Below are 144,179 nucleotides of genomic sequence, written 5' to 3' on the forward strand. Positions count from 1 at the left end.
TGTAGACTTCTCTTAAAGCTTAGCTTCTTTCTCTCTTGGTCATGGCTGTTTTGTCTTCCTCTGTTTCATTTTCTTATCCTTGTACTTTGAATGTTACAAATTTTGTAACAATTAGGTTAAACTCAGAGAATTATCTCCTTCGGGAGACTCAGATCTGTACCCTAATTGAGAGCCAAGATCTTGATGGGTTCATCGATGGAGCGATTCCAGCCCCTGCTCGTCTATTGCTGAACTATGCTGGTGAAGAATACTTCAATCCCTCTTATCAAGCATGGATTTGCACTAATAGGCTTGTCAAAGCCTAGATCACAGGGACCTTAGCTGAAAGTGTTCTTGGATTGGCTGTAGGTGCGTCTTCTTCTTTCAATCTTTGGAAAACCCTAGCAGATGCTTTCTCTCAAGTTTCTGAGGCTAGGGAATCTGAGATCCTTTCTTGTCTTCATTTCTTGCTCAAGAACGACTGGCAATCTCTTGCCGATTTCTTGATTAATTTCAAGAGACTTTGCGATTGGCAAACCAGTGGCTGATCAACGAAAAGTTTTATTCTTACTGACTAATTTGGGGCCTTCTTATGAGACCTTTGCAACAACCATGCTAAAACCTCATGTGCCCTCTTATTCTGAGATTGTTCCTCTTCTTCAAAGCCATGATTTCGAAGTAAGGGTGTTCTTGGTGAAGCTCCTAGTTTGGCTCTTGCTTTCATTGCCTAGACTGTGCGAAAAGATGATGGTCGTTTCGGTTTGATCACTCATATCAAGCTAGTTTTGTACCAAAGGCCTTAGTAGCCGTTCAGTTAATGGATCATCAAGATAATCATTGGATTCCTAATTCAGAAGCAATTGATCACGTTACCTCGGATCCAGGTAAGCTCTCTCATCTAATTTCTTCCAAAGGCTCTTCTAGATTAATGGTAGGTAATGGGTTTTCTCTTCCAATCACTCATAAGGTTTTTGGTAATCTGGTTGTTAATGATTCGGTTTTGCCTCTACAAGATGTTTTGGTTGTCCCAGATATAAAGAAGAATTTGGTCTTTGTTTCCAAATTAACCTCTGATCTTTGTTGTGAAGTAGAATTTACTAATTATGGGTTCTCTGTCAATGATGCTCAAACTCAAGAGATATTGGCATTGGAGAGTAAGAGTGATGATCTATATATGTTTTGATGATGTTGATGCTACATCAGGTCTTCTCCACTTGTTTTTGTTATGTTTGTGAAGACATCTAGCATCAAAGGTTGGGGCATTCTTATCCCCGTATCACTGCCTTTTTGAAGTCCAAGGAACTTATTATTGTAACCTGTAAATCGAAACATATCTGTGATAGTTGCCAAATGAGTAAAAGTGCACAATTACCTTTTTTTAGTTCTTTTACTAGATCTGTAAAACCCCTTGATAGGATTCATTGTGACTTGTGGGGGGAAAGCACAAGTGTCTAGTGTTCAAAAGTTTCAATACTATGATTGTTTGTAGATGATTTCTCTCACTACACTTGGTTGTATCCTCTTTGAAGGAATCCAGAATTTTACACTTGTTTTCTTTGTTTTAAAGTCATGGTTGAGAACCAGTTTGATGCTCATATTAAGGTTTTTCAATCTGATGGGGGTGGTGAGTTCAGCTTGGGTGTTTTTCAACAATGTTTGGCTGATAATGGTATAGTTCATCACATTTATTGTAGAGGGACTCCTGCCCAGAATAGTATTGTGGAAAGAAAACATCAGCATTTAGTTGAACTAGGTCTTGCAATGTTGTATCATGCTTCCATTGTGTTTCTGGGTTAAGGCATTTCTTACATTAGTCTTCTTGATTAATCAGTTGTCCTCTAGTGTACTTAATATGCAAACACCTTTAAAGCTACTGTTTGGTCAAGATCCTGCATATTCTTCATTGAGAGTTTTTGGTACAACATGCTTTCCTTATTTGAGGCCTTATACTGCTAATAAGTTTGATCCTAGGTCTTTGCAATGTGTGTTTATGGGTTATAGTGATAAGCACAAAGGTTATAGGTGCTATCATGAGCTTCTGGTAAAATATATATTTCAAGAAGTGTAATTTTTGATGAATTTCTCTTTCCATTCAAGTCTACTGCAACTGGTATTGTTGTCTCTTCTTATTCACCAGTGCAAGTTATAAGTAACTTTGATGGATGGGTTGCTTACAAAGATGATTATGTTGAGCTAATTAATGGGCAACGAAATTCTCCTCTTTTGGATTCTGGTTCTAGACTTATTAAACCATGGTGGTGACCAAATTGTTCAAGTTGATCCTAGTGACATGAGTGTGGGTTATAGTTTAGCAAGTCAAGTTGTGGGCAACACGTTAGACTCTGCTGGGCATAATTTTTCTACTGGATTGCATGATGTTTTGAATTCTGAAATCATTTTGCATGGGTCTTCTGCTGCTTGTTCTGCTAGTCAACCCACTCAACTTGTTCAGCCCATTTCTAGTAACACTCATCAAATGGTTACACATTCCAGAGTTGGAGTTGTTAAGCCCAATCCATAATATATACTTAATGTTTCTACTGTTCCATGTGAGCCTCGGTCTGTAAAAGAGGCTTTGGAAATCCAGGTTGGTTCTCTTCTATGCAAGAAGAAATGACTGTTTTGGACCAAAATAAAACCTGGACTTTAGTGCCTAGAACTGTTGATATGAATGTGGTTATTGCAAGTGAATTTTTAAGACTAAACTCAAAAGTGGATGGCTCGCTTGAGAGACTTAAGGCTCGCCTTGTTGCACGAGGTTTTACCCACCAAGAAGGGATAGATTTCTATGAGACGTTTAGTCCCGTTATTAAAGCTGGTTCAATTCGGCTTGTGCTTAGTATTGCTACTAAGTTGCGATGGACTATTCAACAATTAGACGTTGAAAACGCATTTTTACATGGATTGTTCAAGATGCCAGTCCACATGATTCAACCCCTGGTTTCCATGACCCACATAGGCCCACGTGCAAATTGCACTGGTCACTTTATGGACTTCGACAAGCTCCGCAAGCTTGGTCTGACCGTTTTAGCACTTTCTTGCTAGAGTTTGGTTTTGTGTGTTGTGCTTTTGAAAGCTCTTTGTTTATTTATCGGGACAATGGTCGAAGTCTACTTCTTCTCTTATATGTCAAAGATATAGTTTTGACTGGGAATGACCATTCCTTTTCTCATGGAATTAATTGGCAAGCTTGGTGCCCCTTTTTCCATCAAAGATATGGGTTCTCTGCACTATTTCTTGGGCATAGAAGTCTCTTCTACCATTTCTGGGCTTTTTCAGTCTCAGAAGAAATATGCTTATGATCTACTTATAATGGCCCATTTGGAAGATGCCAACACCAATGGTAACTCGGTTTGCCCAAAATTCTGTTGGAGACTTGTATTCTGATGTGCATCAATTTAGAAGCTTAGTAGGTGAGTTACAATACCTCACCATGACTAATCCAGGTCTCTCATATTCGGTTAATACCGTCTGTCAAGCCATGCACAAGCCCACAAAGGATGACTTTATGCTTCTAAAATGTATCATTCGCTATGTTAAGGGAAGTTTAGATCAAGGGCTTCATATTCATCAGCATAGTTCTTTTCAATTGTATGGTTTTTCGGATGCGGATTGAGCTGGATGTCCAACTACTAGACGGTCTACCACAGGCTTTTGTTCATTTTTGGGGACCAATTGTATCTCTTGGAATGCCAAGAAACAACCGACTATTGCTAGATCTAGCATGGAGGTGGAATATCGGGCTATGGCATCTACCACCGCGGAATTAACTTGGTTAAGTTTCTTGTTACGAGATATTGGTATCCCACAACCAACTCCAGCTGTTCTATATTGTGACAATCTTAGTGCACTTCATATGACCATTAATCTGGTGTTTCATGCCTATACAAAACACATTGAGATAGATTATCATTTTGTTCGGGAGAAGGTGGCGCTCGGTAATTTGGTCACTCGTTTTGTATCTTCTAATCATCAGTTGGCTGATGTTTTTACCAAACTCTACCCCATCGTGAATTTCTTTCTATATGTTGCAAACTAGGTCTCCTACCTCGGCCTGGTTTGAGGGGGGATATAGAGACACGTGTATAAGCGGTGGATAGCCATATAGTTAGAAAGTACTCAAAGCTTCTATAAATACTAGTACTAAAAATTTAGAATATATAACATTCAATACATTCTATTTTCCTGTCTTCTATAAAATCAAAGTGCAGAAACAAAGTAATAAATGGATGGATAAAAAAAAAATAGCAGAAAGACATGGAAGGGAATCACACCGTGAAGGTGGAAGTATTGGCTTTTTCTATTTACGGCACTTGGTTTCTGTGCATTTGAGTTTTATGATAATTTGCCTTCTATAGTGGAGAAGAGGAAAAGGTTTCCAAAGCTTCTTTGGGTCTTAATTTCTGAAGCTGAAGTGACATTCGATTCTGTAGTAGTTTCAAGTACTTGTTGGAATTTCTTCAAATGGATTAGAATCAAATTCACACCAGTCCGAAGTCTAGGACATCCATACTTCCGAAAATGACTTATTTTTTCAAGATACAAGAGAAAAATATGGGAATATAAAAAGGGAATTCCAAGATAAAAGTCTTTGTTTACAGGAATTGCTTCTGTGCTGCAGCATTATGCAGTCTACGATCTAGATCAAAACTTGTAGTCGAGACGAAATCTTGGCCGCTCATTTTGCGTAAGTGATTTTTTTTAGGTAATGTTTAATTGGGAACGAGTGGTCGAGATTTAGTTTCAACCAAAAGTTTCTATCTAGACCGTAGGTTGCACAGTACTGCACATTTATCGCCCAGCATCCAAGTATAACTCCTTTGTTTACCATACTGTTTTACTATTTTATTTAAATGGAATACAAAAAGTTTTGTGGGAAAGAAAAAAGCCAATATAAAGAGCTATTTATTGATAATTAATTGAAGAGACATGTCTTGCAAAAATACAATATGATATCAAATAATAAGTTTTTTGAGAAATGGGAAAGAGAGAAATGGCTGTGACAATTAATTAGAATTAATAGATAGATTATAATTACAATTTTAGACCTAATTTATCACATCTTTTTATTGAAGATTTTTATTGATAATTAATTGAAGAGATATGTCTTGCAAAATACAATATGATATCAAATAATAAGTTTTTTGAAAAATGGGAAAGAGAGAAATGGATTGCGATAATTAATTAGAATTAATTGATAGATTATAATTACAATTTTAGACCAATTTATCACTTCTTTTTATTGAAGATTCTAGGAAAGTAAAATGTTGTTACATTATGAGTATTAAATGTTATCTATTAATAATTATTATTATACTGATAAATGGAAAATTATAGTTTTAGATATCATTTATTAATGGCTTATACATTGAATAAAAAATTACAATTTTGGGTATCATTTATAAATGACTTAAAGATCTAATTAATTGAATGGATAAGGATATTTAAGGAAACAAAAAGGTAGCCATGTCCCTTGAGTTCATGCATTTAAAATAATACTATGATATGATATTTTTCAGATGCGTAAGAAAATGTCTTACAAGCTTGACTCAATTGCGAATAAGTTCTAAAATGATAATTCCAGTAAGTCTTTTAATTATACTTTAATTAGTTAGGATAAAGCTTGTTTATCTAAATCACTATGGGGGACAGGATTTAGAAAATCTACTACTCATAACACTACTTTTCTAGCAAAATAGGCTTCGAGGCTTCTCGCTAAGCCTAATAGCATTTGGGCCAATATTACTCTAATTCCTCCTTTGACCCGAAATTCTGGAAGAAAAGGGGTTCCCAGAACTAGAATGGTATCCCATCGGAAAAAAGTCCTCTGTTGTGCACAGCAATGCGGCACCACAATTTGACACATGGCATATTCTTAATAAACGATTCAGATTAGAAGGCAGGGTTTTAAGTGAAACTGACCCATCTTATGATCCATTTTAACAAAAAAAATAACCCGTTTTGTGACCCGGTTCTAAATATGGATGCCTTTTCCCGCGATGTTCCCTTTCCTCCGTCTCTCTCGCCCCAGGAGCAGTTGCAGACCACATAAACTTCTTTTGCCTCTTCACTCCACTGAACATTTGTGAAGTTGCAGACACTGGTTTGTGGGTTTAACATTTGTTTGTAAACCATATGGAAGAATATCACTTCTGCTCTGTCCTCTTCAATTCTTTTGTTCAACCACTTTCTTCCATGAATCCATACTTGAGATCTCCTCCCACCATCTTCCTACATTTTTCCTATCCGTAAGTAACTGACCTTTTTTAGTATTCATCAAGTACTGCACATTTGGTAGGTGAGAAAGATCGGCAAGGGAGAACTCATCACCAACCAAGAAATGACTTTCCCCTAGCCTCTGCTCGTATACATCAAGCACCTTCGAGAGCTTGGCGTCGTTCTGCGTGTTGATGTTCTCGTCTTGTTTGATGTTCATTCGTGGCGCAAAGGCAAGTTGGAACACCAGAATATCGCATGGTGGGTGAAAGCTTTGCCCTTTAGCCTCCAACCACTGATCAATTGAATCCTTCTCTAGCAGATTGTTTCCAAACAAACCCTTGTTCCCCTGCTTCGAATACTTTTCAGATACGTAACTACATATCACTCTTGATTTTGTGACCCAAGTAGAAATATCCTAAGCTTAATTTTGTTTGCATTTCCAGATTCATACGAAATTGACAGAAGGAATTAGAAAAAATGGAGGAAAAAGAAGCCAAACCAAATAGAGAGATGTCTTCATCTTGGAAAGCAGGAACTTGACTGAACGGCTGCAACTGCTCCTGGGGCGAGAGAGACGGAGGAAAGGGAACATCATGGGAAAATGATGGGAGTAAAATGGAAAGAAATCTTGGGTATCCATATTTAGAACCGGGTCACAAAACGGGTTATTTTTGTTAAAATGGGTCATAAGATGGGTCAATTTCACTTAAAACCCTGCCTTCTAATCTGAACCGTTTATTAGGAATACGCCACGTGTCAAATTGTGGTGCCGTATTGCTATGCACAACAGGGAGATGTGCACAACAGAGGATTTTTTCCCTATCCCATCTATATCCAATATTTTGAAAGATTAGATGGTAATAAATATAGGCATAACTGGTGATACTTTCTTTGGGATTGACCCATAGGTCCAGGTCCTTCATCATCTTTTCTTGTGGATTGTTTCCCTAATTAACTATTCTACTAGGGTCTCTAATTATTAGGTCAATAATTCTTAGAATGGGCTGGCTCTCCTCCGAGTGATCCCTACTCATTTTTCTAGGTAATATCCTGAACTCCTGTTCAGAATGTTGAGGACTCTTGGAGTTCTTGCTTCAAGGAACGGTAGGCTTCAGACAAAGTATAGGGTAAGATGTATGACTAACTCTCAACAAAGCCCCCTCCCCCCTCCCCCCTTCTTCCATTTTAAATAGACGGTGGTCCTTTTGGAAGTTAAAAGGAATTCCAAAACACAAGATATTTTATTGGAGGTTGCTTACTGGTGGTCCCCAGTTTGGTCTGCAATAAAAAGGAGGTTATCATTGATGATAAATGTGTTTTATGTGGCTTAAATGAGGAGACAACAATGCATATGTTCCTTTAGTGTGAATGGGTAAAACACATATAGGTTGGGGGGGGGGGTCTTGTATTGTTTTTTTTTTTCATAGGCTTCCATTGATCTGTGTATTTAATTGTGTAGCTTGTTTAAATGGAACATGGCTCATCTATCCAAGATTTTGTGTTGTTTAACCCTTGTTATATTTTATGGTAAGTTCGTAACAAAATTAGGTCCACAATTTGAAAGTTAAACCAGTTTAGTTAGCTAGGACAATTAATTAATGGTCTTATGTGGTGGATGAGCTTCTAGGAGCTCAAGAAGGGAGCCTGGAGAAATACATGGCGTTATGCCAAAACATTTGATAGACTTTTGAACAGGTATGAACCGTTTGAACCAGAGACAACCAGTTCTAACTTAGTCAATTGACCGGCTTGGCACTTCCGGAATTCACTTTTCGGATCACCCTAACACCCTCTATCAATTCTCGAAACCACGCTCACTATTTACCAAGTGACATAATTCACACATGGGACTGAGCGCTTGGTGGACTTTTTGACAAGAGCGCAATTGGATATGAGAAGGTCCTTATAGAGTTGCACGCGCATCTAAGCATTAAATTCAACATTTAATGTATTGTACTTATACATTTAATGAGTTGCTCTTAGTAGGAGATACACCAATATATCTAAAATTTCAGGGCAATGCTTACAGCTGTTTTGTTGAGAGGATAGAAGGAGATATATCACGTCTAAAGTAAACATTTGGCAAAGTACTCTGCAGACCTCGTGAAGAGTGCACCAAACCAAAGGCTTCCCATGCAAGCTTGCTTCTGATTTGGATCTCCTTTCTAAAATCGGATCTGGTGATTGAACAACTAAGGGTTATCTCCTTCATGGTATTTCACTCATCTATAAGAATGATCATACGAGTCCTCATCTGGTAAGCCAAGTTAACCTAGCATTAATTTATGCAATCACCTAAGAGAGCTATATCTCTTCGGGCATTTACTCATTGGGAGGAACTGTGTTATTCATAATGTAACTTCATCATCGGATGTGGCATTTTGTCCACAAAGACAGCCCACTCTCACCGGTTTTCTTTATCAACAGATCCCTGGTTCGAAGCATTCTTTGGTTGAACCAAAAAAGAAAGAATCTTGAGCAACACATGGTTATTGCTGTTGACTCCTATTCAATTCCTAACAAGAGTAAGATTGACCAAGCAACATTTTTCTCGTGGGGCAATTAGCAAGTGCAATGCCTTTTTGGTCTTGTATATAATGCTAGGCACATCACAATGCAAGTGAACACTTCCAACTATTGGCATAAGCTTCATTGTCTTTTAGTGGCCTTGTCTCATGGATTACAACATGCACAATTATTACCCCTTCCTGTATGATTGGTGGTGTCAGTTTTGCTTGCCATTTGCTTGTAGCTACATGCCAGAGGCCCAGAGTGCCAGTGCCTTTGCAACCATGGCCGTAAAAGCCCTACCTTTACTACACTTTCTCTCATTGTAAATGTTAAGGTGTGTGGGAACTTGATGTTTTAAAAATTAAAAAAGAAAAAAGAAAAAGAGGAAGAAAGAAGAAAACTGCATCCAATTTTTAATTTATATATATGAGAATATAATTTTTCTTAAACTAATCAAATATAGAAATGAAAATCCACCTTTCCGACCTTTATTATTTGATTTGTTTAGGCTCTTTTTGGTATCAATTTTTATTATCTATTATGCCTATTTAAAATAAATAAATAAAATAAATCATTATTGGTCTAAGAATGAAAAATGATTTGGTGAATTTTGTTGAAAATAAATTATAAAATAAAATATAAATGTAATGTCATAATAAAAAATTGTTAGGAAATGATAGCGAACAAGTGAGAAAAGAAGGAAAAAATATGGTTTCTATAAAAAGAATGTGTATTAATTATTTTACCGTCATCTTAATTATAAAATTTTAAGTAAACTTGCACATAAATGAAGAGAATAAAATTTTCACCATAATCCATTATGGATTTTGGAGGTTTTTCTATTATTTTGAATAAAAATAAAACTGATAATAGATGCAAAATAATTTAAAATAATAAAAATATCTCATAATTGAGAATGATAATTCATACAAAAAAGAGCCTTAGTATCTTCATCCATTTATATGCAATAAGTTTTATATCTAGTTGAAACTACAAAAATCAAACAATAATTAAAATAAAAGAAAAGGGATTTTTTTTTCCGGACCTGAGGTTCATTCAAGTCAATTTAACGTATTTGACTAATTTTTAGAAATCTATGGCGATTTGAACTCATGACTTTGAGGACTGGCCTTTGTGTTGAATCAACTAGCAGGAGTTGAACTAGAGAAGTAAATTGATAATTAATTGAATTCATTTTTTGTTAGGTTTTTTATTAAAATATATATTATCTATATATTAAGTTTCAAAATTAGCTTTTGCATTTCTTTTATTTAATTATTTTGTTAATGTGTGGGACCCATGAGGTAAGGGTGGTAATGAGGCACCATGAGTAAAGGAGGCTCTTCATGACCTTGGTTATGAGGCTCTTCATGACATTGGTCATGGGTCTTAATGGTTTTGATCATGGTGGTGTGGTGGGGTTACTTGAAGGGTGGAATTTACTTCAATTCTAACTCTTGTCCATCAATTCTCATTTCAACTTCATGATCATTCATGGCCATTACCATGAGTGGGGTTGAGGTTATTGAATGGATTAAATCCAATTCATTGCCTCAAAAATCCTAAGGGGTGTAAGGTGAGGTTTGGGCCTATATAAACCCAACATTTCCTTGCATGTGGTGTGCTAATGAGACACTCATCACACTTGCATAATTTGTTTTACAAAGTTCATTTCTTTCTTGAGTTGTCTAAGTGTTGTGTTTTAACTTTTGGCTCCTTGAAGGGATTAGAAGAACTATCTCATCTTCTAGTTGGAGGTTGCTTTATCTTGGAGGTGGTGGTGCGAAGAACCCTTGGTAGTAGGGTGCATCAATTACCTTAAAGACAACACTTAAGGTGTGACTCAATCTTATCGATCGGTGTTTCGTTCGGTTGTAACTATAAGCTCTTTGGATTTGCTAAAGATTTTCATCTCTCAATTGTATTGCAATTTCATTTTTGTATGTTTGAAGAATTTGTTATACAATTACCCCAACATTTTTTGAGGGATTTGCATATGAGAATATGAATTTATTTGAAACTATTTGAATGTAGAAATGATAATCCTCCCTTGCAACCAATCATTATCTAATTTGTTTTTTTTTTTTATTCTTTTTATTTTGTCTAAATGAACATTCATTCCAAGAGAAGGAATACCTCATTATTATCCAATTTGTTTTTTTTTTTCTTCTGTTTGGTAGGTAAACCGTAAACATTCACAGAAAGAACATGGAAAACTGAAATACTAGAATCACAGAGATCTAGGAGTCATAGAGTGGAATTTAGTCAAACTATTCTATTTAAAACAGCAGAGACCTTTGGAGCTGAGTGATCAGTTATACTGTTACCATTTCTTATAAAAAAAGAAAATTTACATTCTTGAAAGTAGGATAGTAAGCTCTTAACATCCTCAATCACAGAAATTAAATTATCCCATATATTTAGTATTGATTAATTTGTTATTGTATTGCCAAAAAAAATAAAAAAAATAAAAAAAAACTTCTTATTATCATTTTTTTCCAAATAAAAACTGGAAAAGTTTTGGAGCTAAATCAATTAATAAAAGAGTTGAAGAAAAATACTTGCTTTACTCTCAAATCTCAAGATCAGCAGTAAATCGAAACACTGTAGTAAGGCAAGGAAAGCTGCAAGAAGTGAAAGTCTCTTTCTACAGAGTCATGGACGAGTTCCTTCTCATTTATATTTATTTATAAAGTTTGTAGAACTTTTATTTCCATGGAAAATTGATTAATGGTAGAATTTTTAAACAAATCCACTTTTTTTTCTTTCCTTTTTCTGGTTTTGTTAATCCACCCTTCTGCCTTCAAATACATCTCTTCTCTACCAGTATCTCGCTCTCCCTTACTTCTTCCCTGTTCTACAATAAAACCCTCGAATGGGCTGATGTACAAGTGCAACATCTGGAATTAGCAGGCCATTTCCTGATCTCTGCTCTAAAATCAACTTCAGGGCCTGAGATCTATCCCAATATCAAAATCCCAAAAATTGAATTCTTTCAGCTTTGAAATCTGATCTGGGTTCTCTGCATTTTGCAGGATACATAAAACATAAGCTTCCAATTCCTTAGTTTTGACCTGATCTTGAAGCGATGGGTATCTGTTTTGGCAAACATGAGGAAGCAATCAAACCAAATGCTAATCGTTACAGGCCAATTGAAAGTGAAGGCGTAGGTGGCGGTGGAGGAGTTGCGGCAAGGCATCAACAGAGTTCACAGCAACCTAAGGTCCAGCAATCCAAAGTTCCTGCCCAGCAAACCCACCCATTACCTGTACAGCGGCCGGCACAGCCGCCTGCCCCTGCTCCGGTAAAGCAGCTTTCTACTTATGCTGTTTCTCAGAAGCAAGAAACCATTCTAGGGAAGCCATTAGAGGATGTAAAGTTGTATTACACCCTTGGGAAGGAACTGGGTAGGGGTCAATTTGGAGTGACCTACCTCTGCACGGAGAATTCGACTGGCCACGCTTATGCCTGTAAATCCATACTAAAGAGGAAACTTGTTTCTAAGAGCGACAAGGACGACATCAAAAGGGAGGTTCTGATCTTGCAACATTTGAGTAAGCAGCCTAACATTGTTGAATTTCGCGGTGCATTTGAGGATTTGCAATCAGTTCACCTTGTCATGGAGCTCTGCGCTGGTGGTGAGCTCTTTGATCGGATAATTGCCAAGGGGCAGTACTCTGAGAAGGCAGCTGCTTCCGTATTCAAGTCCATTGTCAGTGTTGTTCACGTCTGTCATTTCATGGGTGTGATGCATCGCGATCTGAAGCCTGAGAATTTCTTGCTTTCCAGCAAAGAAGAAGGAGCCATGCTGAAGGCCACAGATTTTGGGTTATCTGTCTTTCTTGAGGAAGGTGAGTTCCCCATCGTCTTCTTCTCCTGTTTTTCTGCTGTTTAGTAAGCTGCGTATGCCCTAATTATCACTAATTGACTACTAATTTATGTTGAGGTTACACCACTTACAAGCCCTAAATTCATTCTAGATTTTTCTTTATTGGGTCCTTTTCCTTTTCCCAACTTAAGGAGTTCATTTTATGCAAACTTGATGCTTTTCTAAGTAATGTCTCAAGTTTCTTGTCATTGTGTCAAAACAAGACTCGTTAATTTAGACACATATTAAAGAGAAAACTCTGAACTTTTCTGGCTGTTTTAACTTAATTTCATTAGAGTTTCTTTGGGGGATTGTAGTTTCCTATCAAATTATTCAAGAATCTACTTAGCAACTATATATGGCTGCCCATATTATTTGACAAAGAACAAGTTGATGGATGAGTGGCACAAGGATCACATCACATATTGCATCCTGGTGATAGATGAGGAGTAGTTGATTTAGATGGTTCAGTAATGTTCATTCAAGAGCAATTACTATTTGGCTGAGGGGAGATCTAGCAATTTGAAGCCACTAACAGGACAAGGTGGAACAAGAATAATCTATGGAAATCTGGAGTGCTCACTTGATGTTATACTGGATGAACTACAGCCTTTGAATGGAGTTCTCTCAAAGAATGAGAATCCCATTAGTTGGGATAAATGATAAGTTGAATTGAATTTTTATACTGTTTCCAAAATTTTCATTATCACTCCTTTGAGTTGAAGATGCACCAGCGTGCTAAGGTCACAAGGATTCAAAAGATGACCCAATGGGATATCTGACTTCTTACTAGGAGAGAGTCAGATCTTTCCAGTGCCTTTATTCAAACACACGTAAACCTTTAACCTTAGTGTTACACCCAATTTTATTTTTTTTGGTAAACAGTGTTACACCCAATTTCAAACACACCGAAATTGGAGCAATCAAGGCATCTGCTACTGCTCGTCTGCCAGAGCCTGTTCTCAGACCTGCAACTGAATTTTTGATACTCTCTAAGCACATCTTTGAATACTATGGGTGAGCACTTTGTACAAACATGTGAACTAATTCCTAGAGGACTAGGTAAAAGATAATTTAATCAGAGACTTTTGTCATCAAGATCCTTGTAAGAAGTTTCCTTATTCTTCCATAGTAAAATTAGCACTCGAAATAAAACTTGATAAGATGAGGAGAACTCCTTTCATAAATCCATAAGAAAACCAGAAACCAGAAATGGTTCGCAGGGTTTGCCTAGTCTTTAAAGCATTCTTCATCTTTCTGCCATTCATATAGTTGGTGATAAGGTAGAGCAGTCTTATGAATTATTGTTATTTGATCTTTTTATTTATTTAATTTTTAATTCTTGACCTGTTATTGCTAGCAATGGTTCTATATATGGAAAAGTTTTCATTTTAACATCTCCAGATTACATCAATCTTACTGTTACCACAAATCTGAGAATAATAAATAAAGGAAAATTTTCAAAGACACCCCAAAATATATAGCAAAAATCAAAAACACCCCAAAAATCTTTCAAGTTGGCAGAGACACCCCAAAATGTCTCTTAAAATGGCAACTACCACATTTTCCGTTAGAATGGTAAATTGAATTAGAAGAAAAGACAAATATATCCTTGTATTTTTGTACTAAAAAAAATTAAAATTAAAAATTTTAACCTACTCTATGTATTGTAACTTAGAAAGATCAATTATACTCTTATCTTTTTTTTTCTTTCCCATCAAAATCTGTGATTTTTTTATTACCAGAAAAGAATCTATTATTTCTTTATCTGTTAAATATATTTCATGATTGCCTACCAAAAAAATTTTTTTTCATAATTGATCCTCCTCTTTTTTCCTTCCAATTTCAATGGTTCTTTATTTTTCTTCTTTGTTAATCTTCGCTTTTCTCCGCGATGGGAGCTGGGGAAAAGGAGAAACTACCATATGAGGGGAAAAGGAATTTCTGTACTCAGGTGGAACATTATTAAATCTTTCTTCTTTTCCCATTCGAAGCTCGGTCCTTAGGTCTTTGATGGTCTCTGGAAGACAAGGGTTCGACAGTTCATGGGTCAATTTCTTTAATACTTATAAGGAGACCTGAGTGCCATGTTCTGTTTCTTCAGATGTGAGTATTGATCTTCATTATCAATTAAAAAATAAATAAAAAATAAAAAAAAAAAAAAAAAAAGAAGAAAGAAAGAAAGAAAGAAGAAAAGAAGATGGAGGGGAATAATGGATTGATTTTGAATACAATTGATTGTGATCAACCTCAATTTGGATCTTTCAGCTGTTTTAGAGTAGTTGATTGCAAGGTTTTCTGAATTAAATTGTCAGGTTTTTTGCACTTATTGGTTGCTTCATATAGACCCAAATGCTACACAAGTTGGAAGTAGTTTCCTTCCCTCCCATTTTATTTGCAAAACTCAAGTTTCTTTTCCTCCCGTTTTCGATAGATGATTTTCGATTTATTGAATTAGGATTAAAATTCTAGTAAGGGGCACTATTGTAAATTATTTAAAAAATTATAGACTACTGTAAAGTCACAAGACGTTAAGGGCAATTTAGGAATTATGAATTATCTAACCATGACTTAAGGAATCTATTAACAAAGTGTACCATTGTGCCATTTTAGGAGGCATTTTGGGGTGTCTCTGCCAACTTGAAATATTTTTGGGGTGTTTGTGATTTTTGTTATATATTTTGAGGTGTCCTTAATTATATGTAGATATAGTTAAGAATATGTATGATGGTTCGGTGACTAGTGTTAGAATAGGCGGGGGACAATGTAATGAATTCCCGATAACAGTTGGGTTACATCAATTGTCAACTTTAAGCCCATATCTATTTGCACTGGTAATGGATGAATTAACCAAAGACATTCAAGATGAGGTCCCCTGGTGTATGCTTTTTGTGGATGATATTGTGTTGATTGATGAGACCCAAGTGGGGATTAATACCAAATTAGAATCATGGAGAGTAGCTTTGGAGTCAAAAGGCTTTAATCTTAGTAGATCGAAGACAGAATATCTAGTTTGTAACTTTTGTCATGATCGGGTAGATGGTGAGGTGGTGATACTTGAAGATAAAGAGATTCCTCAGAGTGATTGTTTTAGGTACCTAGGTTCAATCATAAGTAAAAGAAGTGATTTAGAGGATGAGGTTTCCCAAAGAATTAAAATAGGGTGGATGAAGTGGAGAGGTGCGTCGGGGGTCTTATGTGATCGGCATATTCCACTTAAGCTTAAAGGGAAAATTTTATAGGACCGTTGTTTGACTAGCTATTATATACAGTGCAGAGTGTTGGGCTGTTAAAAAGAATCATATAGATAAACTCAGTGTAGCAGAAATGAGGATGCTAAGATGGATGAGTGGCAAAACTAGGATGGATAAGATAAGAAATGATCATATTAGAGCTGGTCTGGGAGTTGCTCCCATAAGTGATAAGATTCGAGAAAGTCGTTTGAGGTGGCACGTCCACGCTCAACGGAGACCTATAAATGCCCCTGTATGGAGAAGTGATATAATCCATATTGAAGAAATTAGATGAGCTAGGGGTAGACATAAGATAACCTTAGGAGAAGTGGTGAGAAATGATATGTATAGCTTAGGCCTTGTATCTAGCATGGCCTCGAATAGAACTGATTGAAGGGCAAGAATCCATGTAGCTAACCCCATTTAGTTGGGACAAGGCTTATTGTTGTTGTTGTTGTTGTTTGAGGTGTCCTTGAAAAATTTCATAAATAAATAATCTATGTATGTGTATATATATAGATACATATACATATAGACACACACTCACCCACACATAAAGTTACGTGCGCAAATGCATGTGTGGCGAATACAAATGCAGGTCTGACTATTCTTTAACAGAATGTGTATCAAGAATTAATTAAAATAAACATTAATAAGTTATATTTATTTGGAGAGAGAAAGAGTCTTTTTTTTTCCTGGGAAAAAGGAGAAGGCACTGATTGTCAGATTGCAAGTAATTAGTACTCCTTATGAATACAAAGAGATGGGCTTATTAAGAATTGATCGGAGAGAAAGAGGAGGGCTTTTTTTTTCTTTTCCGCTAGAAGGAAAGAGAGGCGGGGACATAAGATGATAATTGTTCTTTGACAACAAGAAGAGCTAGGTTCTGTTTAAAAATAAGAAAACGGCGGCCTACAGGAAGGCTGAACCACATGGGGTACACTTTGGTCATTTTACCACCCCTTTCTTGAGTCTCTTTTGGTCTTATCGGGTTCAGCTTAATCTATTTTTACTTTGTTATTTGAGTCCTTGTCTACCTAGTTATGACAAATTCCTAGTCCAAGTAGGAGAGTCAAGTTGGTATCTTATTTCAAATTGTATTCCTTCTTAAGTTAGGAAATTCTTTTAATTCTGAAATTATGAATTAGGTAGGAGTCCATACACAGTCTTTCTTTAATTGAGTGTCCTAATTGAGTTTAAGACTAAATAGAACTTGTTAGTTGAGTGCTATTGGGATATCCTTCATGTAAAGGCTATAAATAAGCCATTCATAATCTAAGCAAGTTAAGTTGATGATTAATAAAATTAATGATTGAAGGCTATTTGAGTGTTATAGAGTTTCCAGAGAGGAGTCTGCAGCACTTTTGAGTTCAAGAATTTCTGCAAGTTTTATTAATCGACCCTCCACAACAGCAAGGATTGAACTTCACCCCAGTCCTACCTTCTTTTCCTTCCCTACCCACACGCAACCCCTCCCTATCCTCCAAATGCTAGGTTCTTCTAATCCCAGCCCCCCAACTTTATCGTAAACCTTCCCCCTCCCCTCTAAACCCTATGTTAGTAAGTCCTCCCCTCCCTAACTCCTTCCCCCCATACCTTTCATTCCCCATTCCCTCTTTGTCATCCTTTTCTTCTTCCTCCTCCTCTTCTTCTTTTACTACTTGCGGCAGCCTAGAAACCCATAATTTTCCTAAAACCCTTACTTCTTAGATCTGCTCAACCCCTTATTCAAACCATACCCCCCCCCCCTAAAGAGTCAAATTCCCCCTCCCATTCCTTACCTTCAACCCTCTACTTCAGCCCTACCCCTTCACCCTAATTTTAGTTTTCAATTATGTTTTACAAACCACTCATCTCAACCAGTACTCTAGGATCGACATCTCCTTCCCCTATCCTGCCTTTGACCCCAACCCTAACCCTAGCCTTCCTCTTAGAAACCCTAAATCTAAGAAAGCCTAGTTGTTTAAACCCTAGAATCCTGGGATTAAATCTGAACCTTAAATTTACAAAATTCAGATTGAAATTCCTCCCCCAAAAAAAAAACCCAACCTGAACCCTATACCCTGTCACTCTCAACCCTAAACTCCCTTTTGCCGCCAGAAACCCTAACTGCAAGGTATTTTAGCCCTGAAACATCTGCTTTCCATCCTCAATTTCCCTAGAAGACTTAAGCAGGGTGTTTAAAACCCTAGTTTACTGCTGAATTCACCACCCGAAGGATCCTGAAGACTGGCCCTCAATTTGGGGACTACGTCACGGCTATAATAAATAAAACATATATATGAAAAGGGTACCAAAATAAAAAGAAATACAAGAAATATATTAAGAAGTATTTGGTGGTTATACAGATTGATTAACTATATTGAAAACTCAACTTATAAAATGGAACCAGGCATTTAGGAACTCACTCAAACCAAGGGGCATCAAATCTAAAATTAACTATGAATTCTTTAAGAATGGGGTTGTAATTAACATTAATAATTATTATATTTATATAAGGTGCAAAGTTATAATTTTAGTCATTGCTTTTAATATATACAAGTTGAATGAAGAAGGATAATTTTAGGAAGTAAATTAAGCAAATTGCAATGGACTAAGCGAAGTGAAGAGAGATTCATATTTTTAAGATTTAAAAAAATAAACCTATTTACAAAATTAATTAATTAACTAACTAAAGTTAAAAGAATTATCTGGAAGAATCTATGTTAATTAATTTTATGTTAATTAATTTTAATTTTCTAGTAAAAAAATACTAGTTTATTATTTTAGACATTTTAGTTGTAATACTAAAATAAACAAATGAAAGGACTAAGGGAGGTGAAGAGATATTCATGCCTAGAGCCTATTTTCTAGGCTTTGGAAAAGAAACCTATTATTAAGAAACTATTAATTATTAATTAATTATGAATTAAAAATAGTGATAACATTCGTAGAAACAATTGTATTTATGGGGTGCAAATTTACTGATTTTCAATATATTACTTGTCAGTGGCTAAATATTGAATAAACTGAATAACAAGGGTTTTTAAGGAAATGAAAATGTAGCCATCTTTCTTGAGTTTTGCTTTTATAAATAAATATAGGGCAAATTACATATAGACCCCTTGTGTTTGCAATCAATTACATCTACTACCCCTGAAAAAATCAATTACAAATGCCCCCCTATTGTTAAGAATTGAAAGCTAAAAATGGACAGTTCTGTTAAAGCAGTAAGGGGGCATTTGTAATTGATTTTTTTTCCAGGATTAGTAGATGTAATTGATTGCTAACACAAGGGGTCTATATGTAATTTGCCCATAAATATATATACGTATATGTGTGTATGTGGACCAAACTCCACTAGATTGTCAATCAATACTTTCACAACTGTTCAATTGTATAAACTTTGCAAATCTCAGAGAAGAATTGAGTTTGTTTGGACTTGAGAGATCATAAACCGATTGTTTCACAGCAAACAACAATGGATCAGATTAACCAAACCACTTCTATAATTGAATGGACTCAACAAGAGAGAGCAAAAACCAAACTCCACTAGATTGTTAGTCAATATATATACAATTACAAGGGGTCTATATGTAATTTGCCCATAAATATATATACATATATGTGTGTGTGTGAACCAAACTCCACTAGATTGTCAATCAATACTTTCACAACAGTTCAATTGTATAAACTCTGCAAATCTCAGAGATGAGTTGAGTTTATTTGGACTTGAGAGATCATGAACCGATTGTTTCACAGCAAACAACAATGCATCAAATTAACCAAACCAGTTCTCTAATTGAACGGACTCAACAAGAGAAAGCAAAAACCAAACTCCAGTAGATAGTCAGTCAATACTTTCACTTTCAATTGAACAAACTGCACAAATCTCGGTGAAGAGTTGAATTTTTATTTTGGGTACTTGAGAGATCATAAACTGAGTGTTTCATAACAGAAAAGAATACGTCAGATTAACCAGATCACATCCATGATTCTACAAGTCTTCGTGGATTAAATAAACAGAGCAAAAGAGTAAAATTCAAGGAGTATTTGTAACATAGAGAATTTTATCCAAAGCATGGGAGATGGGATTGAAATTACTGTTTCTAGTTAGAATTTCATGAACTGAGGAAGCAAAATAAAATGTCATGTTTCTCTTATCAGGAGTTCATTTTTTTTTTCCTTTACTTCTAGATCTGCGGATGAGAGAAGGCCAAAGATACTTGAATTTCTTACCTTTTAGCAAACCTTCTATATATTTTAGTCAACTTAGTCACACCTGTTTGTTGCAGATGCTAATTCAAGTTGGTTATATATATATATTTTCAATTTTAAATTCAAACAAATTTGATTGATTGATATGAACTGATTTTTCTATTTAAAAAAATTGGCAAGCAATAGTTAATCCATTGGCTGCTTCAGTGGCTGCAATAGCTATAATAAAAATTGAGAAAATGTCTCCTTATAGTTATTGAACATCAAAAAAGGAGTAAAAATTATCCAAAAAATAGTGAAGTGTAGATGAGTTAAACACTTGTAGACTGAAAACTTATTGAAGCTTGCTGATCTTAGTCATGGAGGGGAACTACTGTCTGTAAAATATATTACAGCCTGCAGCTGTTTGTTATCATTCACGGGATCTACTTCAAGTACTCAAGTCGCACTCAAATTGTAGTTAGGATTGCTTTTGATATAGTTCACACGTTGATCTAAGAAGAAAGACATGACAGTAACTATAAATTCCTCTCTGACTTTAGGTTTTTGTGCTTTGTAAAGGGATGAAGACTCCCTTGTTTCAGACTCATGAGCATCTGAAAATGACAGATTGACTGCTGAGTAACCGGTGACATTAGGTAGAAATGGTACAAGTCTATGATTACCTTCGTCCACATCATCCTTTGGTAACCATTGGTCCAATGTTTCTCTATGTCCTTTTGAGTCAGTTATAACAGTTATCTTGAAGAATGCTATCCCTTTAGATGGAAATCCCTTAACCCCTAGGCTTAGGTCTGAATTTGTACTTTGAAGGTCTATTGTTAACCGCATAACAGCTGTGTATGAAGTTCAGTTATGTTGATTGATATTCCTCTGCATGATAATTTATTTCAATTCAATGAAGGACTTCAATTGTTCAATGTTTTCCTATCTTTTGTAAATGATGATGTCTACTCGTGCGAGTTGCATTCTACATCCATTGGAAGGTATTGTCCTTTGTGGAATGTTGTTTGGCAGATTCTCACTGGCCTTTATTTTTATTTTCTTCTACCCTCCCTATCTTATTGAATGGCTTTCATAAAATTTCTTTTAAGCAATCTCTATTTCTTTCCAATTGCATAAGATTAACATTGACAGACCTCCTATGCGTGTGGTAGGCAAGGTGTATCGAGACATGGTTGGGAGTGCTTACTATGTTGCTCCTGAAGTTCTGCGGCGTAATTATGGGAAAGAAATCGATATTTGGAGTGCAGGAGTTATTTTGTATATTTTACTCAGTGGTGTTCCTCCTTTCTGGGCTGGTAATGTAATGAGGCTATCTCTTTCTTGTGCTAAGATATTAGCACTCTCTCTCTCTCTCTCTCTCTCTCTCTCTCTCTCTCTCTCTCTCTCTAGGGAGGATTCTTGTCATTTGTTATCGGTTGGAAGATAAATGTTTTGGATTTATTTATCTTTAATGATTGGATATTGCAGAGACTGAGAAGGGAATATTTGATGAGATATTAAAAGGAGATATAGACTTTGTAAGCGACCCTTGGCCATCAATATCAAGCAGTGCCAAAGATCTGATTAGAAAGATGCTAACACAAGATCCAAAAAAGCGGATTACTTCAGCACAAATTCTTGGTATTCCCTTTCTTGAATTACTCTGTTGTTTTATCTTATTATAGGGAGGACTACTAATTTATTTTATTTTAGTTGAGATTCTGGGCTTGGATTTTTGTCAAGAAATTAATTAGGTTTTTATCAAGATTTATACATCTTAGCAGTTGTTATTTAAGCACCTTAAAAGGCGTTCTAATTTGTCAACTGCTAAGCTGGACTATTAAATCTACTTGATATGAGTTATTCACAATTTATGTGTAGGCATCAGATTTTTAGTGGTAGTACTTATTGTAATTAATTCTGTAAGGCTTATATTTCTTCCCTAAAACTTCATATATAGTCCACAATAAAAACAAAGCGGTAAAAAAGAAGGGGGGAAAAAAAAAGGACGTAATAGGAGGATAAAACCTACTAGTTTTCAGACAGTTCAGGGATGTCTGATTGTTGCAAGTTGCAACAACTTAATGTGTCAGTAGTTCCTTAGATTCATTAGCCAGCTTAGGATCGGACATTCACATGTGGGTATCATTGCAGTTTGTTTACTTAGATCTACAACATCCATGAAATCCATTTCACTAAAGTAATGAGCCGGGATGCTCAAACATTATGTGGGTAATACTGTAATAGTGCTGTTAATCTTACATAGAACTACGATACAATCCATATTCCCTAATCAATTCCAAAATAATGATCCAGAGCACCCATGGCTGAGAGAAGATGGTGAAGCATCGGACAAACCAATTGACAGTGCAGTTCTCTCCAGGATGAAGCAACTCAGGGCGATGAACAAGCTCAAGAAGCTTGCACTGATGGTAAGTGTTAAGATATTTTTAGGGCAAGACTATCTTCTTGTGACACATGGTTGGATTTGCATTAGAGCTATCCTGAATCAATAGTTTCTTGTGTAGCAGACATCCTCTTTGGCCGCCAAACATGTGGAATGCATCTTTGTGGATCCTGTAAATGAGGTCTCTTGGGTGGAAATTAACATGATTGCATCATTGCATGATCATATTATAAATCTATTGCTGACTTTTGAGGCTTATAAAACCACCAAGGGATAAACTCCAAAAGTATGCATCAGTGAATGAGGATGATATGTTCCATTCTCCTGTCTTGCTGTTCCATACTCCTGTACCAGTGTCCCATAAACTGATTTGTATATTACAATTTATCTTTTTTGCTACTAGATATTTGGATTGTCATATTTCCAGGTTTTTCTGAGCTAGCAAGTTGGCATAGAGACAGATGATGTTTAAGAATAGTGTTATTGGTTTTTAATTGAGAGAAGTATGCAATATTCATTAACAGAATAGTCTAAAGTTTGAAGATTGTTCCAGTAATCATGACGACTTTGAACCTTCTCTAGGTGATTGCAGAAAATCTTTCAGAAGAAGAAATTAAAGGGCTGAAGGCAATGTTTACGAACATGGACACAGACAACAGTGGGACAATCACTTATGAAGAATTGAAGACAGGGTTGGCTCGACTTGGATCAAAGCTCTCTGAGTCTGAAGTTCGGCAACTAATGGAAGATGTAAACTAAAATAAATCTTAAGCTCCCATCACTTCAGTTATTTTCTTTATCACAGCTATCGTTTGTTGATTAATGTTCTCTGCATTTTAGGCTGATGTTGACGGAAATGGTACAATCGATTACCGTGAATTCATCACTGCTACAATGCACAGACACAGGCTAGAACGGGATGAAAATCTAAATATTGCGTTTCGGTATTTTGATAAAGACAATAACGGGTCAGTATTCTCTAGTCGAGCCTCCCAAAATTATAATGTCTTCTATTCTTTTCTTTGCTTTTATATTTCAATATAGATAAATGTGGGTCAGTATCCCGCCCCACTTCCCAACACTCAGCCTTACCCCTAGTAAATGGGGTCGGCAATTTGAATCCTCATTTGCCGGTTAACTTTTATTCAGTTTAATGTAGAGCTAGGATCGAGGATGATTTAGCCCCAAATGACCCACAAACAGAGAAATAGAATTAAGGATAGAAATTAGTAACTCTAGATCACTCACAGTTATGAAGGTGGGTTGGTTAGAATGGTAGGCTTCAGCTGGTAGATAACTCTCAAAACTGCAGTAGCTGATGCTGGTCTTGAAACCAGGTTGAATTTGAATAAAATAGAACAAATAGGAAAAATAGAAAGTAAAGAGATAAAGGTAGTTCAGCTCTCTCAGCTAAGATCCTCAACCCTAGGTATTTAGCTTTCAAGAAAAAGGTCCTTACCTTTCTTATCACTCAAGGAAGAGACAAGAGAATAACCCAAAGCATAGCTTCATCAAACCATTTCAGAAAATCTGTGGGCTGAGAACAGTCTAGTATATTTTTGTAGAGTACTAATACTTGCTCTCCAAGTTATGTAGAATATAGAAACTACTACGTTTTGTTGAGCTAGCAAATATTAATGGAGACTTACTAAAATTTAAAAATAAAAATAAAATCAGAACCTAGGAAATGAAAACTATCTTTTATAACTTAGCAAATTATAATAAATACAACAACAATAAGCCTTGTTCCAACTAAATGGGGTCGGCTACATGGATTCTTGTTTTCCAATTAGTTCTGTTTGAGGCCATGCTAGATACAAGGCCTAAGCTATGCATATCCTTTCTTACAACTTCTCTTAAGGTTATCTTAGGTCTTTCCCTAGCTCTTCTAGTTCCTTCAATCTGGATTATGTCACTTCTTTGTATAGGGGCATTTATAGGTCTCAGTTGAACATCGTCGTGCCACCTTAAACGACTTTTCGGAACGTATCACTTATGGGAGCAACTCCCAAGCCAACTCTAATAGGATCATTCCTTTTCTTATCCTTTCTAATTTTGCCACTCATCCATCTTAGCATCCTCATTTTTGCTACACTGAGTTTATCTATATGATTCTTTTTAATAGCCCAACACTTTGCACTGTACACCATAGCTGGTTGAACAACGGTCCTATAGAATTTTCCTTTAAGCTTTAATGGTATACGTCGATCACACAAGACCCCAGACGCACCTCTCCACTTCATCCACCCTATTTTAATTCTTTGGGAAACATCATCCTTCACCTCTTTTGGTTATGATTGAACCTAGGTACCTAAAAGAATCACTTTGAGGAATCTCCTTATCGTCAAGTTTCACCACCTCATCGTTTGCCCGATCATGATTAAAGTTACAAACTAGATATTCTGTCTTCGTTCTACTTAATTTAAAGCCTCTTGATTCCAAAGTTTCTTTTCATGATTCTAACTTGGTATTAATCCCCACTTGAGTCTCATCTATCAGCACAATATCATCAACAAAAAGCATACACCAAGGGACCTCGTCTTGAATGTCTTTTGTTGATTCATCCATTACAAGTGAAATAACTATGGGCTTAAAGTTGATCATTGATGTAGCCCAACTGTAATTGAGAATTCATTACTTAGACCCCCACTATTCTTACATTTGTCACTGAACCATCATACATTTTTCTTAACTATGTCTACATATTTACTTGCAACACTTATTTTCTTTAGTACTAAAATAGATACTAAATAAAATCTATTAAGGTCTTCACTCATCCAAAGCTTGCAGACGCAAGTTGGTCCCATCAAATCTTCCCATAATATTCCCCTTATGATCCAAACAAAGGGCTTTGACATTGCTCGCATTACTGTTTACATGAACAGTTATTTGGCTATTCTAAAAGTCCATTTATGCAACCACTTGGCCCTATGGCCTAATGGGTTATTTCAAAAGTGAACTAACCCTATTCTTCTTAACTCTTCTGTCACATTTCTTGCTGAACAGGTTGGTGTCTACATCAAGTTGTATATGGTTACCTTTATTAGTGAATACAGGACGGAAAAAAGTGGACATGGATATGTACTGGTGTTACATGTATCTGGAGTTTGACAATATTTTAATTGGAAAAAATGCAAATGATTAAAAATATGGTACATGTTTGTTGCCTTCTTTATTAGAAAATTCAGGAGCAAAAATATAGACATAAATTCAATGTGTAGCACACATGTGATTGGGATTTCAATATCAACACATATTTAATTGGGTTTCCAAATACCTCTTAATGATGGTTAAAACCAATCCTAGTTAAAAATGCTTACTGTTAGAAATCAAGTTATTGAGAATCAAACCAGTTGTTGAATCGAAGGAAAAAACAAGGGAGAAGAAAAAGAAGAAGAAAGGAGAAGAAGAATCCATAGTAGCCTGCAATTCTAGATCAACTTCCTAGAATCATAGGCTAGTCTGATTTATAGATTTCAATGTCCAATTACAACTTGAGATACTAGTATCCTTGCCCTTTAAAAAAGGAAAAAACAAAATAACAACTTGTGAGCAGAATAAACTAGTACAGAATTTTGCCCAAAATAGAAAGAATAGAAAAGGAAAGTATGAAAATAGTAACAAACTAAAAATAGAAATTAAGTAGCTCTAACTCTTCAGAACTTGTGCACCAAGGACTCTTTTAAAAAAATAGAAACTTAGTAACTCTAGCACCAAGCTTGCTGCCCCAAGTCTTTCTCACCAAGGCAACAGCCTCAAAGCTTGTGCATCAAGGCTATGCAAGTCTCAGCACTCCCTCTTAAGCTGGAGCATACAAGTCTCCCATGCCCATCTTACAACAGATAAATTGAAAACCAGGTCTGAAGAAAGCTTTTGTGAACACGTCAGCTAGCTGATCAGCAAAACCCACAAATGGTGTTTCAATAATTTTCTTCTTGACCGTATCATGAACAAAATGACAATCTACCTTTATATGATTTTCGTCCTCTTATGTAATATAGGGTTACTGGCAATATAAGTAGCAACTTGATTATCACACATCATCTTCAGGGGGCGGAGATTGGAAACCCCATCTCCTCCAACGAGGAACGAAGCCACATTAACTTTACAGCCGTGTGGACAATAGCTCCATACTCTCTTTAGCGCTAGATTGGGCAATAGTGGACTGTTTTTTGCTTCTCCGAGTCACGAGATTCCCACTGAGGAAGGTACAATAACATATAGTAGACTGATGACCAATTGTAGATCCTGCTCAATTCTCATTAGAAAAAGCAACTAGACCCATACTTAGATTTGGTCTATAAATGAGTCCTTTACCAGGAGCACTTTTGGGATACCGAAGTACTCTAATCACTACATCCCAATTGGTTATTTTAAGGGACTGCATAAACTGACTTAATGCACCTACATAATAGGAAATATGAGGCTGTGTAACTGTGAGATAAATTCCCAACAAGGCTTTTGATGGACATCATCCAACAATTCACTGTCATCTAAACCCAATTTTAACCGAGGATCCATAGGGATGTCAGTAGCTTTGGAGGCAAGCATCAAGTTTTTGCCAAAAGATAATACATATACATACATATATATATATATATATATATATTATATATATATATATATATATATATATACAGATATATATATATATCTGAAAAAAAAAAAAAAAAAAAAAAAAAAAAAAAAAAATGAACCCTAAACCCAAACCCTGGAAATGAAAATCCTAAAGAAACTTAAGCACTGAGCAACCAAGATAAGATCAACCCCCACCTCCACCCTAAACCCTAAACCCTAAAGGGTTTACTCACACATGAGTGAAGAAAACATTGGTATTTATTGATCAACTGAACAAGTTACAAGTGGTAGAAAAACTAGAACTCAGAACTCAGAACTTAGAGTATGTGGTTTTCGAATATGTCGAAACAATAGCTCTGAGGTGCTTATATAGCCTTGAGGAAGGTGATCCGGGTGCGCTTGGGGCCCCATCGTCAATCACGCGATTCCTTTCGGATAAGCACTACCTAAAGGTGACAGACAAGTCACCGAAAGTAAGGCACATTGATTGCGACCTAAGCTAAAAGTAGGGATCTACTTTTACAAGGTGGAGTTACTATTCAACCCACTAAGTCAGGCTGGATTAGCCGACACAACACGACAAACAAGTTTACATTATAGCACCAAAAGTGCTGAATTATTGTAGGGTCCACACGCTTCCTTATGCCTGTAGGAGGTCTTCTGTCGAGGACGATCAGGGGGTCCACGTTCTGAACTGCTGAGTAAGGCTGGACAGAGTGTCTAGGGCCTGTACAACATTTTCTCCGGCTTCATTAAGTTGTTCTCAGAACAGTGTTTCGTAGAGACTGAACTGCTCCCTTTGGTTTTCCAGTTCCGGTAGCTTTTGGCTGGCCTCGAGGTCTTGGTTCTTGATTCGTGAGCACTGCACCACTTTAGATGCCTGTATGCCACCGACAGTGTTGAGCGCCTTTGTAACTTCCAAGGTAACCTTAAGCCACTGAGAGGTTGTTTCCATGAGCTCATGATATGCCTTGAGTTCCACTTCATACATCTCAGCCTTGAGCCGTTCTTGGTAGACTTGGCTGTGTGTTCTGGCCCTTGCATCCATTCCTGCAGTGTATTGTTCCCAGAGTGGACAGGCAAGAGGTTGGACCTTCTCGTACGGTAGCTGGTGCTCAAGTTCACCATATGGGACTCCATCATTAGAGTCTCCGCCTTCTGAGCTGCTACCACTAGACATGCCTGCAATACTAACCTCGAGAGTTTGTCTGCGAGGGAGTTTTTGGAACCTTCAATGTGTTCGAAGGTAACTACAACACCAATTCCTGTGATGTAGTCAACAAACTGTAGCCACCGTAATCTGGATGGTTTGTGTGTTGATGTCTTGCCAAAGAAAGCGACAATAGCCTGGCAATCAGTGCGAAGGATGAGTTCCTTCTTATCCAGATAATGAATTTTAAAAGCTTCAAGAGAATTTATAGCCGCTGCAATCTCAGCGTCAATAGTGCTCTTGATGACCGGAAACTTCCCGCTGGCATAAGCCGCTATCTTTTCACTGTTTCGTGGGTCATGCTTTTGTGGCTTCCACTTAAGGATTCCTCCCCATCCTTCCATGCAGCCGTCGCTTTCAATAATGACAAAGCACGATGCTGGGGGAATCTCTAGGTCGGCAGATCTTGGATTATCTGCTTTACCTTTTTGACAAGCTCCCAGTCGGAGTTTTTCATTCTTTTGTCGCCATTTGGGCTTGTCTTTTGGTAGAGGGGGCCTAGTAAGATGCCTAGTCGTGGCACATGTGTCCTGATGTAATTGAGTGTGCCAAGCCATGATCTCAGGCCCTTCTTTTCTCGAAGGGACACGTCAGATGCCTCCATTATTGCTTTGATGATGTGAGGCTGGGTCCGCATCTTCCCTTTGCCGATATGAACGCCAATGAAGTCGATTTCTTGCACAGCAAGCTTCATCTTTGTTGGACTTAAGATTAGACCTTCCCTTTGACAGATGTCGAGCACCTGCTTAAGGTGCTGATAGTGTAGCTCCTCAGTATCTGAGAAGATGAGAATGTCATCAATGTAGACAGCTGTAAAAGATTCCGTGCCTTGGAAAGCTTGGTCCATTTTCCGTTAAAACACTGCTGGGGCGTTCTTTAATCCAAATGGCATAACGAGCCATTCATAGAGTCTATTGGCAGCAAGGAATGCTGTCCATTCAATGGAAGACTCGTCCATAGCAATTTGATGAAAACCAGACTTAAGGTCAAATTTGGAATATACCTTTGCATGGCTGATTTTCTTCAGTAAGGTATTGATGCCTGGTAGGGAGTATTGATCCTTATGGGTGTTATCATTCAAGGTTCGGTAATTGAATACCATCCGTTCCTTTCCTCTGATTTCCTTTCCCTGCGCATCAACAGATGTGCCTGATGACACAATCATTGCCATAGTCCTATGCCGACTACGACTTTCTCTTATGACTCCTTGTTTGAGTAACTGGCTAGTGATCCTTCGGAAAGCCTCTTCCATCGCTAGGTTCACATGCTTGCAATTGCAGATCTTTTCACTGTACTCCAATTCGTCCTGACCTTGCAGCCAAGACCTTGTAGGTGTTCAAATATGTGAAAATTGGAGATGGACTATGAGGAGTACAGTGCTTTACAAGCAGAAGCCCAGTTCAATATTGGTGAGTCCAGCCCAGAGTTCAAAGCAAAGCTGGTCCCAATGTTATAGAATTTTAAAGGATATGCAGATCATTGGTGAAGATCCTATGAAGCATTGGAGTTGAAATAAACTTAAGTGCAAGCTGGAAATCATTAATCTTGATCTCACGATTCAGGATAAACCACTCAAGCATGTGAACCCAGCGATGGAAGAGGCTTTCCGAAGGATCACTAGCCAGTTACTCAAACAAGGAGTCATAAGAGAAAGTCGTAGTCGGCATAGGACTATGGCAATGATTGTGTCATCAGGCACATCTGTTGATGCGCAAGGAAAGGAAATCGAAGGAAAGGAACGGATGGTATTCAATTACCGAACCTTGAATGATAACACCCATAAGGATCAATACTCCCTACCAGGCATCAATACCTTACTGAAGAAAATCAGCCATGCAAAGGTATATTCCAAATTTGACCTTAAGTCTAGTTTTCATCAAATTGCTATGGACGAGTCTTCCATTGAATGGACAGCATTCCTTGCTGCCAATAGACTCTATGAATGGCTCGTTATGCCATTTGGATTAAAGAACGCTCCAACAGTATTTCAACGGAAAATGGACCAAGCTTTCCAAGGCACAGAATCTTTTACAGCTGTCTACATAGATGACATTCTCATCTTCTCAGATACTGAGGAGCTACACTATCAGCACCTTAAGCAGGTGCTCGACATCTGTCAAAGGGAAGGTCTAATCTTAAGTCCAACAAAGATGAAGCTTGCTGTGCAAGAAATCGACTTCATTGGCGTTCATATCGGCAAAGGGAAGATGCGGACCCAGCCTCACGTCATCAAAGCAATAATGGAGGCATCTGACGCGTCCCTTCGAGAAAAGAAGGGCCTGAGATCATGGCTTGGCACACTTAATTACATCAGGACACATGTGCCACGACTAGGCATCTTACTAGGCGGTCTACCAAAAGACAAGCCCAAATGGCGACAAAAGAATGAAAAACTCCGACTGGGAGCTTGTCAAAAAGGTAAAGCAGATAATCCAAGATCTGCCAGACCTAGAGATTCCCCCAGCATCGTGCTTTGTCATTATTGAAAGCGACGGCTGCATGGAAGGATGGGGAGGAATCCTTAAGTGGAAGCCACAAAAGCATGACCCACGAAACAGTGAAAAGATAGCGGCTTATGCCAGCGGGAAGTTTCCGGTCATCAAGAGCACTATTGACGCTGAGATTGCAGCGGCTATAAATTCTCTTGAAGCTTTTAAGATTCATTATCTGGATAAGAAGGAACTCATCCTTCGCACTGACTGCCAGGCTATTGTCAACTTCTTTGGCAAGACATCAACACACAAACCATCCAGATTACGGTGGCTACAGTTTGTTGACTACATCACAGGAACCGGTGTTGTAGTTACCTTCGAACACATTGAAGGTTCCAAAAACTCCCTCGCAGACAAACTCTCGAGGTTAGTATTGCAGGCATGTCTAATGGTAGCAGCTCAGAAGGCGGAGACTCTACTGATGGAGTCCCATATGGTGAACTTGAGCACCAGCTACTGTACGAGAAGGTCCAACCTCTTGCCTGTCCACTCTGGGAACAATACACTGCAGGAATGGATGCAAGGGCCAGAACACACAGCCAAGTCTACCAAGAATGGTTCAAGGCTGAGATGTATGAAGTGGAACTCAAGGCATATCATGAGCTCATGGAAACAACCTCTCAGTGGCTTAAGGTTACCTTGGAAGTTACAAAGGCGCTCAACACTGTCGGTGGCATACAGGCATCTAAAGTGGTGCAGTGCTCACGAATCAAGAACCAAGACCCCGAGGCTAGCCAAAAGCTACTGGAACTGGAAAACCAAAGGGAGCAGTTCAGTCTCTACGAAACACTGTTCCGAGAACAACTTAATGAAGCCGGAGAAAATGTTGTACAGGCCCTGGACACTCTATCCAGCCTTACTCAGCAGTTCAGAACGTGGACCCCTTGATCGTCCTCGACGGAAGACCTCCTGCAGGCATAAGGAAGCGTGTGGACCCTACAATAATTCAGCACTTTTGGTGCTATAATGTAAACTTGTTTGTCGTGTTGTGTCGGCTAGTTCAGCCTGACTTAGTGGGTTGAATAGTAACTCCACCTTGTGAAAGTAGATCCCTACTTTTAGCTCAGTGCGCAATCAGTGCGCCTTACTTTCGGTGATCTGTCTGTCACCTTTAGGTAGTGCTTATCCGAAAGTAATCGCGTGATTGACGATGGGGCCCCAAGCGCACCCGGATCACCTTCCTCAAGGCTATATAAGCACCTCAGAGCTATTGTTTCGACATATTCGAAAACCACATACTCTGAGTTTTGAGTTTCGAGTTCTAGTTTTTCTACCACTTGTAACTTGTTCAGTTGATCAATAAATACCAATGTTTTCTTCACTCATGTGTGAGTAAACCCTTTAGGGTTTAGGGTTTAGGGTGGAGGTGGGGGTTGATCTTATCTTGGTTGCTCAATGCTTGAGTTTCTTTAGGATTTTCATTTCCAGGGTTTGGGTTTAGGGTTCACAGATTTGGTCTCTCCGAGTTTCGAGTTCTAGTTTTTCTACCACAACCTCGGTTGATCATAAATACCAATGTTTTCTTCACTCAGTGGAGTAAACCCTTTAGGGTTAGGGTAGGGTGGAGGTGGGGGTGATCTTATCTTGGTTGCTCATGCTTGAGTTTCTTTAGGATTTTCATTTCCAGGGTTTTCATTTCCAGGGTTTGGGTTTAGGGTTCACAGATTTGGTCTCTCTCTCTCTCTCTCTCTCTCTATATATATATATATATATATATTCTCTGTGCGAAACTAACTCTTTTTTTTACCTCAATTCCTAGAAAATATTGTAGGTTACCTAAGGATCTTTTTGGTATCAATTCTCATTTTCTATTATGACTATTTAAAATAAATAAGTACAAGAATTCATTATTGGTCAAGAATGAAAAATGGTTTGGTGACATTTTTCGAGAATAAATTATTGAATGAAAAATAAGTTTGGTATGTCAAAATGAAAATTTGTTAGAAAATAATAACGAAAATCAATACAAAAAAAAAACCCTATAATCTAAATATTAACAATAATTATCAAAAAAATGCATCAAACAAAATATTAGCTTAAGAATATTCATATAAACTGAGTCTTGCAAGAAAACAATCATACTTACTACAATATTAATGTAATGTCTACTAAAATTAAAACTGCTCCAAACACTTATAAAGAAAATAAACATTCAAATATTCAGTATCTATCCTAATAAGCTTCCATGATTTGTTTTGCAATTTTGTTTCGATATGCTTTCCATTGTAATTGTTCTGTGCGGCCTACCACATTGGCAATGTCCAAGATCTCATCATCATCACTATCACCGCTTTCAAATCCACCATCAAGCTCTCCCTTCTCAGCTATAAAGTTCCCTGTTACAAACAAATTACAGGATGTAAGCCTCTCATAGATTAGGACAATTAATATAGTAAGAATCTCCAATAGAAAGCAAAAAAACAAACAAGGATCTCCATTTTTGTAACAAATAACACTCTGTCACAAAAGATTCACGGGATGTATACATCAGGATGCATATCATTAAGTAGAGATGCTGAACCACAATCTTTTAAATTTGTAAAGTAGAATTAAGGCCTTAAGCCATCAGTTCAACTGGCTTTTTTACGAAATCGCCTATGGGCCAAAACTCTAAATTAGTCACTTCAATATTTGACCGATCATCTGAAATTATAGTAACTAGACAAGCATCAACTTCAAGATCTGGATCTGCAGGGCAATCTAAAACCTTATACCCTCCAATTCACGTAGCATGGTTTATTTAAGAAAACTTCCTCATCTTAAAACACAAACTTGCATCTCTGAAGAAAATTCAGTTTCCATTCAACTTGCTTAAAGAGCTTTCAAGATCTAAAAATTTTATATCCCAGCAAAAATAACCTTTGGCGTGCCATTCCTCTCATATTCCAGTGGAGCTTCAACAAGTAAAAGAGATCATTCTGAGAGAGATCAATGGTATGGAAGGTTTGGTTTGAGAATGGGTAGGGAGCATTTCATAGCTTCGGAAATTTATAGGAGAGATTTCCAAAAGCTTGAAATGAAAGCTAACGAAGAGCATTGATTACTGTGGTTTTTGTACCATTAAAACTCTAAGACAGAAAAACTCTGTAATAAGGTTTCTGCAAAAAGAAAGAGAAGTGAGAAAATGATTGGATTTTCACCCCATTAAGGATACTAATGAGTCATTTGATCATCTGTTAGTCTGGTGGGAATATGTGGATAGTAGCTATGTGGTATGGGTTGAATCAAACTGATCACCTAATTTAAATGAATATCACCTCTGCTGGTACTTCCACCAATGCCCTAAACTAAAATAAACCATTGCCAAGGATCTCTTTTCATCAGCAACTACGAAGTTGCAATTTCACTTAAACATTTGATCCTTATGGTTCGCATACCATCTACAGATATAGCCTCCTAATATTTCAAAATTTCCAACCTCACAGGATCTATGGGACTCTTAAGCCTTGCAGCCCCCAGAAAATTACTTGGCACCCCTTTCTGTGTGTTAATTTCTTCATTAGCAGAAATATCTGCATACGTTCTAAAATTATGGATATAATTTATAAGGGAAAAAGAACACTGCCAGGCAAGTGGCAGCACTCCATACATCCTCACATAGGTCAATGAAATGACCAACCACCCTTTTCCCCTTGGTTACCCATATCAGCGTTCCTATTGCCCCCACAGCTCAATATATAAATAAATATTTCAATACATTCTCCAAGGGTAGTGAAGGAATTAAAGACATCAAACATTCAGGGATAACTAAGAAATGCCACATTTGAGCATCAAACCAGTTCAGAGTTATCAGTTAAGTTCAACAACCAGTCTTGAGATAAGCCTCACACAGGTTCTGATAAATATTTAAAAAAGGTAAACGAATAGATCAGGATACATAGAGTTCTTGCCACAGGGTGGAATCTTACTATGAGCTCATCCTCTGTTACTTCGGATGTTATGATCTACATTTTTCATCCTCTGTTAGTCTTATTTTCATTTTTGCTGAATCTCATGTATGAAACTCCATTAACTTAGCGATTATGCCTCTAGTAGAGGATTAGATTATGAATTCTGAAAAATGTTTGGAGAACTATCATAACAATCAGACAAGAACCATAAACAGAGACTGAGTTGTCAATGCAACAAAACCAAAGAGAAAGCCCATTTTTTTCAGAATTTAAGAAAGTTTTAGAGTGGAAATTGGAAATTAGAAACTGATTGATGTCCGGTTTTAGTATCCATAAAAGACAAGCAACATCCCATAAAGAGCAGGGGAGGGGTAAACTGTAAATGAGGTACTCGATTAAACCAACAATAATAAGACTAGAATCTGAAGAATCTGCGAGAAGAAAAGAGCGAGAAGAATCTGCTATAGAGGTACTCGATTACCTTGAAGAATTTGCTGCAATAAACGTCTGCGAGAAGTGAGAAAAGAGCAATTGAGAGAGGGTTTGAGAAGCGCCTTTTAGAGAAGCAAAGCCTTGAGAATCTAGTGAGACAAGAGGAATTGAGAGAGGGTTTGAGAAGCACCATCAGAGTTGAGAAGCCAATCTGTTGCAGGTTAGGCGAGAAGTGAAAATGGAGGGATTTTGAGAGGGTTTGCGCCATTCAAAGAAGCCTCCTCGTTCGTGCTTGTTAGTGTTTGAGAGTGGGTTTTATAAAATTATGTGTATTTACTGTTATACCCCCAGCATAACTTTAAAATTTCAAGTAACCCCATGCATAAATGGTGAGAATGAATTCTCACCATAATCCATAATGGACAAAAAGTCCATTGTGGATTTTGGAAGTTTTTCTATTTTTTTAAATAGAAATAAAAATGATAATAGATGCCAAACAATTTAAAATAAAGAAAAATTCTCATAATAGTGAATGAGAATTGATACCAAAAAGAGCCTAAGTCTTTAGTTTGGAAACATTTTTGTAAGTGTGCCTTAACTGCATTGATAGCCAGCATCACTTCTTGAGAGAATGATATCATCAACATAAATTGCCATAATAAATACATTAACACCTTGTCATTTAACCAAAAAAAAACTTAGAATAAAACTAAATAAACCTAAAAGACTCCATAGTCTTGCTGAATTTCTCAAACCAAGCCCGCAGAGACTGTTTGAGACCATAAATTGCTTTATGTAATTGACAAACACTGGCAATATCCTCCCCCTGAGCAACATACCTTGGAGGTTGCTCCATATAAACCACTTTATGGAGATCATCGTATGAGGATGCATTATTGATATTAAACAGAAAAAGAGGCCAGTCATGATTTACAGCTAAAGAAATTAACACATGGACAAAATTGAGTCTAGCCATGGGAGAAAAAGTCTCAAAATAGTCCACACCATATGTTTATGTTTAGCCTTTGGCTACCAGACGAGCCTTGAGCCATTCATATGTACCATCAGAGTGATACTTGATAGTATACACCCATTGACAACGAACCACATCTTTCCAAAGGGGTGAATCTACCAAAGATTATGAATTATGAGATTGTAAAGCATCCATTTCCATATCCATTGTGGCTCTCCAGCCAGTAATTTTAAGAGCCTCATTATAGTGGGTTGGAACATGAGTGATAGATAGGGAAACCTTAAGATGACAAAAATTGGGAGGTAGATGAGCGATAGACACATAATGGGAAATAGGGTAAACAATATTGGAATGTAGAGTGTAAGTATCTATACCTTTCTTTAGGGCAATTGGTAAGTCATCCAAAGTCTGAAGGGGTCTCCACGAGAAGAATCCATTGGTGGAGAGGGTGAAGGTGGAATCATAGTGGGAATGGCATCAACATCCATTGGAGGAGAAATGCGAGTGTCTGAGGAACTGAACTATCCACAACATGATCTGCCAACTTACGCTTTTGTTGATAGACCTATAGAGGAGTACTATGGGTTGACGAAACTAAAGATGGAATGGGAGGAGCATCATCCAAAACAAAGTTTTCATTAGACAAAGATGGACTTCAATAATTCAGGGTATTATAAAAAAAAGTCACATCAACACTTAACAAATTGGTTATGATGAATAGGATTGTAGCATCGAAAACCTTTTTGAGTACATGAGTACCCAAGAAGTGCACTTTATAGACTGGGGAGAAAGCTTATCTGCAGTATGGATGGACATAACCAAACACTTTAGGGGGTACTGAAAACAGTTCCCCATTAGGAAAAACAATTGAAAAAGGAGATTGGTTAGAGAGGCATTCGGTTGATCAAATGACCATGGTAGAAGATGTCGCTCTCAAGCGAGATCTCGCTACCATGAAAAACCAAGATCTCGACCATCTCGGTGAGATCTCGGTCGAGATATGCCATTTTTTGGTCGTCAACTCAGTAACCCATCTCGATGGGTTTTAAGGTCCCAGTTGGGCTAAAACTTGGGATCTAGCCTATTTAAGGACTTTTGAACACACTAGTGGCATTGGATTTGTGAGAAAACAACCCTAAGTATGATTTCTAAGTCTACCCATAGTGTGAAACCAAAATGCTGTAGGATTAGAGAATGCAAGGTTATATAACATGTAATATAAAACCATTAAGGCATATAAATGAAAATCAAGTGTATCAAATGCATCAAATAACTTAAATGTCATCAAGATTCCATCCATATGAGTATTACAATCTTGACTTTCGAGAACAGAATGATAACAGTATACAACCATTAGAAGTTCTATATAAGTCATTAATGCATAAGTTCATAAGTAGAGGATGATTAAGCTTCCTTTGATGTTATAGATGTGCTAAGAGTAGTTGCAAGTGAAACTTTGGCTGAAATTCGCAAAAAAGGGGGCAAAAATTGAGAGTTCCAGCAAGATATGGCGAGATCTGGGGCGAGATATGGCAAGATATAGCGAAATATGGCGAGATCTCGAGCAAGATATCTCATTTCGCAGATCTTGACCTTGATCTTGTCTCGGTTTATGAAAAAACCGAGATATCTCGCGAGATCTACCACCATGCAAATGACACAGTTAAAACACGATCACACCACTAATTCTTGGGCAAATTAATATGAAGTAAAAGTGCTCGTGCTACCACTAAAAGGTGACGATTCTTGCACTCAACCACTCTGTTTTGTTGGGGAGTGAAGGAACAACTAATTTGATGAATCAGCCAAAAGAATCTCAAAAGCTAGATGTATCATTTTGCACATATTCTAAAGCATTTTTGGATCGAAACACTTCAATAGGCAAAGAAAATTTTGTCTTTATTTCATGCACAAATTTTTTGAATATAGATAAGGACTCAATGTCATCCTTTAAAAGGTATAGCCACATGAGATGGGAAAAATCGTTCACAAAAGTCACACAGTACTGAAAACCATGCTTATATCTAACTCTGCAAGGACCCCAAATATCAGAGTGAATTAAAGAAAATAAAGACCCACTGTGAGGGACAGAGCGAGGAGTATAGGTGGCACGATGATGCTTCCCTAACTCACACATCTCACAGTTCATTTAGACACAGACCTAAACGATGGAAATAAAAATTTCAATCTCTCTGAGGAAAGATGATCCAAGCGACAGTGCAACTGAAAAGCATCTACACCATCATCTAAAAGAGTCACAATCAAGGCAATGTCTTCTAGATAGTAAAGTCCATTCCGTTCGCACCCTTCACCAATTGTTTTCCTCATGTGAAGATCCTAAAAGACACAAGAGGGAGGAATGAAGGTTGCAGAGCAATTTAAAGCTTTGGTCAACTGGCTAACAAATAATAAATTAAAGGGAAAATAAGCAACATGCAGAACAGATGATAATGTAAAAGAAGGTGTGGGAGAGACACTTCCAGAACCTAAAATAAGGGTGGAAGTCCCATTAGCTATAGCAACAAAACTATTTAGAGTAGATTTAGAAAATGAACTAAAAAGGGATGACTTACCAGTCATATGGGAAGAAGCCCTTGAATCGATGATCCTAGGGGTGGATGTAGAAGTAATTGTGTGTTACTTACATAAGAAAGGGTTGCGGCAGAAGTACTAGTGGACGTGGAAGTAGCGGTTTCAATATTTTGTAGGCACCAAAGGATTTGGCTCACATCATGTTGTAGAGTCTTTGATAGTTCCCAGAAGAAGATCTAGAAACATTATCGTTAGATGTTATTATTTCGGTACCACTATTATATATGACATGATTGGCAAATTGCTTGGCCCATTCTGGCATCTCATGCCTAGCCCAACAAGCCTCTACTTGGCCCATTCTAGCATCTCATGCCTAGCCCAACAAGCCTCTACCAAGTGTCCAGTTTTACCATAATAAGTACATAGGTGAGATGACTTATCCGTTTACTAGACACCATGACCACTATATGGTCTACGAACTCCCCTTCATGGTGGGAGATCTCGCTGAGATCTCGCAAGATATCTCACTATCGTGATATAGCGAGACAAGATGGGATGCAAGACTTGAGAGATCTCGCTAACGAGACTTTCTTCACCTCTTTAGGGGCTTTAAAAAGCCCCTGTCTCACTCAAGAGAGGCATATCTCGCCTCTCTCTCGCTGCAAGGCCATTTTGCCGGAAAACTCAGATTTTGGCCGGAATTTGTTGGGGATTCAACATAGCAACATCATCAACTCATCTACAACAGTAGATTCAAGCATATTTCAAGTGATTCAAGCCTATTTCAAATGATCTTCAACAAATGTAAGATTTTCCCCAAATTTGAATTTTTTCAAATAAAAGGTTCTACAATGGGTGTTTGAGTGTGGTATAAATATATGTTGATGATCAAGCTTTGATCTACACTCTCATTGAAAAAAAAAATTGAATTTTCTGTTTTTAATTTTTTTTGAATTTTCGTATTTAAAAAATATATTATCTAAAAAATTAAAATTATAAATTATAAATAAATACTTATGATATGAATGTGATTATTGCTTATGTTAAACTACATTTAGAGGGCTACAATCCCATGTACTAATATTTTGATTATCATGCTTGTTGTATTTATTTTTATTTTTTTATTTGAATAATTAAATAAGAAAATTATGAAAATAATATTTTATTAAAAAAATATCTTTTTTATTTATTTATTTATTTTTAAATGATGCTTATATTATGTAGTTTATTTTAAAAATACAAACATGTCTGTTTGAGCATTGTATATATGTTATCTTAGAACAAAGTGTGTGTTTTGTTGTTTTATAAATTGTTTTTATGTATCTAAAAATTATTTTACTGATTATTTGGGAACATTCATGTATGTATTTCAGACTTTCAGTGCTGTACATTTGAATCTTAAATAGCAACTAGTAGGAGTGGCGGCACTGGTAATGGGACTCAAGACATTGCTTGGCAACATGGTGATCCCTTAACTGCCGACACGAAAAAATCCCGATGCAAGTATTGCTTCAAGATTTTGAATTCTAATGGTTCAACAAGATTAAAGCAACATTTGGCTGGTGGCTTCAAAGATGTTTCCAAGTGTCCCAAGCTTCCTTATGAAGTGCAAAAAGCAATTGCAGCAACTTTAAAGGGAGGGAAACAAAAAAAGGATGAGATGACACAAAAGCAAGGGGAATTTGAGGACACAGTGCTATCTAGACCTTTTCTTGATGTTGATGAGGAGTCAAGCGACGATGAAGAAAAGAGGAGGGTTATGGGTGTTGAGTCAAGGGCCGAATGGAGACAGATGAAGGCTGCAATGGAAGTTAGCAGACAGTCCTTACATGTTGAGAATGTGAGGCAATATGAACAGACAAGGGGAGCAGGTGGTTCGGGCACCTAGACATAGTTTTCAGGGAACTGAGAGGACCGAAAAGAGGAGGAAGACTAGACATTATGATTCCAAATTTGACCAAGACCCCTCCCTCTTCAAGCAACAAAACATCTATCAAAGAAGCATTCTATATATGTTTGCTAGAGGTAAAGAAGGCAGTAGGGAGGAAGCTAGGTTGGCAATTAGCAAATTTATGCTCTACAACAACATAGCAGCCAATGTAGCCAAAACACCATACTATCAAAGGATGATCAATGTAGTTGCTAGGACTTGGATTTGGGACTGGGCACGACCCCCTCTTCTTTCTTTAGACTATTGTTTTTTTGTTTTCCGGATGTGGATTGAGCATTTTGTTGAATCTTGTTTTCGCTCTTGTTAACATTCTAATAAAAAGCACCCTGTGTGGATATAATAGACTTTTGGGTGGAAATTGTCACCCCCAACTTATCAACCGGGATCTCTATGGTACACCCCTTAGATAACCAAAGTGTATACCTTCATTCCAACTGACTCAAGTACACATGCACTCCTTATGGCTAATAACCGGTTAAGAAAGTGTATACCTACATCTCATATACTTATGCTGACGATTTCAAGAAACTCGATCCTGATCTATATGAGCGTTACATGTCATTCACTCATTCGTTGGAGACGAATGTTTTCAAGCCAGGGAGAGTTGATGCAAAATTAAAGGCATGTATAACAAAGAAAAGCCCAATGGGTTTGGCCCATCAAAGGCCTAAGGGTATGACCCAAAAAATAGCCTATGACTTTCATGGATTAGGACTGTTTTAGTGGATTAAAGTTAGCCCACATATTTTGATCTTCATGGGCTAGACCTAAGCCCAAATCTAGTTTTTAAAATGTCAATAAAAGGGGCTGAGCTTTGAAAATAAGAAGATCCCATTGTCAAAGGAATTTTCCTTTGTTCAGAATTAGGTAGTAGTTGAGTCATTAATAGGTAGGTGTTAGCTAGTGGTTGGATCTTATGTTTAATGTTTACGTCTCTTTAGAATGTTATATAAAGAGACTTGTGTAAGAGGAAGACACACTCATCATTTGAAATTAAATTGCTTTGTTAGCTATTCTCCTCTTTGGAGGAACCTTGTGTTTGATCAAGGTAGATTGGTGTCCAATCCAATCAATCCATCTTCCCGTGTGAAGCCCAGGTGTACTTTGTTGTCTTTGTTGTTCTCTCATTTATGCTATATCATTCCCTCATTTCTCCATCTAACAATAAGCCCATCTAGTTCTTAATCTTCTATTCTGGTTACTACCCTTATCTTGATGTACAAATCTGTCCCTACTGTTCTGATGTTATCCTGAAGTTATCATTGTGATAGCTGTCTAGATTTCAGCTTTGCTTCGCATTTGAAATCTATCTCATTCTTAAGTCTGTGAAATCTGAATTTCCTTCCTGTGAAAAGATCCTATTTGGCTTGCCCACTGCGAGTATCCTGAGTACATTGGTAGCTGTCTAGTTTCAGCTTGCCATTGAATCTATCCATCTAAGTCTGTGAAATCTGAATTTCCTTCCTGTGAAAAGATCCTATTTGGCTATTATTTTGATCAATCAAATACAGTTCTACATTACCCATTCTATGAGGGGTTGAGAGCATCTGTCAGAAATCCTTTTCTGGTGACAATCAAGTGGAAGAAAAAGAGAGGACATCTTACCTTCTGAATCCATTCTGCTCGCCGATGACTCCTCAATACCTTATCAAGTCAAGAGATAGAGGACCTTTACTAATTCAAAAACTAAGACCTTTTAGCAACATCTGGTTGAGTTTCGGGCTTTAGTTGGGTTCCAAGAGGGTCACCTGTTGACACCCATAGATTACAAAATAATCCAAATGCATCTCTTCACTTCATTCACTCTTCTTTACTTCTTGACACAACAGTGTTCTGTAATCATATTACCTCTGGTTGAAGTCATTAGATATTTCTGTAGTATAGGGAAAAAGAAGTCTACCTGGTTGCAAGAAAACTGTTCCAAAGGCATCAGCATGCAAAATTACCACCCCTGAAATAAAAAATCTTATACATGTTGCTATCCCTGAGGGCCTCTCATTGGCCCCTACACCAGGGCAGTGGCCTTCTGACCAAGCCATCTCTTTCACATTATTTTTATTAGTCGGAATCTTGAATAATCCCTGCTTTGGATATTACTATTTATACCAATTAGGCATATTTTGGCTATTCCACTGCTCTGGAAGTCGGAACCATGATGGTGCCTTGACGATACTGGTTACCTTGTGTTGCCCCTTGGTTATACGTATCTCTTGACTAAGTGGGTTAGTACTCAGCATTCCAACATAATATTTAGTATCAACGCAGATGCAGTATGTGATGATTTATTGGAATTTGGAGATGCGAAGTCAGTTGTTGGACCTATTGAGTTTAAAGGCATCAAATGACTTGGTCAGATGTAGAAAATCTGTGCAGTCAAATTTGTGAGGAGTGTGGCATTACCATAATCGACTCCAGATGTTGACTTTCTTTTCTGTTGGATGATGTCTTTTAGGTTTATCACGAGAGATGAATTGAGAACAGCAATGAAGGACTATGCAATGGGTGATGAAGCCAGCATCAAGGATATAATACAGGAAGTGGACAAAATAATACAAGAAGTGGACACAGATAATGTAAGTTTTCTCCATCTTGAAATTCTATTGTCTGCAATTGCATCATTAATGATTATTGAGTCTATTGTCCCCTCAGGATGGAAGGATCAACTTTGAGGAGTTCAAAGCAATGATGAGAAGCAACATCCGGTGAAGCGTTTCTAGTTTCAGTATAGCGGCTTTTCATGTGTGTACTGATTTTTGTTTTATGATATTCTTGATGAGCAGGTAGATTGGATCTATGAGAACAGTTAGAACATTAGATGTCTAATGTATGTGTTTTGCCGATATTCAATGGATCCTTGTTTTAGACCATCTTTGGCTCTGTTCTGATCTTCAATACAATGGCCCCCTTGGGATGTTGTTTGTAGTTGCAGGTGTGGTTGTTCAAAAATATGTAGTTTTGGGAAGACTTATTTGATATGGTTATCAGCTGTTTTTTACAATCTCGCCGGCATGCATGAAATGACCTCTCTGCCCCGTATTATAGGAAATTTCTTCCCACTCTCATCGGTACTCTCTTTTATACTTCTTGCTCAGAGAATCCTCTTCCACAAATAAATGCGTCAAATGCCATCACATTTGGTTTTCTATATTTGTATTAGGAGCATGTTTTTGTCTTTATTTTATGAATCTTTATCATTTCTTATTGTTATTTGTATGAATGATTGTCCACCATTGTTTTGGTTTAGTATGAATGTAAGAAATAGGTATGACCACATCAAATATTTATTTATTTTTAATTAAGATTCGTCTAGGCCAGCTTACATGCATCTCGACATCTTCAGGGTAGCTCTATATATAGGAAGGGGGGGTTGATGGAAGTCCTAGCCTCAAGAGATTTAGATTTGAAAATCACATATTTATTATTACTATGCTGTAATGTTTACAGGTAATTTAGTGGAGAAATATATATATATATATATATATATATATATATAAAGCAGAAATTGCATGTTAAATGCTATGATTTCCATTTGGAATAAGATTGTCTCGAGTCACGTGGTTTCGACTTCTTTATCTACTAGTTAGAACATGCACGTGCAAATGCACATTGCTCTAGTGCATTTGCACTCTCCACTCTTTTATTTCAAGAACAAAAAAGAGACAATGTTACACCAAGGGGATCAACCAAATGAATTATTGAAAAGAGTAACAAAACAAAAAGAAATTGCAGGCACAGAGATGGAACGTACGCAGAATTCTTATTTTCTCATATGTGACTGTGAGTTTGATCACCGGTAGACACAAAGAGCCAATGGTGTGATCTCTGCTTTTTTTAATTTGTAAAACCGGATTGTAGCTGATTTTTTGCAATAAGGGATGATTCAGATCGGCGTTGTTCTATCTCCCCCTCCTTTCTAGTTTGTTTTATGGGAAATTTTTTCTCGTTTGTGATTTCTATTGAATCCATCGAAGTAAATCATTCCAACATTTCTTTGAAAAAGGATAGGAAAATATTTGCCATGAAACACAAGTACATAGTATGATTTTCTTTTCCATGATCTTTACGCAAAAAAAATATATATTTTTCTTGTCCATGACAAGTAGGCCAATAAAATATCATAAATTCCTAACCCATAACTTATCATTTCAAGTCCACAAATCCGAAGTGTAAGTAGAAGACAACTTTGAACCATTCGAGTTGAGACTGAAAGTTCGGGAATTGAACTTATTGACTTGGATGAACTAACAGAAGACTCGGCCACCTTAATTAATTTCAAGAGGAGAGAGAGAGTTAGTCCAAAAAACATTACAAAAAAAATAATTTTGACATGCATGAAAACCAATACTAGATGACTCCAATGACAGATAAAGTATACCATTGATTCAGAAATGTTTTAAGGTTTTTACCCTTGGAAGCTAGTCAAAAACAACTTTAAAATGTGAAAGATATAAAACCAGTTGATTGGGGTAGGTGATCGGTTTGACTGACCCCTAACCCTCCTCAGAAAATGGCATTTTTTGGGAATTGAGTCAAGAAGCCCTATTTTATTGATTACTTATCTCCTAAACAAATCATTTATGCTAGTGGGAGGCTAAGAGTGGGAAAGGAGGAGAGCTTGGAATTTCAGAAGATTCTTGCACGTGAGACAGTGCCGAAGTGGAGTATGCGAGGATAATCATGTGTCAATGTAAGAAGACCTAAAAACCCTTCATTCCAACCACTTTTATAATATTATGATGGATGTTAGCAATAGTGATGGTAGTTGTAGAAGTTGGGTTGAGTTAAATACTCAATTCTTTTTCTCCATTGTGTTGGTTTCATTTCAACCATTCAAGACCAAACAACCTTCTCTGAAATACCAGCGGACAACTCTCTGAGAACCAATTTGAGGCTTTTTGATTTGGGACTAATTGGGATGATTGGAAGGTAGCTTGCGCTGAGCCTCGAAAGCAGAAGCGAACAGCGGAGTTAAGGATGTGATGGCGCCTGTGTTGCTCTTCATTTAAGGCCTGAAGAGTCATCAGCAAGGGTTAGGGACAGGGTAGGGGGGATGGTCCAAGGGCCAGTTCTCTCAGACCACTGGAAAGGCGCCACAATAACAGTAACACGTTTCATGTTTCTTCTCCAAGAAGTTCAAAAGAAAAACAATGTGACAAAAGCACTAATAAATTGTTAACAAATCTCTTCAGGAAATGGTAGCAACGACCAGCTTACAGTGTGTTAATCTGTCTCAGCTTATCAGCCACATGACAGTGCCTCACTTCAATCCAAAACATCCCAACTGTGTCAATATGCATTTGAAGTTGTAAGAAAAAGTAAAATTCCATTTCAAGCAAGGGAACTGCAGAAGAGAAGAGAGGACATCTCAAATGAATGATGATTAGAACCTTTACAGGTCTGTACTACATTGATGTATATCTCCCTTTGTGATGACCTCAATATGATATGAACAATGTTCCAGACCAACTCCCACAGCAGGTAAATTCTGTCGTAACCAATTGCGAGCAAATCCATCATCATCCCACTGATTGCTCTGTGATCTAGTTCCACTCAACTGTTGCAATTCCATTTTTTTCAGCTAATTGAGACAATTCTCTAGGCCTTGTCATGGATGTTTGGTTCCAGATTAGTTGCAGAAGGCTGGAACCATCTTCACAAAAAGAAAAGTTGCATTGATCCTCCAATACCCTGATTCACTGAAAAAAAAAAATTAGTCTGCTGAACAGTTCCAAAGTAGCAAGCCGAGTGAGTGAAAACGCTGTACACGGAAGTGAATACTCCGTCCACGGAGACAACCCCCTCCGGCGGAAACGTTCTGTCACTATCGACTGAACTCGATTTTATATTCTCTAATTTATCACCTCTGTCTAGTATTTAGTCAGAATGCCGTCACCTATCATCACTAAGAAACTTCAAGAAACCTTAGAAACAGAAGACGGGGCCAAATGAAAAAGAAACAGATCTAAAAATAGAAAGAACTTCCAAAATGAACAGAATCACTGCGCAGTTTGGTAACAAGCTCATGAAGGAAAAAGCCGAGACATAATTGTCAGGAAGAGGTCTGAGCAAATTAATAATCCACACAAAATGATCGTGATTCTTGACAACAGAACAAAATATACTTTCTTGAAAAATGAAAGAAGAACCTGACAATATCTTTCACCCTAAGTTTTAGCACCAGGAAAAAAAATTAGGTATTCAACAGTGAAGAAAGGAAAAACAGTGCACCATCTTCCAGATGGTATCTTAAGTTGCTGATGCATGATAGTAAAATTTAAACACAATCTAATCAGAGAACAAGGACTCCTATCTGAAGAGCAACAGCAAAAACAATTCAGCTGCGAAGTAATAAAACAGTGATAAGTGACAATAAGGGCAAGACAGCAGTTAGGAGCAGCAGCAATCATACAACCAGATAGAGGAAATACCACAAAACCATGGCCTAAGCAGGGCTCTTTTAAAATGTCATTCAGAATGCCCCAAGGACGTTCTTGCGTGTATCAAGAGTCAGAATCATAGACAAGCGGTAAAAGTTAAACTCAAGATAGGAAGACAGACTCTAAATTCATGTGGACTAGTTGCCCAAACCCAATTAGGCTAGCTATAAAAAGAGGCACAGGTAGACTTGCTCCAACCACAATTAAGGACAAGACTCAGTCTGTCTTTGACTTGCGATGAAGAAACAACAGACTTAATAAACCGAGATTGTTTGGCTGATAACCCATAAATTGAGCTTTGAACCTCAGGCCATGATAAACCAAATCAACAGTGACAAGCCTATAAAGTTTGATCATGGCAACTGCCAGTTTTAGCCTTCTTTTTCTCAGCTTGTATGGTGAACCTCATCATGAGGATCATCCAGACAAGCAAATTTTTCTTCCAAACAATTTCATAATGGGTCCACTATCTGTATGGCTATAGAGACACCGACTGATTGCATATGGACTAGGTAACTACCATGTAATGGTACAACAGAAACTGTTGAAATGTTTGTCAAAAAAGTAAACAAAAATCACCACCTGATGACCTTTTAGAAGTAAATTTTCCTGGAATATTGCCCGAGTAAATTTTTACACTGAAACAAATGGAGCATAAGGGGTTTCTTAATTACCAAGCCTTCGGTGATTTAGAAACCCATTATCAACAAACAACTGTAGTAGACCATCCAAATTATGACCACAATCATCATACAGCATTCATGCCTCTCTAAGCAAAGGTACTTACAGTGCAGGAGGCATACAATTGTACCCTACAGCTTAACATAAACTTGATATGAGAAAGGCAGAATTGCTGGGCCCAGGGACATCCAAACCGGAAAAAAGAAACCATAGTCACACAATTCTAAAACAGAAACCAAATGACAACCTTTTACAAATATGCCAGCCAGTGTTACATCGAACTTGTTTTGCATCTTACATCAGCGACAAGATGACGGATATGTGGACCATACCATTTCACCCTCTCTACATGTTGTACCAAAACCTCCCAACAATAACCTGAATAAGAATGTTTCAGCAACATATCTCATTAATTGCATCCACAGTGTATTATGTAAAAGACTGTTAAGTTCAGATATGCCCCCAACAAAAAAAAGAAGAAGAAGAAGAAGCGCATACCTTCAGACTTAACAATGTCATTGATTGACTTGACAATATGTTCTGGCCATAACTGCTCCTCTGAGTCCTTCACATTCCCATGGATATGCAATATCCCACCCTCGATCCTGTCAATTCAGATTTCCCAAAAAAATTAATCACAATTTTGCCAAGATCTTCATGCGTTCCACATTTAAGTCAAACAGAATAGTGTCATAAAACAAAATATCAAATAGAAGCAAAAGGTATTGGACTTATTGGGATTTTATTCTACAATAGAAGCAACAGTTCTGCTGGTCCTTCACATATAAAGCTGCTTGGATCTCATCCACTAGAAAGCTCCCCAAGTTCCTTGGCGCAAGCTGGTGTAGTTTAAGCACCATATTCCTCATAAGAGCTAACACAATTTGGGGTTTGCACTCCCACTACCTCCCAACCCCATCCTTCCTTCATCAGTAACAAATCAATGTCTCCCCCCGTTGCTGTGTATGTTGAGATGCTATTGAAGTCACTGAGCACCTCTTCTAAGATTGCCTCTTCTCTGCTTCAGTCTGAAGAGGTCTTCTTGCTAACTGCTGGCCCAGAACTCCAGAAGAAGAAAACTTCTACCCTTTCCAGTTAATGGCAGTGGGTGGACAAGGCTTTTGCACTACCTACCTCTGATGACCTGGTCACCAAGATGATCTTTAGTGCAGCTATCAATCATATTTAAACAGAATAAAATTTCAGGAAATGGACCAACTTTAGGCCCATCCAACAGTTTTGGGACTTCATTTCCTTAAAGCTTTCATCATCTCGTAGCCACTGCCCTGAGACCCTAAGGAACAGACTCATTCTTTCTCCTGGGGCCTCAGCCTACCCACAAAGGACAGCTCATGAAACTATTATCTCAACCCCTTCTTGAGCTTTGCAAACAAACAGGGAGATGATGGAGATGAACAGTAATTAGACTAGGCTTTTCCCTTTACTACAGCTCTCCCCTTTTGGATGTAGCATCCGAAACACGCAGGCCTTGTATTATTAATTTACGGGTCCAAATCACTAGTACCACTTTCACATGTTTCTTTTTTCTTTTTTCCCTAATTCATTAATTAGGTGTAAAAAAATATAAAATGGCATCACAAGAAAAGATAATTAAAAGACGATTTTGCACTTGAGTAAATGCTATGAACTTTGCAGTAGTTTTTTGTCCAAGGGATTAGCCTATAAATAAGATGGGCTTCTTTCAAGGACAAAAATTTAAGAACTATCAACATAGCTTTTTTCTCCTATGAGACTACTAACAAGTCTGCCTAGGTGAGACTCCTATGATAAGGCAACTAGTGAGACTCTAGGCTGCCATCTATCCTCTTCATTTCCACATATCTATCATCCTCTTATCTATCACAGTCAAGTTTCTCAAGAAATTAGCAACAATGCCTATTTCCCTTGTCTACTTCAAGAACCTTCTTTCCCTCTTTACTGGCTACCCCGTTAGCTTTGACCCTTCCTCATCCTTCATTAAACCAGATCCAATCTTGGCTGGCAACCTTCTAGGCCTGCACCCAAAGCTTTCCATACTCAAAGAACAATAGCAACCCACTAACTTCTAGTTGGAGCTACTACAAATATAATGGTTTCAGAGATTCTGAATACATTCTTATCCAGGAAAATTCCTACTGAAATCCACAATGTCAAGTGCCAGTTCAAATGCTGTAATCAATATTCAGTTCTATATTTGCGCAAAAGAGTGTTGTTTACTTCTAGAAATAGCAGAGAGTCACATAATTCAAGGGTCTCTATTTAACAAACTATTCTCAAGAAGCTAAACACATTACCCTCCACTCCTCCCAGGAAAAAAAAATACAACAGAAACAGCACCTTAATGCTCTGACAGCAGTAAGCCAGCTGCCCTCACTTGTTGGCAATAGACCGAGGCAGACCCGATCAGCTACCCCCTGCACAGCCAATAAAAACCATAAATAGCAGCAACAGTGAGTAACATGACTACATTATTATTGTGATACTATCAAGAAAGACCACTCATAACACTACAAACCGATTGAAACCTACTGTGCTGCAGAAAGAATCACATGAACAAAATTAATACAAGACTCAAATTCTCCACACCCCCCCCCCCCAAAAAAAAAAAATAATAATAAATAAATATATAAAAGAACAGAAAAAGCACTCAACCCAAAGAAAGGGGGTGGCTATAGAAAGTATATCACATGAACAAAACTAATACAAGAGGTAAAGTCAATTTCATATCTACAGAATTCCTTAGTTAGAATTGGGTAGCGAAAGGAGAGATATAGATTTGTGGGAATGTTGGACAGAGTTCCTTTCCCCATAAAAATAATAGGGGAAAATTACTCTCATAGCCAATTTCTGATTAAGCTTATCAAGAATGATCCAGCATTTCGAGACATCAACTTAATTTGGTGTAATTGGCTAACACTTTAGCTTATCAATGGTTACAGTAGGCTCCCTTCTTTCTTTAAATGCAAGTTAGGAGTACTAATTAAAAAGTCAGTACAGATACAACACATACCTTAGGTGCCATAACTCGGTTATCTCCTTCAAGTATAATACAACGATCAGCTACAGAATTGACTTCAACATTACGTCGGAGAGCTTCTATAGCATGAGGATTCCACTCACAAGCATAAACCAGTTTTGCTTTTGCTCTGTTTGATGGCACATTACAATTACAAACAAATGCATCAGTATAGGCCAACATGTGGTCTAAGGACTCTCAGCAGGTTGTACTAAGGAGATTGACAGATAAGTTACAAACATTGGTGAAAATATTATGGGGAATTGGGGACTCATCATTTCAGGGTTCAGTTGTTGAGGCAAGAATCCAGACACAATTGAAAATCCCTTCTGGTCAAGTTGATGCAAAGGATGTAGATACCATTGTGCTAGGTAATTTAAAAAAAAAAATAGAAAATCCTGCCTGGTCTATAGAAGTTTTTGGGTCATGGTTCTCAGCATGTCACCTAGAAAGACCAATATCTACCACGTGGGAAATGAAGCTTGGCCCAAATTTCCTGGCACGTGGGACATAGGATCCCCACTTCGCATGTTAAGTCCCAGGCAAAATGGTGTTGGAACTGTCATGAATAAAACTAAGTATATTGAGAACAACAATTTCACCAAAACGGTTGAAAACAAATGGATAGGCTGAAAATAGAAGGGCACAGGAAGGCCACATGTCTGAATTTCACCCTAACACTTTGTAAGTGATCAATCTAAACTGTACTAGAATTGCCAGGTCATATTTCTGTTGGGTTTTGTGGGCTTAACTAACACTAGTCCATTTATCTGGGCCCATATTCATTCAGGGGTATTATTGATCTTTACTACTGTGGGAGTGGTTAAAGGTTAGGGTTTTATTTTATAAATAGCTTCTTGGGTCCCCGTAGCCGTCACACGATATATTTTGGGTTTGAGGTTGTTTCCACAAAACACTCAAACGAAGGATTCCAAAAGGTGAAAGGCTACGGAAGATTCAATGAGAGCAAAGGGAGGATCTACAACAAGAACACACTACACGTAACGCTTCCGTGATTATATTCATAATTATACTTTCATTACTATAGGAACAATATAGATCCTGGTTGATCCAACATTGACATCAGAGCCATTTTTTTTTCTATAATAATTTAAGGTTATGAATTATTGATTTCTATTATATAATTAGCTGGGTGTTATGTTGATTTGTTTTAGCACCACAGATCCAATGGGAAGATCCATGTTTTAATTGAAACCCTAGATTAGCATGTGTTAATTGAATCACGCTTCCGTGTAGAGAGATAATGACAAAGAAATCGATTTCTTTATCTTTGTCTTGATGTTCTTCTCACAATGGATTTTCCTGATTCTACAATTTTGTGGAACGCCTTCGTCTTTTAACAAGGAGAGACAGTTGGCATCTCCCCTGACAGGGACGGGAACAGCTTCGGGTTTTCCTGTTCATCCGGTTAAGGCTTCCCACTTCAATGGATCTTTACCCAATTTCAAGTTGTCATATTCAATTAAGGCTTCTTCTTCAGTTAATTTTTTTTTTTTTTTGTTGAATTCCTACAATGGTACGGTGGTACTGCAACCCATGAGATGAAGCACGACTGTTTTTTGTTCTCTTGCTTCTGACATATATGGAAATTGGGTTGTTACCTAAAAAGCTGGTTGTACATTTGAACTTTAGAATTTTAAATTTCAAAATAATCCTTTCTTTGGAAACTGGGTTTATTGTTACCCTAAAAAGCTCGCTGTAAATTTAACTTTTGAATTTTAAATTTCAAAAGAATCCATTCTTTGGAAATTCGGCTTAGTTTGTTTTTATCCATATAAAACCTCTTTAGGTTTTTGGAGCTATCATGTGTTCTTGAAGTCGTAATCCTAAGTTTTCGTTTTTCTTGCGGACTTCAATATTGTATTATTTGTTTTTGTATATTTTTGTGATCGGATCGCAATTATTGTACATCAACGATCTCTAGCTGGTTTCATGTTTTGGTTTCTCCATTAAAGTTTTTTTTTTTAATTTCAGTGTTGATTGTAAAAAATAAAAAATAAAAAAAAAAAATAGGAGAGAAGTCTAGGTGCTTTCATTATCCCTTTTCTTTTGTATACAGTTTATATTATATGTGCATTTTCTTTGCATTATTGAAATAATCTCTTTTTAAATTACTGCAAAATGGATTATATAATGTCATGATAGAATTATATGGAATCCACCAAAGTGGTAAAATATAATTTTTATCTTGATATTTTGTGATCCAAAGTATATATAATTACTGCAGTAAATTGATGGTGTTCACCCAAAGGTGTCATCATCAAAATATGATAATGCACATGTTTTAAAGGAATATGATGACTTAGAAGTACTATTAACCCAAAGGTGATAGCACCTTCAAAGTTGAATATTTCACGGTAATTGCAAATTGTAAGGGGACTAGTGCATTCTCAACCCAAAGGTTGAAATGTAGTAACAATCGATAACTCTTACTAGTATGATGGTAATTTTTTCTTTCTTTGGCAGTGTATATTTTGTCATTATTATTAAATGCATGCCTAAGATTGATTTTTGATAATTATATGTCATTTACAGTACCATCAAGATGTCTTCCAATTTCTCCGATATTCCAAAACTCACGGAGATAATTTCAAAAGGTGGGAGAAGATTTAGACATCTACTTGTGTTTAAGAGAATGGGATATATGCCTCACAGAACCTAAGCCAGTTGAAACTGAAAATCCCGCTCTTGCACAGAAAAACGAACTGATCCTTTGGAATAAGACAAACAAAAAGGCCCTAGCAGTAATGAAGTCAGCTATCCCAAAAAGCACTAGGAACAATGTAGGGCAAAAGGAAACTGCAAAAGAATACCTAGATGCCATCAGGGCCAAGTTTGACTCCTCTAAGAAAGCTTAGTCGGGAGATTTGATTTCTACTCTTACCACTACCAAGTTCACTGGGGAAGGTAATGATAGAGACCATATACTAAGTTTGATATCTTTGGGAAATCAGATCAAAGGCCTAGGTATAAATTTCAATGATGATTTTCTGGTAAACATCATCTTGGATTCACTCCCTCAACCTTACAGTCATCTGAAGTCCACCTATAATGTCCTGTCTGGTCACAAATGGAGCTTGGATCAAGTAGTTACTACAGTAACTCAAGAGCAGAATAACCTTAACAGAAACAAGGTAGAGACTGCCAATCTTGTTTACAAGAAGGGTTTCTCCTCGAAGTCCCATAAGAAGTTCATCAACCCACAGAAAAAGGATTTCAAGAAAGGAAAGGATTTCAACAAAGGGAACGATTTCAACAAAGAGAAGGATTTCAAAGGAGAAAAATTCCAAAAAAAGGATACTGAGTTTCTCTGTTACTAGTGTAAAAAACCAGGCCATTTCAAGAAAGATTGTTACAAAAGGAAGGTTTTTCTAGAGAAAGGGAAATCCGATATGAATTTTTCACTAGTCTGTTTTGAATCTTGTTTAATAGATGTCCCTATAAACTCATGGTGGTTAGATTCCGGTTCTTCAATTCACGTCACTCATTCCTTGCAGGGGTTGCTAAGAAGACGGAGACCCAGCAAGGATGAAGTGAATGTGTTCGTGGGAAATGGAGAACGGGTAGCAGTAGAAGCCATTGTAGATATTAGGCTAGTTTTGAATTCTGAAACTTCTATCATATTGAAAAATGTAGTTTGCATTCCCACCATGAGAATGAATCTTATTTTTGTAGCCAAATTGGCCCAAGACGATTTTTCCATTAATTTTAATGGCAATGGATTTTCTATTTTAAAAGATTCAGTAGTCTATGGTTATGGCTGTATAATTGATAATATGTATAGACTTGATTGCGAAGAGTCTTGGGTAATGAATGTTGGGATAAAAAGAAGGCTTGACAATGGGAATTCAGCAACTCTTTGGCATAGAAGGTTATGCCACATTGCAAAGAAAAGGATTCACAGACTAGTGAAACAAGGGATACTAGACATTCCTAACACTGATGAATTGGGAGCCTGTATTGATTGCACCAAGGCAAAATGACCATTAGTAGAAAGAAAGAAGCCACTCGTAGCACATCAGTGTTGGATCTGATCCATACTGGCATTTGTGGTCCATTTCCTGTACCCACTCTTAGTGGCAAGCGATACTTCTTAACTTTTATAGATGATTGGTCAAGATATGGATTCATTTACCTTCTTTCTGAAAAGTCTAGTGCTTTGGACTACTTCAAAATTTTCAAGGCTGAAGTAGAACTCTTTCACTTGAAGCAAATAAAAGCTGTCAGATCTGACAGGGGTGGAGAATATTATGGAAGAAGTGGAGACACTGAACAACATCTAGGACCCTTTGCCCTTTTCCTTCAAGAACATGGAATAGTTCGTCAATATTCTATGCTAGGTTTTCCTCAACAAAATGGTGTTGCAGAAAGGAGAAATAAAACTCTAAAGGACATGGTCAGATCTATGATGAACAATTATGCTTTACCAGAATCATTATGGGGTGAGGCACTCAAAACCGCTGCTTATGTTTTGAATAGAGTACCAAGTAAAAAAGTATGCAAGACTCCATATGAACTCTGGGCTGGAAGAAAACCAAGCCTTCGACACTTGCGAATTTGGGGCTGTCAAGCTGAAGCCAAAATTTATAATGTTCATCAGAAGGTCTGAGATCCAAAGACAGTGAGCTGCCATTTTGTAGAGTACCTAGAAAGATCAAAAGGTTACAGATTCTACGCCCTTGTTTCTGGAAAGAATATTATTGAAACCATCAATGCTGAATTTTTCGAGTCTTGTGGAGATTCTTCTAATCCTCAGAACCTCGTGTTTGATGAACAAGTCATTGCCCATGCTTCAACCCCAACTGCCTTCAGACCACTACCTCTTGAAGACAGACCTAGTGAATCCCCTTCAACCATGGAAGATAATCCTCTTGATGCAGAAGTTCTTGCTGAAGAAGTGGAAGCAAATGCAGAAGTTCCTACAGCTCAACCACTTCTCGCAGCTCAACCACTTAGAAGGTCCTTCAGGACTCGCAAAACTCCATTGAGTTCAGATTATATGGCCTATCTGAATGAATGCGAATATGATATAGGTGGAGAAGAGGATCCAATCAATTTTCAACAGGCAATTAATCACTACAAAGCAGACAAATGGTTGGAAGCAATGAAAGAGGAATTGAAGTCCATTAGTCATAATGGTGTATGGGATCTTGTAGAACTACCTCAAAATTGTAAAGCTATTGCATGCAAGTGGGTGTTTAAGACCAAGACAGACTCACAGGGCAGGGTGGAGCGTTACAAGGCGAGGTTAGTTGCTAAAGGTTTTACACAGCGAGAAGGAGTTGACTACAATGAAACTTTTTCACCAGTCTCTTCAAAAGATTCATTTAGAGTCATTATGGCTATTATCACCCATTACAATTTGGAGTTGCACCAAATAGATGTGAAAACAGCTTTTTTGAATGGTGACCTTACAGAACAAGTTTTTATGAAGCAACCAGTAGGTTTTGAGGAGAAGGGTAAAGAACATCTAGTCTGCAAGTTGAGAAAGTCTCTCTATGGCTTAAAACAAGCTTCTAGACAGTGGTATCTGAAGTTGGATCAAGTAATTACATCTTTTGGTTTCATAGAGAACCCCATGATCAATGTATCTACCTAAAAATCAATAGGGGCAATTTCATTATTTTGGTACTATATGTGGATGATATCCTTTTGGCAAGTAATAGCACAAACTTACTTTATGAAACCAAGAAATTTCTCTCAGAGAATTTTGAAATGAAAGACATGGGTGAAGCAAAATATGTCCTTGGTATTGAGATCAGTAGAGACAGGAGTCGAGGACTTCTTGGATTGTCTCAACGGGCTTATATTGAAAGGGCTCTTAAGAGGTTTAGTATGTCGAAGTGCTCAGGAGGTGATGCACCCATTAGCAAAGGGGACAAACTGAATAAGGATCAATGTCTAAAGAATGACTTGGAGCAAACACAGATGAATGATAAACCATATGCTTCTGCTGTAGGGAGCTTGATGTATGCACAAGTATGTACTCGTCCAGATATTGCTTTTGCAGTCAGCGTACTTGGAAGGTTTCAATCGAATGCTGGTATGGCTCACTGGACTGCAGCAAAAAAGGTTATGCGGTATTTGTGGAGAACAAAAGACTTCAAGCTTATTTACAGTGCTAGTGAAAATCTAGAGATAACAGGATTTTCTGACTCAGATTTTGGTGGTTGCACTGATGATCTAAAGTCCACTTTAGGATATATTTTTATGATGGGAGGTGGAGCTGTTTCATGGAGGAGTGCAAAACAAACTATATTAGCATCTTCCACCATGCAAGCAGAGTTTGTGGCACTTTATGAGGCAACCAAACAGGCTATGTGGCTTAGAAATTTGATTACTAAACTCAAGGTATTTGATTCGATTTCAAGGCCTTTAAAAATGTGGTGTGACAACAAAGACATTAAATATCTACTTGTGAGAGAAAAAGTAATTGCTGAGGAAATTGATATTCAACATATCACTACTGATAAGATAATGGCAGATCCACTTACTAAGGCTCTTTCAGTGGGAGTTTTTAAGAATCATGTTTCCAGTATGGGTGTCTTAGAATCTTTTGATACTTTCATTTAGTGGGAGTTGTTGTTTATTTTTATTCAACATTCTTTGACTTCATTATGAAATTTATTCATTAATAAGATGGTTCTTTCGTTTTCATCTTGTGTTAATGATTAAGGCCAATAATGTAGATTTATATTTGCTACATTCGATGTTCTAATGACAATGGCGGTATTTAGCCAAGGTTCAGATTTATGGTGGTATTTAGCCTAAATCCTAGTCATGTTTTGATTTATGGTGGTATTTAGCCTAAATCATGGTTAGCAATTTTGCCATAGGTGGTTATGCCAATAGGTGTTATGCCAATAGGCGGTTATGCCAATGGGCGGTTTTGCTAAAGTCAAATATTAATGTTAGATCAATCAATGGCGGTTTGCCAAACTATAATATCTGAGTATTCTACCTATGAGGTAATTCAAGGTAGACTAATCATTGATCAGGAAAGGACCCACAAGAGGGAATGTTTTTGTGATCACATAAGGTTTTGCATTATTTACCTCTTGTATGCACCCCAAGGATTAGTATCAGCGAGTTGTTAACGACTATAATGGCAGATAGTTGTGTTCCGTATATTGAGGAGCATCTCCTACTGTCGTTCACATTAATTGTTTGTTGATTGAATCAGGTTTTCTGAGTGATGAAGGATTATGGGCATTATGGCCAAATACTTAGGTAAAGGTACTTGTGTTAGTGTAGCCCAAGTGGGAGATTGTTGGGTTTTGTGGGCTTAACTAACACTAGTCCATTTATCTGGGCCCATATTCATTCAGGGGTATTACTGACCTTTACTATTGTGGGAGTGGTTAAAGGTTAGGGTTTTATTTTATAAATAGCTTCTTGGGTCCCCGTAGCCGTCACAAGATATATTTTGGGTTTGAGGTTGTTTCCACAAAAACACTCAAACGAAGGATTCCAAAAGGTGAAAGGCTACGGAAGATTCAAGGAGAGCAAAGGGAGGATCTACAACAAGAACACACTACAGGTAACGCTTCCGTGATTATATTCATATTATACTTTCATTATTATGGGAACAACACAGATCCTGGTTGATCCAACAATTTCAATGTGGCAAAGTAGGTGGGCTATGGAGGAAAGCTGCCTTATATCACCCTGACAGAGGACCTTTAAACCTAAAGAAACTGCCATATTTTCCATGAGAGCTCTTGGTTGCTACATGGCCCTACGAAGAGCTTCCTAGACAATCTCAATATTTACCAGGTGCCAGTTCCCAAATTTTGTAGATAGGTTGACCCCAACATTACCTACTAAAGAAATTTAAGCCTGAACAGATTTTGTCAAGTGGAAATATATAACTTTGAAAATTCAAGAATTGGAAGAGTACACAATAATGGCTAAGAGTTCCAGTAGGTTTTCATGGTTATGGGGATGTAAGCATCAGAGGCACATGCTTAATGTAGATGCTAAAATGTCACACGTGGCAGATCCAAACCACATCCTCACTGTCCAACAGTCAGAATGGACAAATCATCCATCCACATGTAACAACAAGAGAGGGCCAAGCAGGAAAGACTTCTGTTTGGCCCATAAAAGCCTTACTATCTTAACCCCTTGATGTATCGGAACAATAATTTAATGAACAGACCAGCAGATCATTCAGAAGGCTGTAAATATGGCAGGACTAACCTCCTGCATATGTGATGGCATGGTTCAGGAACTACAATACATACCCAACGAGAAAAGGCAATACAAAATATCCAATCCCAGCAAATAAATCAACTACTACTTCATCTTTGCAATCCAGGCAGGCCATGCGAAGCTTCTCAGAAAGATTTCCCCAAGAGAACATGCATTTCGTTGCATCAAAAGAATAGAGAATTCCATTTTCGCGATGGTCGACCCAACCATTATCTCCAAAAAGCATTTCCAAAGTACTATCCCTTGTTCCATTTGGTGCTATGCAACCCTAGCAAGAGACAAGAAGTTCATATAACAAATACTATAAATACCTGTTCTCAATTTCAAACGAGCATTTTCTATGGTACATTTTAAAGATACTTTTTTAGATACAATTATTGGTACTTGACTTTCAGTACTCAGTCTTCAACACATCATTACTACATGCATTTTTTTACCAAAAAGATTACTACACGCATATAAACTCTGATTAAAATGTCATGGTTCCAGCTAAAATTGACAACATTTTATCAGCATGAGCCACTCAATAAGGGAATAGATCAAGTTCCTTCTTCTGATATACTTTTTACAAACTTTTACTAAGCTGTAATTAAAGACTATGGAAAAGAAAAATACACAAGCAACAATTAGGTAAGGACATTCAGTAAGATATGCTGAATATCCAACATCAAATCTTCCGTTTGCATATGTAATCATCAAGGAGAACCCGTGGAATATCATATAGATTCAAGAAAGCAATACAATAAATGGTTAAGGACCCAAATCTGGATCAACCAGAAAGAGAACCATAGCTTGGTTCTTCAGCCAACTGCCCCCTCACCACTGGAGCTCTGACCGAATTGAAATCACCAACACTTGGTATTCACTAAAAAGGTTGATAGTTGGGAATTCCTGTAACTCTTAACATGGCACAATAGCAACGAAAAACGTTGGGCCAAAAAGGCAGGCCTTGTAAAAATTTCAGCAACATACACTAAGCAACCTAACAGGTCAATATTTGAAATGTAATAAGAGAAGAAAAGGTCTTTTAATATTAGATGTATGTATCATTGGGTCGAAAAAAGCTCCTTCCTGATGTGCTAAATTCACAAATTGATTTGATTTGCCACTTTTTCTGGGAGTAATTGCATCAGTCAGAGAAATCCTGTATAAGCATATAACAATAATATATTGTTTCGATATAAGAGTTGAATGTTTCATTATTTGTTATGCTATCATCTTCTTCATTATTTCATTATAGTTACAGAACTTCTTATTCTCATCTTTCTCCCAATCTGACCCCTATTGTGATCTGTAAGAATCATTTTGTGGATCATCAAGTTTGGGATCCCAAGGGATGGGCATTCATTGAGGTGATAGATGCAAATGGTGCATAAATTTTTTACCGGAATCAACAAAACGTAAACATCCTTCTCTAGAATAGCACCACCGCGACCCAGTCTATCAAACAACTGAAACAATTCTTGCAGGGTTCTTATAAATACAATTTCCACAGTGGTCACAATAAGACACCCCTGTGAAGAACAATACCTACAATTACCATATTGACAATGAAAGACCAAAAAGAGTGTTGTTCTTCTTCTTTTCCACCTTTGTTTCTCCCCCCCCCCCTTTTTAATTTTTTGGGAGGCGGGGGAGCCACTTTGGCATCTCTTCTCTATAACAGGAATCTAATTGCATGAATCTGAATAAAGAGAATTGGACAATAAAAAGAGCACCCAACCACAAGATTGTGAGCATTTAAACCCACAAGTCACAGAAGTTATTTAAGGTGGAATGGACATGTGCAGTGGAGGCCTCTGAACACTCCAGTACAGAAAGATAATTTGCTTCAGATTGAAGGAGCCAAAAGAGTAGGTTTAAGGCTTAAAGTTAGGACAGGTGGTGAGACAAGACATGCATAGTTTAAGAGTTAAGACACACAAGAAGTATGGCTTTAAATATTGACAAAACCATTTAGCTAGGTCGAGACTGAGTTGTAACCCTTTCGGCGTCTATTACTATTTGTAATGCATTCATCCAAACCTATATATATTCACACACACACATATACACCCTTCAATAATGACCAAATATCCACCAGAATGGATTTGATGAGCTAAGCTGTGGAAGAGAAGACTATATTGTTATGGAGAATTATATTTTCAGAAAGGAGGTACCCTATGCACAAGGCTCTTGTACTTAGCAGGGTCCAGGAGGTTCAAATGTTTACAGTCTTTGCCTTGTTCTCAATAAAGCTGGTTTTAGGACTTGAACCCACGGCCAGAGTTCAGCTAATGAATACATAACCAACATGGTCACCACTACCTTCCGGAGAATCAAATTTATGTAATACATAAAAGAAAGGGAACGACTGTGCAAATACAGCAAACCAGAAGTGAGAAGCAGGTAACATACTTGGCGAGCAAGTCGTCGGGCACCAAGTGATTTGGCAACAATGGACCAAAGATCTTCTCCAATTGAACACCATGCTGGATCCTTGAATGATGATACTGGAAGCACAAAAATATCTCCAAGACGCTCCCACCTTAAGCAGCAGAAAACAGAAAATAATGCAAGTGAAATCTAAAGCAATAGAAAAACTCCATCACACCCAACACCAACATGACTCAAAGATGCAAGTTTCTAAGTAAAAAAAAATACTACCTAAGATCACGAATTAAAACGAAAAGAAACAGGAGAAACAAAGCATTACAGAGAAAACCACATACCTAGTTGGTAATTGCTCCAATAAATATTGTGGGAGGCCTCGGTCCCTCAGCAAATGGCCAACAGCTTCACTCATTATCTTTAGTGGAGATCTTGGAGACTTTCTGATGCTTACCACCTTGTCTTCGAGTATAGAACCACCAAATGCCAACAAAATATCCAACGCCAACGGGCCAGACAACTCATTTATTAGGACACTCTTTTCTGTAGATGGCACAACACCTATACCAAGGGCATCATGTTTCTTTTCATTAAACAAGGCACACAATTTTTCAGTAACAGGAAAGCAAATAAGCAATTCATCTTCACATGAATAAACCTTTCTTCCAAGATCTAACCATCCAAATTTCTTCAGGATGTCCTTCCCCAGTTTAGCATATTTTCTTCCAAGTTGCAGAACCCAAAGCTTGCCACTCATTTGATGTTCAAAACCCACAGTAATTACATCAGGCTCGTAATTTGAGTATGAATTCTCAGCTACTATCTTTTCAAGATATCTCTCAGGAACTAAGTCGTTGCTATTCTTCACAATTGCCTCTCCAGTCTGCTGCTTGATAGCCTTTTTCTCCAAATCAGAAGGAAAGATGATATTGTCAGGAGTTATTAATGGGAGTAAATTAATTTTCATGGGCTCAGTAAACCTTGTACCGAAGGCATAACACGATGCACCGCCACCAATAACCACAAGATCATCACCAATAACATTGACAGTACTACGAACAAACAAGCACTTCTCAACTGAGTCAAGTATCACATACTTCCAAAGATGGGAGCCCAGATCCAGTAATGCCACCTCTTGGTAATGCTGTCTCACAGGACAGCCACCAATAATGCCAAGATAGTTCTTGTAGACAAACATAGAATGTGAGAACCTTGCATGTGGGGCTCTCCCCACTGTCTTCTCCTTTTCCCACAGACAAGTTTTAGTATCAAAACTGTAAAGGTCATCTAGTGGTTTTTCTCCATCATACCCTCCAAACATGTACAGCCGAGAGCCTTTTGAAGCCAATGAATGGGAATGACGAGCACATGGCCATTCGCCTGAGATGTTTATGTCGCTCCACCTTGAATTCTCTATGTCAAGGACATGCATGGAAGAACAGATCATTTCATTATTAAGCCCACCAAATACATATATCTTGGAGCCTACAGCTGCTGCTGCATGCCTCTGCCTGTACGGTAACTGTTATGTTAAAAGGGGGGAAATCAAATCTGTGACTTGAACAACAAAAATGTACAAAATAAAGTTTAAGGATCAGAAGATAAGAAAAATAGACTCACTCCCTAGGTTAATAGTGCTTATTTTCATTTATCCTCCAACTCAATGGATGATAGTCTAGGAGCAATTTATACAGAAAATATTGTTTAGGTGACTTAATCATTTTGAGCAAGTGTCACTTAAAGTATGGCATGCCAATTAGGAAACAAACAACTCAATTATTAGTATGAAATCCTGCATGGACAAGATTTCATGACAAACTCATCATTTGGTGAAGCATTTCAGTAGGAAAACATCCTGAAAGAAATGAAAAAATATACTGAAAAATCACCTGGGAAAGAAAATATTGCTGTTACATTCAACCAACGCCCATTTGTTATTAACCGTATCAAGAACCCAAACATCATCAAGAATTGTCATAGGATCACCCCTGCCTCCAATGATGAAGACATACTGTCCAACAACTGAAGAGGTATGACCCAAGCGGGGAGAAGGAAGTTTCTCGGCTTCAACGGCATTTAACGTTCCGGAAAGTGGATCAAGTACCAATGTATCATTTCTTCGTGCATGTCTTCCTAACCCTCCAAAACCGCCAAAAACCAAAATCCTGGTGCCGTTGGTGTTGTCTAAGGTACAGGAAGAATGACCCCAAAGAAAAAGCTTCTCAACTGGTTCCCCAACAACAATTACCTGGGTCATGGAAATACTGCACCCAGTATCTCTTGATAACCCTGCAAACAAATGAAGGATTCAAACTCATTGTCTAGGTGAAGGAAACTGTCTCCAGGAACAATTTCACTTGCAAAAGAGGGGGCTAATTAATGAGGTATATTTTATTTGATTTGGTAGTCATCATGAACCATCACCATATTATTAGCAGATGGTAGAGTTTTCCTGGTCCACATTAGTATTTGGGGAAGCGGAATGTGCCATCACACAGACATGGAAATGGAAGAATATATAAAGTGAAATGCATGTTTCTGCACATCTTCTTTTTGATAAAACAGAAAATTGAAAATAAACAAAATTTTACAGAATATAATTGGCATTCAAATAGTTTACTAGTAAAGAATATGCACATCCCTTAGATTAGAGTTATTAAATACTCACCATTACTGACAAGCAAATGTGATGCAGGACCAGCAGCCCACAGCACTGCCCAGCAGCACCAAATCATATTTTTGGCTCCAGGGGTATTCTGGCAATTTTGGGGTTGGCCAGCAAGGCCTAATTATAGCAGTAATTTTCTAGGAGTCCAGATCTACTTATATTTTGTTATTTGAGCCAGTCTATTTTAGGTTAAGTAGCAGTCCCATTTAAATAGAGGTTCTATTTAAAATAGAGTCCTTTTTAGATTTAGTTTTGACGTTAAGTCCCAGTAGGAGTTTTTCAATGAAGGCTATAAATACACGGCCTAATGCTTGTCACACATCAGGTTTTTATGAATAACATTTTGCAGAGTGCAGAGAGGGATACAACAGAGATCAAAGTTCGGACAGGGTTTTCTGGGGTTTCCCAGCACTGGAAGGTCCTGTGCCAGCTTGGTTCATCAGTCTTCCTCCCTTCTTTCTTTTTTCCTAGCCTTCTAAAATTGGTAAGCATTCATCCCCACCCTACACCCCATCTTCTACGTCCATGTACCCTAGTATTCTCCTTCATCTTTCCTGCGGCACTTCTTCTTCTTCCCCAAAACCCTAGAATCCCATGTCTCCTAATTCTCTCCATCATATCCCTTTTTGAGCCACAACCCATCCTCTCCATCTAGCCCTTTCCTGGAAACCATAGAATTTTAAAAATCCAAGTTTCCAAAACCCTAGAACCTCTGAAACTTGAATCTGAAACTATAAACAGCAAGATTTACACTTGTGTTTCAATAAATCCAAGCCTAAATCCCCTAATCAACCCTATCTACCCACCCTATAAACCCTAGATCCCCTACTAAAATAGCCTACAAACCCTAGCTGCAGGGTTTGACAAACCTAATTTGACTGGTGATTCCTCATTCGATCTTGGGTTTTGGCCCTCACACCAGTGAAAATACATCAAAATGGCTCTTGGTAATGTTTTGCCAAAACCATTCTAAACATTTCCCATATACATGAGTTAATTTTAGGTACATGGCATCCAATATGTTGTTTATGAAATAATAAAATACATACAAATGACATAAGCAAGTTCCAACATAGTCCAATTTATATGTGACAGCATCTTAAAGTACAGCTATCTTACTTTGATGTTCTACCAGAAAAAAATCTTATTTTGATGTAATAGAAAATCATCATAGAAGGTTTTTCACCTCTACACCACAGCCAAATTGTGAGACCAAGAACCAAAATCCCGATTCTCATCAAAATGAAGGCACTGTGTTACTAGAAATAACACTTCAGCAAACCCCAGCAGACACCCATATAACTGGGGAAGCTCAATTTCAACAAATCAATGAAGACCTAAAGAGTACAAATCGTTTTCACTAGCCCTGCTTTCATCATAAACATGATTACTCAATAACCATATCATTAATCAAAACTTAACCATTTTTTCAGATGGTTCATCTTTATAAATAGACCCATTGTTCGGCAATTCCATAACATTCACTTCTCAACAGCTAATAACTGAAACAGCACTACATCACTAATCATTAATCAATTCGTACCAATTCTGGTTTCGGCATCTGCACTCCCCGCATTGCAGTCTTCACTAATCAGCTGGGCAGAATCGACTGTTACTTCATCACCCACATCAAAATCTTCATTCTCCAGATTACACTTCTGCCCCTCCTTCGCCGGCTGCGAAGGTACAAAAAGGTCAGTTCTTTGCAGAAGCTGAAGAAAAGCATCGGTTCTCTTCCTATTAGCCTCCATCTTCTCATTTGCGATTCCAACGAGGTACCGAACATACTCAGATGAGACCATGATCCGGCCAGTCTCTCCCAGTGGCACCTCAAGACGTATAGAGCATCTGACAGCGATGATCACACGCTTATGAACATTTGTAATGCCCGATTCCCTAAAGCCGCAAGAAATGGCGGCGGAAACCAGAGCATGAGCGGAAACGACTTCTTTGCATTCGACGGCGAGAATAAAGGGCTCGAACCTGAACACAAGCTCACCTTCTTGAGCTGGGGAAGTCGAGTCGACTCGGAAGAGAAGGTCTACAACCGAGTCAGGATCAGCAGGTTCATGTGATATGAAGACCCAAGACCCACCTCTGGCTTTCTTCTTCTTAGTGGAAGAACTGGTTTTGGATGGTTGAGAGAGGATTGAGATACGACCAGAGCAAGAACTGGTCGTGAAGTAGGAATGGTGTTGGTTGATGGCGTTGATTAGAGGTATTATGGGCGCGTCCAAGGTACCCTTGGGAGACTTGTCTGCCTCTTCTGATGCTATAGCTGCAAGTGCACCTGCCTTTCTCTTCTCAAACTCCATGGCTGTCGTCTCCGCTTTCTTCATCTTGCTCGCGCCCGGAGACCAAGGCCAGGGTGTGTCGCTCGCCCTTGTGAGTCTGTGACTGCGCGCACTCTGTTGTATTTCCCTACTCGGAGAAGCAGGGTGTTTATTAGAATGATGTAATTTTTTTACCCAAAAAAATATATACATAAAATAAAAAAAAAAATTTGTGACTTGAAAATAGGGAACTAAATTGGATAATACTAATTGAATTAGAACACTTCATCAAGAGGGAACTAAATTTCCAAACAATCTAGATGAGGGAGAAGATCTTTAGACCTGGCTCTGAATGAAAACAAAGGGATGCCTAGATAAATAGAGTCCCTTTTCTTCCCTAAACCCTAGGATAAAGAGCAATTGGTGCTTGTCCACTGAGTAGACATTCCTACTTAAGAGAACTTACATTTTTGTCAAGATTGATAATTTGATCAGTTATATCACAGAAGAGCTTTACCATACGAATCCGGATCTTCGTCCCCGTCCAAGCGGGCAAATGGGCAGCACAAAGTGCTCCCCCAATGCATTCGACCACAAACATCAGGTGGGGGAAGATCTTAGACCTGGCTCGAATGAAAAAAAAGAACTTTGTCTATTTTTGCTAAAAAGTGTCCCTTTTCTTCCCTAAACCCTAGGATAAAGAGCAATTGGTGCTTGTCCATTGAGTAGACATTCCTACTTAAGAGAACTTACACTTTTGTCAAGATTGATTATTTGATCAGTTATATCACAGAAGCGCTTTGTAATAGCCTTAATGTGGTGCCAGAGCATCTTGCTCTAAAAGACATTAATTACAATATGAGAAAGGCTCAATAACAGCCTTAATGAGGTGCCAAAGCAACTTGCTCTAATGGATATTACAATATTTTTTGGAACTGAACTTATAATTTTTTGCATGTTAATTTTTTAGAAATTTTTTTTTTTTGGGTTTTGTTTTTTACCATGGGCCATCTAAACCTATGTATTTATACCATTCTTCAAACCCTCACTAGTGTTTATCAAAAAGGAAAAAAGAAAGGAAAAAAAAATCATTTGTTTAACGAATTGATTCTTTTTTATATCTTCTAAAACCCTTTTCTTGAAGCATTTAGATGAACACAAACTAAAATACTTAAAAACCTATCCAACGAGATTATTAGTGCATTAACTCTCCAAATCATGAGGCTCTCATTCATAGAACTCATACGGTTTTAACTCATTTAATTCATGTAATAGTTGATGTCTAGATTCATGAGGCTTTTGTGAGATTCTATAAAAGGGTTCCGGGGTTTTCAAAAACCCCCCCCCCTTTACCCCCCCCCCCTTTCCCCCCCCCCCCCCCCCCCCCCCCCCCCCCCCCCCCCCCCCCCCCATAACAATATCATGAGTTGGAACTGTTAACAGATTAAACGAATTGTATATCTTATATCAATGGTTTGGTAATGAGCAAGGGTGTAATCATAAAAAGAAAATCCATTTGAAGAAAAACCCATAATCTAAAAGGTATTTGATCTTGTGGATTATCAAAGAATCAAACCCTTGTCATATGATGAATGAAATACCATAATATTCTATGAAGTATGAGATTAATAGAATGCGATAGATTGAATGTCACATTATTATATGAGGTATAACCAATAAAATCAATTTTTTTTGTTGCATATTGCGCAATCTATGAAGGATGATCAACAAAATGCGCTAAATTGAATTCTTATTATCATACGAGATATGACGAAAGAATTAATAATCTATTGTTTATTATTTGCAGTTAAAAGAGAAAATACAGAAGATAGAAGATAATTAGGCATGGATGGTGTCGGCAAAGGAATTAATACTATGACTATTTCTGGTTTGATGCTTGAAACTTTACAACTTGCGTTTGTTCTATTCCATTGAATTGGTTAATAATATTAATAAAATAACATATCTATCATTATGGCTTGGTTAATAATATTAATAAAATAACATAACTATCATTCTGGCTTATTTATCTCAAATAACTAATGGAATGACAAAATCATAGTTATAAATCCCATCTCTAGTGAATCAGTTTTCTTTATCAAAGAGAATTGTGTTATTCATAAAAAATCTGTCATTTAGCTTTCTAATTATCTCCCTTCTACTCCACAGATGATTAAACAATAGTGGAATTTGGTCGGAAAACTTAAAATTCTTCCCCAAGTATAGTAGATATTTATGAAATGGTTAGCCTCTTTTGGATCTGACAACAAATTAGAAAATTCTAAAAATTTCAATTATAAGTTCTGTTGCTTGAATTTTGAAGTCCTCTGTTGTTTAAAAGAATGTGAGCTATAAGTCCTTGGGGGGGGGGGGGTGTACTACTCTCCGTAGAGTGTTGAAACAAAATTTCATTCTAGAAACACACCACCCAAAATAAACGGATTTCTCTTCGACAGCTTGACACTTTGGTTGACTTGATCAATGCCAATACCTAGGTGAAAGGAATACTAATTTTATATCAGTGGGCTAATTTGATATCAAGTCTCTCGAAGTAATAGTGTTTATTAATTATAATCCCTATTGAAAGAGTGATTTTTGATCTATGACCTCTATTTTGTGTATGGCAGGATATCTACCAAATGTTTAGAAGGCTGAATCATCTTGATTGTTATTGATGAACATATTATCTCCAATTGTTATTTGATGAATATGTTCATCACTACTACATCAAGAACATTGATGATTTGCTCAATTGGTTTCATATGTATGATTTGGACATTCTAGAGCAACCGATCTCATATGGATTGTTATAAATTTCATAGTTACTTTCAGCACAGTCGCATTAGGTATATTTACGGATCGTTAGCTCCTAAAGCAATTGGTTTACAAATTAACTGGTTCTATAGTTACAAATTTTAAACTAATAAACAATGATGAGTTCAACTATTTGTTAGATAATCAAAAGTATAAGCATTAACAAAGAACTATTCTAAGGTATATCATCCATTAGCATGGTCTTTGTATTTTGTATTTTTGTATTTTTTTTATAGAAATGTTATTTGTATTTATAGAAGGAAAAAGTAAAAAAGTACATATCGTACATGCAAATCTCTAAAACAATAGATATTTACCCATCAAAGTTCCATTAATTCCATTTGACAAGTCGACCATTCAATCAATCTCAACAAACCATACTTGAGAAAGAAAACGAAAAAACCCACCAAAGAGACTAAGTGTGTATTTGGTAACAATCTTTTCTAAGAACAACGTTTTGAGCAAGAATTGTTTTCTAGCGTTTTTATCAAAGAACCATAGTTTGAGCATAATTTAATCTGACAATTTGGTAAAATTTGTGTTGAGAACGTTTGAAACGATCGAGACTTAAAAAAAAAAAAGATCTTATGAAGGCAGGAAGGAGCTAGAAGTTGCTTGTGAATGAAATTTGGGTCAAATGTCCCTCATTGACATAATTTTGAGATGTTTTTTGTATTCGGGATTCGAAACAAGTCAAAGTTGTTTTGCGAAAAGCCTTTTCAGAAAAAAATTGGATTGGTTCATTTCTTGAAATTGAAGGAAGGACCCATTTTACTATACGATTTTTGGCATTCTTTTGCGTTTTGGAAACGAAGGAACATAAAAAAATTGTTTTTTGACCCGTTAACAAACGCACCCTAAAAGTTAAACATAACAAACCATACGAGAAGGGAAGGAAAAAACCAGAAGGAAAGACCCTAACAATTGAACATGAACAACATGAACCTCAGCTCTCAAAACTTAGAAACCATGTATCTTGAAGTGTTCTTTCTTTGCAATTCCAGCTTTAATCGGGTACCTAGAGACGTTCTTTCATTGATCCCCTGGGAGCTGAATAACTTTACCTCCCAATTTGTCATCCACCACAACACTACCATTGCAACGGAACTCTTTCTTAAGATCCTTCAGAATGTTCTCACAACTATACTCTCGTTTCAGACCTTGTACGTACTGTTGTCTCGTTTCAGACCTTGTACGTCTGTTGTCAAGCTCTTCTTTCCATTCCTTAGTTGTATACGTATGTGTACATACTCCTTAGCTCCAGGGCACCTGAGTCCTTAGCCTCAGTAAATGGATCGTAAATAGAAGGGATCTCGACTCGATCGACCTCAACTATGTACTTTGATTTCAGAAGGTATGAATCAAAGATAAAACTAACCCGATCACTTTGTAAACTGCAGCAACGATGGATAAATTTAGTAAAAACAGCGAGAATTTAGAGAAATATATTCATCAGAGAAATCCTAATCAAGAAAACCTGAAAACTTATGAAGGTCGGAAGGAAGAAGGAATAGAAAGTGAACCTGATCAGAAGAGAAAAGAAGCGCAAACCTAGAAAATCGTACAAGTTACAGAAGAATGAGTTTATGAAAAGGTTTTGGGTATATATATATAGGTGTTTCAGAGGTATTGAGGTTCTATTAGAAAGTTTCCAAAGAGAAGGTGGATATCTTTAAAGGAAGGGTTTCCAAGGAGTAGGGATTACTGTTGGTGAATGGAAAAAATGGTCAACTACAGGGCTGGAAAGGCAAGTTAATAAGTTCATATCATGGAAGGAAGAGTTGAACTTGTTCGATCAGTGATTTCGAGGATTCTCATTCACAATTTTTCGGTGTAGTGGTGGTTTAATGGTATTATAAAGAAAGCTGAGACATGGATGCACAACTTTATTTTGGGTGGGGAATATTGAATTTATTAGAGATATTACAATGAGAGGTGGAAAACTGTGTAAACCACTAAAGGGTGGGTAGGAATTCAGCATTTGCAAGATGTAAATTGGGCATGTACATGATGAGTTGCATATGAGTTGTTTCCTTAGCGGAAGATTTGCTAATGAGTACAGTGGGCTAAGATGTGAATTGGGTGGTGTTGGAATCTATCTCTTAATAGGGGCATATTGGTCATTTTCTGTTTAAGTGGTTTAATTGTAGTTTATTTTCATTTAGAGGGGCATTTCAGTTCTTTCTAGTGTTTATATTTATACTCTTGTTTTGATTTAAGGTTTTATATGTTAAGCATTGGGTTTTCTTTCTCTTTGAGTTGCAATTCTTCTCTAGTTCTGTTGCTCTTTGGTCTGAGACTTTGTGGTTGGTTTTCTCTAGGGGTGCAAGTTTGGCCTTGGCGGCCATGACCCACCCTAAGCCCGCCTTGAGCCCTAATAGGGCTTGGGCTAAAAATTTTGACCCTAAGGGCGGGTTAGGGCCAAAATATTCTGGCCCTGAACTAGGGCCAAGGGTGGGCTTGGGAATACTCTCTGGCCTGCCCATCCCATCCCAGCCCGTCCCTGATTTCAACCCTGATCATGGCCCTGATTTTGGCCCTGATTTAGGCCCGATTCTGGCTCTGATTCTGGCCCCGATTTTGGCCCTGATCTTGACCCTGATCTTGGCCCTAATTTTAGCTCTGGATTTGGCCCTAATTTTAACCCTAATCTTGGCCTGATCCTGGCCCTGATAGGCCCATGATTTTGGCCCTGATTCTAGTCTGATTTGAGTTTGGACCCTCCACCCATATAGAGAGGAATTAATTCTAATCCACATGAGTGAATACTTGACACGTGTAGAATTTTAAAAACATGATCATGTTTTGTAAAAAATTAGTAAAAATAAATTATATCCTCATTACCAATGTAGTAAGCATCCATCTTATTTTGGCCCCATCTTGACCCTAATTTTGGCTCTAGTCTTAATGTTAATTTGACCTTGATCATGTACTAGATTTTTACCTTAATCTTCATATTAACATTGATATAACTACAAGTCTCAGCTTAGGGCTGCAACTAGGCCGAGCTAGGTCTGGCTTTTGCAATCCCAAGCCCACCCCTATATGTTCTAATCTGAGCCCATTCCCGCCCTGACCCTAGTTCAGGGCCAAGGATTATTGTCCCTAGCCCTACAGGGCCAAGCCAAGCCCATTCCCACCCTAATTGGGCTGGGTTGGCCCTGACCCTGATTGGCCCTGTCCCTGGCCCTGACCCTAATTGGCCCTGACCTGCCCCGACCCTAACTGACCCTAATTGGCCCTGACCCTAATTGGCCCTGACCTGACCCTGGCCCTGAATGGCCCTGTCCTTGGCCCTGACCCTGATTAGCTTTGTCCCTAACCGTGATTAACCCTATGTTGGCCCTAGCCTTAATTGGTCTTTTCCTTAGACCTAAAATATCAAATGTAAATTCATATAATATAATATATTATATGAATTTACATTTGATATTAAAGCTCATACAAAATGATAAAATAGTCAATAAGTTGATAGTGTTGCTTTAAACATAAATAAATGCGTACTCCATAATTCTATATTGAACTCTAAAAGTCTTCCATTGCTTTGGTGATGGAAATTGAAAACCTCTCTCATTATGCTGGTGATGGAAATTTAAAAGCTCTTTCATTGATATTCTTATTCAACAAAAAATTCATATTCAAAACTTTGTTAACAAGTAAATCAACGATAAGAAAATGATAATTTAAGTACAAACATAGCTATTTGTCCTTAATAATAATTTTTTTTTCTGAAATATCATATCGGAGGCAAAAGAAAGATGTTCATATTCATGATGAGAAGTTAGGGTGTAGATTTGTTAGACATTAATTCTCTATATACTAGCTTTTATTATTTCTAATATATTATCTCTCCTTAGTCCAAAAAAAAAAAAGATTTTCGGGAACTAAAAATGACTTAGTTCGAAAAATAAAAATGATATTAAAAATAATATAAAAGGTGAACTCATGGTTTAATATGATCAACATGACTGAAGGTCATAGTTGAGATATGGGTGAAAGTTTGGCCCTGGTGGCCCTGACCCACCCTAAGCCCAAATAGAGCTTGGGCTAAAGATTTTGGCCCTAAGGGCGGGCCTAGGATTACTCTCTAGCCCGCCTAGCCCATCCCGGCCCGTCCTTGATTTTGGCCCTGATCGTGTCCCTAATTTTGACCCTGATTCTGATCCTAATCTTGGCCCTGATTCTGGCCCTGATATTGGCCCTTATCTTGGCCTTGATCAAGGCCCATGATTTTGGCTTTTGATTTTGGCCCTGATTTGAGTCTGGACCTTCCACCCATACGGAGAGGAATTAAATCTAATCCACATGGGTGAATACTTGACACGTGTCATAGTTTGAAAACATGATCATGTTTTATAAAAAATTTAATAAAAATGAATTATATCCTCATTACCATGTAGTAAGCATCCATCTGATTTTGATCCGATCTTGACCCTAATTTTGGCTCTAGTCTTAATGTTAATTTGACCATGATCATGTACTAAATTTTTGCCCTAATCTTCATATTAACATTGATATAACTATAAATCTCGATTTTGACTTTCAATCATTTTGATCATATTAGACTATGAGTTCACTTTTTATATTATTTTTAAGATAATTTTTATTTTTTGAACCAAGTCATTTTAGTTCTCAAAAATCATTGATTTTTTTTTTTGGGACTAAGGCGAGATAATATATTATAAATAATAAAAGCTAGTATATAGAGAATTAATATCTTACAAATCTACACCCCAACTTCTCATCATGAATATTGACATCTTTCTTTTGCCTTCAATGTGATATTTCAGGAAGAAATAAAGAAAAAGCTTATTAAGGAGAGATAGTTATGTTTGTAATTAGAATATCATTTTCTTTAACTACAAAAAAAATGTCATACTAAATTATTGTTGATTTAATGGTTAAAAAAGTTTTGAATATGGATTTTTTTTGTTGAATAAGGATATCAATGGGAGAGGTTTTCAATTTCCATCACCAAAGCAATGGGAGACTTTGAGAGCTCAATATAGAATTATGGAGTATGAATTTATTTATGTTTAAAGCAACACTATTAACTTATTGACTATTTTATCATTTTATCATTTTGTATGAGCTTGAATCATCATATATTTCTATGAATTTTATTTTCAGTTTACTTGTGATACTTTTTTATATTTTTATGAATTTACATTTGATATTTTAGGTCCAAAGATAGGACCAATTAAGGTTAGGGCCAAGATAGGGTCAATCATAGCCAGGGACAAGGCTAATCAGGGTCAGGGCAAGGACAGGGCCAATCAGGGTCAAGGATATGGCCAATCAGGGCCAATCAAGGTCAAGTCTAATCAGGGCCAACTCATCTTGACTTGGCTCAATCATCTCGACTTGGCTCAATTAGGGTGGGAATGAGCTTGGCTTGGCCTTTTAGGGCTTAGTGCCAGGGACAATAATCCTTGGCCTTGAACTAGGGTCACAGCGGGAATTGGCTCAGCTTAAAACATTTAGGGTTGGGTTTGGGATTGCAAAAGGCCAGCCCAGCCCATTTGCAACCCTGCATGGACTAATAGACAAAATTCGCCAAATCTAGTTAGAGAGAAGCTAGATAGTTAGAGAACCCAGAGTTCGAAATATGTTGCAAAGATCAAAGGATCAAGCACAAGTTATCCTCAATAGCCTACCCTCAGAGCAACGGGCAAGTCAAAGTCACCAATAAAACTATGCTTGACGGATTAAAGAAAATGCTCAACCAACTAAAAGGAAGGTGGGTTAATGAATCGCCAAGTGTCCTCTAGTCATACCGAACAACCCCAAGGACGACCGTTGGAGAGTCATCATTCAAGCTCGCCAAGTCAAGCACATTTTATTGACAAATCTATTGCTACGTGTGCATGGTGTCGGTCTCCTACACATGTAATTGACAAATGCCCTAGCTATTCTGGAGGCCAACATAAAATGTTAGTGCGATGTTTTCAAACCCATACAACAACATGTACAATCCTGGGTGGAAGAATCATCCTAACTTTTCATGGTCTTAAGGGCAAAACCAAAATAGATTAAGCAATAATTCCACACAAAATCACTTTGGTGCCCCTTAAAACAAAGTGCACAATTTTCTTATAATCAAAATTTTCAGTTCACCCAAGCCCCAAATTTTCAGAATGCCAATTTAGCTAGGCTTGTCAATCCACCTATTGTGCCTTATATGCCTCTCATTGCACAAAATCAATCATCACCTGGTTAAAATAGAGGTAATAATTTGGAGTTTTTGCGTCTCTCTACCTTAGAGAAGGATATGGAAGTACTTTCTAGCACATTCATGACTTCTATGCATAATATAGAAAAACAAATTTCCACTCTTGCAAGTGCTTTGTTTGAGCGAGAAAAAGGTAAAATGCCTAGCCAGCCTGAGTTAAATCCTAGGATTAAGATTCAACAAAGAACATCAAATTCATCAAATCAAGTCAACCAAGTTGAATCATCCCCTTTTTCTTTAGCTTTAATTAATTTTGTGTCTGCATTGAGAAGTGGGAAAGGGTATTTAACAGGTGAGCCATATATTAATATAAAGAACGAGATTAGTGACTACTGTGATGAGGAGAATGTTCAAATATCTCTTAACAAAGGTTTGTCTGAAAAACCCATAGAAGTTGAGGATGAGCCAATTATTATAGCAGTACCTAAGTTTGCTGAACCACTATCTGAAATTATGAGAAAAGAAAAAATTTCAAATGAGAGTTCTTATGTTCCTAAGGCCCCTTATCCCAGCCGTTTAGTTAATAAGAAGAAGACTACAACTATGGAGAAATTTTTTGATGTTTTCAAAAAGGTTGAAGTGAATATCTCTCTTTTAGATGTCATATCTCAGATCCCCGCCTATGCGAAAGTGTTGAAAGATTTATGCCCTCATAAAATAATCATTAGCATTCTCAAAAAGACGTTCCTGGCAAGTAACATCAGTTCTGTAATTACTCAACATATAACAACCAAGTATAAGGATCAGGGAGCCCTACCATAGCTTGTGTCATAGGCAATACACACATTGAACATGATTTATTTGATCTTGGTGAAAGTGTGAATCTTTTGCTTTACCATGTTTATAAGCAACTAGGATTTGGAGAATTGAAAGCAACTAGAACTACTCTTCAGTTGGCAGATAGGTCAGTTAAGATTCCTAAAGGGATGGTTGAAGATGTTTTATTGAAGGTGGGAGAATTTATTTTTCCAATTGATTTCATTGTACTAGATACTAAATATTTTTCAATCAATGATGAAATCTTATAATTCTAGGAAAACCATTTTTGACTACTAGTAATGCATTAATCAACTGTCGAAATGGCCTTTTACGGTTGTCTTTTGGAAATCAAACGGTGGAGTTTAATATGTTTAGGATAGGGAAACAACCACAAATAGAAAAAGATATTAATATGCTTGAGGAGTCTTTGGATTTTCTCAATAATTTGATTACCAACTTTGAGATTGATTTTGATTTTGAATTTCATGAATGTATGGATATGTTGGATGATGATAGTGAAAGTTTCTTATATGAAGTCTTAAATTTTCACACACCTTTAGAGCCTATTAAACCCCTATTTATCACCATTCCCAAGCCCTCAATAATTGAACCTTCCAAACTAGAATTGGAAGAGTTGCCTTCTAATTTAAAGTATGCTTTCTTGGGACAAGATAATTCTCTTCCTGTCATTGTTGTCTCTACTATAACTTCTGACAAAGTAGAAGAGTTGATCACATTATTGAATGATAATAGGGAAGCATTGAGTTGGTCTATCACAAATATCAAAGGTCTAAGTTCTTCCATTGTACAACATCATATTCATCTTATGAAGGATGTTAAATCTTCTAGAAAGCCTCAACGGATGATGAGAATTTTCTCTTACATAGTCAAGGTTTTTCTTGAAGTCTTTAGGGATGACTTTTCTATTCATGATTTTTTTTTATTTAGAGTGTCTTCTCTATCATACATTGATATTAAAGATAAGACTAAAGCTTCTCATGATAAGCACATCTTGACTGAAAGGTATACCCCTCATTTGTCTTCCTTGTTTATGTTTTCATGCATGCATTAAGGACATTGCATTACTTAAGTGTGTATGTGTGTGTGTGTGTGGGGGGGGGGGGGGGAATAGCTTCTTTGTATATTTAACTTTGACTTTTGATTAATATACATATTCTTTCAATTGCTATGATGTGTGAAGTGAGAGTGATTTTGATACCTATCGTGAACACATAAAAACCCTGTTGAGAGGAAGGTAAGTATATATATATATATATATATATATATATATATATATATATATATATATATATATATATATATATATATATATATTTTTATATATATATATATATATGTTGAGATGGGACTTTCCTTAGAAAAATAAAAGGCCATTAACTTAAGGCATTGGACTATCTATGGGTTTTGTCGGTCCTTGTTTCTTTAGTTCAAAAAAAAAAAAAAAAAAAAAAAGAGTAGAAAGTAAAAATTGAATTCTTTGGAACTGGACAGGGCACTCCAACTCAGGAATCGAAGTGACTTTTACATCACTGTCTATGTATGCATATGCAAAGCAAAGCTACAAAGTAACTTGGGTTTCTAGTGTTTGCTCCACCATGTCATTCAAACCAACCGTAGTGGAGTAAAGTAAAGTTCACTACTTAAAAGAAAAGAGAGAGATAAATACAAGTGTCTTCAATGCCTTGGTAAAATTGTTTGGTCAAAAGTACTTCAAAATTAAGTTTTTGGTCCTCTTACTCTATAAGTGGTTTTGCTTGAAGGAGAGGTGTACTTAAAAGATATAATGTGAGTCTTTGATTGAGATATATGCTTAGTCTCAAGAATCAATATGGGGTAATAAAGTTCAAATGTGGGGGATCTTAAATCGATGGTGAGAAAAATTGCCGTAGCTATTGATCCTGTATGAGTACTTACTAATTGTTAGAGTTGAAATTTGCAATGTTTTATTTTGAGTTGAATTGGAATTTTGGATGTCTATTATATGCAAACATCCACGAGACAAAACTCATCCTCTAGGGGTAACCTAGTGGTTTAAAGCTTGTTGCACATGATAAGTGTAACTATGATTCCTACGAAAGTGAGTTAGGATATTATTTTGTTGCATTAGTTTATTACCTACATTTGTATTTTTTTCCTTTTTATTCTTACTTGATGACAAGCTCAGTCTAAGTGTGGGGGAATCTGATGAGCACATTTATGTGTGAAATCTTAGGGCATAAAGCATGCATTTTATACACTTAGAGTGGAGCTACCTTGGGTTTTATGTTGTTTTTGTAGATTTTAGGACTTTTTAAGATTTAAGTAAATATTTGGAGTTTTGGGTATGAAATATGCAATTTTAAATGTCAAGAGGTCTGTTCAAATTCTCAAGTGCGAAAATGGGTCTGATTTGGAGTATGATGGGCTAGAGATGTGATTATGGGCCAACTCCAAAATATTTTAGAGATATAAGAAGCAAATTTTTGTCTGCGGCTGAGATTAGAAATTATCAATCAAATCTACAGAGGTATTATTGAGAGAGTCTTAATGGGGAAAAAGAGTCTTTGCATACTTCAATATCTTATTTCCTATTTGGGACTTGATTAAAGAAAGAAAAAGAGGAAAAAGAATTATATTCAGAGAAGGAAGATGGAACAATCCAGTCTGTTTTTGAATGTCTCTATCCAATTTCGACAAGTCCTTCATCGAATGGTCATCCGGTGTTTGCTCAAGCTGATTTTAAGAGGAGAGCTTCACGACTTCTTGATCCTCAAATCCAACAGTGGAATTATGTATTTGATCTCCCTAAGTTAATCCGATTAGTACGCCAAAACCCTAATTGATTGAGTCAGATAGGAACTCTGAGTTTGATTCAAATTTTGTCAAGATTCATATCCCATGTAAACTCTATAAAAGGAGAGCATACTATAGCAAGGGAGGACGTGTTTGAGAGCCTAGGAGAAGCACCCTTTCTTTTCTCTTTAGTTTATTTAGGCTTCTCTAGTTTTCTTTGATTGCTTTTGTGAGATTCTAATTTTTAGATTGAATGTTTAGATTTAATTTTTCTATATAATGCAATTTCAAGTTCAAGTTTCAAGTTTGAGGATTCGTTTTTCTCTAGGTCTAGCAATTGCAGATCTTGATCATTCTAGATCTGGTTGTTAGGGTTGGTTGAGATTCGAATCGTTAGTTCAATTCTTTTTTATTATTTGAAGTTCAAAGATGCAAGTAAGTAATATTCTTCAATAATCTTCTCTCCCCCCCTCTATTCTCGCTTCTATCTACCCCTTCATATTCTTAATTTAGGATTTACTTTTAGCATTTATTTATTGTTCTCCCTTCCCTTGGGCCCTTGATCAAAGATGCCAACAGTCGTGCCTCTCTTTGGTTAAGGTTACCATTTTTCTTTTATTGCTTTTATTATTTCCTTTATGTAATTTTTTTCCTCTAATATCCGTTCCCCCGATCGGTTGACTGTAAGCTACAGCAAAGGGTCCACAGTCAAAGTCATTATAATTATACTCCCCTTCCCTAGATCCAAAGCTGACACTCGGATCACTTCCCTTTTATTTTTCGAATTTTTTCTGCCTTTTATTAATTATGCGTTGGTTATGTTTGCTTTATTTGTTGTCTCACTTCGATTGCATTAAATGTATGGATTATGACCGCTCGTTTAATTTAATTAATAAGTTAAATCTTTGAATCATTACACTCTTGCATTATGATTAAGAGGTTAATTCTAAAGTGGCATATCTCCTAGAGATCAACCCGTTAGCTACACAATACCGTGCACTTGCAGTTATTTTTAATTTCACAAACAGTACTGCTTATGCAATGGGAGATTGGGTGGGGAAGGCAACTCCTTTCCCCACACCATCTCCAATAACTACACCAGGAAAGGAAAGAAGAAAGAGAATTCTAAAAATATCAACTGTGTTCCATGTGTTGCTTTACTTGGTAAGTTAAGAAAACTCTTGGGTCATCCTAAACCTCCACTTTCTTAGGCCCCAAACTTTACACAGTCGATTTTAGGCAAAAAGGAAGACTTATCCGCACACTAGAAAGGTTCTAATCCTGTCCTAAAAACCACCTCCAAGAAAGTGCATATGAGGTCTAATTCTTCTCACCTTGGATCACATGTTCAGATGTCCTTGATCCTATGCTTCAATCACTATATAAAATACATCAAAGACAGACCCTTGTTTTCGTGGGAGCATTTTTTTAAAACTTGTCCTTTCAAGTTCCCCTCGACTAATTTATCATTTATCTGTCTTTCATTCATGAGTAGTGAACCTACTGTGACTAAAACTAATTCCAACAATGAACAAGAGGATTGCCTAAATGTTATGGTGTTCAAAAGTTGATTTATAATGCATGCTCTCAGTGTTCAATTCTAAGAATAAAGAAATAAAAAACTCTTATCAATATTTTCGCTTTCGCATAACCAAGAAGATAGAGAAATAATAAAAAAAAAAAACAGGTATCGATCTATCCGAAATCATTTGCCTTGAGGATCCGGATTTCGTTATCGAGAGAAGCTGAGAAGCTCTAACAATACCGTCAGTAGACATTGATGAGAGCTGGTCATCTTCGAAGCTGGCTGTCCTCAGCCATTGCTGAAGCCATTATCAAAAGAGAGAGAGATGAGTCGAACAGGTAAATGGAAAAGCTCCATTATCAAAAGAGAGAGATGAGTCGAACAGCTAAATGGAAAAGCTAGACCTTTCGGATGTGTTCGGTTAGACGGAGATGAGGCGTCATGATCTTCTTAGTTAATGAAGCTTTTATTATTTTGAAAAGAAAAATTTTACTAAAATATGCAATAGAATTTATAATAAGTTTATCTTTTAGATGTATGATATTGATTAAACATTTTTAATGTGTTTTTATTTTTTCTATTTAACATTTTTTTAGTTTTCAAAAGAAACTTTTCATATTCCTTTGGCCGTTAATGGTTTTTTTGAATAAACGAGAAGGGGAGAAATTGAGAATTAAATTGATTTAAATAATTTCAAGAATTTTAATTGATCATTATAGACATCATTTATTATTAATGCAAAATTTTAATTAATTAAATATAAAGAAATATTAGAAGAAAACCAAATGTAACTATGTCTCTTAAATTCATATTTTTATAATAATAATAATAATATATGATACCATAAAAAATTGGAGATTGAAATATCACATGTGACTTTGGCTGCTCTCTCTTACAAAGGTCAAATAAAATATTTGGTCTACGGAGACTGATGTTCCCGTGAACGTTGTCACGCACAAATTGCCAAACGACCGCCAAGAATACTGCACGTGCCACGTTCCCTGTGCCAGCGGTTTCCATTCTTTTTATTTCTTAATGCAAAAGCCATTCATTGATATACTACAAGGCCACGTTAGAAGTCAGAATTTTTTAGAATTTCAGGTCTATAGATTATACATGTATAACTAGATTAATGTGCCTTCCTTCCCCAAATCTCAAGTAGCAGCAAAATGTCTTCTGCTACTCCACATTCAGTGAGGTTCGTTACCTTCTTCTTCATAAGCATATTGCCTTTAACAGCTCTAGCCACTGTTCCTGCTTCCAAGACCTTCAAATTCATAAATCAAGGCGAATTCGGCGATTACAGTGTCGAGTACAGTGCAAGTTACCGAGGCTTAAATCTCTATACATTTTCCTTTGCTCTTTGCTTCTACAACGTCACTCCCAATGCCTTCACTCTTGGCCTTCTAATGGGTAGCTATCGCTCTCAGTCAATCATGCGTTGGGTTTGGGATGCCAACCGTGGTAACCCAGTTAAAGAAAACGCCACTCTAACATTCGGCACCGACGGTAATCTCATCCTCGCCGATGCCGACGGCAGTGTTGCGTGGCAAACAGGCACGGCCAATAAGGGTGTTGTTGGGCTAACGCTTCTCTCGAATGGAAACTTGGTGTTATACGATAAGAAGGAAAGGTTTGTTTGGCAAAGTTTTGATCACCCAACTGATACACTCTTGGTGGGTCAGTCACTTCGCCCCGGAGGACCTAACAAGCTTGTTAGTCGTCTTTCCGACATCGACGGCTCTGAAGGTGCTTTCAGTTTTGAATTGGAGAAGAAGGGATGGGCCATGTACATGAAGAGCAAGAACTCTATTAAGCCTTTGCATTATTATCTTGCCGGTCTTAATGGACTTCGAAAGAATGCGACGTTGACACGTTTCCTCTTCAATTGCACCCCTGATATAGCCGTAGCCACTGATTTTGATTTGACGTTCGAGCTGGAGTTCAACAATGTGTCTTCTGGGGATTATATTCAAGCCGTGGCAAAGTATAACGCAACTTCTTCTATGCTAAGAATAGGATATGATGGTAACTTAAAGATGTATACTTACGATGACAATGATGTTTGGAGAGCATGGGAGATCACCTATACTCTCTTTGACAGGGAAGGAACTGTGAGTGAATGCCAGCTTCCTACGAGATGTGGGTCATTGGGAGTTTGTGAAGATAATCAATGTGTGGCTTGCCCCACCCGAAAGGGCATGTTGGGGTGGAGCAAGAGCTGTGCTGCTCCCGTGTTGCCTGCTTGTAACAATGGTAAGGGTGTGCCCAAGGTGGACTATTACAAAGTTGTGGGTGTGGAGCATTTTATGAATGCGTACAGTGAGGGAGATGGACCAATGAAGGTGGCTGAGTGTAGGGAAATGTGTACTAAGGATTGTGAATGTTTGGGTTTCTTTTATAGGGAAGAATCCTCCAAGTGCTTGTTGGCTCCTGAGCTTGGCACTCTCACAAAAGTGTCAAACAATAGCCATGTTGCTTTCATTAAGTATTCTAAATAGAGTTTGTTTTCTGTTCATTTTAGTTTTCTTTTGTGTTGATTGATGTGCTATTTCCATCAGCTAGCAATTGAGATAAATTTATCTTTTTTTCATGTTATAGACGTGAGAAAGGATATGCATAGCTTAGGCCTTGTATCTAGCGTGGCCTCGAACAAAACTGATTGAAGGACAAGAGTCCATGTAGCCGACCCCATTTTGTTGGGACAATGCTTATTGTTGTTGTTGTTGTTGTTGTATATACGTGGGGAAAAAAATACATTACCATTGAAGGATTTCGTACCTCTGTAATAAAGAAGAGCAGTGGGTATAATGAAAGTTCCCTTTGCGTTTTGAATTACTTGCTTTGTGTTTTATCAATCGAAAACCTGAGCGCCGGAGCTTCTCTATTCAATAATTATTGAGAAGCTTAATTTCGACTTGCAATTCTCAAAATCATAATTTGATTACCAATTTTTTTACTTTTGTTTTCCAATGCATAACCACAGTAAAACTTCCAACTCGTTTCTGTTACAAGTAATATCCAAACCATATAAACAACCTATAACCAAAAAATAAAAATAAAAAATAAAAAAAGAAGAGTGCCTTGGAGTCACATTATCATTGGATTTTTATCATATCTGTTTTTAACACGGTCCATTTTAATTCATTCCTTTTGTGACACATTCAACCGACATTGATCTTATGTTAAAAATGGTTTTCACTTTGTTTGAGCCTGCATACCTGCATCAGTTTACGATGAAATAGGAGGAGAATTATTAATAGATGAGCAGAAAGTCAACCGGTTAAAATGTTCAGACTACTTACATCAGTGTTTGTTACTAGCGCCAAATACGAGGAAAAAGTGAAGTATGCTTAGTTGTATCCTAAAAATATAAACCAAATAATAATAATAAAAAAAAAGAATATAAACACAAGAACTTGTTATTAAGCTAAAATATACCAGAGTACATTTCTACCAAATAAAAGACACATCGACTTCCTCCCAAATCCAGAAATAGGTCTTTTGTGTGATTGATATTTCTATGTGTTTCCTTAGTGTCGCATGAATGTCTGTGTTTAATAGGTGTAAGATTTGGTGTGACCTATTTACTTATTTCCTTTTCCTGTTTTTAATTCTTCTTTGTTTGAACTTGCATCAGGTTACGCTGTAAACTATTTAATTACTTCTTTGGTGTAAACTGATGTAGGTTCGAAGTGAACTTGCATCAGTTTACGTTGAAATCGGAGGAGAACTACTAATAGACGAGCAGAAAGTCTACCAGTTAAAATGTTCTGACTACTTACATCAGTGTTTGCTACTAGCGCCAAATATGTGGAAAAAGTGAAGTATGCTTACTTGTAACCTAGAAATATAAACCCCACCCCCCCCCCCCCAAAAAAAAAAAAAAAAAAAAATATATATATATATATATATACACACACACACAAGAACTTGTATTAAGTTAAAAATATATCTAGTACACTCCTACCAAATAAAAGACACGTAGACTTCATCCCAAATCCAGAAATAGGTCTTTCGCGTGATTGTTGTTTCTGTGTGTTTCCTTAGTGTCGCATGGATGTCTGTGTTTAATAGGTGTAGGATTTGGTGTAACCTATTTACTTCTTTCCCTTTCATATTTTTAATTCTTCTTTTCTATAACTTTATCTGTATCCGAGCTGTATGTTTATCTAGGGGAAATTGGTGGTGGAAGAAAGTCATAAGGTTTTGACATTTTCTTGTCTATCTTAACTCTGTATATGTTATTATGAAGATATTGGCTTGGAATGTGAGAGGTATCAATGGTAATTTTACACAGCGATTCATGGGGAAAATTTTCAAGAAGCATAAGCCTGACTTAGTTTTTTTGTGTAAAACAAAATGTTGGGACCATCAAATGTTAGTTCAAGGAAAGAGGAAACTTTTTGATGGGTTTTACATGGTTAAAAATGAGACTTGCCGAGGTTCCAAAGGGTTAAAGGGAGGTTTGATGGTCTTGGCATCGTCTGGTTTTCAAACTCAGTTGATCCAATCCAATCCCTCAGCCATTATAATACGATGCGAGATGAAGGACTGCACCTTTGTGGTTGTGTTCATTTATGCACCCCCTCACTATTATGATCACAAAATGTTTTGGTCTCACTTGGCTTCTGTTTGACAATCGATTCAAGAGCCATTCGTCATCATGGGGGATTTTAATGAACTTCTGGAGGCTAAAGATAAAGTCAGTGGAAGCTTTAAGCCCTCTTGTGCTCTCCCGGCTTTGAGAGCAATCCTTAATGGAGAAAACCTTTTTGAGCTTGCTGTGCTTGGATGTCCATACACATGGACTAATAGAAAAAATCTACCAAATCTAGTTAGAAAGAAGCTAGATAGTTAGAGAACCCAAAGTTCAAAAGATTTTGCAAAGATCAAGGGATCAAGCACAAGTTATCCTTAGTAGCCTACCCTTAGAGAAATGGGTAGGTCAAAGTCACCAATACAACTATGCTCGACAGATTAAAGAAAAGGCTCAACCAACTAAAAGGAAGGTTGGTTGATGAATTGCCAAGTGTCCTCTAGTCATACCAAACAACCCTAAGGACGACCACTCGAGAGTCACCAATTCAGGTTAAAGCACTAGTACCAATCGAGGTTCATGTCGGATCCCTTAGAGAAGAAGAATTTGACGAACAAGCAAATATTGAAGGCGTGAGGGTCAATATAGATCACTGATGAAGTAAAAGATAAGACACAATCTCACCTAGAAAAATATCAAAGGCGAATTGCTACTTACTACAACATCAAAGTAAAGATGAGGCAGTACCTTCCTAGAGACTTAGTGCTTCGTTGAACATTAGCATATGATCCAACCAACCAAGGAAAGTTAGCTCCAAACTGGGAAGGACTGTACATAGTAATCCAACAGGTCGCTCTTGGAGCATACCACCTGCGTGGCTTAGAGACCGAGCAAGTGATTCATTGGTCATGGAATTCGAGCAACCTTAGAAAGTATTATCAATAGACTATCTCACAATTTTTTTATTTGATTTAAGGGGTTGTTTTACCCTAATTTAGTTATACCACCTGCGTGGCTTAGAGACCGAGCAAGCGATTCATTGGTCATGGAATTCGAACAACCTTAGAAAGTATTATCAATAGACTATCTCACAATTTTTTTTTATTTGATTTAAGGGGTTGTTTTACCCTAATTTAGTTATACATATTAGCAACGTTACCTCTCACTTTTTCAAGCAGGAATATTCATTTTTAAGCAAACAAATTATGCTGAATAAGCAAATAGATATATTATTTTCCAAGTTGCCATGCTCGAGAAGAAGCAACAAATATCTCTCTACTATACTATTTCTCAACCACACTTCTCATGCTCGGTGGAAAGCCTCAAATATCTCTCAACCGCATGAAGTGAAGAACATGACAATTTAAAAATAAAATTTGGCCAATCTGGAACAATAAAGAGATGATAATAACAACTTATCAATGTGGGTTGACAACAGGGAGATGAAGTAATATAGAAAAATTATCTTCAATACTAAAACATAAAAGAGTTACAAAGGCAATAAAAAACTTGATTATTCATCAAAAGCACCGAGCTAGAAAAGATATCAAGTATATTTTGCAGCATGCTCCTCATCCTCATCCAAGCCATCATCATTGCTTCTTGAAACACTTTGCTCGTCACCTTCGTTGGCACAACCTCCGTTTCATATGAGGCCGGTTCCCAATTTAAATTTAAAAAATCATTAACTTCGACTAGGACACCCCCAGGAAAAGGATCCTTGCCGATTGCCCATGAAGGTCGAGATATCTTCAGCTCATCATAAAGACCTGATTGACGAAATCTTGAATCCAGAAACGTCTTGGGTCAAATATTGAGTCAAGACATCTTTGTATCCATATCTCCAGCAACTTCAGCTATAAAGTTTTTATACTTCATGGTTCGGACTAGTGACGGATTACGGCATGCGAACTTCATCAGTTAAGTCATCAAAGGTTGCTAGAGAGGATCAAGGAAGCCGAGATTGCATGGAGTTCTTTTACTCTGCTCGAACAGAAGCTCAATCCTTGATGACAACCTTTAGCTGGCTCGATATCTCCGACAACAATTTATCCTTTTCCTTCAACTGCTGCTCCAATGATTTGACAAGCTTGGCAGGTGCTTGCTCAGATCCCTCAAGCTTAGCCACTCTTGTGAGAAGAGAAGCTTCCTTTTTGATCAAGCCTTTAGTCCGAGATTTGAGGTTCGACACCTCGACCTTTTTATTCTTTAGACTGTCTTGAAAATTACACATCGACAAATGGTGCTGTCGAGTAGTTTCCAAGCAGGAGCCCAAAGCTTGAGTAAGGTTGAAAAGCATCCTATAAGAAATAAATCACCAGAGTGAGACCAAGCTGAAAAAGAAGAAGCATCCAAGAAGTATGGAAGGTCGAGACAACACTTACTTGGTCTCTACATTGTACCGACGAAGAGGAGTCAAGCTTTCCATAAATTTTTGGTCGACCGGAAGCAGGATGTTCTAGAACCATTTCCTTTGCTATAGGAGTTCCCCCCTGGTTTTTGAAAAGGATGCTTGACTCCGTCGTCAACGACCAATTAGGAAGAAGCAGTGGTGGTCGGGTAATAGAGGAGCCAGCAGGCTTTGAGCTGGTAGGCACTTTTTGAGCAGGAGCAATTGAGGGTTTTTGATGAACTTGAGAATCTGCAGGCATTGAGTCATCTACCCTAGGCATTTCTCTGAGCGAGTGGAGGGCTCAACGATAGGCTTGGCCGAGCTGGGCCTTTTTGATGCCCTAAGAGGCAGACCAGAGGGAGCCCTTGCCTTCAATTTCGAACCCCTACCCTTTGTTGGTTTGGCCGGATGCTTATCCTCGACCTCTTTTATTTTGGCTGCCCCAGCCTTAGCGCATGTAGTCGGACTCAGCAACATTGCAAAAAAAAAAAAAAAAAAAAAAAAAAAAACTAGAGGTTAAAATCCAACCAACTATAGAAGTTCTTCATTGAAAAGACATAAGAACAAACACTAACTTACCGGGTAAAACCCCATAAACTTAAGATCTTTGGGTGCTCAGGGCAGTAACCATTTACAGCTCAAAAGTTTTTGTCCTCAGTCAAAATCTTGAGGATCTGCTCTTTCGCCTATTCTTCCAGAGGGGAGAGGATTGGAAGATCATTAGACCTTTTAGGAGGTCCCTAACTCTAGGAGGTCGGGAAGGTTGGAGTTTGGGGAGGTTGAACATAGAAAATTTTGGGATGCCAACACTTGGTGTTCAACGGAAAGGTCCCGTTCCCCACAAAATTACCTTCCCAACCCCACTAACTGGAGGTCTTTTGGACAAATAAAACCACCTAGACTGCTACGTCTTGTTTGCCATGAAGAATGCAAAAAGAGACCAAGAGAAGGTCGGACGTTGACTTCCTTTTGTTGACAGAAACCCTAGAAGGATATAAAGTTTAGCCAAATGTTGGGTGCTAACATTCCCGAACAAATCTCGAAGTGGCAAAGGATGTCAAGAATATTAATTAGATGGACGGGAAGTCTGAATTCACTCTTAAGAGAGTCTTCATACAAGAAGAACTCGTCTAGGCGGCACTTATCAGCCCGGTCAATCTTTTCAAGTGCTCGGAGAGTGAAGTATGGAGGAATATTGTATTTCACTCAGATAACCTCCAATTTTTCACTGGTAATCTCAGATACCTTGACCTCCGGAGCAAACTTTTTGGGATCAAACTCTATATGATCAAGCGAAGGATCCTTGTCCTCCTTAGCTTTGTATTGCTTGGGCGTTAGACTATCAATACACTCCTGTCTTTTAGCCTTAAACTTAGCTCGAGCACTTAAAATCGACTTTCCACGACCACCATAGGGAATAGTAGATGGTCGGGATTCATGTTTAGAGTCTTCACCGTCATTTCCCGATGACTCTCGAATAGACACATAAACAGAAGAGGGATCAAAACGACTACTAAGTACTTGATCAGATTGTCTATCTATTAGAATATGCACAATATGCTTGCTCACATTTTCTATTGCCTAAGACCACACACAAGAATTAAAAAAGAAGTCAGCAAACTTCTACTGGGGAGAAGCAGAAGGAAAGACAAAGATTCACTGGGTTGCTAGGGATAGGTTATGTAGATCGAAGGACAAAGGGGGAGTAGGATTCAAAAATTCTCTACTCCAAAACATTGCTTTTTTGGCAAAGGCAACTTTTAGATTGTGGTCTCAAACTAACTCACTTTGGGCTTCTTTTATGAAGGATATATATTTTCCGACTTGTAGTTTCTTAGAAGCAAAGAGGGGTCATCATCCATCTGGGGCTTGGCAAAGCTTACTTGTAGGGAGAGATTCTCTATTGAAAGGTATGATAGGGAGGGTGGGCCATGGTAATAAAATCCGAATTTGGGGGGATAAATGGATACCAAGCCTTCCAAGAAAGAAATTGGAAAAGGAAAAACCTGTGAATTGCCCCCTAGAATGGGTGACAGAGATCATTAATCAAGAGGATCGACAATGGAGAAAGGATTTGCTTCAAGAGTTCTTTGATCCGGTTGAAGCAAAGGCAATTTTGAGAATCCCGTTAAGCCTATTTCCAACGGAGGATGAAATGTATTGGGAAGGGTCAACTAATGGACAAATAACTGTTAAATCCGTATATAGAAAGTTGGTTGAGGAGGAGGAGGAGAGCTCAATAACATCCAGTGCATCATCATCCCATGTGTCCCCATGGACCTTGATGGAATCTGAAGACTAGAACTTCAATAGGAAAGTTAAAGCAAGTCCAAAGGTAAAGCAATTCATCTGGAGAATATGTGCAGGGGGTATAGCTTTTGGGATAGTTATGAGAAGAAGAAACTTGAAGACTAACTATGGGTGTTGTAGATGTGGTGTGACAAGTGAATCAACTGAACACATATTTTTTGAGTGTGAGTATGCTAGAGCTTGTTGGTTCGCAAGTCCATTGGGGTTCAAGTGGCCTGAAAATGGGATATCAAATTTCATTGAATGGATTAAATACATCCAAACTTCTTATTATCTCAAAACAAAGCTTATGAATTCCATAGTTTTTGCTTCTATATGTGTTGGCAGATTTGGATGGCAAGGAATGGGAAGATTTTCAAACAACTTGGTCCCTCTCCTATGGATGTAGTTATAGCAGCAAGCAAGGCCACATGGGAGTTCCTTGAAGTGAATGGGAGTCCTCCAAGTAAAGCTACAAAAGTGAGGAGGATTGAAGCCTGGGTACCCCCATCTGATCGACAACTGAAGATAAACACTAACACGACTTTGAAGTCGAGGGGAACTAATGGAGGATTAGGCATTGTTATTTGAAACTCCTTAGGGAAACCCTGTGGTGGCAGCATCTGAACCTGCAGAGTTTGATGATATCCTAACTGGTGAAGCCTTGACTCTTAGACGTGGTCTCTTATATGATATTGGAGAGGGTTTTGATGAAGTGGCAGCGGAATCTAACAACCTTCAGCTTATCCGATGTCTTTGTGTTCAGTCTACCTCAATTCCCAACTCCATAAGGCCTATTGTTGAGGACATTTGGAGGATACAAAGCTCCTTCATTTCTTGTTCCTTTAGTCATATCTCTAGGACCTGTAATGATGTTGCAGATTTCCTAGCTCGGAAAGCACAATCTTTGGCAGGGGAGATTGTGTGGGATGTTTCCATTCCTTGGTTGTAGAACATGTCTATTGTAACCTCGGTTTTGCCTGTTTCATAAATCAAGTTCATTACCAAAAAAAAAGCTCTCCAAAGTTCCACAAAGTCACACTTACGAGTTGGTGATTATAATCAAAATAAACCTAATAATGTAAGAGGATCATTAGACATAAATTAGAAGTCAATTGGGTTTTAATAAGGTTCCTAAAATCACCCAACAAAAGCCTAATCTGCCAACTAGTTTCGAACCCACCTTTCTCAACCTAGTTTCGGCAAAAATCAAATTTCCCCATCGATTCGAAGTCGAATCGAAATGAAACTTTGGGAATGCCTATTTGGCAGCAAAAGGGTTCTAATGGTACCTTCAACTTGATCTAATTCCATATCAATCAAAAAGCCCCAAATTTTGGCTCTCACGAGTGCTCTCGGCTGGGTCTGAGAGCCAAAATGCAAAATCGTTTGCAACGACTCGCACAAATCATTTACAAACCAAAGGGAAACATAAATGAAACTATTTGCAAGCATTCAAAACACCTATTATGTTACAACTACTCAAATCCAACATTTATTGCGAAGAACTACTCCTAAAACTAAGCCCAAAGAAGAGGGTTTGATGAATCTTAACCTTTCCTAACGATTCCACAAAGATTTGGGTGCCGGCATGCTTCTGAATGGTTAGGAACCTTCTTCTCCCTTGGTTTCTCCTCCTCCTTGAGCCTCAGCCTTGTACTAGCAACATAAAATGCGAGTATGAGTGAAAGAGAGCTTCAAAATAGGGTTTTAAAGGGTAAAACCCGATTCTGCCCCGAACTGGGCTGGGGGCGGTCGACCGGCCGTTCAACCGGCCCAACCGACCGGCCTTGGTTGAGGGGCCAAATGAAGTCCAAATTGGGAGATCTTTGGCTTGTTGGAAAGGCCTTTCAACGCTCTTCAGTTTGATACCTTATTCGCGTCAATCGGATTCTCCATTACCGATCTATGGCCGTTCCAAGATCACCATTTTTTACACCATCATGATTAATCTTCTCTCTTCAATTAAACTTTAGGAGAGTTGATGAGTCATCACAAGGGTCATCCACCAACATTGGTTCCATTTCCAACCCTTCGGACTCCACTTGAATAGCCCACATTTGTCGTCAACTCGAGGCCCGATTTTCTCGATTTTGAAGCCACAGGTTAAAGGGGTAGAAATCCGGGGGATTTCACAGTTATGGATCAATTGTTTTAAGAAAGAAGGCTTCTAGGAGATCTCCCATCAAGGAATCCAAGTTTTCATTCAGCAAATGGCTTTGTAGTTTACCGTTCTGAGAGAGAGAGAGAGAGAGAGAGATTTTCTCGATTTTGAAGCCACAGGTTAAAGGGGTAGAAATCCGGGGGATTTCACAGTTATGGATCAATTGTTTTAAGAAAGAAGGCTTCTAGGAGGTCTCCCATCAAGGAATCCAAGTTTTCATTCAGCAAATGGCTTTGTAGTTTACCGTTCAGAGAGAGAGAGAGAGAGAGAGAGAGAGAGAGAGGGGGAGAGACCGGGGATGAGAGAGAGGGATCAATTGAGAGAGAAGGAGGAGACCCACAGGAAAGCACAGCAAAGGGACGAGAGAGAGAGAGAGAGAGAGAGAGAGCGAAGGGGAACCGGGGAGAGGATCAAGGAAAAAGGCGGAGACCCCACAGGAAAGCGAAAGGCGGGAGAGAGAGAGAGAGAGAGAGAGAGAGAGAGAGAGAGAGAGAGAGAGAGAGAGAGAGAGAGAGAGAGAGAGAGAGAGAGAGAGAGAGAGAGAGAGAAATTTTTCAAAACTATTTTATAATGCAAAAGTTTACCATTGTAGGGCAATAATAATTATACGATAGAGACTTTAAAAACTATTTTATAATGCAAAAGTTTACATACGATAGGAACGTGATTTATTTTTGTATAATTAAGATTTCGGGTGCCATTACTGATAGCGATGCTGATGTGGTTCAGTAAACATTCTAACAGGTTTTGGTGGTTCTTAAATACTCTGTTTTTAATCTTCTTCTTCTCATGATATTCTGAAAATTTTGAACTCCTAGTTTTTGAAAATTCTCTAGAGGAAGAATGGGAAATGTAATATTTCTGGAGATGCTTAGGGAGATTTCTTTTGAGTTTCAGGATTGTTTGATGTGTGAGATGCATTCTAAGAAGTAGCTCAAAGTACTTGTCGATGATGATGACAAGTCATCTTCTTAGATGGTGGATCCTAAAAACAAAGATAATCATGAAAAGGTTTTTCCTGATAGTATGAGGGTTTGGCCATCGATTATAATATTGCTTGTCTCACCATATGCCTCAAACTATTCTGCAATGTTTCCTTTATAACGGTTTTTTGTTCGATATTGACGCTTTCTTTTGAACTTAGAATCATATTGTATGTGAAGTGATTTAGGGTTTTCTATAAGCTAAATTGATACTCGGTCGTTAACTTTTTGCAGTTAAGATTGTCCTAGCTGGAGCCTCAGTGGTTGACCTACTATAAGATGAGAAGAACAATTCAACCTTATGATTACCGAAGTTCATATGCCTAACATGGATGGGTTTAGATTATTGGAGATTGTTAGCTCAGAGATGGATATACCTATTATGAGTCAGTTCAGAATTTTGCTTGAGCATTTGTAATCTTAATTTCCTCATTCGTGTCTTCCATTAATTGTTGACTCATCTATCACATTAAGTGTTTTAAATGGTTTCCATTATAAATTCTTGATACATAGATGTTCTATACTTAAATAAATGAAGATTTCACAGTCTGCTACTTAGTCCTATCCAACTGAAAAGAAATGCAAAGTGCTATAAAATGATTCTGGATGAATGCTGAAAACAAGAGACACAACAAAAAAAAACGAAAACCCCGCCCCCAGGGGGGGGGGGGGGGGGCGGCCCCCCCCCCCCAAAAAAAAAAAAAAAAAAACCCCCAAAAAAAAAAAAAAAAAAAAAAAAAAAAAAATAAAAAAAAAAAGATTGATAATTTGATCAGTTAAATCAGAGAAGAACTTAATAACAGGCTTAATGATGTGCTAAAGCATTTTGCTCTAAAAGAGATTACAATATTTTTGGGAACTAACCAGTTAAATCAGAGAAAAGCACAATAACAGCCTTAATGAGGTGCCAAAGCAACTTGCTCTAATAGAGGTTACAATATTTTTTAGAACTGAAATTACAATTTTTTGCATATTAATTTTTCTAAATATTTTGAAACAACTTTATGTCACGTGCATAAAAATATTTAATTCTGAAAACAATTTTATCTCCCACGAATACTAAACACCTTTTCCTACCAAAAAAGAATACTATACTCCTTTTTTTTTTTAAACCATGGTCCATCTAAACCTATACATTTATACTATTCTTCCAACCCTCATCAGTGTTTATCAAAAAAAAAAAAAAAAAACTTCTTACATCTTCCTAAACCCTTTTCTTGAAGCATTTAGATGAACACAAGTTAAAATACCTAAATAGGCTATCCAATGAGATTATTAGTGCATTAACTCTCCAAAATCACGAGGCTCTCATTCCTAAAACTCATAAAATTTTAACTCATTTAATTCATGTAATACTTGATGTTTAAATTCATGAGGTTTTCGTGAGATTCTATAAAAATAACAATATCATGAGTTGAACTCTTAACAGATTAGACAACTTGTATATCGTATATCAATGGTTTGGTAATGACCAGAGGTGTAATCATAAAAAGGAAAACCATTTGAAAAAAAAACCCATAATCTAAAAGGTATTTGATCTTGTGGATTATCAAAGAACCCAACCCCTTATCATATGATGAATCAAATACCATAATATTCTATGAAGTATGAGATAAATAGAATTCGATAGATTGAATGTCACATTATTATATGAGATATGACCAGTAGAATCGAATTTTTTTGTTGAGTATTGTGCAATCTATGAAGGATGATCAACAAAATGCGCTAAATTGAATCCATATTATCGTATGAGATATTGACGAATGGAATTAATTATCTATTGTTTATTATTTGCAGTTAAAAAGAGAAAATACAGAAGATAGAAGATAATTAGGCATGGATGGTGTCGGCAAAGGAATTAATACCAACCTCAAATGGGGGTGCATTGACTATTTGTGGTTTGATGCTTGAAACTTTACAACTTGCGTTGTTATATTCCATTGAATTGGTTAATAATACTAATAAAATAATATATCTATCTTTATGGCTGATTTATCTCAAATAACTCATGGAATGCAAAATCACAGTTATAAATCCCATCTCTAATGAAGCAGTTTTCTTTATCAAAGAGAGTTGTGTTATTCATAAAAAATCTGTCATTTAGCTTTCTAATTATTTCCCTTCTACTCCACAGATGATTAAACAATAGTGGAATTTGGTCGGAAAACTTAAAATTCTTCCCCAAGTATAGTAGATATTTATGAAATGGTTAGCCTCTTTTGGATCTGACAACAAAATAGAAAATTCTAGAAATTTCAATTATAAGTTCTGTTGCTTGAATTTTGAAGTCCTCTGTTGTTTAAAAGAATGTGAGCTATAAGTCCTTGGGGGTGTGCACTATTCTATGTAGAGTGTTGAAACAAAATTTTATTCTAGAAACACACCACCTAAAATAAATCGATTTCTCTTTGACAGCTTGACATTTTGTTTTAACTTTATCATTGCCAATACCTACGTGAAACGAATACTAATTTTATATCAAGTCTCTCGAAGTAATAGTGTTTATTGATTATAATCCCTATTGAAAGAGTGATTTTTGATCTATGACCCCTATTTTGTGTATGGCAGGATATCTGCCAAATGTCCAGAAGGCTGAGTCACCTTGATTGATATTGATGAACATGTTATCTCCAGAATTTCTAATTCTCCCCAATTGTTATTTGATGAATATGTTCATCACTACTACATCAAGCACGTTGATGATTTGCTCATCTGGTTTCATATGTATGATTTGGACATTCTAGAGTAACCGATTTCATATGGATTGTTTTCATAGTTATTTTCATCACAGTCACATTAGGTATATTTATGGATGGTTAGCTCCTAAAGCAACTGGTTTACAAAGTAGCAGGTTCAATTTTTTACAAATTTTAAACTAATAAACAATGATGAGTTAAACTATTTGTTAGATAATCAAAAGTATAAACATAACAAAGAACTATTCTAAGGTATATCATCCATTAGCATCGTCTTTGAAATTATAAATTTGTTCAAGAGTTCTTTATATAAGAAATATTTGATGTCTGTGGATTATCAGAAAACTCATATCCTTAACAATTCTTTATTTTTATTTTTTATTCTTTATAGAAAGTCATTTGTATTTAAAAAAGGGGAAAAAAAAACAAAAAGTACATATCTTACCTGCGAATCTCTAAACAATAGATATTTACCCATCAAAGTTCCATTACAATCCATTTGAGAAGTCGACCATTCAATCAACCTCAACAAACCATACTTGAGAAAGAGAAGGAAAAAACCCACTAGAGAGACTAAGTGTGTATTTGATAACAGTCTTTTTTATGAACAACGTTTTAAGTGAGAATCGTTTTCTAGCGTTTTTATCAAAGAACGGTGGTTTGACCACAATTTCTAGCCAAGAACGTTTGAAATAATCGAGACTTTAAAAAAAGAAAAAAAAATCTTATAAAAGCAGGAAGGAGTTAGAAGTTGGGTGAATGAAATTTGGATCGAATGTCCCTCTTTGACGTAATTTTTAGACATGTTTTTTGTATTCAAGAATCGAAACAAGTTAAAGTTGTTTTGCAAAAAGTCTTCTCAAACAAAAATTGGACCGCTATGTTTCTTTGTTTCTTATAATTGAAGGAAGATCCCATTTTACCAAATGATTTTTGGCGTTTTGAAAACGAAGGAACACAAAAACTGTGTTTTGGTCGGTTACCAAACTCACCCTAAAAAGTTAAACGTAACAAAGCATACGAGAACGGAAGGAAAAACCAAAAGGAAAGACCCTAATAATTGAACATGAACAACGTCAACCTCAGCTCTCAGAACTTAGAAACCATGAATCTTGAAGTGTTCTTTCTTTGCAATCCCAGCTTTAATCGGAAACCTAGAGACGTTCTTTCATTGATCCCTCGGAGCTGAATAACTGTACCACCCAATTTGTCATCCACCACAACACTACCATTGCAACGGAACTCTTTCTTAAGATCCTTAAGAATGTTCTCACAACTATACTCTCGTTTCAGACCTTGTACGTAGTGTTGTCAAGCTCTTCTTTCCATTCCTCAGTTGTATACGTATGTGTACATACTCCTTAGCTCCAGGGCACTTGAGTCCTTAGCCTCAGTAAATGGATCGTAAATAGAAGGCACCTCGACTCGATCGACCTCAACTATGTACTTTGATTTCAGAAGCTATGAATCAAGATAAAACTAACCCGATCACTTTGTAAACTGCAGCAACGATGGATAAATTTAGTAAAAACAGCGAGAATTTAGAGAAATATATTCATCAGAGAAATCCTAATCAAGAAAACCTGAAAACTTATGAAGGTCGGAAGGAAGAAGGAATAGAAAGTGAACCTGATCAGAAGAGAAAAGAAGCGCAAACCTAGAAAATCGTACAAGTTACAGAAGAATGAGTTTATGAAAAGGTTTTGGGTATATATATATAGGTGTTTCAGAGGTATTGAGGTTTTATTAGAAAGTTTCCAAAGAGAAGGTGGATATCTTTAAAGGAAGGGTTTCCAAGGAGTAGGGATTACTGTTGGTGAATTGAAAAAATGGTCAACTACAGGGCTGGAAAGGCAAGTAAATAAGTTAATATCATAGGAAGGAAGAGTTGAACTTGTTCGATCAGTGATCTCGAGTATTCTCATTCACAATTTCTCTCCGTGTATTGGTGGTTTAATGGTATTATAAAGAAAGCTGAGACATGGATGCACAACTTCATTTTGGATGGGGAATAATGATTTTGTTAGAGATATTACAATGAGAGGTGGAAAACTGTGTAAATCACTAAAGGGTGGGTAGGAATTCAGCATTTGCAAGATGTAAATTGGGCATGTACATGATGAGTTGCATATGAGTTATTTCCTTAGAAGAAGATTTGCTAATGAGTACAGTGGGCTAAGATGTGAATTGGGTGGTGTTGGAATCTATCTCTTGATATGGGCATATTGGTCATTCTCTGTTTAAGTGGTTTAGTTGTAGTTTATTTTCATTTAGAGGGGCATTTCAGTCCTTTCTAGTGTTTATATTTAAACTCTTGTTTTGAGTTTAAGGTTTTATATGTTAAGCATTGGGTTTTCTTTCTCTTTGAATTGCAATTCTTCTTTAGTTCTCTTGCTCTTTAGTCTGAGACTTTGTGGTTGGTTTCCTCTAGGGGTGCAAGTTTAGCCTTGGCAGCCCTGACCCCGCCCTGAGCCCGCCTTGAGCCCGAATAGGGCTTGGGCTCAAAATTTTGGCCCTAAGGTCAGGTTAGGGCCAAGGGTGGCCTTGGGAATACTCTCTGGCCTGCCCAGCCCATCTTGGCCCGTCCCTGATTTCAGCCCTGATTTTGGCCCTGATTTTGGCATTGATTCTGGCCCCGATTTTTGCCCTGATCTTGACCTTGATATTGGCCTTGATTTTAGCCCTGATTTGGGCCCTGATTCTAACCCTTATCCTGGCCCTGATCTAGGCCCATGATTTTGGCCCTGATTTTAGCCCTGATTTGAGTCTGGACCCTTCACCCATATAGAGAGGAATTAATTCTAATCCACATGAGTGAATACTTGACACATGTAGAATTTTAAAAACATGATCATATTTTGTAAAAAATTAATAAAAATAAATTATATCCTCATTACCAATGTAGTAAGCATCCATCTGATTTTGGCCCCATCTTGACCCTAATTTTGAGTCTAGTCTTAATGTTAATTTGACTTTGATCATGTATTAGATTTTTACTTTAATCTTCATATTAACATTGATATAACTATAAGTCTCAACTTAGGGCTGCAACTAGGCCGAGCTAGGTCAGGCTTTTGCAATCCCAAGCCTAGCCCTATATGTTCTAATCTGAGCCTATTCCCGCCCTGACCCTAGTTCAGGGCCAAGGATTATTGTCCCTAGCCCTAAGCCCTACAGGGCCAAGCCAAGCCCATTCCCTCCCTAATTGGGCCTAATTGGGCTGGGTCGGGATGGGTTGGCCCTGACCCTGATTGGCCTTGATTGTCCCTGGCCCTGACCCTAATTGGCCCTGACTTGACCCTGGCCTTGACCCTAATTGGCCTTGACCTGACCCTGACCCTGATTGGCCCTGACTTGACCCTGGCCCTGATTGGTCCTGACCCTGGCCCTGATTGGCCCTGTCCCTAGCCCTGATTGGCCCTGTCCTTGGTCCTGACCTTGATTAGCTTTGTCCCTGGCCCTGATTGACCCTATGTTAGCCCTAGCCTTAATTGGTCTTGTCCTTAGATCTAAAATATTAATTGGTTTATTCACGTTGATTTATTATTAGAGTGGTAGAGTCGTTTTGGAGGATTATCCTTTTGGTTGATTTTTAAGAACGTTTGACATATTGATTGGTTTAAAAATTATGTTTGTTTTTTGTTTTTGTGATGTGTTTTTTTTTTTCTCATCCCCCCCTCTCCGGGGGAGTAAGACTTGTTCCCCAGTGAAACAACAATGGCAGCAATAGAGGTGTAAATTGATGAATGTTGAAACTATACAAGCATGCAAGAAGATTTTAAACATTCAGACAAGTTGATCAGGATTTGGTGGATTTTTTTTTTAGACTCTGTTGCTTCTTATGGAGTAATCGATGTTGCTTCTTCAGTTCTGTAAACATCGATGTTGATGAATGTGATGAGTAATATATAGTTATGTTTATAGTAATGTATATTAAATGTTGTTTTTTTATTACCTTTTAATAAGAACTTCTTTGTAGACCACATTCTTTGTGTAATTTTCTAATTTTGATGCTTTGTTTTTCTTTTTGATGCATACTTTTGTTGTTGACATTGAGATTCCTCTTGATAATACAACGTATAGTTGTCCATGTAAGAATACTGGTTCAGGTAGATAGATTCCGACCTTTGGTATTGTTTGTCCTTGTGACTTGTTAATCGTCATTGCAAAACTTAGACAAATTGGGAACTACTTTCTTTTTAGACGAAATGGATATCTTTCATTTTCTGCCATGCATAATGGTATTCTTGGAATTGGAACCAAGTTTCCCTGGAACTGACCAACTGCAATTTCAGTTAGGATTACACTCTTTTGAAGTTGTCGACAAACCAATTTTGTTCCATTGCATTCTCCTTGTACAGGATTTAAGTTTCTTAGCAGCATCACAGGGCAATTTTTTTTCAATATCAAACGATGAGGTGGCAATCCATTTGGTGCCAATGAATTGAGAAATTCATCAGGGTATTGTGTGTCTGCATCATCTATTGCTGAATCATAGCTATAGTATATCAAACGTTCACCTTGGAATGTATCAGTCATTATCTCATTTATATTGTCAACTATTTCATTTTTAGTTGCTAAAATAGCTCTTTCTGTGATCTCTTTTGTTGAGTAGAGCTGCTGTTGTTGTTCAGGGAATATTTCATTTATTAATTCTTCTTTTTATGTTTTTTCATCTTCCATTTTGATCAACATTTCCTGTGGTATTTTGGTCATATCTTCTTCTTCTGTGGGTTCTTCTCCATTTCCCACCCTCAATAAGTATTCACTGAATCTGGAGTCATTTATGGCCCTCATATTTGTTGTTAGCAGTAACTTTTGAATGGTGGCCCATAAATATGATCTGACCAAACTGTATTCCCTGTTTGTTTTCTATTTGTTTGTTGGATGAATTAAATTATTCAAAAGATAAATCAAATATATTAACTGGTGTTCACAACATGCAAAGTAACAATAGATAACGATACTAAAGTTAATTTAAACATACCTTAAAATTAAGTGATGTAGGTTAATCAGCCGAAAACAATTTCTTAGAATGGCAAGACTTTTAACATACCTTTAGAACTGGTTCACTGATTCAGAGGTAAAGAATGTTTAAGGACTGTTATAGGAATAATACTAAAATATGTGAGTTCAAACCAATGAGGCATAGAACCTACGTAGACAATTGTTAGTAGTACCAAACCAAAAAGGCATAATTCTACGTATGGGTTAAAACGGAGTCTCCCTAACCAAACTAAAGAATATTAATTCTATCATAACATACCAATGGTCCTCTTCGGTCTTTCCGCAGATGTCCCAGCACTTGCGTCTGTTTTCCCACTGCGCTGCTAAAAACAACAATTATACACATGAGAAAATGACATACTAAAACAACAATTATATGGGGAGACTAATGAGAAAATGACATACTAAAAGATTCCAAAAACAATCATTGGAAAATGATACACACGAGTTCAACAATTTTGTTGGGATGGTATTGTGACGGGTGCGACAACAAGGGGTAGGGGTTTCTGGTTTGCACAGACAGGCGAGGGAGTAGGGAGGGTTATGCAATGGGTATGGGAGGTGATTCTAATTAGTTTTGGGCAGAATGAGGAGTGAAATTCACCATATTAATTCCCTTTAGTGGCAGAGAGTTGCAAGGAGAAGGATAAAATAAAACAATTTAGAAGAATTCATATGTTAATGGTGATTTTAACATACCTGTACAATTGCTGTAGGTGCTGTCAGAGTGACAAATTCAATTCTCAGAATGGACGTGGTTAGATTGACAATGGAGCTGCAACTGTTCAAAAATTTAAGATCCAAGAATTGTTTCCTTCGATGGAAGAGAGTTGCAGGGAGGAATTGTTCAATATGTATGGGATTATTTGGGCAGCTTAATAGTCCTATTTGTAAATTATTTGAGATCTATGACGGTAATCAGGGATATTGGACTCTACAAAAAAAAAAAAAAAAAAAAAAAAAGAGTCAGGGTTATTGGACGTTCACTCTTCATTGAGTGATTCCATACCAAATTCAATTCCATTTACCATAACGGTTAACAGTAATCAGACAGCCGTTTAGTCTTCATTCAGTGAATAATTCCAATTGTAGATTCTTTCCATAATTTAATGAAATTGTGGATTCTTCATTGAGTGAATGATAATTTAATTTGAAATAAAATGATAATTGGAAAAACGGTTATAAGGGTTATCAATTCAATTCCACTTACCATAACGGTTAACAGTAATCAGACAGCCGTTCAGTCTTCATTTAGTGAATAATTCCAATTGTGGATTCTCTCCATAATTTAATGAAATTGTGGATTCTTCATTGAGTGAATGATAATTTAATTTGAAATAAAATGACAATTAAAAAAACGGTTATAAGGGTTATCAGCGCCTCAATCATTGTTCACTGATTTCATTCAAAAATAAATTTAATTCCAAATAAGGATCATCTCCATAATTGAATGATAATATGATAATTTAATTTGAAATAAAATGAATTAAATAATTTGCATTCACAATTGTACACATACTTCTCAATTAATACAAAGGAATACCAAATTCTAATTTAATTTAATTCTATATGAGGATCATCTCCATAATTGAATGATAATATGATAATTTAATTTGATTTCTTGTTCTTCGTATTTGCTTACCACAATGATTAATTGGAAAATGAAATACAAACAAATTAATAAATATAATGAATTCAATAATCTGTATTTACAATTGTAGACATACTTCTCAATTAATGCAACGGATTACCAAATTAAAATTGTGTCAATTCAGAGGGGTAATTGTGGAATACTAAATGTAGCCATCTACAATTGAGTTCATACTTTTATATATATATATATATATATATATATATATATATATATATATATATATATATATATATATATATATATATATATATATATATATATAAAAGATGATTCAAGCTCATACAAAATGATAAAATAGTCAATAAGTTGATAGTGTTGCTTTAAACATAAATAAATTAATACTCCATAATTCTATATTGTGCTGTGAAAGTCTCCCATTGCTTTGGTGATGGAAATTGAAAACCTCTCCCATTGATATCCTTATTCAACAAAAATATTCATATTCAAAACTTTGTTAACAAGTAAATCAACGATAATTTAGTAATGATATTTTTTTTCGTAGTTAAAGAAAATGATAATTTAAGTACAGACATAGTTATCTGTCCTTAATAAGTTTTTGTTTTTTTTTTTTTTCCTCTGAAATATCATATTGGAGGCAAAAGAAAGATGTCCATATTCATGATGAGAAGTTAGGGTGTAGATTTGTTAGATATTAATTCTCTATATACTAGCTTTATAATATATTATCTCTCCTTAGTACAAAAAAAAAAAAAATCAATGATTTTTGAGAACTAAAATGACTTAGTTCGAAAAATAAAAATAATATAAAAAGTGAACTCATGGTCTAATATGATCAAAATGATTGAAGGTCATAGTTGAGATAGGGGTGCAAGTTTGGATCTGGCGGCCCTAACCCACCCTAAGCCTGCCCTGAGCCCGAATAGGGCTTGGGCTAATGATTTTGGCCCTAAGGGCGGGTTAAGGCCAAAATATTCTGGCCCTGAACTAGGGCCAAGGGCGGGCCTAGGATTACTCTCTGGCCCGCCCAGCCCATCTCGGCCCGTCCTTGATTTTGGCTCTGATCGTGTCCCTAATTTTGGCCCTGATCTTGGCTCTGATTCTGACCCTAATCTTGGCCTTGATCAAGGCCCATGATTTTGGCCCTGATTTGAGTCTGGACCTTCCACCCATATGGAGAGGAATTAATTCTAATCCACATGGGTGAATACTTGACACCTGTCATATTTTGAAAACATGATCATGTTTTATAAAAAAATTAATAAAAATGAATTATATCCTCACTACCAATGTAGTAAGCATCCATCTGATTTTGACCCAATCTTGACCCTAATTTTGGCTCTAGTCTTAATGTTAATTTGACCCTGATCATGTACTAGATTTTTGCCCTAATCTTCATATTAACATTGATATAACTATAAGTCTCGATTTTGACCTTAAGTCATTTTGATCATATTAGACTATGAGTTCATTTTTTATATTATTTTTAAGATAATTTTTATTTTTTAAACTAAGTCATTTTAGTTCTAAAAAATCATTGATTTTTTTTTCTTCTGTACTAAGGCGATATAATATATTATAAATAATAAAATCTAGTATATAGAGAATTAATATCTAACAAATCTACACCCCAACTTCTCATCATGAATATTGACATCTTTCTTTTGCCTCCAATGTGATATTTCAGGAAAAAAAAAAAGCTTATTAAGGAGAGATAGTTATGTTCGTAACTAGAATATCATTTTCTTTAACTACGAAAAAAATATCAATACTAAATTATTGTTGATTTACTTGTTAACAAAGTTTTAAATATGGATTTTTTTTTTTGTTGAATAAGGATATCAATGGGAGATGTTTTCAATTTCCATCACCAAAGCAATGGGAGACCTTCAGAGCTCAATATAGAATTATGAAGTATGAATTTATTTATGTTTAAAGCAACACTATTAACTTACTGACTATTTTATCATTTTGTATGAGCTTGAATCATCTTATATTTCTATGAATTTTATTTTCAGTTTACTTGTGATACTTTTTTATATTTTTACAAATTTACATTTGATATTTTAGGTCCAAAGATAGGAACAATTAAGGTTAGGGCCAAGATAGGGTCAATCAGAGCCAGGGACAAGGCTAATCAGGGTCAGGGCCAGGGACGGGGCCAATCAGGGTCAAGGATAGGGCCAATCAGGGCCAATCAAGGTCAAGGCTAATCAGGGCCAACTCATCTCGACCCGGCCCAATTAGGGCGGGAATGGGCTTGGCTTGGCCTTTTAGGGTTTAGGGCCAGGGACAATAATCCTTGGCCTTGAACTAGGGTCATGGCGGGAATTGGCTTAGATTAGAACATTTAGGGCTAGGCTTGGGATTGCAAAAGCTAGGCCCAGCCTAGCCCATTTGCAGCCCTACATGGACTAATATACAAAATTCGCCAAATCTAGTTAGAGGGAAGCTAGATAGTTAGAGAACCCGAGTTCGAAAGATTCTTGCAAAGATCAAAGGATCGAGCACAAGTTATCCTCAGTAGCCTACCCTCAGAGCAACGGGCAGGTCAAAGTCACCAATAAAACTATGCTTGACGGATTAAAGAAAAGGCTTAATGAACTAAAAGGAAGGTGGGTTAATGAATCGCCAAGTGTCCTCTGGTCATACCGAACAACCCCAAGGACGACCGCTGGAGAGTCACCATTCAAGCTCGCCAAGTCAAGCACATTTTATTGACAAATCTATTGCTATGTGTTCATGGTGTCGGTCTACTACACATGTAATTGAGGAATGCCCTAGCTATTCTGGAGGCAAACATGAAAATGTTAGTGCGATGTTTTCAAACCCATACACTAACACGTACAATCCTGGGTGGAAGAATCATGCTAACTTTTCATTGTCTCAAAGGCAAAACCAAAATGGATTAAGCAATAATTCCACACAAAATCACTTTGGTGCCCCTTAAAACAAAGTGCACAATTTTCTCATAATCAAGATTTCCAGTTCCCTCAAGCCCCAAATTTTCAGAATGCCAATTTAGTTAGGCTTGTCAATCCACCTATTGTATCTCATATGCCTCTCATTGTACAAATCAATCATCACCTGGTTTCAATAGAGGTAATAATCTGGAGTTTTCGCGTCTCTCTACCTTAGAGAAGGATATGGAAGTACTTTCCAGCACCTTCATGACTTCTATGCATAATATAGAAAAACAAATTTCCACTCTTGCAAATGGGTTGTCTGAGCGAGAAAAAGGTAAAATGCCTAGCCAGTTTGAGTTAAATCCTAGGATTCAGATTCAACAAAGACCATCAAATTTATCAAATCAAGTCAACCAAGTTGAATCATCCCCTTCTTCTTTAGCTTCAATTAATTTGTATCTGCATTGAGAAGTGGGAAAGGGTATTTAACAGGTGAGCCACATATTAATATAAAGAACGAGATTCGTAACTACTGTGATGAAGAGAATGTTCAAATATCTCCTAACAAAGGTTTGTCCTGAAAAACCCATAGAAGTTGAGGATGAGCCAATTACTGTAGCGGTACCTAAGTTTGCTAAACCACTATCTGAAATTATGAGAAAAGAAAAAATTTCAAATGAGAGTTCTTATGTTCCTAAGGCCCCTTATCCCAACCGTCTAGTTAATAAGAAGAAGACTACAACTATGGAGAAAAATTTTGATGTCTTCAAAAAGGTAGAAGCAAGGTTTAAAGTATCGGTATCGAGTATCATATCGGTCAGGTGATTTTAAGAGACGTATCGTCCTGTATCGAGTATTGTATCGCTTTGGCTAATGTATTTTAATGTAATTTAATGGAGAGACGTATCAAGATGTATCGTATCGTATCGTATTTTATCGGTTGGGTCAAATATGGATATGTATCGGCTAGTATCGTGGGATACTTTAAATCTTCGGTAGAAGTGAATATCCATCTTTTAGATGTCATATCTCAAATCCCCGCCTATGCGAAAGTGTTGAAAGATTTATGCACTCATAAAATAATCACTAGCATTCTCAGAAAGACGTTCTTGGCAGGTAACATTAGTTCTATAATTACTCAACCTATAACAGCCAAGTATAAGGATCTAGGGAGCCCTACCATAGCTTGTGTCATAGGCAATACACACATTGAACATGCTTTATTTGATCTTGGTACAAGTGTGAATCTTTTGCCTTACCATGTTTATAAGCAACATAGGATTAGGATAATTGAAAACAACTAGAACTACTCTTCAGTTGGCAAATAGGTCAGTTAAGATTCCTAAAGGGATGGTTGAAGATGTTTTACTGAAGGTGGGAGAATTTATTTTTCCAATTGATTTCGTTGTACTAGATACTAAACATTTTTCAATTAATGATGAAATCCCAATAATTCTAAGAAGACCATTTTTGACTACTAGTAATGCATTAATCAACTGTCGAAATGGCCTCTTGCGGTTGTCTTTTGGAAATCAATCTGTGGAGTTTAATATGTTTAGGATAGGAAAACAACCACAAATAAAAGAAGAGATCAATATGCTTGATGAGTCTTTGGATTTTCTCAATAATTTGATTATCAACTTTGAGATTGATTTTGATTTTGAATTTCAAGAATGTATGGATATGTTGGATGATGATAGTGAAAGTTTCTTTTCTGAAGTCTTAAATTTTCACACACCTTTAGAACTATTAAACCCCTATCCATCTCCATTCCTAAGCCCTCAATAATTAAACCTTCCAAGCTATAATTTTAATAGTTGCCTTCTAATTTGAAGTATGCTTTATTGGGACAAATTCTCTTCTTGTCATTGTTGTCTCTACTATAACTTCTGACAAAGCAGAAGAGTTGATCACACTGTTGAATGATAATAGGGAAGCATTGAGTTGGTCTATCACTAATATCAAAGGTCTAAGCTCTTCCATTGTACAATATCATATTCATCTTATGAATGATGCTAAACCTTCTAGAGAGCCTCAACGGATGATGAGAAATTTCTCTTACATGGTAAAGGTTTTTCTTGAAGTCTTTAGGGATGACTTTTCTATTCATGGTTTTTCTTATTTAGAGTGTTTTCTCCATCATACATTGATATTAAAGATAAGATTAAAGCTTCCCATGATAAGCACATCTTGACTGAAAGGTATACCCCTTATTTTGTCTTCCTTGTTTATCTTTTCATGCATGCATTAAGGACATTGCATTACTTAAGTGTGTGTGTGTGGGGGGGGGGGGGGGGGGGGATAGCTTCTTTGTATATTTTAACTTTGACTTTTGATTAGTATACATATTTTTTCAATTGCTATGATGTGTGAAGTGAGAGTGATTTTGGTACCTATCGTGAACACATAAAAACCCTGTTGAGAGGAAGGTAACTTGTATATATATATTTTGATATGGGACTTTCCTTAGAAAAATAAAAAGTCCTTAACTTAAGGCATTGGACTATCTATGGGTTTCGTGGGTCCTTGTTTCTTTGGCTAGGAGTTGAGATCAATTTTTTGTATGGTATGACAAAAGTTCAAAAAAAAAAAAAGAATTTAAAGGAAAAATAAAAAAGAGTAGAAAGTAAAAGTTGAATTCCTTGGAACTGGACAGGGCACTCCGACTCAGGAATTGAAGTGACTTGATCAAAACTCTTAGGAATGAGATTATTGAAAAAAAAATTTGCATCATTGTCTATGTGTGCATATGCAAAGCAAAGCTACAAAGTAACTTGGGTTTCTGGTGTTCGCTCTACCATGTCATTCAAACCAACTGTAGTAGAGTAAAGTAGAGTTCACTACTCAAAAGAAAAAAAGAGAGATAAATACAAGTGTCATCAATGCCTTGGTAAAATTGTTTGGTCAAAAATACTTCAAAACCTAAGTCCTTAGTCCTCTTACTCTATAAGTGGTTTTGCTTGAAGGAGAGGTGTACTTGAAAAATATAAGGTGAGTCTTTGATTGAGATATATGCTTAGTCTCAAGAATCAATATGGGGTAATAAAGTTCAAATGTGGGGGGATCTTAAATCGATGGTGAGAAAAATTGTCGTAGCTATTGATCCTGTATGAGTACTTACTAATTATTAGAGTTGAAATTTGCAATGTTTTATTTTTAGTTGAATTGGAATTTTGGATGTATATTATTTGCAAACATCCACGAGACAAAACTCGTCCTCTAGGGGTAACCTAGTGGTTTAAAGGCTTGTTGCATATGCTAAGTGTAACCGTGATTCCTACGAAAGTGAGTTAGGATCTTATTTTGTTGCATTAGTTTATTACCTACATTTGTATTTTTTTCTTTTATTCTTACTTGAGGACAAGCTTAGTCTAAGTCTGGGGGAATCTAATGAGCACATTTATGTGTGAAATCTTAGGGCATAAAGCATGCATTTTATACGCTTAGAGTGGAGCTACCTTGGGTTTTATGTTGTTTTTGTAGATTTTAGGACTTTTTAAGATTTAAGCAAATATTTGGAGTTTTGGGTATGAAATATGCAATTTTAAACGTCAAGAGATCTGTTCAAATTCTCAAGTGCGAAAATGAGCCTGATTTGGAGCATGATGGGCTAGAGATGTGATTATGGCCCAACTCCAAAATATTTTAGAGATAAAGAAGCAAATTTTTATTTGCAACTGAGATTAGAAATTATCAATCAAATCTACAGAGGTATTATTGAGAGAGTCTTAATAGAGAAAAAGAGTCATTGCATACTTAAATATCTTATTTCCTATTTGGGACTTGATCAAAGAAAGAAAAAGAGGAAAAAGAATTATATTCAAAGAAGGAAGATGGAACAATCCAGTCCGTTTTTGAATGTCTCTATCCAATTTTGATCAAACTTTTCATCGAATGATCATCCGGTGTTTGATCAAGCTGATTTTAAGAGGAGAGCTTCACGACTTCTTGATCTTCAAATCCAATGGTGGAATTGTGTATTTGATCTCTCTAAGTTAATCTGATTAGTACGCCAAAACCCTAATTGATTGAGTCAGATAGGAACTCTTAGTTTGATTCAAGCTCTATCAAGACTCATATCCCATGTAAACTCTATAAAAGGAGAGCATACTTCAGCAAGGGATGACGTGTTTGAGAGCCTAGGAGAAGCACTCTTTCTTTTCTCTTTAGTTTATTTAGGATTTCTCTAGTTTTCTTTGATTGCTTTTGTGAGATTCTAATTTTTAGATTGAATATTTAGGTTTAATTTTTCTATATAATGTAATTTTAAGTTCAATTTCAAGTTTAAGTTTCAAGTTTCAAGTTTGAGGATTCGTTTTTCTCTAGGTCTAGCAATTGCAGATCTTAATTATTCTAGACCCTGTTGTTAGGGTTGGTTGAGATTTGAATAGTTAGTTCAATTCTTTTTTATTATTTGAAGTTCAAAGATGCAAGTAAGTAACATTCTTCAATAATCTTCTCTTCTCCCCCCTCCATTCTCACTTCTATCTACCCCTTCATATTATTAATTTAGGATTTACTTTCAGCATTTATTTATTGTTCTCCTTTCCCCTGGGCCCTTGATCAAAGATGCCTACAGTCGTGTCTCTCTTTGGTTAATGTTTCCATTTTCCTTTTATTGCTTTGATTATTTCCTTTCTGCATTTTTTTTTCTTTCTAATATCCGTTCCCCCGATCGGTGGATTGTAAGCTACGACAAAGGGTCCACGGTCAAAGTCATTATAATTATACTCCCCTTCCCTAGATCCAGAGCTGACACTCGGATCACTTCCCTTTTATTTTTCGCATATTTTTATGCCTTTTTATTAATTATGCGTTGGTTATGTTTGCTTTATTTTTTTGTCTCACTTCGATTGCATTAGATGTATGGATTATGACCGCTCATTTAATTTAATTAATAAGTTAAAATCTTTGAATCATTGCACTCTCGCATTATCATTAAGAGGTTAATTCTAAAGTGGCATATCTCCTTGAGATCGATCTGTTAGCTACACGATACCGTGCGCTTGTGGTTATTTTTAATTTCACAAACAATACTGCTTATGCAGGGGGAGATTGGGTGGGGAAAGCAATTCCTTTCCCCGCACCATCTCCAATAACTACACCAGGAAAGGAAAGAAGAAAGAGAATTCTAAAAATATCAACTATGTTTCATGTGTTGCTTCACTTGGTAGGTTAAGAAAACTCTTGGGTCATCCTAAACCTCCACTTTCTTAGGCCCCAAACTTTACACATTCGATTTCAGGAAAAAAGGAAGACTTATCCGCACAATACAAAGGTTCTAATCCTGTCCTAAAAACCACCTCCAAGAAAGTGCATATGAGGTCTAATTCTTCTCACCTTGGATCACATGTTCAGATGTCCTTGATCCTATGCTTCAATCACCATATAAAATACATCAAAGAGAGACCCTTGTTTTCGTGGGAGCATTTTTTTAAAACTTGTCCTTTCAAGTTCCCCTCGACTAATTTATCATATATCTGTCTTTCATTCATGAGTAGTGAACCTACTGTGACTAAAACTAATTCCAACCATGAACAAGAGGATTACTTAAATGTTATGGTGTTCAAAAATTGATTTACAATGCATGCTCTCATTGTTCAATCCTAAGAATAAAGAAATAAAAAACTCTTATCAATATTTTCGCTTTCGCATAACCAAGAAGATAGAGAAATAAATTAAAAAAAAAAGGCATCGATCTATCCGAAATCATTTGCCTTGAGGATCCGGATATCGTTATCAAGAGAAGCTGAGAAGCCCTAACAATAGCGTCAGTAGACATTGATGAGAACTGGTCATCTTCGAAGCTGGCTGTCCTCAGCCATTGCTGAAGCCATTATCGAAAAAGAGAGAGATGAGTCAAACAGGTAAATGGAAAAGCTTGACCATTCAGATGTGTTCGGTTAGACAGAAACGAGTCGTCATAATCTTCTTAATTAATGAAGCTTTTATTATTTTAAAAAGAAAAAAATTTCCCAAAACATGCAATAGAATTTAGAATAAGATTATCTTTTAGATGTATGATATTGATTAAACATTTTTAATGTAGTCTCTTTTTCTTTAATTTAACATTTTTTAGTTTTCGACGAGAAACTATTCATATTCCTTTGGCTGTTAATTCTTTTTCTAAAAAATGAGTAAGGGAGAAATTGAGAATTAAATTGATTCAAATAATTTCTAGAATTTTAATTGATCATTATAGACATCATTTATTATTAATACAAAAGTCTCATTAATTAAATATAGAGAAGTATTGGGGAAAAAAAATGAAATGTATCGATGTCCCTTGAGTTCATTTTTTTATAATAATAATAATAATATATGATATCATAAAAAATTAGAGATACGAATATTACATATATGCCTCTCTGAGTTTTGTGTAAGTCCACTTTGGCTGCTTTGTCAAATAAAATATTTGGTGTAGGGAGACTGATTGTCACGCACAAATTGCCAAACGACCCCCAAGAATACTGCACGTGCCACGTTCCCTGTGCCAGCGATTTCCATTCTTTTTATTTCTTAATGCAAAGCCATTCATTGATATACTACAAAGCCACGTTAGAAATCAGAATTTTTTAGAATTTCAGGTCTATAGAATATGAATGAAACTTCCTGCCCACCTACATGTATAACTAGATTATCTGTCTTCCTTCCTTCCCCAAATCTCAAGTAGCAGCAAAATGTCTACTGCTACTCCACATTCAGTGAGGTTCGTTACCTTCTTCTTCATAAGCATATTGCCTTTAACAGCTCTAGCCACTGTTCCTGCTTCCAAGACCTTCAAATTCATAAATCAGGGCGAATTCGGCGATTACAGTGTCGAGTACAGTGCAAGTTACCGTGGCTTAAGTCTCTATACATTTTCCTTTGCTCTTTGCTTCTACAACGTCACTCCCAATGCCTTCACTCTTGGCCTTCTAATGGGTAGCTATCGCTCCCAGTCAATCATGCGTTGGGTTTGGGACGCCAACCGTGGCAAACCAGTTAAAGAAAACGCCACTCTAACATTCGGCACCGACGGCAATCTCGTCCTCGCCGATGCCGACGGCAGTGTTGCGTGGCAAACAGGCACGGCCAATAAGGGTGTTGTTGGGCTAACGCTTCTCTCGAATGGAAACTTGGTGTTATACGATAAGAAGAAAAGATTTGTTTGGCAAAGTTTTGATCACCCAACTGATACACTCTTGGTGGGTCAATCACTTCGTCCCTGGAGGACCTACCAAGCTTGTTAGTCGTCTTTCCGAAATCGACGGCTCTGAAGGTGCTTTCAGTTTTGAATTGGAGAAGATGTTATGGGCCATGTACATGAAGAGCAAGAATTCTATTAAGCCTTTGCGTTATTATCTTGACGCTGTTAATGGATTTCAAGGGAATATAACGTTTACACGGTTACTCTTCCATTGTACCCCTGATATCGCTGTAGCCACTTCTTCTGATCTGACGTTCGAGGTGGAGTTCGACAATGTGTCTTCTGGGGATTTTATTCAAGCCGTGGCAAAGTATAACGCAACTTCTTCTATGCTAAGAATAGGATATGATGGTAACTTAAAGATCTATACTTACGATGACAATGATGTTTGGAGAGCATGGGAGATCACTTATACTCTCTTTGACAGGGAAGGAACTTTGAGTGAATGCCAGCTTCCTACGAGATGTGGGTCATTGGGAGTTTGTGAAGATAATCAATGTGTGGCTTGCCCCACCCGAAAGGGCATGTTGGGGTGGAGCAAGAGCTGTGCTGCTCCCGTGTTGCCTGCTTGTAACAATGGTAAGGGTGTGCCCAAGGTGGACTATTACAAAGTTGTGGGTGTGGAGCATTTTATGAATGCTTACACTGAGGGAGATGGACCAATGAAGGTGGCTGAGTGTAGAGAAAGGTGTACTAAGGATTGTGGATGTTTGGGCTTCTTTTATAGGGAAGAATCCTCCAAGTGCTTGTTGGCTCCTGAGCTTGGCACTCTCACTAAAGTGTCAAACAGTAGCCATGTTGCTTTCATTAAGTATTCTAAGTAGAGTTTGGTTTCTGTTCATTTTAGTTCTCTTTTGTGTTGATTGTTGTGCTATTTCCATTAGCAATTGAGATAAATTTGTCTTTTTCGTGTTATATACTTGGGAAAAAATACATTACCATTGAAGGATTTCGTACCTCTGTAATAAGGAGGAGCAGTGGGTATAATGAAAGTTCCTTTTGCGTTTTGAATTACTTCCTTTTGCGTAAATAGGATTTGGTGTAATCTATTTACTTCTTTCCCTTTCCTATTTTTAATTCTTCTTTTCCATAACTTTATCTGTATCCGAGCTGTGTTTATCTTGGGGAAATTGGTGGTGGAAGAAAGTCATCAGGTTCTGGCATTTTTTTGTTTATCAACTCTTTATATGTTATTATAAAGATATTAGCTTGGAATGTAGAGGTATCAATGGTAATTTTACACAGCAATGCATGGGAAAAAATTTCATTAAACATAAGCCTGACTTAGTTTTTCTGTGTGAAACAAAATGTTGGGACCATCAAATGTTAGTTCAAGGAATGAGGAAACATTTTGATGGGTTTTATATGGTTGTACCAAAGGGTTAAAGGGAGGTTTGATGGTCTTAGCATCGTCGGGTTTTCAAACTCAATTGATCCAATTCGATCCCTCAACCATTATAATATGATGCGAGATGAAGGACTGTCCCTTTGTGGTTGTGTTCATTTACGCACCCCGTCACTATTATGATCTCAAAATGTTTTTGTCTCACTTGGTTTCTGTTTTACAGTCGATTCATAAACCATTCGTCATCATGGGGAATTTTAATGAACTTCTGGAGGCTAAAGACAAAGTCAGTGGAAGCTTTAAGCCCTATTGTGCTCTCCCGGCTTTGAGAGCAATCATTAATGAAGAAAACCTTTTTGAATTTGCGGTGCCTGGATGTCCATACACATGGACTAATAGACAAAATCCGCCAAATCTAGTTGGAGAGAAGCTAGATAGTTAGAGAACCAGAGCTCGAAAGATTCTGCAAAGATCAAGGGATCGAGCGCAAGTTATCCTTAGTAGCCTACCCTCAAAGCAACGGGCAGGTCGAAATCACCAATAGAACTATGTTCGACAGATTAAAGATTCAACCAATTAAAAGGAAGGTGGGTTGATGAATTGCCAAGTGTCCTCTGGTCATACCAAACAACCCCAAGGACGACCACTGGAGAGTCACCATTCAGGCTTGCCTACTGAGAGTCGAGGTTCAAGTTGGATCCCTTAGAGAAAAAGAATTTGACGAAGAAGTAAATATTGAAGGCATGAGGGTCAATATAGATCTCCTCAATGAAGTAAGAGATAAGACAAAATATCACCTAAAAGAATATCAAAGGTAAATTGCTATTTACTACAATACCAAAGTAAAAATGAGGCAATACCTTCCCGGAGACTTAGTACTTCGTTGACATCAGCATCAGACCCGACCAACCAAGGAAAGTTAGCTCAAAACTAGGAAGGACCGTACATAGTAATCTAGCAGGTTGCTCTTGGAGCATACCACCTACATGACTCAGAGACCGAGCAAGTGATTCCTTGGTCATGGAATTCGAACAACCTTAGAAAGTATTATCAGTAGACTATCTCACAAATTTTTTTTTATTTGATTTAAGGGGTTGATTTTACCCTAATTTAGTTATACAGATTAGCAAAATTACCTCTCACTTTTTCAAGCAGGAATATTAGTTTTTAAGCAAACAAATTATTCTGAAGAAGAAGCAAATAGATATATTATTTTCCAAGTTACCATGCTCGAGAAGAAGCAGCAAATATCTCTCGACTATACTATTTCTCAACCACACTTGTCAAAGCCTCAAATATCTCTCAGCCGCATGAAGTGAAGAACATATATGACAATTTAAAAATCAAATTTGGCCAATCTGGAACAATAAAGAGATGATAATAACAACTTATCAATGTGGGTCGACCACAAGGAGATGAAGTAATATAGAAAAAGTATCTCCAATACAAAAACATAAAAGAGTTACAAAGGCAATAAAAACTTGATTATACATCAAAAGCACTGAGCTAGAAAAGATACCAAGTATCTTTTGCAGCATGCTTCTCATCCTCGTCCAAGCCATCATCATTGCTTCTTGAACCACTTTGCTCACCTTCGTTGGCACCAACCTCCGTTTCATATGGGGCCGGTTCCCAATTTGAATCTAAAAAATCATTAACTTCAATTAGGAAACCCCCAAGAAAAGGATCCTTGCCGATTGCCCATGAAGGTCGAGGATATCTTCAGCTCATCATAAAGTCTTGGATCGATGAAGTCTTGAATCCAAAAACGTCTTGGGTCAATTATTGAGTGAAGACATCTTTGTATCCATATCTCCAACCATAGCTGAAACCAGGTCCACAACATGCGAACTTCATCAGTTAAGTCATCAAAGGTTGCTAGAGAGGATCAAGGAAGCCGAGATTGGAGTTCTTGTACTTCTACTCGAACAGAAGCTTGATCCTTGATGACAACCTTTAGCTAGCCTCAATATCTCCGACAACAATTTATGATTTTCCTTCAACTGTTGCTCCAATGATTTGACAAGCTTGGCAGATGCTTGCTCAGATCCCTCGAGCTCAGCCACTCTTGTGAGAAGAGAAACTTCCTTCTCAACCAAGCCTTCAGTCCGAGATTTGAGGTTCGACACCTCGACCATTTTATTCTTTAGACTGTCTTGAAAATTATGCATTGATAAATGGTCATGTCAAGTAGTTTCCAAGCAAGAACCCAAAGCTTGGGTAAGGTTGTAATGCATCCTAAAAGAAATAAATCACCAAAGTGAGACCAAGTTGAAAAAGAATAAGCATCCAAGAAGTATGGAAGGTCGAGACAACACTTACTTGATCTAGTTTATTGTCATATGTTATGATGTTTGATAAGATGAACTTATGTTTGTGTTCATTTTTGAATAACATTTCATAATTATGATTCTTGAATGTTTTTTTTTTAGATGAATGTGATTTTTGAACATAATAATGTTTGTTATAACTTCATAATTAGAAATGTGATTATCAACATAAAAGTAGTTTATTGAAAAAAAATTAACCCAACCGCTTTGGTCGCCTTATTGCCTCTTGGGTGCCGCTTTGTCGCCTAATTGCTTAGGCGAAGCCCCAGCCACGTTGGTCGTCTTGCCATCTTGACGACCTTATTAGGAAGTAAGTATTCTTGTGTTATTCTCTCTGGCATCAAGGATTTCATTGGGTTTCCTGCTATCTAAATTTTGCTTTTTGGTGACTTGCTCGTTGAAGGCATTACTCGACCAACACAGTTAAGCACATTCTTGCAAGTTCACTCGTTCAAGCGGTTGAGTATGATTTTGCATCAACAACTTTATTCAATCACTTTTTATAATTGCTCTTTCAAGTACTCATAGATATTCTAGCAAAGTAGAGGAGTTCAAGTGCATCTGTTCTTGATTTCCTAGGACATCTAAAAGTTCTTGTTACTTTGTTCAATCACTTCTTTTATTTGTATTTCTATACATATTTATATTTCTCGTTTCACATGCAATGTCATTAGAAGATATAGCATTGATGAAAACTAAACACTGAGTTGTTTAAGTAAGAAAGAGGGTCACTAATGTGGATTCTTCATCGATAAAGCAGAATGGGCAAAGAATATTATAATCCTTGTCCCTTATGAACTACTGAAAGATGTTGGATGAAGAGCTGGCAAATATAAATATTCGAGCTAAGTAGAGCCATTCACAGGCAAGCCAGGAAAAAAATTCATACAACCATGGATAGTATCAATTAGGTTTACTATTTGTACTAAAGAAAAATTTACTGTTACTATTATTTTTAGAGAAAATCATGTTTTGACCTTTTCAGGTCCACCTATGCTAGACCAGAAGATGAAAAACATTGATTGGTGTCGATTAGGTTTACTATTATTTTTTAATGAATTAATGTTTTTACCCTTTTCCATATATGGACACATTAATACAAGATCACCTACGAATAAGTACCAATCTCATCAATCCTGATAAAAATCAGTTGCGATCTTGACCAATACTAATCTCGATATGGACAAGCTCCGTTTGAACAAGAAGTTAAAATTTCTTCTTGTTGATACAAAATCCTGCTCATCCTTCCTGCAAAACACGTGCTTGATCTTGTGTGGTCGAGGTACGTCTCCGACGAGCAAGTCAGTACCAATGAGATATGATCATAACTACTCAATAGAAAATTCAAGTAATTGATCACATAGAATATGAATACTTATTTTCTTATGCCAACTTTGTGGTGTTTATATAGTGTAAGATATTAGAAATTGATTTGGAATATAACTCTTAAAGGAGTTGTTTACTTGATTCATTTATCTAGGTAGTTGAAGTATAGTAGAAGTTCACTTTGATCGGGTACTCTTGGGTTTGTGGTCGGTCCGCCTATAGAACATATGGTCGAACCAATTTACATAGAACTCTTGGTCGGACCGTACAAACCTGTGGTTAGGCCGGAATGTATAGAATGACCAGTTTAGTCATTAACACTTCTTTTTAATTTCTCCGACATTTTCCAACGTTCTTCCATCCTTCATTTTCAAGGATTTTCCTCGGGTGTTCTTATGTATTGGATCACATTTTTTTAATTGTATTTTTATATTAATATGTCTAGTTCAACATGCAAAGTCGGCAGGGATTGGCGATGCGGATCAATTATGCCGGACCGCCGAGCCCCCTCGATCCGGGACGATGAGTCCACAAGAAAGGAGATGCGGGCCGGCTTGGTGCCGGGCAGCCGCCCCGATGGCAAAGTAGATGATGAACCGAATGAGGCTCGGCAAAAGCACACAAGAAGCCAAAGTGTAGGTGCACCGGAGGGGTAGACGTGCATTTATAGTGGAGTGTTACCTTTCATGTGTTGGTAAGTAGCGGACAAGGGCGATGCTCCTCGGATCATGCCCTTGCGTGGTCCCATTCAACACGGAGTGACCCATAACAAGGATGATTGCTATATAGGGCGGGACGCTTTGGCATGGATGACGGAATCCTTCCCGATCAACGAGGGAGCCCCACCGGCCGGACGATCACATTCGCGAGAACCGGGTGTAACCCGACTAGTATGACAATGTGTTATATTCGGGTTATACCCGTTTGGTTCTCATCTTTCCGTATCAGGTACAAAGAAAATTCATTTACTAAAAGTGTCGTATAACTAATGAAATCTGCTTTACATAACTGCAGATTCCATGTACTGTTAATAGGCCAATCAATCGGAGACTCAACTGAAAGAACCAACCTTACCAATAAATCCGCCGCAGAGTTGGCGAATCTCGAAATGTAATGAAAACTACAAGACTCAAAGGAGCTAGCAGACGTTTGATATCATGATAAAAGAAAACTTGAATTCTGTATTGAGTTAAAAAAAATTTATTATCTTTAATTATATTAACATATATCAGTTATATTCTTTAATTTATCTTCCTCGATGAGCATGAAAAGTTTGTCAAGCATGTCTTTATCGCCTCTTTGATGAAGAGAAAATTTTGTTTTTCTAATTGATTTGTATTAAGTGTTTTTTTTTATTATTATATCTTAAACGTATCTTTTTCTTAAGCATATACATACTCTAATTTGGTAGTGTTGCATCCAATCCATGCATAAAATCTGCAGTCAAAATTTACAAATATATATTTAGTAAACACAGTGAAGAGACACCAAAGGTATCTCAAGTGGCCATACATATAGGCACAATTGTCATTATATGGCATTCTGCATACAAGCCTGTCTTCCAATAAACCTGCAAACATCTCTTTCTTTTGTTATAGGATTAGAAACTGAATACATCAGGCAAACTGAAGTGAGGGTGAACAACCTCAAGTGATTTAGAAGTGGAAAAGGGTTCTCTGAGCTTTTAGTGTTCTTCGACGCAATCTCATGCTGCAATGTTTATTCATTTTCTAAGAAGCGGAAAAGCTTGTTTCCAATTTGCATTTTGGTACAATAAAGTTCCCCCCAGCCCAGATTCCAAATTACAACACCCCTGCCTCCTTGGTGTGAATTTTGCTGCAACAATACATTTACATAGATGAAGTACTACTTGCCACTGGGGGAGGACCAGCGCCCCCCGTCCACATAGGGCAGGGATGAACCAACGGCACCCAACAAACGGTTCAAAAAAATCAAAGGGGGGGTTTAAAAAAATTAATTAGTTGAATGGGAACCGTTGGATTACTGCCACAGGATCTTATGAAGGAATCAGGTGTGGGAAAGGAATTATAGACGATGTGAATCCGGGTGGTATACCCTGTTGAGTGGATTGGGAGTGTCACTATTAATAGGGTTTCTAGGGTAACGTTCTATGTTCGAGCTCAATCCACATTTGAGAGGCTTCTAGAGAGTCAGTTGAGGTGAGGGAGGGAAATGGTCGAACACCTATCTCTCACCGTCTCTCTCTCTCTCTCTCTCTCTCTCTCTCTCTCTCTCTCTCTCTCTCTCTCTCTCTCTCTCTCTCTCTCTGTCTAATTTTTTTTTTCTTTTTGGGTTTGAAATTTTTGGGAACTGAGGTTCTCTGGGATCAATTTACGCACACTTTGAAAAACAAGTAGTTGTTAAATATAATTTAAATATAAGTGGCGCTTTGCCCCTACCTTGTGGTAATTAGAACTACTGAACTCATACTATGAGGCATTTCTTAGATTTCCATATGTGTCTTGATACTGTGCTCCATACACGATTAACCTCTTCAACTCTAAGATCCTTACACTTGGTATGCATGTAATATATGCCACCAATCTTGAGTCAACAACGTTCCACTTAACTCATTAAAGGTAATCGAATTTTCACTGGTTGAGACAGAAGTGACAAAAGCAGCATAGTTAGGGCCAAGATCATTAAGGGTATATAAACAAAGATCCTCATTCGTGATACTTTTGCCATTAGCAGCTAATTGATTAGCAACAATTTTAGTCTTAAGCAAATAATCATGAATTGATTTACCTCCCTTTTTGATGTTTTGAAGATCATGAAGACAGAGTTGGAGAACTCGTGCAGCGGAGGAGGTGGAGTAAAGCTTCCCTAAACAATCCCAAACGGCTTTGGCATTGGTGGAGCCAATTACTTGAGCATGTACATTCTCAGTTACATGGTTCGGTTGATGTTTCCAACCTACATCCATGGTAAATAATGTTACTGTGTTTTCTATATTATTGTAATTGAGTTGTACATGGATTTATATAGAGAAGCTACTAGAGTTTTACTAAGTTACAATCTCTTTGAATATGCAACAAACTTAGGATAAAAGTTTGTATTTGTGATGGACGTCAATTGTTGAGGCTTTCTGATAGAGATAAAACTCTCGTGAGGATTTTTGAGTGTGACTGGGTTGCTTTTAGGTGATTTTACTTGTTGTACAAGTCTTCTTTGGGTCTTCCTAATATTTTCTGTGATTGGGGTCCATGTGGGACTCTTAGTAGTTCCCTAACAAGTTCACAATTCTGTCCCTCAATATCTTTCTCCCCCATCCCTTTGTATCTCCTAAACCAATAGACACCAGTTTGTATGATTGAGATGATGATAACAAGAAAAGAAAATTTTGAGTGATAGCATGGAAATTGTGGTGCTGATAATTTACTAGTCACACGGGGCTTCCCCTCTCTCCCTATCCTTTGTAAGAGAAGTCATGAATGCCTTTTAGTGGTCAAGGGGGGGGCGGGGGGGTTTCCTCCGGGGGGGGGCCCCCCCCCCCCCCCCCCCCCCCCCCCCCCCCCCCCCCCCCAAAGTAGATTAAAGTAGATTCATTTGAAGAGTCAAAAAGGCCTATTTTTGTTTTGTTTTTTGTGTGAAAAAAGGGCCTACTTTTGTGTAGCAAAGTGTTGGTCGTGTGACAATGATTCAACTGTTGAAACTTCTTCTATGTTTCCTTTATTTCCTATTTGGTAGTCAAAAGTCTAAAAAGAAAGTGACGATATTTCACCGAAGAAGCAAAATGCATTGCAAGGCTCATGCAAATTGACATGATTCTCGCCCCTCTTGCACCAGCTCACCTCCTCTCTTGGGGCAACCTTTTTCTCCTGGGCCTGGCCCAATTCTTGTCTCCCCTCCACCTTTCCTATTTCAAGGCCAGGACCATCTCCAAACCTCCTCCCATCCTCCTGCCCTTGTGGGCCGAGCCTGCTAGTCCCATCTCCTCTTACCGACCATGTGCCCCTTCCCTTTCCCCTCCCCCCTTGGGGCCCTAGCCTTGTCCAAACTCACCCTTCCCTCTCCCATCTTCTAGGCTTGATCCAACTGTTTCTTCCACTTTTGAGTGTGATCCAGGTTCGTTTCTTGATCCTATTTTTGTGCGTGTGGATGGCAATGACTATGGGCAAGACTCCTCTTACAATGCGGAAACTGAGGATTCCTCTGATTTCAAGATCCCTTTTCTCCCACTTTGGGGTAACGGGAGAAGTTGTTGTTCTACTAAAGGTCGCCACCACCTTGATGAAGACTTTATCATTGATTCTTCTTCTAAGAAGAAGAAAAAGAAAAATAAGAAAAATTAATTCCAGTCTTTGAGTCTCTTAAGCTCTTGTTCTTGGCCTTTAGTGCCTTTGTTCTTTATCTTTGTTTTGCTTTTTCTTTGGGCCTTCTTGGCTTCGTTAAGGTGCAGCCTTTGTTTCACTGTTTCCCCCCTCCCCCTTCTCTCGTTTTGGTTAGTGAATTCATTATTCATTATAGAAAAAAAGTGATATGTATGAAAGCATCTGGTTCTAGACTTGTTTAAAGAGCTAGTCTCTAAAATCAGATACTATGGCTATGTAGTTGTAGTTAGCGTCTAGTAGCAGACCGGAAGATATGACATTTCTATGGAGGATGGGAATTGAATGAGTAGAGGGCAAATGTGCTAGTGCTCCAGCTGTTTCTGCAGCAATTCTTAAGCAGTTTCTGAATGTAAGTGACAATTGATTCTCATTATGGATATGTTGAAGAGGGTTCAATTAGAAACAAACTTGTAAACCAACTTATGCATAATATTCCTAGAGGAAGTAGGTGAAAGAAGTATTATATTACTGGCTTCTTATTAAAAAGCAACTCAGTTTGATCTTGTCTTAGCTTAAGATCCGATCAAATGGGTGATGTCTTCTTAGTTTCAAGTACAAAAAGAATTCTCATGTTCTTGAAAGAGGGACTGAGATTCATTCCTATAGTTGCAAGTGTATCTCATAAGATTTAAATGCCAATCTAACTCTCACATAATTTATATAGTGGCTCAAAAAAAAAAAAAAAAAAAAAAAAAAAGATTTTACATAGTAAAGAATTACCAATTACCTTGCCTCTATGCTAAGATCATCCTCAATTAGGCTATAACCCATCTTTATTTCAAGAGCTGTATCAGTAGAACTTGTCCATGGTTCACCTAGAAAAGGTCCAGACTCTTGATTACGTTGTAGGAATAGTTGCTCATACAACATCTTCAATGAGTCAAGTTCCTTCGCAACCTCCTTCATTGTTGGCCTTTCTTCTCTTTTGTCCTTTACACAATCTCTTGCAAGTTTAGCAACTCCCAATATTTGTTCTCTCTTTTCATTGGAGATTATTCGGGCATCAATAATCTGAAAAAGATTCTCATCTTTCATTGAAGACAAAAAATATTGTACCAGAGTTGAACATTCTCCAGATTCTTCAAAGAAAATTGCCTTCATCCCTGTCAAAAGCTCCAGCAAAATAACTCCGAAACTATAAACATCACTCTTATCTGTTAGCTGACCAGTTGAATAACATTCTGGGTCCAAGTATCCATAAGTTCCTTGAATTGCTGTAGTCTTTAGAGTTTGATCTAGAGGAACCAATCTTGAAGCTCCAAAATCAGATATTTTTGCCCTATATTTATCATCCAATAATATGTTTGAAGACTTGATATCTCTATGAATGACGGGCACTGAATGAGAAGAGTGCAAATAGGCCAAAGCATCTGCAGTTTCTACGGCAATTCTTAGACGATTTTCCCATGAAAGAGTGGAAGTTTGATTGTGACAATGAATATGTTGGAACAATGTCCCATTTGAGATGAACTCATAAACTAACAATGGCACCTCAGTCTCTAGGCAACAACCCAAGAGCTTCACCACATGTCTGTGATTGATTTGGGAGAGGATATCAACCTCATTTATAAACTGTATAATATGGCCTTTGTCCATGATTTTGGACTTCTTAATGGCAACTACTTTGCCACCTGATAAAATTCCCTTATAAACTGTACCAAATCCCCCTTGGCCAATTATTCGACTCTCGTGAAAATTATTGGTTGCCTTCTTCAGCACATTTATAGAGAAAATCTTTGCCGTATGTTTTCCCCCTTTTTCGGAAGCGATTTGTTGTTTCAACAGCATACCTCCATTTTGTAAGAAGAACTTTTCTCTAAGCTTACGCCTTCTCTGAATTGCCCAGTATAAAAACCAGATAAAAAGAGAAAAAACTAGACAGCTTGCACTAGTACCTGCATAAAATCAATACGTAGATGTTTATTGCTATTTACTCCGAAACTTATGTTTAGTATTGAGGATTCTATTTTGATGCTTAGAGCCTCTAATCAGCTAGCCATGTTGTATCTTTCCTAGCTGTTGGTTACCAAAGGTAAGGGATAGGGTCTTAGTCGAAGTTTTTCTTTTGGTTTGTGTTTTACTGAAATGGTAAATGCAATCTCCCTTTCATCACCCATCTCAATTGCTGGTCACAAACAATGAGATAAAAAAAAGAAGGCAACTATGCAATGTGGGTCTTCTGGATTCAAATCCTCTACATCCAGTGGGTCTGATGCCCTTATCATTCTGGTCATTGGATGAACACCATATGGATTAGTTGAAATTCTCACCCATGGATTTGACATACGTACAAATCACAACTTTAGTTCAATAGTATAGATTCAAAAACTTTTAATGTGATTTTTGCATGTGTGAAATCGGATGATGTGAATTTAGACTTTGCACTTAATTTTCTTCCAGTGGTAAGAAGGACAAGAAAGATAAAGAAGACTCGATGTAAAAGACCTGAATCCTAAGTCTTCTTAGAATAAACATGTGATTCCCAAGAGAAGACATTTGGAAAAACAACACCTTAATTGGTATTTTCTTAGACCCATCCCTTTGTCTCCTCTTCTTTTGAGGAATCAGGATTGAGACATGTGAGCACTTTCTAGAAATAAGGTGAATCCATGTCAATTTTCTTGTGGCATACATGCATCACATGCTATGAATGAGATGCAACAATTTTTAAAAAAAGTTCGAAGAAGCTATGTGTCTTGTTCTTGTAACTTCTCCAATGAGGAAAATATTGACCAAATCATATACTTTTATTTGTTTCTTGTGTATGTTTCATGTACTAATCAAATTCAACTATTTAATAAAATTTTAAGATAACCATTGAAGCTAAAGACATGAGATCCACAAGATAATAAAAGAAGTTCTCAAATTATAGGGACATTTGGGATAGTTATTGATTAGTTTTACAAACCCCCCTCCCAAAAAAAAAAAAAAAAACTATTGGTTATTAGCTGAAATTTCCATTTAGGAGTATCTAAAATTTTTTTTGGGTAGAATTGTTTTTCGAAATAAGCTAACAAGAAGATGATACAAATTATATAATTTAAAAATAAACTTACCTGCAATAATTTTAATCAGTCGAATGCGTGTGAGGTCTTGTGTACAGCGAGTCCCGTTTTGACGACCATCGCCGTAGTAGCCATTTTGACATTCGCATGTGTAACTTCCTTCTGTGTTATGGCATTTAGCATTCTTGGCGCATGAATTGTTGTTTTCATTTTCACATTCATCCATATCTTCACCACCACATCACAAGAAAAATGAAAATTTGTATTGTTAGCTCCACTGTTGAAGGTGAATTGAACAATGGAAAGAAAGCCAGAAATAAACAGGAGAAAATAATTACCAACGCATCCTACTTTAGGAAGATAAGGGTTGCCATGAAAACCATTTTTGCAGAAGCAGCGATAACCAGGGCCATTGGTTGAATCAGAGCAAAAGCTATTCGGGCCACAAGCTTGAGATTTTGTTTCCTGACATGTTTGGTTCCCAATTACCCAGTCCAACAGCACTGGTGTCTTGGATCTGTCATAACTACGAGCAGAAAGAACTGTTGAATCAAAGCTGAAGTGGGTTGGATCGCCAAAGAAAGCAAAGCTGCAAGGATTGAACGTATGATTCCTGGTGCGATTGACTGTACTCTTAAGAACCAAAATGAAGCTTTTGGGCGCTAGAGGGATAGAAGCTTGGCAACAACCAATTCCAGAACAAGACCCATTTGTTACATCATCGATGCTACCACACAGAGACATGCACCCACTCCTATAGTTATCATCCAAATAATCAATGAAATAGGCCAAGGCATCACAACCAATGGCTATGAGCTTGTTCTTCTTGGCTATGGTGTAAGGAATACCTGAAAAATTATAAAGGTAATCATGTACAGTTCTCTCACCAGTAGAATCGATACAATCAGAAGCAAAATAGATAGTCTTCAGTGCGATTTGGGCTTCCATTAATGATATCTCAAGAACTTCACGAACATCATCTTTATAGGCCTTGAAGGTACCATCTTCCTGTGCCTTACATGTGATATTATAATGAGGACCAATGAAGCATCCATATCCAACACCAAATGGGTAGGGTATGGTCACATTTCCACATTTCTCCATGCAGCCTGGCAGGACTTGTTGTGGAACCACCTTGGCTATTGCACTCGGCGATTGAAGCAGGCAAAGTAGAAGCATCATCTTCAGAAGATTCAGAGCCATGGCTTTTCTTACAGTTTCCTTCTCCATCTATCCCCCTACTTCCCCTTAGCTGATCTTCAGAAGGAACGAATTTATATACTTTTTCTTTGCACACCTGCTACTTTATTTTCTTCTGTTTTCCACTATATTTTAAGTTACAAAAGGCTGACCATTGCATCCATATCAACTGCATTGGGCCTATCAGCAAGGAAAATGCTTAGAAGCAGCGCTGTTCCGAGTAGTCCATGGCACAGATTCAAAGTTGGATCTTCACTTAATTTGGATCATTAATGTGAATGCTACCTCTAGATTAAGTGAATAAATGTTGAATAGCCAGATGTGGACGGATTGGAACAGTGCTGCTTCCAAGCAAAATCCTTTTAGTAAAGCATTCGAAGATCAGATCCGCACCCCAAGTGTTGGTTGCCACATGAGACTGACCCTGTGGCTGGCCGCCGGATGCATCGCCAATGATCTTATGTGCTGCAAACGATCTGGACCTGATCCTTGCCTTCAAAAGCTCAACTTCTGTCTGCGTCATCTACTATAATCTTTACGACATATTTTAGGTCAATTATTTGTACAGGTGCGTAGAATTGTATTTGTATCCTGATTAAGGTTTTAAATTTTCCTATAAACTGTCTGTGTGGAATAACTTAGGAAAAAAACAAAGAAAAGAATAGTACTTTCCAAGTTTCTAACAGGGATGAAATCTTTAAAAATAGTGACATTTCTCTTTGATAGAAAGAGTTTTGCTAAATCATGTAAATTTCTTTGAGTATATTCACTTGCATTATGACTACGCATTCATACCATCTAAGTGGACTCAGTGTCTCTCTTTGCCATTTAATACCGTCAATTCAATCACTTCCAAGCCGAGTAGAAGGAGATGATCATTCATCAACCACATATCGACTTCATTCATGTGAATTCCAACCCCTTTTTGGTCAAATTTTTTGAAGAATATTCTCATGTACGTATCAAAAAGGTCAACAAATTTGACTGTTTGCATCAGGAACAGATGGACGCGGTTCCTCGTGCAAATGGTGGTGGGTGGGTTCATTTCAAAATCTGGTAGAACAAGTTATGATTTTCAAAATCAGACCCCTCAACTATTTAGAAAACGCATGGGAAATGGAAAAAAGCCTAGTCGTTTCTTGTGTGAATATGGAGACCCCAATAACCCGAATGTGATCAGTCAGAATCTTCTCCTCAAAACTGTTCAAAAGCTCAAGAAGATCGTTCTGAGTTCAATGCATCATTTGATCGAATGGGGATTGTGAATGCTATCTAAGTTATCGAGAGTGACTCGATGGACAATGCTGAAACCTTCAGCACGCTTTTCTCTTCTTTCCATCACCGGAGTGCTCTGGTTTCTCGAAAGTTTAGTCCCTAGTTGTGGGATCTGAGCAGGCAAAATGAAACAAGGGATTTGGGAGTCGGATAAATGAGGAGTCTGATTTTGTAAATTAGCGAACTCTGAATCCTTAAAATATAAAAATAAAAAATAGTATTTACATGTAAACCCTTGCTAGTTAATTCTCAATGGTGGCGCGATCAACATGGTTGGCAACAGCCAGTAGCGACTGCTGCAAATAAAAATCCCATCAGTATATAAGTTGATGAATGTTAGATGTGTCCGTGGGTGGGCTACAGTCTCGGCATAGAATATCAGTGAGTAGGAAAGTAACTCAGAAGAGAAGTGCTCACTCGAATGAGAGGGGTCTACCATAAATTTGGGTAGGGAAAGCCATGAAACTTTGGATAATTTCAAACACAAAAAGACCCAAACTCAAGGAAATCAACAAATAAGTTGTCTTTCCTATTGAATAACCCAAATTGGACTTAGGTGTACTCTAGCAGCAGGGAAGTGTATGTGAGATAGGATGGCACTTGTTGCCCAGTTCACTGAGCTGGAATTTCCGTTTAGCATAACACTACAGCAAGGTGATTTGAGAACCAACCCCCACACCAAAAAAAATCATCCTGCTCCAATTTTTATTATTTTTTTTAAAATTTCTCTCATTTCCTTTTTGAAATATTAAAATTTTTCCTCTCACCATATTTTCATGTGTAAAATATCAATACTTGGGCCCTTGAATGGAGAAAATATTTTAATGATTAAAAGAGTGGGTGGATAATTCATTGTGTTCTCAGTGAAATACGGTACTTGACCCTTCTCGATGTTAAATACTAGCTTTGCCCCTGCCGAGAAAATGGTCAAATGTTGAATATTTTCCTTGGCCATGAATGATGTATCCCTACACGCCTCCCCCTACTACATGGCGAATGCTGAAAATCTTGTTTCCAATGTGCATTTTGCTACAGTAAAGTTCCCCCCGGCCAAGATTCAAATTACAACACCCCTACCTCCTTGGTGTGAATTTTGCTGCAACGATACATTTACATAGATGAAGTACTACTTGGGTGGTATACCCTGTTGAGTGGAGTGGGAGTGTCACTATTAATACGGTTTCTAGGGCAATGTTCTATGTTAGAGCTCAATCCACATTTAAGAGGCTTCCAAGAGAGTCAGTTGATGTGAGGGAGGGAAATGGTCGAACACCTATCGTCTCTTAGATTTCCTCTCTCTCTCTCTCTCTCTCTCTCTCTCTCTCTCTCTCTCGGGGTCAATTTACGTACACTTTGAAAAACAAGTAGTTGTTAAATATAATTTAAATATAAGTGGCGCTTTGCCCCTACCTTGTGGTAATTAGAACTATTGAAATCATACTATGAGGCATTTCTTAGATTTCCATATGTGTCTTGCTATTGTGCTCCATACACGATTAACCTCTTCAACTCTAAGATCCTTAGACTTGGTATGCATGTAATATATGCCACCAATCTTGAGTCAACAATGTTCCACTTAACTCATTAAAGGAAATCGAATTTTCACTGGTTGAGACAGAAGTGACAAAAGCAGCATAGTCAGGGCCAAGATCATTAAGGGTAAATAAACAAAGATCCTCATTCGTGATACTTTTGCCATTAGCAGCTAATTGATTAGCAACAATTTTAGTCTTAAGCAAATAATCATGAATTGATTTACCTCCCTTTTTTATGTTTTGAAGATGAAGACAGAGTTGGAGAACTCGTGCAGCAGAGGAGGTGGAGTAAAGCTTCCCTAAACGCTCCCAAATGGCTTTGGCATTGGTGGAGCCGATTACTTGAGCATGTACATTCTCAGTTACATGGTTCGGTTGATGTTTCCATCCTACATCCATGGTAAATAATGCTACTGTGATTTCTATATAATTGTAATTGAGTTGTACATGGATTTATATAGAGAAGCTACTAGAGTAATACTGAATTACAATCTCTTGAATATGCAACCAACTTAGGATAAGAGTTTGTATTTGTGATGGAAGTCAATTGTTGAGGCTTTGTGATAGAGATAAAACTCTCATGAAGATTTTTTATTGTGACTGGGTTGCTTTTAGGTGATTTTACTTGTTGTACAAGTCTTCTTTGGGTCTTCCTAATATTTTCTGTGATTGGGTCCATGTGGGACTCTTAGTAGTTCCCTAACAAGTTCACAATTCTGTCCCTCAATATCTTTCTCCCCCATCCCTTTGTATCTCCTAAACCAATAGACACCAGTCTGTATGATTGAGACGATGATAACAAGAAAAGAAAATTTTGAGTGATAGCATGGAAGTTGTGGGCTGATAATTTACTAGTCACATGGGGCTTCCCCTCTCTCCCTATCCTTTGTAAGATAAGTCATGAATGTCTTTTAGTCAAAGTAGATTAAAGTAGATTCATATGAAGAGTAAGGCCTACTTTTGTTTTGTTTTTTGTGTGAAAAAAGGGGGCCTACTTTTGTGTAGCAACGTGTTGGTCGTGTGACAACGATTCAACTGTTGAAACTTCTTCTATGCTTCCTTTATTTCCTATTTGGTAGTCAAAAGTCTAAAAAGAAAGTTATGATATTTCACTGAAGAAGCAAAATGCATTGCAAGGCTTATGCAAATTGACATGATTCTCGCCCCTCTTTCACAAACTCACCTCCTCTCTTGGGGCAACCTTTTTCTCTTGGGCCTGGCCCAATTCTTATCTCCCCTCCACCTTTCCTATTTCAAGGCCAGGACCATCTCCAAACCTCCTCCCATCCTCCTGCCCTTGTGGGCCGAGCCTGCTAGTCCCATCTCCTCTTACCGACCCTGTGCCCCTTCCCTTTCCCCTCCCCTCCCCCTTGGGGCCCTAGCCTTGTCCAAACTCACCCTTCCCTCTCCCATCTTCTAGGCTTGATCCAACAGTTTCTTCCACTTTTGAGTGTGATCCAAGGTTCTTTTCTTGATCCTAATTTTGTGCATGTGGATGGCAATGACTATGGGCAAGACTCCTCTTACAATGCGGAAACTGAGGATTCCTCTGATTCCAAGATCCCTTTTCTCCCACTTTGGGGTCACAGGACAAGTAGCCTTTCTACTAAAGGTTACCACCACCTTGATGAAGACTTTATCATTGATTCTTCTTCTAAGAAGAAAAGAAGAAAAATTTAAAAAATTAGTTCCAGTCTTTGAGTCTGTTAAGCTCTTGTTCTCAGCCTTTAGTGCCTTTGTTCTTAGCTTTGTTTTGCTTTTTCCTTAGGCCTTCTTGGCTTCGTTAAGGCGCAGCTTTTGTTTCACTGTTTCCCCCCTCCCCTTCTCTCCTTTTGGTTAGTGAATTCATTATTCATTATAAAAAAAATAAAAATAAAAAAGTGACATGTATGAAAGCATCTGGATCTAGACTTGTTTAAAGAGCCAGTCTCTTAATTCAAATACTTTAGCTATGTAGTTGTAGTTAGCATCTAGTAGCATACCGAAAGACATAACATTTCTATGGAGGACGGGAATTGAATGCGTAGAGGGCATATGTGCCATTGCTCCAGCTGTTTCTGCAGCAATTCTTAGGGCATGTTTGGTTACAAAATCTCTGGATTCATGAATCTGAGAATTATACCCGTTTGGTTGTGAAAATCTCTAGATTCATGAAATCTAGAGATTCATCTTTTTACACTAAAAACGTGAATCTGTAGATTTATGGGTAAGCGATGAAATCCAAAGATTTCATTGCTACTATTAAAAAGCTAAACATTTGTGCATTCACAAAAATCACGTCGACCAAATAGTTTTCTAGGATAAATCCACCGATTCCATTCCACAGCCAAATAGTTGATTTTATGAATTATGACTCCATTGATTTGAAATCTATAGATTTGAAATCTCCAGACTCATGTAACCAAACAGGCCCTTAAGCGGTTTTTGAATGTAAGTGACCATTGATTTTTGTTATGGATATGTTTGAAGAGGGTTAAACTAGAAACAAATTTGTAAACCAACTTATGCATAATATTCCTAGAGGAAGTAGGTGAAAGAAGTATTATATTACCCGCTTCTTATTAAAAGCAACTCAGTTTGATCTGGTCTTAGCTTAAGATCCGATCAAATGGGTGATATCTTCTTAGTTTCAAGTACAAAAAGAATTCCCATGTCCTTGAAAGAGGGACTGAGATTCATTCCTATAGTTGTAAGTGTATCTCATAAGATTTAAATGCCAATCTATCTCTCACATAATTTATATAGTGGCTCAAAAATATTTTATTATATAGTGGCTCTACCCATTGAAAAAAAAAAAAAAAAAGGAAAAGGATTTTATATAGTAAAGAATTACCTTGCCTCTATGCTAAGATCATCCTCAGTTATGCTATAACCCATCTTTATTTGAAGAGTTGTATTAGTAGAACTTGTCCATGGTTTACCTAGAAAAGGTTGAGACTCTTGATTACGTTGTAGGGACGGTTGCTCATACAACATCTTCAAAGAGTCAAGCTCCTTCGCAACCTCCTTCATTGTTGGCCTTTCTTCTCTTTTGTCCTTTACGCAATCTCTTGCAAGTTCAGTAACTCCCAATATTTGTTCTCTCTTTTCATTGGAGATTATTCGGGCATCAATAATCTGAAAAAGATTCTCATCTTTCATTGAAGACAAAAAATATTGCACCAGGGTTGAACATTCTCCAGATTCTTCAAAGAAAATTGCCTTTATCCCTGTCAAAAGCTCCAGCAGAATAACTCCAAAACTATAAACATCACTCTTATCAGTTAGCTGACCAGTTGAATAACATTCAGGGTCCAAGTATCCATAAGTCCCTTGAATTGCTGTAGTCTTTAGAGTTTGATCCAGAGGAACCAATCTTGAAGCTCCAAAATCAGATACTTTTGCTCTGTAATTATCATCCAATAATATGTTTGAAGACTTGATATCTCTATGAATGATGGGCACTGAATGAGAATAGTGCAAATAGGCCAAAGCATCTGCAGTTTCTGCAGCAATTCTTAGACGATTTTCCCATGAAAGAGAAGAAGCTTGATTGTGACAATGAATATGTTGGAATAGTGTCCCATTTGAGATGAACTCATAAACTAACAATGGCACCTCAGTCTCTAGGCAACAACCCAAGAGCTTTACCACATGTCTATGATTGATTTGGGAGAGGATATCAACCTCATTTATAAACTGTATAATCTGGCCTTTGTCCATGATTTTGGACTTCTTAATGGCAACTACTTTGCCACCTGATAAAATTCCCTTATAAATTGTACCAAATCCACCTTGGCCAATTATTCGACTCTCATGAAAATTATCGGTTGCCTTCTTCAGCACATTTATAGAGAAAATCTTTGCCACATGTTTGCCCCCTTTTTCGGAAGCGATTTGTTGTTTCAACAACATACCTCCATTTTGCAAGAAGAACTTTTCTCTAAGCTTATGCCTTCTCTGAATTGCCCAGTATAAAAACCAGATAAAAAGAGAAAAAACCAAACAGCTTGCACTAGTACCTGCATAAAATCATATGTAGATGTTTATTACTATTTACTCTGAAACATATGTTTACTATTGAGGATTTTATTTTGATGCTCAGAGTCTCTAATCAGCTAGCTAGCCATGTTGTATCTTTCCTAGCTGTTGGTTACCAAAGGTAAGGGTAGGGTCTTAGTCAAAGTTTTTCTTTTGGTTTGTGTTTTACATTACATTTTCCTTAAAGGTAAATGCAATCTCCCTTTCATCACCCATCTCAATTGCTGGTCACGAACAATGAGACTTCTTATCACCCAGAAAAGAAAAGAAAAGGCAACTATGCAACGTGGGTCTTCTAGATTCAGATCATCTACATATAGATTCAAAAACTTTTAATGTGATTTTTTGGATGTGTGAAATGGGATGATGTGAATTTAGACATTGCACTTAATTTTCATCGAGTGGTAAGAAGGACAAGAAAGATAAGAGTGGATGTAAAGGACCTGAATCATAATAAATTCATCATGATAGCACTCCTTTATTGATATTTTCTTAGACCCATCCCTTTCTGTGGGCACTTTCTATGAATAAGGAGAATGCAGGACAAATACTTAATTATTTGTTGTGGGGTATACGCATCACATGCTATGAATGAGATCCCACAATTTACAAAGTTTTCGAAGCTTTGTCTCTTGTTCTTGTAACTTCTATAATGAGGAGAATATTGATCAAATCATAAATTTTCATTTGTTTCTTGTCTATGTTTCATGTACTAGTGAAATTCAACTATTTAATAGAATTTCAAGATAACCAGTGAAGCTAAAGACATGAGACAAAAAAATAGAGAATATCCACAACATAATAAAAGAAGTTCTCAAATTATAGGGACATTTGGTTGGAATTTAAAATTGTAGACTGCACAGTTATTGATAGTTTTACAACCCAACCCCAACCCTTCCGGATTCGCATCCTCTACAATTCTTACCTCCTACAATTTTCTGTAATTCTTATCTAGGATTGTAGCACGTGACAGTTAATTAGCCAAGGGTCATGTCCAACTAAGAATCGAACCTAATAAATCCCTAAAATTAAGTTTCGAAAAAAGAGGAGAAACAAAATTGGGAGAAATTTAAGGATTTATTAGGTTCAATTCTTAGTTGGGTGCTAATCATTACTCTTAGATAATTAACTGTCACGTGTCACAATCGTAGATAGGAATTATAGGAAATTGTAGGAGGTGAGAATTGTAGAGGATGCAAACCCCCCCCCCCCCCCCACCCCCAAAAAATAAAACAAAAAAACACTATTGGTTATTAGCTGAAAATTTTCTATTTGGTAGGATTTTTTATCGAAATCTTCTTTTGGGTAGAATTGTTTTCCGAAATAAGCAAACAAAGAAGATCATCCAAAATATATAATTTAAAAAAAAAAAATTACCTGCAATAATTTTAATCAGTCGAATGCGTGAGAGGTCTTGTGTACAGCGAGTCCCGTTTTGCCGACCATCGCCGTGGTAGCCTTTTTGACATTCGCATGTGTAACTTCCTTCTGTGTTATGGCATTTAGCATTCTTAGCGCATGAATTGTTGTTTTCATCTTCACATTCATCGATATCTTTAGGAACACATCACAAGGACAATGAAAATTTGTTTTGTTAGTTCTACTGACGAAAGTGAATTGAACAATGGAAAGAAAGCAAGAAATAAACAGGAGAGAACAATTACCATCGCATCCTACTTTAGGAAGATAAGGGTTGCCATGAAAACCATTTTTGCAGAACAGCGAAACCAGAGCCATTGGCTGAATCAGAGCAAAAGCTTGTTCTTCATTGGCTATGGCTGTCAGAACTACACGAAAGAACTTGAATCAAAGCGAAGTGGGGGACCAAAGAAAGCAAAGCTGCAGGAAAATTATAAAGGTAATAATCATTAACACTTTGTTACATCACCAGTAAAAAGACCACCTAGGTTATCATCCAAAAATCATGAAAGGAATACAACCAGCTTAAAGAAGCAAAATAAATAGTCTTCAGTGCGATTTGGGCTTCCATTAATGATATCTCAAGAACTTCACGAACATCATCTTTATAGGCTTTGAAGGTACCATCTTCATGTGCCTTACATGAGATATTAAAATGAGGACCAATGAAGCATCCATATCCAACACCAAATGGGTAGGGTATGGTCACATTTCCACATTTCTCCATGCAGCCTGGCAGGACTTGCTGTGGAACCACCTTGGCTATTGCACTCGGCGATTGAAGCAGGCAAAGTAGAAGCATCATCTTCAGAAGATTCAGAGCCATGGCTTTTCTTACACTTTCCTTCTCCATCTATCCCCCTACTTCCCCTTAGCTGATCTTCAGAAGGATCCAACTTATACACTTTTTCTTTGCACACCTGCTACTTTATTTTCTTTCTGTTTTCCACTATATTTTAAATCACAAAAGGCTTACCATTGCATCCATATCAACTGCATTGGGCCTACCAGTAAGGAAAATGTTTTGGAGCAGCGCTGTTCCGAGTAGTCCATGGCATGGATTCAAAGTTGGGTCTTCACTTAATCTGGATCGTTAATATGAACGGTCTAGATTAAGTGATGTAGATCTGATACTAACGATCCAGATTAAGTGAATGAATGTTGTTAATGGTCCAGATGTAGACTACTTGAAACAGTGCTGCTCCCAAGCAAAATCCTATCATTAAAGCATCCGAAGATCAGATCTGCATCCCAATTGTTGGTTGTCATTTGAGATTGACCCTGTGGCTAACCGCCAGATGCATGACCAATGATGTCATGAGCTGCAGACGATCTGGACCTGATCCTTGCCTTCAAAAGCTCCACTTCTGGATGCATCATCTATGATCTTTATAATATATTTTAGGTTAATTACTTGTGCAAGAATAGAATTGTAATTGTATCCGGATTAAGGTTTTGAATTTTCTTATAAATGGTTTTTATGGAATAACCTATGGGAAAAAAGACAAGAAAAGAGAAGGATGAAATCTTTAAAAAATAGTAAAAAAAAAATTTTTCTCTTTAATAAAAGCAGTTTTACTAAATCACGAAAACTCCTGAATGTATATTCGCTTGCATCATTTCTTAATGACTATATGACTATGCATTCATCCCATCAAAGTGGACTCTATGTCCCTCTTTGCCATTTAATGCCGTCAATTCAATCACTTCCAAAGCTATAATATTCATTTGGGAGTAGAAGGAGATGATCCTTCACCAACCACATATCGATTTCATTCATGTCTAGATCTGTATGTGAATTCGAACCCCTTTTTTGGTCAAATTTTTTGACGAATAATCTCCATGTCCGTATCAGGAAAAGATGGACGCGGTTCCTTAGTGCAAATGGTGGTGGGTAGGTTCATTTCAAAATCTAGAGAATTAAACGTGGAACAACGGAATGGACTTCGAGCAAAACCATGGATGACCCACGCAATCAGTAGGGTTGGTGAATACTTTATATTTTTACCATTGTCATCCAGTCATGGGACCTCTATATAGGATATTTAATTGCAGCTGCCGCTACTGGCTGCTGCCAACCGTGTTGATCGTGTTATGTAATCAAAATGTGATCGAATGATTGAAAATTGAACCGCAAGATTTATTTATAGTTTACTAATTTACAAAATCAAATCCCTTATTTACCTGACTCTCAAACAAATTAGACACTCGACATTTGGAACTCTAATCTAAAGACCACAGCCATGGATCTGGTATCCTGACAAGTTGATTCGGATGGATGTGTTGTAGGCAGTGCTTCTGCAGTAACGCCAAGGAAATTGATTCATTATGTACCGTTAAGGATGAATCTTTTTGTGCCCCCTTGTGGAGAGATTTTTAGTTTTCGCTTTCTACTGCCAATTGGTGTTAGATCGCTGGCAGCTTAAGGTAGCTATTAATATGTAATGATTTATGAAAGCAAATTGTTGCATGTAATTTGACTGGTAAGAACAAGTTATGGTTTTCAAAATCAAACCCCACAGCGGTTTAGAATACGCACGGGAAATGGAAAAAAGCCCAGTCGTTTCTTATGTGAATATGGACATCCCAATCGCAAAACCTGAACGTGACCAGTCAGAATCTTTTCCTCAAAATTGTTCAGAAGCTCAAGAAGATTGTTGTGAATTGAATGCATCACTTGATCGAATGGGGATTGCGAAAGCTATCTAAGTTATTGAGGGGGACTCAATGGACATTGCTGCAACCTTAAGAGCTCTTTTCTCTTTTCTCCGTCATTGAAGTGCTCTGGTTTCTCGGAAGCTTGGTCCCAAGTTGTGGGGATCTGAGCAGGCAAAATGATACGCGGGATTTAGGAGTCGGGTAAATGAGGGGTCTGATTTTGTAAATTAGTAAACTTTGAACCCTTACAATGTAAAAATAAAAAATAGTATTAATTTACAAGTAATCCCTATGCGATTTAATTATCAACCATTCGATCATATTTTGATTACGTGACGCAATCAACATTGTTGGCAACAGTCAGCAGCGGCTGCTGCAAATAAAAATCCCATCAGTAGTTGGGTTGATGAATGTTCGATGTGTCGGTGGGTTGGCGGGCTGTAGTTTCAGCATAGAATATCAGTGAGTAGGAAAGTAACTGAGAAGAGAAGTGCTCACTCAAATGAGAGGGGTTTACCATAAATTTGGGTAGGGAAAGCCATGAAACTTTGGATAATTGCAAACGCAAAGAGCCCGACTCAAGGAAATCAACAAATAAGTTGTCCTTCCTGTTGAATAACCCAAATTAGACTTAGGTGTACTTTAGCAACAAGGAAGTGTATGTGAGATAGGATCGCACTTGTTGCCCATTCCACCAAGCTGGAATTTCCATTTAGCATAACACTACAGCAAGGTGATTTGAGAACCAACCACCCCCCATCCTGCTTTCCAAATTTTTTTTTTTTTTTAATTTCTCTCATTCTCTTTTTGAAATATTAAAATTTTTCCGCCTACCCTGTTTTCATGTGTGAAATATCAATACTCGAACCCTTGATTGGAGAAAATATTTTAATGATTAAAAGAATGGGTGGATAATTCATTGTGTTCTTAGTGAAATACGGTATTTGAACCTTTCCAATGTTAAATCCTAGCTCTGCCCATGCCGAGAAAATGGTCATATGTTGAATATTATTTGCCTTGTCCATGAATGATATATCCCTACACGCCTCCCCATGCATGGCCAATGCCAAAAAGCTTTGTTAGGTTTTTTATTAAAATCTATATTATCTATATATTAAGTTTCAAAATTAGTTTTTGCATTTCTTTTATTTAATTATTTTGTTTGTGTGTGGGACCCATGAGGTAAGGGTGGTAATGAGGCATCATGAGTAAAGGAGGCCCTTCATGACCTTGGTTATGAGGCTCTTCATGACATCGGTCAAGGGTCTTAATGGTCTTGATCATGGTGGTGTGGTGGGGTTACTTGAAGGGTGGAATTTACTTCAATTCTAACTCTTGACCATCAATTCTCGTTTCAACTTCATGACCATTACCATGAGTGGGGTTGAGGTTATTGAATGGATTAAAGCCAATTCATTGCCTTAAGAATCCTAAGGGGTGTAAGGTGAGGTTTGGGCCTATATAAACCCAAGCTTTCCTTGCATGTGGTGTGCAATTGAAACACTCCTCACTCTCACATTATTTGTGTATCAAAGTTAATTTTTTTCTTTGAATTTGTCTAAAGTGTTGTGCTCTAGCTTTTGGCTCCTTGAAGGGACTAGAAGAACTACCTTATCTTCTAGTTGGAGGTTGTTTTATCTTGGAGGTGGTGGTGCGAAGAACCCTTGGTAGTAGGGTGCATCAATTACCTTAAAGACAGCACTCAAGGTGTGACTCAACCTCATCGATCGGTGGTTCGTTCGGTTGCAACTTCAAGCTCTTCGGATTTGCTAAAGATCTTCATCTCTCAATTGTATTGCAATTTCATTTTTGTGTGTTTGAAGAATTTGTAATGCAATTACCCCAACAAGCTTGTTTCCAATTTGCATTTTGCTACAATAAAGTCCCCCCCCCCCCCAGATTCTAGATTACAACACCCCTACCTTCTTGGTGTGAATTTTACTGCAACGATCCATTTATATGGATGATGTACAACTTGGGTGCCAACAGAGTCAGTTGAGGTGAGGGAGGGAAATGGTCGAACACCTATCGTCTCTTAGATTTTCTTTTCTTTCTTTCCTCTCTCTCTCTCTCTCTCTCTCTCTCTCTCTCTCTCTCTCTCTCTCTCTCTCTCTCTCTCTCTCTCTCTCTCTTCTTTTCTTGTCTTTTTTCGGTTGTATTTTTGGAATTTTTGGGAGCTAATGTTCTTCTGGGGTCAATTTACACACACCTTAACAAATCTTTCGAGTAATTATTAAATATAATTTAAATATAAGCGGCGCTTTGCCCCAACCTCGTGGTAATTCGAACTATTGAACTCATACTATGAAGCATTTCTTAAATTTCCATATGTGCCTTACTACTGTGCTCCATACACAATTAACCTCTTCGATTCTGAGATTCTTACACTTGGCATGCATGTAATGCCACCAATCATGGGCGCTTGTTCCTCTAAAGTCCTACGTGTTAATGTGAGGTAGGGATATCTCCTAGGTTGCTACCACAATTTACCTGTGTTAGGTCTTATATGAGTGAAGAGGGATGGAGGGATGGGCAATTTAGGTGGAGAGGTGTTGGATTTTGTTTTAAAAGAAAATAATAATATAATATAATATACTATTTAGATAAGTTTCAAAATCATTAAAACTCTATCTCCCTAGTTTTGTTTTAGGACTCTTGTTTATTCTTACTCTATAGGCTCTTCTGGATGTATATTAGGTGATTTAGATTACCATATGTGTTTAGTTTCACATCGGATGGAGCTAATGATTATATGATTATATATACATATATAGCTCCTAAGTGGGGTGTGTGCTGGTAGAGAGTTACGTGTGGATCACGCGCATGCAACGAGCTGGACCGAGTTGGGCATGGTTGCGGTAGTGGTCCGTAGACCCTAGTCTAACCAAGCCATGGGGCACTATAATATTATATAAAAAATATGATGGGACTTGTGACTTGGGGACATGGGTCATGGATCTAGAAAACCCGGTTTTGGGTTTTGCAGTAGGGAGGTGACTGATTATACAATCACAACTCTGCAGGTGATCTTACGTACATATATAGCTCTTTGAAGGTGTCCATACGAGCCTATAATTAGAGGTTAAGCTCTGAACAAATAATCACTCAGTTTTTTTGTGAAAAACAGAAATTCAAAAATCTAGTGTTAGAAAAAATTCCATTTTTTGTTTCTTCATTCATGTGCTGTGTATTACCTTCGGATCTCCTTTGCAAGTAGACTCTGTTGGAGTGCTGCCTTCAGATCTAGGAATTGTTGTATCTTGGAGGTGAGAACGTCAAGGTCAAACCTAGCAGCATAAAAGGGGGCGTTCAAATACCTTACTGTTCGTACACCTCAACTCACCATGTTCGAGTTCGTGCTGGTTTTCCTTTCGCTTATTCTACTACATTCGGGTAAGTGATTCTAACATAAGGTATACTTTATATATTCGTTTCTCCTTGATTCTGTTATTGGTCTGTCTATATTGTGCCTTTAGTCTTCTAGTTCTAACAAGAGGATCTGAATCCCCTGCATAGGGACACAATAGAATGACATGCAAAATAGTTGCAATTTTTAAGAACACAAAATAGGGTGATTTGTCTTTTAAGCAAGCTGCCCTTGACTGCTACAGCTTTTTCTGCACATTTCAATTACGTAGAAGATGATTTTGGAAGAATTTGACCTTAATTAAAGTTAGGTAGTTGATGCATTAATGACTATGCTTCTTCAGCTATATCTATCGGTTCCACTTCAAATATGATATTACTTGTTGCAAAAATAAACAATATTCTATACATATGACAATTTGAGCAAAGCTGCATGCTTCACAATTTGTTTATTAAAAAAAAAAGAGCAAATTCTTCCACCACCCCAACATGCAGGCAGGCATTAAAACATTGACATTTCATTTTATTTTCGGGAAAAATTCACTAATGAATTTTTAAAAATATTTACTCACTAAGATATTTTTTAAATTTTTTTACTTAAAATGGATTATATTTTTGTAAATAATTATCAAATTTTAAATTTTATGATAATTTTTCCTGCCCAACTAATATTCAATCATGAACTACCCAAATTACCTCAAAGTTTTTATATGAAAACTTCTGAAAAGCGCTTACGAATACCTAATCTCTTGACAATTTTAGGGCCAACATCTTATTTTTTGTGGTTCTCATCCTTCTATCGTTTGTCAATTTCATCATTTGCAATGGTCCAAGCTTTTCTCCACTCTAGACGGGATTGAGACCCGTTTAACTCAAATGCATGCATGAGTGACTCAAGTAGAGGACGAGATCCGGGTTCTCACCGATCAGTGTAGTACTGGTTCCAAGGACATCCACCAAGATAGACTACTAACCATAGGATAATTTTTATCTATGTTGACGTCAAATATATTTAATTAGCTTAACTTATGCTAATCTTGTAAAAGTTTCCTAATCAATTAATAAAGTTAAAATTACGCTTGTTTCACTTGCTTATTGTGAATTCTGAATTTTATTTTATTTTTCTTTAGTATGTAATGTATACTTTTGTTTCACCATGGTTATTGTACATTATGTAACTTTATATATTATGTTTCATTGATTCTAATATCTAATTCTCCGTTATCTATTATTCACTCTAGGAAGGTTGGGTCACTTCTGGATTTATCACTCAGTGATGCTCAGTTATCATGTTTTGTGATTCATGTGTTTCCAAAAATCTTGGCTCTAATACAACTTTGTCACATCCACTCAACTGGCATCCATTTAACCGAATACCCAAGAGAGTGATCCATAGTCACAAGATTTGGTTTTAGGTCACATCACACACCATTCTCCATAATAACATAATCATGAGCAAAAATAAATCAGATGTTTAGTATTAATGAATGAATAGTAAAGCAATGTCACATCTAATAAAAACTAATTCTCAAAAAAATAATAATAAATAAATAAGTGGAAGGAATGAGTCTTTACTCCTAAGGAAATTATATCAAATAAGTAACTAATTAAATGGTAAATATGGAACTCAGAATGTTCAGTCTCTCAAATCTTCTCAGTCTTCCAGAGTATGGGGCTAATCATAGTATGCACCATCGTAATATGCATAGTGTCACCGTGCATATCGTCATCCCTGTAATCTAGTACACAGTATAGATCAGTTTTCGACGTCCCATATTGTTGGCATTTGGATCTACAACAAATTTTAAACCACATATCCACGAGGGTGCATTCCAAAGAATTCAACAAGTAATTCATATAATAGTGACGTGACTCTGTTTCATCCTATAGCGGTAACCAGTCCGTGCGGAGATTTAGTGGTCCATTGTTGATCATGCAATGGTAGAGTTGCATATGTTAGGATTTGGGCTTATAGACATCCAAGGAGCGGCCGGGAGTCGTGAGGGGTCATGGGAGCATCTGCACGGATAATATATGGATGACCATAGGGTTAGGGAATGGAGTCCAACAGCGGTAATCAGTCCGTGAGGGTTCTCATTCCTAGGTAGAGAAGGATATTGAAACAAGTTGGTTGGTGCCATAGGGGAAGTTTCTGGACAACATGTAGTGTGTTATTATATGACCTTGCATTGGATTAGAAACCCCGACATGCTCCAGTACTCATGCCAATGGTTGTGGTAAGAGAGTGTTGACCTAAACCCCAGCCATGATTGATTGATGAGGACTTAACCCTTTTACCCGGGATCCCAACAGAGGTAACCAGTCTGTGAGGGATCAGATTGATTAGACCTACCCAGAGGAGGGATGATGTTATATCTTAAAGCATGTCAACCGTCTAGAGACTTGCATTGTTAGATCTTAGCAGCATTCATATATTTTGCATATCATTCTTTACATATATGCTTACTTGGATATACTGTTGATATGTATGTGAGATGTGCTTTCCTTACTAAGTTCGTCAGAACTCATTCCTTTCTTTGTATGTTAAAATATATTGTACAGATGGTATTCCTGAATCAGGAGAAGTTTCGTATGACTGGAGCAACTCCTATTAAGAGAATGTGGTGCTGTCAGTGGGAGACGGAGATGTTTGCCACGAAGTCTCTTGTGGGTGCTTGGAGTGTGCTTATAACACCCATTGACGGCAGAAGGTGGCAGATCACCTTGCATTTTGAAAAGTCCTGGAGAAAAACTAGAGAACCCCCTTCATTACTAAATTAGAAGAGCAGGTTTTGGCTTAAGAGCAAGCTACTAGAAAGAAACTGATTTAGTTTAATAATTGCTTCTGTTGAACTCGATAACTTTTGGACTTGATTACTTTGATTTATTCTTAGAGTATTTGGACTTCTGTAATCCTTTTTAATTAAATATTTGACCTTGTTCTTGCTTATGATTATTGTTATTTGCATTTATTGTTATTGATGATAAAACTGTGGATCCTATGACGGATCGCACCCACGGGTTGTCGGGCGAGACCAAGACTAGCGGGTGGGGTGTGACAGTTGTACTTCTTCAAAAGAAACCAAAAAGTGTTTTATCATGTCCCAAATAATCCTATTTAATCGTTGATTAAAGGTTAGAAACAACCTTACAACCCCTTGCCGAAAATAGAAACAAAACCAAAATTGGCAGGTTGGGGTCTCATGAATAGTAACAAGTAGGGTTGCCCAAGGAGACCTTGACCAATTAATGCAGGGGGTATGGGTTGCTCGGGGAGACCCATGATTGATCAACTTAAGGGTTATGGGTTACTCACGGAGTCCTATGGTCAATCAACCTAGGAGGTATGGGTTGCTCGAGGAGACCCATGGTCAATTAACCCAAGGGGTATGGGTTGCATGAATAGCGTCTAGTAGGGGTTTGGTTTGGGAGACCCTTTTCGAGAGACCCATAAGGGGTATGGGTCACCGAAACAGTACCCCATAAGGGTCGCTCAGGGAGACCCCTGTCCGAGTCTTGACAAAATTCTCTTTAAGAGTAAGATAGCAACAGGATTTGATTCTAAAACCCTTCCAAAGCAAGTAAAAAACTTTGAAAACATCTAAGAACAAGTTCCAACAATTGGAATTATTCAACAACCCAAATCAAATTGAAAACCTAACGAATCATAATTAGGTATTCTTCGAAATTTATCCAGAAAGAAAGATAGAATAGAGTGATTGTAGGATCACTCTAAAGCCATGATTGGGATAGGGTTTAGGTCTCTCATTAACTAAGGACCTCTACACAAGGATCCTCTAACTGCGAAGAAAAGAAACCAAAGATTACTAGAAGAAGAATAATATACTAACCTTGAAAAACTTAGTTGATGAATGAACGGCTCTCTGAATAGTTACTGCAATGTCGTCCCTCTTTGCCAAGAGTTTTCTGACGTTCTCTAGTGTCTTTGGAGTGAAATAACACGTTTTAGGTCGACGAAACCATTAAATAGGGATTTAAAACATTGAAATCCCCAATTTTCCCTTTGTACTCGTGAGCAGTGGATAAGGGTCACCCCCAAAAGACCCACATCCCAATCGACCCATACACTTGAAATTGATTCAAGGGTAGTTTCAAGGGTGGTTCTTCCCTTGACTCTTTTCCAACACAAACCACACTAAGGGGGTCTTATATGATCTCTACAACCTTCCAAACGTGCTGCCATTGAACTCTTGATCCACCTTCCATATCCGTCAGCGTTCAAGTTAAATCTTCTTCAAATTTCAATAACTCTTTAGCTTCATTATCTTCACCATCCACTTCCATTG

At 37.3% G+C, this 144,179-nt stretch overlaps 4 protein-coding genes, 1 non-coding gene and 5 pseudogenes across 8 annotated transcripts; 4 read left to right on the top strand and 6 right to left on the bottom strand.

Annotated features, from left to right (window-relative positions):
* Positions 1–6,145: 6,145 nt before the first annotated feature.
* LOC149002496 (glutathione S-transferase F10-like) lies at positions 6,146–8,992 on the bottom strand. Its single transcript, XM_089138724.1, has 4 exons — positions 8,955–8,992; positions 6,912–7,026; positions 6,698–6,758; positions 6,146–6,591 (listed from the first exon to the last, which is right to left on the bottom strand). Exons 1-4 carry the CDS (start codon positions 8,990–8,992, stop codon positions 6,146–6,148), a joined length of 660 nt encoding a protein of 219 aa, XP_088994850.1.
* A 2,307-nt stretch (positions 8,993–11,299) lies between these two features.
* LOC149002497 (calcium-dependent protein kinase 21-like) lies at positions 11,300–43,655 on the top strand. The gene is made up of 8 exons (XM_089136491.1): positions 11,300–12,560; positions 21,165–21,308; positions 21,481–21,633; positions 22,309–22,424; positions 22,982–23,149; positions 23,240–23,367; positions 42,910–43,030; positions 43,107–43,655. Exons 1-8 carry the CDS (start codon positions 11,798–11,800, stop codon positions 43,161–43,163), a joined length of 1,650 nt encoding a protein of 549 aa, XP_088992617.1. The 5' UTR covers positions 11,300–11,797; the 3' UTR covers positions 43,164–43,655.
* A 1,398-nt stretch (positions 43,656–45,053) lies between these two features.
* On the bottom strand, positions 45,054–66,289 carry LOC149002498 (Met-10+ like family protein / kelch repeat-containing protein). Of its 4 annotated transcripts, none has more exons than XM_089136489.1 (10): positions 65,408–66,289; positions 63,086–63,485; positions 61,538–62,707; positions 61,224–61,353; positions 58,859–59,094; positions 50,586–50,721; positions 49,913–49,989; positions 48,074–48,180; positions 47,823–47,953; positions 45,054–46,145 (listed from the first exon to the last, which is right to left on the bottom strand). In XM_089136489.1, the coding sequence occupies exons 1-9, from the start codon at positions 66,201–66,203 to the stop codon at positions 47,847–47,849; spliced, it is 3,159 nt and encodes a 1,052-aa protein (XP_088992615.1). In that variant the 5' UTR covers positions 66,204–66,289; the 3' UTR covers positions 45,054–46,145; positions 47,823–47,846. The 4 variants fall into 4 exon arrangements, with proteins under 4 accessions (XP_088992615.1, XP_088992614.1, XP_088992613.1 ...); XM_089136488.1 differs by having other exon boundaries at positions 45,054–46,153; XM_089136487.1 differs by having other exon boundaries at positions 45,054–47,953.
* On the top strand, positions 51,944–52,058 carry LOC149002499 (U6atac minor spliceosomal RNA). The gene has a single exon (XR_016170579.1). It is a non-coding gene; the product is annotated as a U6atac minor spliceosomal RNA (small nuclear RNA).
* Positions 66,290–69,911: 3,622 nt separating the features above from the next.
* LOC149002500 (protein translation factor SUI1 homolog 2-like) lies at positions 69,912–75,248 on the bottom strand (annotated as a pseudogene).
* A 6,164-nt stretch (positions 75,249–81,412) lies between these two features.
* On the top strand, positions 81,413–82,990 carry LOC149002501 (epidermis-specific secreted glycoprotein EP1 pseudogene; annotated as a pseudogene).
* Positions 82,991–96,391: 13,401 nt separating this feature from the next.
* On the bottom strand, positions 96,392–99,863 carry LOC149002502 (protein translation factor SUI1 homolog 2 pseudogene; annotated as a pseudogene).
* An 11,631-nt stretch (positions 99,864–111,494) lies between these two features.
* Positions 111,495–113,021, top strand: LOC149002503 (epidermis-specific secreted glycoprotein EP1 pseudogene; annotated as a pseudogene).
* Positions 113,022–122,117: 9,096 nt separating this feature from the next.
* Positions 122,118–125,629, bottom strand: LOC149002504 (wall-associated receptor kinase 2 pseudogene; annotated as a pseudogene).
* A 5,601-nt stretch (positions 125,630–131,230) lies between these two features.
* LOC149002505 (putative wall-associated receptor kinase-like 16) lies at positions 131,231–134,701 on the bottom strand. The gene is made up of 4 exons (XM_089138726.1): positions 134,473–134,701; positions 134,094–134,216; positions 133,807–133,983; positions 131,231–132,410 (listed from the first exon to the last, which is right to left on the bottom strand). The coding sequence occupies exons 1-4, from the start codon at positions 134,699–134,701 to the stop codon at positions 131,239–131,241; spliced, it is 1,701 nt and encodes a 566-aa protein (XP_088994852.1). The 3' UTR covers positions 131,231–131,238.
* Between the last annotated feature and the right edge of the window lie 9,478 nt (positions 134,702–144,179).

This window comes from Hakea prostrata, chromosome 10, assembly GCF_041222555.1.
Source record: "Hakea prostrata isolate BN-2017 chromosome 10, UWA_Hpros_2, whole genome shotgun sequence".
Taxonomy (NCBI): Eukaryota; Viridiplantae; Streptophyta; class Magnoliopsida; order Proteales; family Proteaceae; genus Hakea; species Hakea prostrata.

Bases quoted from the DNA above. Each gene is read 5' to 3' on its own strand.
- LOC149002496 (XM_089138724.1), bottom strand. From the start codon at position 8,992: ATGGTTGCAAAGGCACTGGCACTCTGGGCCTCTGGCAT. The intron at 7,027-8,954 runs GTAGCTACAAGC...TATTGGATATAG, and splicing joins GCACTCTGGGCCTCTGGCAT to ATGGGATAGGGAAAAAATCC. The intron at 6,592-6,697 runs GTTTGGCTTCTT...CTTGGGTCACAA, and splicing joins TGAAGACATCTCTCTATTTG to AATCAAGAGTGATATGTAGT.
- LOC149002497 (XM_089136491.1), top strand. From the start codon at position 11,798: ATGGGTATCTGTTTTGGCAAACATGAGGAAGCAATCAAACCAAATGCT. The intron at 23,368-42,909 runs GTCAGTATTCTC...GATGTCTTTTAG, and splicing joins TTTGATAAAGACAATAACGG to GTTTATCACGAGAGATGAAT. The intron at 43,031-43,106 runs GTAAGTTTTCTC...TTGTCCCCTCAG, and splicing joins AAGAAGTGGACACAGATAAT to GATGGAAGGATCAACTTTGA.
- LOC149002498 (XM_089136489.1), bottom strand. From the start codon at position 66,203: ATGAAGAAAGCGGAGACGACAGCCATGGAGTTTGAGAAGAGAAAGGCA. The intron at 63,486-65,407 runs GTACGAATTGAT...ATTTGTTTGCAG, and splicing joins AGATGCCGAAACCAGAATTG to GGTTATCAAGAGATACTGGG. The intron at 48,181-49,912 runs GTGCTGTTTCTG...CTGAATTGACAG, and splicing joins ACTGCTGTCAGAGCATTAAG to GATCGAGGGTGGGATATTGC.
- LOC149002505 (XM_089138726.1), bottom strand. From the start codon at position 134,701: ATGGAGAAGGAAAGTGTAAGAAAAGCCATGGCTCTGAATCTTCTGAAG. The intron at 134,217-134,472 runs GTACCTTCAAAG...TCTTTCGTGTAG, and splicing joins ATGTAAGGCACATGAAGATG to TTCTGACAGCCATAGCCAAT. The intron at 132,411-133,806 runs GTAATTTTTTTT...GATTTTATGCAG, and splicing joins ACTGATTAAAATTATTGCAG to GTACTAGTGCAAGCTGTTTG.